Genomic DNA, 121,896 nt, shown 5'->3' on the forward strand with positions numbered 1-121,896 from the left:
TACTTTTGATGCAAGATTTTATTAATCCTGATGTTGACTTTCAACTAGTTTAGGGGTAGGACCCGGTTATTTCTTTAATTTATTCAGAAAGTAAACATTTTATGATTAATGACAAGTCCAGTGACAAATACTTTAATTAATTTTGACATCTGAATTTTAACTCTGCAAGTGCGTATTACAACAGAGTGCATATGTTGTTCACATTACGCATGCGTCTGTGCGCCATAGATGGAGCAATAGTCGAGAGGGCGCGAAGCTCGACAGAGGTCACTCATGTAACGGCTGCCATTATGCATGCGTCTTCGCGCCGATTTTTGGAGTAAAGGTAGCGATGTGAATTAGCAATTTCCAGTGCAAAACACTCACCTGAAGATGGCTAAATGGTTTTCAACTGAAATATCGTGGAGAGAAGTCGACGTTATCCGGCATCAGTCCCGAAACTTCACTGAATAATCTCTAGGTAAACTTTCATCACCAATTGCATCACGTTTCACTTGTCACTCCAACGTCTCCTGAATTTAGCGAGAGCTTGCAGTGTGATTACTACCTTTGGTCACTAAAAGTTCATGTCCCTCGACAACAGCATGGCAGTCGAACTAATCAAGATCGGTTAGATTCACCTTTTAGACATATGTAGGATTAGTACAATAACTCTTAACATATACAAATGCTTTCATCACTGCAATTACCTAAAATGTTGCTGTAGATTACGGAGGAAGCGTCAGTCAGTTTCGATTCACCGAAACTGAGAGATTCCCGAACACGCGCAGCAACTTTAATAGAAAGGCATAGTGGATAATAAAGTCGTTGAACGACTACATTTTTCACGTTCAATGTGACTTCGACATCGGACTTCTATCCATTTCCATATGGTCTACCACTGCATCTGTAGCGGTACGTCCCGTTCGGTATGTCCCATAGCATACTTAGCCAAAGAACCAAAGAGGTATCTGGCCATTTCTAGTGGCAGCTGCGTCTTTCATACAAAGTCATTGCGAGTTTTGCTTTGCTACCCACAAACCTTAGCTGAAAGCTCCTTGAAAGTCGTTGCATGTGTAGGAGTTCACAAAGTATTGCCATAAAATTCTGTCTACATATTCTGCTAACAATGGAGATGATAATAACTTAAAAGAAATCGTAAACTTGTTTCGTCCGCCGCTCGTGGTCTCGCGGTAGCGTTCTCGCTTCCCGAGCACGGGGTCCCGGGTTCGATTCCCGGCGGGGTCAGGGATTTTCACCTGCCTCGAGATGACTGGGTGTTTGTGTTGTCCCCATCATTTCATCATCATCCAGGAAAGTGGCGAAATTGGACTGAGCAAAGATTGGGTCATTGTACGGGCGCTGATAACCACGCCTAACTTGTGTTTGTATACCTTCGCACTATGCATGCAGTTCTGAAGCGTATGACCACAGGAACAAAAAATCAGATGCTTTCATATTACTGCTACATATAAAATAACTGTGTTGTTGTAAGTGGAAGAGATAGTGGCACATAGGAAATGATAATTTACGAATGTGTTCCTTACCACAATAAATCGCCTACAAATCTATTCATGTTACCTTTCTAATGTTCTGTATATACTGCAGTAGCTCTGAATGCAGAATCAGGAAGCCGTCATGCGATTTCTTTTTCCGCAAACAAGCGGTAAACTACCATTATGATTCCTCTGTGCATCAAGGGGAGTGAGATGGCACGTATACTGCTGTGGTACTTACGTGTTAGGAATCGGCGACGGAATTCGTGGGCGTGCGCTACAATGTTAGGCCGGCTTCTTTCTGTAGCGAAATTATGGCTGAACGAGGAAGTGACAGAAAAAGACTGAAAACATTATTTTTGACTGGTTCTGCGAAGGTGGGTATCAATGTTGACAGTCCATCGGGACCGAAACCGTAGCGGCATCAATGAATCGACATAATTTCCCGCGAGTAGAATGACAAGAAAACCCATGTTATACAGCAGTGATTGCTAAAGCTACAGCATTTCTCCTCGAGCTTTAGTGGAGTCGCAGACAATGACTGCTAAAAGTCCGACAGAATTCTGAAATGAATATAAATCCTGTACCCAGCTTCCAGGATGGGACAAATGCTCTCTCTTGTCCACCCGACCCCCCTCCCACGCTCCAGCCAGAACCCTTACGGACGCCCATGGTCACCACTATTGAAAAAATAATGGGATGGGAATGATTCAATTTCATTGAACGAATCTTTTATTTCTATGATGGACAGCTTATCCGCCACAATTATAAACCAAGAAGCAGAACTGTACGCAATAATGTTTCGCATACCGAGGCGAAATCATAGAAATATTCCTCCGGGACTTTCACAACATTCATCGGTTGTACATTCTTTGCATCTTTAATCATATCAGCTGTTTCGTCAGAGTCATCGGCTGTGAAACCTTCTTTCTCTTCTCTCTTATGCCGAAACCTCAGTCAAAAGACATGTACAGTTGTCCCGACATTAGAAATTTCAAACTGACATTGTTAACCGTACTGTTTACCGCTGCGTAGATTGGGACAGTTAAAAGCATCCGATTTCTGTTTTGGCCCGCGTGTTTGTCACACCACACAGTCAGAATCAGAGTCAATAATAACAGATATTTGTCTTTTGCTAAAGCAGGATCGTCAGTATTACGCAAACTTCTATATTCTCTCCGCACTATGTTGATTAAACCAAAAAGAAAACTACCTTGACTTCACTAATTTTGGTTCCAAAATTCTGAGTGCAGCTTCTGTACGTCATTATCTTCAAAACTACGGCAGTTATATTTACTTTTACAAGAAGCCTGCACAAAGAATGCATACAGATCGGTTAGGTCATAATGAAATACACTCCTGGAAATGGAAAAAAGAACACATTGACACCGGAGTGTCAGACCCACCATACTTGCTCCGGACACTGCGAGAGGGCTGTACAAGCAATGATCACACGCACGGCACAGCGGACACACCAGGAACCGCGGTGTTGGCCGTCGAATGGCGCTAGCTGCGCAGCATTTGTGCACCGCCGCCGTCAGTGTCAGCCAGTTTGCCGTGGCATACGGAGCTCCATCGTAGTCTTTAACACTGGTAGCATGCCACGACAGCGTGGACGTGAACCGTATGTGCAGTTGACGGACTTTGAGCGAGGGCGTATAGTGGGCATGCGGGAGGCCGGGTGGACGTACCGCCGAATTGCTCAACACGTGGGGCGTGAGGTCTCCACAGTACATCGATGTTGTCGCCAGTGGTCGGCGGAAGGTGCACGTGCTCGTCGACCTGGGACCGGATCGCAGCGACGCACGGATGCACGCCAAGACCGTAGGATCCTACGCAGTGCCGTAGGGGACCGCACCGCCACTTCCCAGCAAATTAGGGACACTGTTGCTCCTGGGGTATCGGCGAGGACCATTCGCAACCGTCTCCATGAAGCTGGGCTACGGTCCCGCACACCGTTAGGCCGTCTTCCGCTCACGCCCCAACATCGTGCAGCCCGCCTCCAGTGGTGTCGCGACAGGCGTGAATGGAGGGACGAATGGAGACGTGTCGTCTTCAGCGATGAGAGTTGCTTCTGCCTTGGTGCCAATGATGGTCGTATGCGTGTTTGTGCGCCGTGCAGGTGAGCGCCACAATCAGGACTGCATACGACCGAGGCACACAGGGCCAACACCCGGCATCATGGTGTGGGGAGCGATCTCCTACACTGGCCGTACACCACTGGTGATCGTCGAGGGGACACTGAATAGTGCACGGTACATCCAAACCGTCATCGAACCCATCGTTCTACCATTCCTAGACCGGCAAGGGAACTTGCTGTTCCAACAGGACAATGCACGTCCGCATGTATCCCGTGCCACCCAACGTGCTCTAGAAGGTGTAAGTCAACTACCCTGGCCAGCAAGATCTCCGGATCTGTCCCCCATTGAGCATGTTTGGGACTGGATGAAGCGTCGTCTCACGCGGTCTGCACGTCCAGCACGAACGCTGGTCCAACTGAGGCGCCAGGTGGAAATGGCATGGCAAGCCGTCCCACAGGACTACATCCAGCATCTCTACGATCGTCTCCATGGGAGAATAGCAGCCTGCATTGCTGCGAAAGGTGGATATACACTGTACTAGTGCCGACATTGTGCATGCTCTGTTGCCTGTGTCTATGTGCCTGTGGTTCTGTCAGTGTGATCATGTGATGTATCTGACCCCAGGAATGTGTCAATAAAGTTTCCCCTTCCTGGGACAATGAATTCACGGTGTTCTTATTTCAATTTCCAGGAGTGTATAAAACTAGGTGTTACGACTGAATGTAATCAAATAAATTTCATTGCAGAAAGAAAATATGTATAAAATATTCTCGGTATTCTTGCCGCGTCAGTTCTAGATAAAATCTCGAGCTTTCGACGATTACCTCCATCGTCATCGTCAGGAGCTGACTGTCTCCACTGCTGCTATGGTAGCCTCTATATAGCCCGAAGACGGCTTCTGATTGGTCGGCTTCTGATTGGTTGGCGATTACGTGCTGTTGTCTCAGACGGTGTCACTGTGTGCGCCGGTGGCGCCACCGCTTCCGTTTAAACGTAAACCTTGGAAGGAACGTCTCTGCTGCTTCTCTGCATCAAGCGCTCGTTTCCACGCACAGCTCAGATGGTATCCGCTATCGCGGTTAAAGTTCTTTTCGCTCATTCTGATTTCAACAGCCTCCTTAATAACCGAATCCCAGTACGTGGAGGCATGGGACAGAATTTTAGTTTCATCGAACAATATTTTGTGTTTGTTCGTGAGGCTGTGCTCCGCAATTGCCGATTTCTCAAGCTCTCTATTTTTAATGTGGCGTTGGTGTTCTGCGCAGCGTTCGGAAACGGTACGAATAGTCTGACCTATATAATTGCTTCCACACTCACAGGGTATATTATAAACACCGGGGACCCTGAGGTCGAGATTGTCCTTAACAGGGCGCATCATCTCCTTAATTCTCTTAGGAGGACGAAAAATCGGTCTAATGCCACGTCTACGCAGGACTCTTCCTATTTTGCTGGAAATTGCGCCACAAAAAGGAAGAACCGCAATTGGTGTATCATCCTGTGAGGTTGCAGCATTATCACGTTTCCTTCTTTTGGAGAACGCTGCCTTTATATCGCGTGCACTATAGCCGTTCTTTCGGAACACGTTCTTTAGGTGATTAATCTCGAACCTTAAGTGGTCCTCGTCAGAAACAGTTTTGGCTCTATATACCAACGTGTTCAAAACGGCTCTCTTCTGAGCAGGGTGATGGAAACTCTGTGCGTTCAGGTATAAATCGGTATGCGTCGGCTTACGGTATACAGAGTGGCCAAGACGTCCGTCCGTCTGTCGTTGTACTAAAACGTCTAAGAAAGGCAGTCTCCCTTCCTTCTCCATCTCGACAGTGAACTGGATGTTCGAATGGATGCTGTTCATGTGTTCGATGAATTCTTTAAGAGCTTCTTCGCCGTGTGGCCAGATCATAAATGTATCGTCAACGTAACGATAAAATAAGGACGGACGGAGGGGAGCCGAATTTAGTGCACGTTCTTCAAAATTCTCCATAAAAAAGTTAGCCAGTGATGGAGACAACGGAGAGCCCATTGCCATACCGTCTGTCATTTCATAAAATTTATTACCATACAAGAAGTAGGTGGTCGTCATCACGTGCCGGAACAATTTTATAGTTTCAGGAGGAAAAAGATCCGCCAGCATTTTCAAAGTGTCCTCCACAGGAACTTTTGTGAACAGCGACACCACATCCAGGCTGACTAAAATGTCATTTGGACCAACTCTAATATCTTTGATTTTCTCAATGAACATCTGGGAGTTTTTGATGTGATGTTCACACCGGCCAACTATAGGAGTCATCAACTTTGTTAAGTATTTGGCCAGCTTATAAGTAGGAGAACCAATTGCACTGACAATAGGTCTCATGGGAACATTCTCCTTATGGAGCTTCGGTAGTCCGTACAACCTGGGCGGTCGAGGAGCTCGGACTCTGAGATTTTTTGTAATATCGTCTGGAAGCCCAGAATTTTTCAGTAACTTCATGGTTTTTCTGCTGTACGTCAAAGTTGGGTCCCGTTTAAGACACTTATACGTACTGTCCTCCAACAGTGAAGTCATTTTTCTATGATATTCGGTAGTATTAAGGACCACGGTAGCATTTCCTTTGTCAGCTGGTAATATGACAAGATCTTCATCCTTCTGAAGTAAACGGAGCCCCTCCCTCTCCTCTCTACTGATATTAGACCTGGGAGGCTTAGCTGATGCCAAAAAGCGACTGGTAACAAGTCTCACTTCGTCGGCGTCGTCCTGTGCAAGATGCCGCACAGCCTGTTCTACTCCACTGATAAGATCCACGATGGGTATAGTACGTGGTGTAGGAGCAAAGTTCAAACCTTTATTAAGGGCCGAGATGGCTCCTTTGTCCAGGTTCTTGCCCGACAGGTTGACGACAGTGCGTGCTGTTTCATGCGCTGACTCTGATCTTTGCACAGCTACAAGATGCTCAAATTTCTTTACTTGTCTAGCAGATGTATTGCTAAGATGAGCTCTTTGATGAGCAGCCGTCGTCATATCGACCCACTCCCAGTCAAACGGCGAGAGAACTGTAGATAACAAAAGATGGCAACTGTATAAGCTTCGTGCATTAAGATCCAGTTCGTACCTTGTGTGTCGTAATCTTTCTCTGACGATCGCCCGACTTGTCTTCTGTAATATATTCTTCATTCCAACCGACTTGATATGGTGTTTAACCACAGCAAACTTAGGCACAATCTCCTTATCGCGACAGCGTTGCAGAAATGCCAAATTACTCCGCAACTGTGCATATTTGACGCGCAGCTTCTCCAGTTGACGAACCTGGCGTGCGATGTCCTCCCCGTAGAGGAAAGTAATATGAGAACGAAGTTTTTCGCGGCGGCACTTATGTATAAAATATTCTCGGTATTCTTGCCGCGTCAGTTCTAGATAAAATCTCGAGCTTTCGACGATTACCTCCATCGTCATCGTCAGGAGCTGACTGTCTCCACTGCTGCTATGGTAGCCTCTATATAGCCCGAAGACGGCTTCTGATTGGTCGGCTTCTGATTGGTTGGCGATTACGTGCTGTTGTCTCAGACGGTGTCACTGTGTGCGCCGGTGGCGCCACCGCTTCCGTTTAAACGTAAACCTTGGAAGGAACGTCTCTGCTGCTTCTCTGCATCAAGCGCTCGTTTCCACGCACAGCTCAGATGGTATCCGCTATCGCGGTTAAAGTTCTTTTCGCTCATTCTGATTTCAACAGCCTCCTTAATAACCGAATCCCAGTACGTGGAGGCATGGGACAGAATTTTAGTTTCATCGAACAATATTTTGTGTTTGTTCGTGAGGCTGTGCTCCGCAATTGCCGATTTCTCAAGCTCTCTATTTTTAATGTGGCGTTGGTGTTCTGCGCAGCGTTCGGAAACGGTACGAATAGTCTGACCTATATAATTGCTTCCACACTCACAGGGTATATTATAAACACCGGGGACCCTGAGGTCGAGATTGTCCTTAACAGGGCGCATCATCTCCTTAATTCTCTTAGGAGGACGAAAAATCGGTCTAATGCCACGTCTACGCAGGACTCTTCCTATTTTGCTGGAAATTGCGCCACAAAAAGGAAGAACCGCAATTGGTGTATCATCCTGTGAGGTTGCAGCATTATCACGTTTCCTTCTTTTGGAGAACGCTGCCTTTATATAGCTCGAGATTTTATCTAGAACTGACGCGGCAAGAATACCGAGAATATTTTATACATAAGTGCCGCCGCGAAAAACTTCGTTCTCATATTACTTTCCTCTACGGGGAGGACATCGCACGCCAGGTTCGTCAACTGGAGAAGCTGCGCGTCAAATATGCACAGTTGCGGAGTAATTTGGCATTTCTGCAACGCTGTCGCGATAAGGAGATTGTGCCTAAGTTTGCTGTGGTTAAACACCATATCAAGTCGGTTGGAATGAAGAATATATTACAGAAGACAAGTCGGGCGATCGTCAGAGAAAGATTACGACACACAAGGTACGAACTGGATCTTAATGCACGAAGCTTATACAGTTGCCATCTTTTGTTATCTACAGTTCTCTCGCCGTTTGACTGGGAGTGGGTCGATATGACGACGGCTGCTCATCAAAGAGCTCATCTTAGCAATACATCTGCTAGACAAGTAAAGAAATTTGAGAATCTTGTAGCTGTGCAAAGATCAGAGTCAGTGCATGAAACAGCACGCACTGTCGTCAACCTGTCGGGCAAGAACCTGGACAAAGGAGCCATCTCGGCCCTTAATAAAGGTTTGAACTTTGCTCCTACACCACGTACTATACCCATCGTGGATCTTATCAGTGGAGTAGAACAGGCTGTGCGGCATCTTGCACAGGACGACGCCGACGAAGTGAGACTTGTTACCAGTCGCTTTTTGGCATCAGCTAAGCCTCCCAGGTCTAATATCAGTAGAGAGGAGAGGGAGGGGCTCCGTTTACTTCAGAAGGATGAAGATCTTGTCATATTACCAGCTGACAAAGGAAATGCTACCGTGGTCCTTAATACTACCGAATATCATAGAAAAATGACTTCACTGTTGGAGGACAGTACGTATAAGTGTCTTAAACGGGACCCAACTTTGACGTACAGCAGAAAAACCATGAAGTTACTGAAAAATTCTGGGCTTCCAGACGATATTACAAAAAATCTCAGAGTCCGAGCTCCTCGACCGCCCAGGTTGTACGGACTACCGAAGCTCCATAAGGAGAATGTTCCCATGAGACCTATTGTCAGTGCAATTGGTTCTCCTACTTATAAGCTGGCCAAATACTTAACAAAGTTGATGACTCCTATAGTTGGCCGGTGTGAACATCACATCAAAAACTCCCAGATGTTCATTGAGAAAATCAAAGATATTAGAGTTGGTCCAAATGACATTTTAGTCAGCCTGGATGTGGTGTCGCTGTTCACAAAAGTTCCTGTGGAGGACACTTTGAAAATGCTGGCGGATCTTTTTCCTCCTGAAACTATAAAATTGTTCCGGCACGTGATGACGACCACCTACTTCTTGTATGGTAATAAATTTTATGAAATGACAGACGGTATGGCAATGGGCTCTCCGTTGTCTCCATCACTGGCTAACTTTTTTATGGAGAATTTTGAAGAACGTGCACTAAATTCGGCTCCCCTCCGTCCGTCCTTATTTTATCGTTACGTTGACGATACATTTATGATCTGGCCACACGGCGAAGAAGCTCTTAAAGAATTCATCGAACACATGAACAGCATCCATTCGAACATCCAGTTCACTGTCGAGATGGAGAAGGAAGGGAGACTGCCTTTCTTAGACGTTTTAGTACAACGACAGACGGACGGACGTCTTGGCCACTCTGTATACCGTAAGCCGACGCATACCGATTTATACCTGAACGCACAGAGTTTCCATCACCCTGCTCAGAAGAGAGCCGTTTTGAACACGTTGGTATATAGAGCCAAAACTGTTTCTGACGAGGACCACTTAAGGTTCGAGATTAATCACCTAAAGAACGTGTTCCGAAAGAACGGCTATAGTGCACGCGATATAAAGGCAGCGTTCTCCAAAAGAAGGAAACGTGATAATGCTGCAACCTCACAGGATGATACACCAATTGCGGTTCTTCCTTTTTGTGGCGCAATTTCCAGCAAAATAGGAAGAGTCCTGCGTAGACGTGGCATTAGACCGATTTTTCGTCCTCCTAAGAGAATTAAGGAGATGATGCGCCCTGTTAAGGACAATCTCGACCTCAGGGTCCCCGGTGTTTATAATATACCCTGTGAGTGTGGAAGCAATTATATAGGTCAGACTATTCGTACCGTTTCCGAACGCTGCGCAGAACACCAACGCCACATTAAAAATAGAGAGCTTGAGAAATCGGCAATTGCGGAGCACAGCCTCACGAACAAACACAAAATATTGTTCGATGAAACTAAAATTCTGTCCCATGCCTCCACGTACTGGGATTCGGTTATTAAGGAGGCTGTTGAAATCAGAATGAGCGAAAAGAACTTTAACCGCGATAGCGGATACCATCTGAGCTGTGCGTGGAAACGAGCGCTTGATGCAGAGAAGCAGCAGAGACGTTCCTTCCAAGGTTTACGTTTAAACGGAAGCGGTGGCGCCACCGGCGCACACAGTGACACCGTCTGAGACAACAGCACGTAATCGCCAACCAATCAGAAGCCGACCAATCAGAAGCCGTCTTCGGGCTATATAGAGGCTACCATAGCAGCAGTGGAGACAGTAAGCTCCTGACGATGACGATGGAGGTAATCGTCGAAAGCTCGAGATTTTATCTAGAACTGACGCGGCAAGAATACCGAGAATATTTTATACATAAGTGCCGCCGCGAAAAACTTCGTTCTCAGAAAGAAAATATGATTCACCAGTTTGTATAGAACAGATTTTGGAGGCATTTTGTCATATTAACAACTCCTAGTAACGTTACTACCGAATCAGTAACACAGTAATGAATGGCTGGTCACAGAGAAAAGCTGTTAACTCGGTGCCTTGTTAACTTATTCCCATATACGAGATGCCAGCTCACGTGATGTTACTGTAAGTACCACCTTGCGTCGTTTGTAAGACCGCAGCCGCACTCTTCTTACACTTTCATCTACTTCTATGTCACGCGCGACATGTCGTACTAATTTGCCGATAAAAAATGTGAAAATAGATTCGTTTTGGCTTGCTTCCTTTCCCATGTCAATGCCTCAATCTACTTTCCTCAGAGCCCCGTATATTAACTCGTAGTTAGTTAGGTAGATTGTTAGTTTCATTCTAATCCAGTCTTCCACTAACTCGTACATTTATTTAAGAAGGTGTTTTAGAAACATTCTTTTTCCATTCATTCGGCGCTTGTTTCCTTTGAAGCATGGTAATGAATTAGTTTAATTAAGAAATGTTTCTTCCTCCTATAAAGCTGGGTTCAAACACAGAACTAATGTGACTCCAAAGCTCGTGGCATTCAACAATGGAGCTATCGACCGCACAGGACACCACAAATTCTTTTGAAAATGGCGTCAGCGTCAGCCGAGATGATTCGAAAGATTTCAGCGTAGTAGCTCAAGTGGAACTAGAACTGACAGGTGAGTCGGGAGATAAATACAACGAAAACAAAACTCAAATGTTGGATACTGGTAATTCGAACAGATGGCAATGTAATAAGCGAAGATGGGATTACAACTGACAAATGACTCAAGAGTTAAATACAAAGAAAAGAAAACTGTGAAAAGATGGACGTACAGAAACGGAAATTTTGGTTACGAAAATTGATTTCGCGCTGGAATAAAATGGGGGCTAGAAATACTCTTGCAAATTAGCATTAGAAGACGAAAACTCATTTGTAAACCATTCCCGAATGGAAGAAACAAATTTCGAGAACTTATTAGGTGGTGTATCAAGCTCCATTCAAAAACCGGATGCACACATAAGGCAGGCAGTCCCAACTTGTGTGAAACAGCGAGTATACCAAGCTGAAGTGGGTTTATAAACCACGTCTGCAGATACTCCAGTCTCCGCGCACAAACATAAAGCAAAACACGCCAGAATCACAATTAGTGAACGAAAACGCACTTGAGCTGGTCCAAAGTTTAGTCACAAGGTAGCACTGGAATGATGCTATTCGGGGGTGGCGGGAGCAAAGTGGCGTCGCAAAACGCCACTGAAAACCCGATGTTCTCACATGCAGCTATGAGTGTGAACCCAGCTTAAAGTTTACCACTCTTCTTGTGTCCGCCTTTTATTGGCATCAAACTTCTCGTACTAATTAACACTGGTTCTTTGTTTTCTCTGTTAACAGTTCACTCTATTCTCTGCTGATTTACATTGTTATTTGGCTTTAAAACATCTTGGCAGCGAGTTACAAGTCTGCAATTAGCGGGAACTTTCGGCTGAGAGAACGTACACATGTACAGCCACGTAAGACAGTTTTATTTTTTTTTGCTTTTGTTTTTCTATTTAGTTTTATTTGAAGAGAGCGTCATCTTCCGCTGTCACACAATGCACTATTTCACATTACACCTCCTCCGAGTTCCTCGTAAATTGATCTATTTAGTTTCGTGATTTACAAAAAAAAATGTGTGTGAAATCTTATGGGACTTCTGCTAAGGTCATCAGTCCCTAAGCTTACACACTACTTAACCTAAATTATCGTAAGGACAAACACACACACCCATGCCCGAGGGAGGACTCGAACCTCCGCCGGGATCAGCCGCACGGTCCATGACCGTAGCGCCTTAGACCGTGATTTACAGTAACATATACATTTTCCCGTATTGACGTATTTTGCTACCGATTACACATAGAATTTATGTCTCTTCTGTTGCCGCAGCTTCATTTGTCTTCTAAAGAAGAAGAATAAGACAAGTGACATCGATAAAAGACACTGAAGCATTCTTGTGCTAGCGAGCAGACTGAAAAGAACTCCGACGTCACTCTAAGCAGTGTAGCATTTATAAGCAAAAATACGTGGATGAGTTCATAAAACCTTTACCGACTAGCCTACGTTATTTCGTGACGTTATTTAGTATTCTCACTTCAGTTTTACTAGATTCAGGTTTAGCATGCCTGCCTAACGAAAGTAAAGAAGCCACAAGAAACGTGATTATTGTTATTAACTACCAAGGTCACCAAGCTACAAACATTTATAACTTAAACACTTGGTTCATCCCTGAGATGATATACTATTTGTCGGATTTTTAGTTTATTTTTCGCTGCTGAGTCATTTTTTCATCACCTTGCTACGATTTTGATCAGTACTACAGCGTGGGTACTCTTAAGTTATCGATTCATATTAACAGCTAATGCAAATAATCGGCCTTAATTGCATGTGATGCGCTCGAACGGCACATACCTTTTTAGTACCATTTATATAGACATGAAAAACATAATCATGGATACAGTTCACGTTTGATTGCGAAGACATATATATCTGGGAAAAAAATGTCAGCTAGCTTCGGAAACTGTGTTCTGCAGAACATTAGGATTTCACGACAATTAGTCAGCGGATTTATAAAAAAAATCAAAGGTCTAATTTACGACGAAGTATTTCAGTGCAGTGCTTCATTGCGCGGCAATAGATAAAATTCACTTACCTGGTACTGATCTTGGGTCAACAGTAACCAAGTGTATTAAATTTCGGAACGTTCACGAAAAGTACAAAACGAGCGAAAAATTTGTGCACCACCCAACTAGCTTTATGGGTCAGAGAAGTCGGAAAATACGGAAATGCAGACTCGTTTCTTTTTCATATGTCGTCCATTTAAACACGGTGACTGCTTTTTTCACTCCAGCTTCGTCTTACTATTATTAATATACTTATTGCAAGCCGTTTCCAAGAAATGTCTAACAAGTAAACATATGAGAACGAAGTAAACATAACTACACTAGCATATTACCTATCGTTGACGCAAGAGGAATACGAACACAAAGGAAGGGAACTGTTAATATCAGCACTAGATGAAATTGATTGAAACACGTAAGACTGAATTTGCGACGCAGCAGTGTTTTCTGATGCGGTAAGCCGCAAACTCGACGTCCGGAAGTAACAGAGATATCCGTTACTCAGAGCCAAATGCTTCACTCAAAAATTTATTACACCGTCAGAGAATCGTTTTGATCAATTATTCGTCCACTACATCTTCCGAGCCAGCGTAAAAATCTGAGTTTCTTTAATGTACCTACGTCTGACAGTGAAATCGCTGCAGTACGGGCAATGGGACATCACGTAATATGTCTGTCTGACAGTGCGATCTCCATTATAACCATGTTTCATGAGTCCGAAATGTGTGCTCTGTATGATACAGTAACGCTACACAGCTACTGTCCGCGAAGGCAATAGCATCAACTGGCGCACTCTTCGTAAATTTGTCTCGATTTTGTAATCGCTGTAATAGCATTACATATCCTCGAACTCGTCAAGTTTCCTTTTCTGTCTTTTCTGACTGCTTGATGAAAAATGTATATACAGGGTGATTTTTTCCACCGTGTACAAACTCTGGGGATTGATCGACAGGTTACGGAACAAAAAAGGTCTAATGAAGTTATGTCCGGAAATGCATGGTTTCCATGCTAGAGACCATGTATTCAGTCATACATAGTTGCAGACACTGCGGTCTAATACGCGCTGTATCATGCAGCCACAGTTACAGTATGTGTTTAAAATGGTTTCCATGTGCCTCAACGCATGCGTGTACACGCCGTAGCATGCTCTGTCTCACACGTTCACATCGGCCGGGCTCGCACGGGTTGAGATAAGATGAACAAGCTGGCTATGCAAATGGACCTGCTCGTCCGATTCATCGACCAAGGAAGACACGATTGAGATGCGTCTGGACGTTAACGGCGAAGAGGACTGGGGCAACATCATGTAGCAGCCACATAAGCCTTCGAATCATCAATGGCACTTCTTCCAGAACGGGAGGCAAAGTCACCCGCAAGAAACACCGATAGTTGCAGCATGTTAGGCGACGTGTAAGAAAGACTGATCCCAAAATACGGTCGGCCAATTATCCCGGCCCACAAATTCCGGCTGCACCGATGCTAGTGATTCGCTGTCACCTTACGATGGGTCTACTTCATGACTGTTACGAAAGCTGAAGATACCACTCCGCGAAAAGGTGGCCTCATCTGTGAATAGGATGGATGACACCAATCCCGGAATTGTGGTTGCCTGGTGAAGACACCAGTGACAAAACTGCTCCCGATGTAGAAAGTCTGTCGCTAGCAAGCACTGCACATGCTGTAAGTGATAAGGGTAGTAACAATTGCCATGGTAAATGTTCGACACGGTCGTCTGGTTTGTCTTGTAGTGGCGGGCCAACCCTTGGTACTAACACGGCGGTCGCTTTCCACAGTGTTTATCACTTCGGATACGTCCTTCATGATTTCCTGCTTCCTGAAACGACCCTGTCTCAGACAAGCGGCGAAACACTGATGCATGCATTGAATGCTGTGGTTGTTGTCGGCGGGGATAGGTCTCCTGATACAATCTTCCTGCCCACCACTAGTTGCCATTTGCCTTTTCGTAAGTAAACATCATATCGGCAAGCTCTCGATTTAAATATGGAACCATTGTGTACAACGCTGTATCACACCCAGTACAAGGTGAGTCAGCAAGAGGAGTGAATCCGACACAACATTACCAATTACTCTCGCAAGAGAGGGCGCTAGGGCATGACTATGAAGAACAGTACCATCCTCTAGGAGGAAACTATGCATTCTGTAACTGTGGCCGCGTGGCACAGCGCATATTAGACCGCAGTCTCTGTAAGAAAGTATGACTGAATAAATGGTCTCTAGCACGGAAACAACGCATTTCCGGACATAAGTTCTTAGACCTTTTTTATTCCATATACTCTCATCGATCGACCTGTAGAGTTTGTACGCAGTGGAAAAAAAATCACCCTGTGTATATGAAACCTTACGTGTTTGAGAGGGTATACGCCCCATCCTCTGTTATGCCAGCGTAGTTTGGATATCCACCCCTCCCTGGTTCTATAAAGCCCTCCAAATCCTCGAACGCCATGCGCTCCACCTCGCCTTCTGCATCCGCCTTCCGTCCCCCATGCGTATCCCCTACGACCTCATCCCCTTCCCCCACCTTCTCCTTTTCCTTGTACACATCCGCACATTGTCTGCCGCATTGATCCCCCTCACCCACTGGCATCTCCCTTCCTCTCCACCCACAACCCATTGCCGCTCCTTTACCACTGTGTCCCACCCTCTCTCCATCTCCACACCCTCCGCCTCCTTTCCCAATGCAACTTCCACCATTTACCCCTCCCAGATGTTGACCTTTGCCCATACATCTACCCTTCCTACCAACTCTAACCCATCTTCCATCCCAATGCAACTTCCACCATTTGCCCCTCCCAGATGTTGACCTTTGCCCATACATCTACCCTTCCTACCAACTCTAACCCATCTTCCTGCCTCCTCCTCAGGGCTCCCTCTCCTCTCCCCCCCTTCTACTGAGCGGCTTCCCACTACTACTCCCCCTCCCTCTCTTGTGCTCCATTTCAGTGTCTCCGCACTCCTTTCTGCCTTGTCCTCCCTTTTCATCTCCTGTCCCACCAGTTTCCTGCCGCTTAGTTTACCCGCTGATGCCCCTACTCTCTTCATCCCGCCACTTCCCCTACTGCCCCTTGCTCTCCCCTCCTTTTCCCTCCTCTCTGGCCTCTCCATTGGCAGGTCCCACCTGGCAGTTTTATCCCTCATCAAGTGTGCTCCAAGTGGGTTTTAAGTGTGTTGTTCTGGAGTGTTTTTAATACTGTGGCCGACTTTTAACCTGTGCATGTGCCTTCAGTGTCTTCTTTGTGTTTTAAGAATCTCCAACTGTGTTTTTTAACTTTATGACGACTTTTTTAGTTGTCCCCGCCCCCCTCATGGACGTCTCCATGTCAGTGCATTTTTACCTCCAATATCTCACCTTATTCTGATTTATGTTCCCTTTTTTTATCACCTTATATATGTAACAATTTATTCTTCTCTTAGTTGTCATGTCACTCGGCTGAAGAGCGGCGGACTGTGCCACTGACAGCCCTCCCCTGCCCATATGGGGCAGGGGAATGAAATCACAATAAAGGAAAAAAAAGGGTATGTGATGTTACTGAAGTGATTACAAAATCGAGTCAAATTTACAAAAGACTTGGCAGTATGAATCCACTTATAAGTATGACGTTGGATCCCATCCAATCTAGATGCATGCACTGATTCGGTTGCCTAGGATGTCATAAGCCGTTGCATCTCCTCCTGTGGCAAGATGGCCCACAACTGCTGCAGCTGGTCCTGGAAGTCCTGCATACAGGCACTGTGACAGAGTTGACATCCGAACTGGTTCCGAAAATACTCTATCGGGGGCAGATCTACATCTACATCTACGTGGATACTCTGTAAATCACATATAAGTGCCTGGCGGAGGGTTCATCGAACCACCTTCAAAATTCTCTATTATTCAAATCTCGTATAGCTCGCGAAAAGAACGAACACCTGTATCTTTCTATACGAGCTCTGATTTTCCTTATTTTATCGTGGTGATCGTTTCTCCCTATGTAGGTAGGTGTCAACAAAATATTTTCGCATTCGGAGGAGAAAGTTGGTGATTGGGATTTCGTGAGAAGATTCTGTCGCAATGAAAAACGCCTTTCCTTTAATGATGTCCAGCCCATATTTCGCGATGATACAAATCGTGCTGCCCTTCTTTGAACTTTTTCGATGTACTCCGTCAGTTCTATCTGGTAAGGATCCCACACTGTGCAGGAGTATTCTAAAAGAGGACGGACAGGCGTAGTGTAGCCAGTCTCCTTAATAGGTCCGTCACATTTTCTAAGTGTCCTGCCAACAAAACGCAGTCTTTGGTTAGCTTTCCCCACAACATTTTCTGTGTTCCTTCCAATTTAAGTTGTTCGAAATTGTAATATCCAGGTATTTAGTTGAATTTACGGCTTTTAAATTAGACTGATTTATCGTGCAACCAAAGTTTATCGAATTCCTTTTAGCACTCATGTGGATGACCTCACACTTTTAGTTATTTAGGGTCAACTGCCAATTTCCGCAACATTCAGATATCTTTTCTAAATCGGTTTGCAATTTGTTTTGATCTTCTTATGACTTTATCAGTCGATAAACGACAGTGTCATCTGCAGACAGCTTAAGACGGCTGCTCAGATTGTCTCCCAAATCGTTTATATACATGAGGAACAGCAAAGGGCCTATAACACTACCTTCGGGAACGCCAGAAATCACTTCTGTTTTACTCGATGACTTTCCGTCAATTACTACGATCTGTGACCTCTCTGACAGGAAATCACAAATCCAGTCACATAACTGAGACGATATTCCATAAGCACGCAATTTCACTACAAGCCGTTTGTGTGGTACAGTGTCAAAGGCCTTCTGGAAATCGAGAAATACGGAGTAGATCTGAAATCCCTTGTCAATAGCACTCAACAGTTCATGTGAGTGAAGAGCTAGTTGTGTTTCACAGGAACGATGTTTTTCTAAACCCCAGTGACTGTGACTGTGTGTCAATAGACAGTTTTCTTCGAGGTAATTCATAATGGCTCAAATGGCTCTGAGCACTATGGGATTTAACAGCTGAGGTCATCAGTCCCCTACAACTTAGAACTACTTAAACATAACTAACCTAAGGACATCACACACATCCATGCCCAAGGCAGGATTCGAACCTGCGACCGTAGCGGTCGCGCGATTTCAGTCTGAAGCGCCTACAACCGCTCGGCCACATTGGCCGGCCCCAATGTCTGACACAGGTTCTGTATGGTTTCTGTACTGATTCAGCAGAGTGGTGATCTACTTTTTTAATATTTGTTAAAACTTAACATGTCCTCCTTGTCAAACAACTTTTCATAGATGGAATCTACATCGAAAAAGTGAGAAAATCATAAAGATAGCAAAACAATAACTTCACTGTGGAGAATGATAACCCTCTTAAAGCGAGGGGGCGAATGTTGTGCAGACTGAAGGACTGAACTACGTACAGACATACAACTACGTTTAAGTGCAATGCTCTGTATGTATACGTTTTCGTGCGACGTGCTGCACCTCAAAATTGGGTACAAAATACTAGAGTGGAGCGCTGGAAGAAAGCTTGCGAAGAGTGTTTGACACACACTGAAGAGCCAAAACGTGATGCTCACTGCACACCGAGCGACGGAACGCCGCCTGGTGGCACCAAGGACGTGTGTCACGGCAAGGGCAGTCCATAAACGGCACAGAGACGAACGCTACCCACCCAGTGTGCATTAACACTATATTCGGCTCTTACTAGGCTCGTTACAGAGTACGCTTCTACGATCTGGGGCAACGCTGCCAACATCCACATTGAAAAACTTCAGCAAGTGTAGGACAAAGCTCTCCAGCTTGCTCTTCACCTACTCACGCGCTTCCCCACTAGGGAGCTACAGGAGCAAGCTGGCGTTCCTATGTTAAAAGACCGCATCAAACATACCGCTAGCCACTTCTATGAAGAGCCGCAGAGGTCTGAAAATCCATTAATAGCCGATCTGGGCAACCACATACATCGGTGCCCGACCACAAGGTGGCCGGACCTATCGCGTGAATAAAGCACGCAATAAAGGGCAGAGGTGTAACAATAAATACACAAAAAAGAGCGGAATTAAAAACCGAACGAAAAGAGCAGTTAAGTAAGCAAGGCGCCACGAGTGCCAGAACTACGAAAGGAACGAGATCCAGAGATCTCCAGAAGCCAGGTGGTGTGTAGGGGAATCATTCTAGCGACGATACGCGCCGCAAAGGAGGGTAACCGACCAACGTAAGCAACTTCGAGAAAGATCAGATTTTCGCTATCCGACTCCTGGGGACGAGCACCTCAGAAACGACAAAGCTGGGACACCGGTCGCTTGCTAGTGTCGTGAGCAACTATGGAAACAGGCGGAAGTACGGTGAAACCAGGAGCAGGCGACATAGTGTTGGACGTCGACGCCTCATCACAGAAAACCAGGGGGCGATCCGTGCCAGAGTGCAGAGTACAAAGTTAGTGCAAGGACGAGTGTTTCGGAGCACACCGATCAGTGCACATTGCCGAACATGGGGCTCCGCCGTGTACCACGTAGGCTCAACTAGACCGTCAGTCATCGTTGCAGTGAGCACAGAGTCGTCGAGATATGACTCCCTTCATGCTTCATGTCTTCCCAGATGACAACGCCATCTTCCAGCTGGATAACTGTTCGCATCATACGGTCAAAAGCATCCTTTTGAGGAGCATGATAGTCACCAAATTCGCCTGATCTGAACAACTTTGATGCTATCGAGCACTAGCTCCGCCCCCACAAACCACCGGCCCGTAATTTACACCTGTGTGTACACATCTGTTGCCACATACGTTTAGAAGTCTACCAAGGACTTGTCGAATCCATGACACGCTGGACTGAAGCAGTTTTACATTGCAAAGGTTGACCCTCAGACTGTCATATTGGTGGATATAAAGTTTTGGCTTACCGGTATCTATTTAAATCGCTGCACTTAGCTCTTACAGTCGGAAAAGCTGGACAGAACTTTACTTTGAGAAGCGTTAGAAGCCTAAATAAAGAATGAAACAATATTGGAATTACAGTGACGGAAAAAAATTGCAACACCAAAAAATAATGCATTGTGTTGACAGGTGCTAGATGCCGGTTTCTGGGATGGTGTTTCATGCCTGTTCCATATGCTCGGTCAATATAGGGACGGTTAATGCTGTTTGTGGATGACGCTGGAACCGTCGTCTGATGATATCCCGTATGTGCTCTGCTGAAGACAGATCTGGTGATCGAGGAGGCCAAGGCAATATGTCCACGCAGTGTAGAGCATATCGGGCAACAAAGACGGTGTATGGGCGAGCTTTGTGCTGTTTTAGAACATCCCCTGGTTTACTGCTGACGAATGGCAGCACAACAGGTCGAATCACCAGACTGAGGTACAAATCTGCAGTCAGCGTACGTGGGATAACCACGAGAGTGTTCCTGCTGTCTTACGAAATCGTACCATAGCTCCAGGTTTAGGTCCAAGTATGTATAGCCCGCAGACAGGTTGGTTGCAGGCGCTCGCCTGGCCTTCTTCTAACCAACATGTGGCCATCACTGGCGGCGAGGCAGAATCATCTTTCATCAGAAAACACAACCTCCACCCTGCCCCCCCCCCCCCATGTGCTCTAGGTTGACTCCATTGAAGTCGCAAATAGCGGTGATTTGGGGTCAGTGGAATGCACGCTACAGGACGTCTGGCTCGGAGCTGTCCTTGAAGTAGCCGATTTGTAACAGTTTGTTGTGTCACTGTGGTGCCGTTTGCTGCTCAGATTGCTGCTACAAATGCAGTACGTTGCGCCATTGCCATATGCCGAACGTGATAGCCTTCTCTCGGCTGGTGCCACTTGGCCATCCGGGGCCCACTCTTATTGAGACCGCACGTTCTCGCATACACCGCTGCCAGCTATCATGTACAGTGGCTGCATTTTTGCCAAATCTTCCTGCAATATCCAGCTTATCGTAGTCCTATTACACGACCTCATTCAAACACAGTGAGACGCTGATAATGGCGTCTTTGTCACCTCAAAGGCGTTCTTGACTGTCTACTCAAAGGTAACCAACGCGCACGACCGTTACAGCGTATATTTAAAGCGAACCTGATTTGCGTCCTTATAGTGGCGCTACCAGCGCCACTCTTTTGCGACTGGCACGAAACTTGAATAAACCTCATGTGTAAGATGAAGAAATACGCCTGCCAACTTTCGTTAACGTCGCACATCATCTTCTTGCTGTTGAGATTTTTTTTCCGTCAGTGTATATGGCGCCACTATGGAGACGGCCTGCCATGTGACGCCCACTGCATATGTATGTGTACCCTACCTGACTGCTGACACAGCAGCTATAAAACAGTTTATGCGGGCACTGATTGAAACAAAGTTTATAGTTAAAAAATAATGTGCTCACCTAAGCTCTTTACCAATAACATTTTAAACAGGAACAAATTCTTCAGCATTTTTTCCACCTGTGGCAGAAGCCGTTAGTAATGGGTGATCTCCAGTCAGCGACTTGGTGATTGGTTTTATTTCGATTCTGTGACTAGATGCTCTTCCTGCCATCAAACAGTTTAATTTAGGGAGAAAAATCGTGTGTGCAGTCTCTCTGTGACACACGTACACTTTGTTCCGTGTGTTTCCATATTTTGGCTGCTTAGTGTTACGTTTCTGAGACGGAAACAGAGAACCAGCATGAGACTCACTTGTAGTTGTGTGGGAAGACACCTAAAAACAACATTAAATCTGTTAAGAGAACCAAAGCAATAATCGTTAAACCGGCGTAAGCGTTAGATCCGCCTTTAGCTCAAGTCTTTATCTTTCAAATCAACAGGGCAATATAACTACTGTTAAACAGAAAATGTACTCTGAACCCACGCAAAAGTATCTTTAAATGCCGCAATGTTGTCACAAAAAAGTTCAGTTATGTGAGATAAAGTTTCGGACCCTATTGGTCTATCTCCCTCCGCTTTGATTTCTGCTTGTCATGCGTCACGTCATTTGTGGTAAGTGGTGCTAACAAAATTGAGCCTTATATACGGTCCAGCCACATAATTGTGGCCACCGCCTATGTTCGACTTCAACATCCAATAGCCATTTATGGACGGTAGGTGGCAGCACTGACAGTGGAAGGTACACTGAAGCGCCGAAGAAACTGGTATAGGCATGTGTATTCAATTACAGAGGTATGTAAACAGGCAGAATACGGCACTGCGGTCGGCAACGCCTATATAAGACAAGTGTCGTGCAGTTGTTAGATCGGTTAATGCTGATACAACGGCAGGTTATAAAGATTTAAGCGAGTTTGAATGTGGTGTTACAGTCGGCCCACGAGCAATGGGACACATCATCTCCGAGGTAGCGATGAAGTGGGGATTTTCCCGTACGACCATTTCACGAGTGGAGCGGGAATATCCGGAATCTGGTAAAACATCAACTTCCGACTTAACTGTGGCCCGAAAAAGATCCTGCAAGAACGAGACCAACGACGACTGAAGAGAATCGTTCAACGTGACAGAAGTGCAGCCCTTCCGCAAATTGCTGCAGATTTCAATGCTGGGCCATCAACAAGTGGCAGCGTGCGAACCATTGAACGAAACATCATTGATATGGGCTTTCGGAGCGGAAGGCCCACTCGTGTACTCTTGATGACTGCACGGCACTAAGCTTTACGCCTCACCTGGGCCCGTCAACACCGACATTGGACTGTTGATGACAGAAAACATGTCGCATAGTCGGACAAGTCTCGATTCAAATTGCATCTAGCGGATGGATGTGTACGGGTATGGAGATAACCTCATGAATCGATGGCCCCTGCATGTCAGCAGGGGACTGTTGAAGTTGGTGGAGGCTCTGTAATGGTGTGGGGCGTTTGCAGTTGGAGTGATGTGGGACCTCTGACACGTCTAGATACGACTCTGACAGGTGACACGTAGGTAAGCGTCCTGTCTGATCACCTGCATCCATTCAAGTCCATTGTGCATTCCGACGGACTTGGGCAATTCCAGCAGGATAATGCGACACCCCACACGTCGAGGATTGCTAAAGAGTGCGTGCAGCAACACTACTCAGAGTTTAAACACTTTCTCTGGCTAACAAACTCCCCAGACATGAGCGATGTTGGGCATATCTGGAATGCCTTGCAACGTGCTGTTCACAAGAGATCTCCTCGCCTCGTACTCTTACGGATTTATGGAAATCCCTGCAGGATTCATGGTGTCAGTTCCCTCCAGCACTACTTCAGACATTAGTCCAGTCCACGCCACGTCGTGTTGCGGCACTTGCGTTTTCGTGAGGGTCCCATACGATATTAGGCAGGTTTACCAGTTTCTTTGGGTCTTCAATGTATATAATGCGTGTCGGAGGCGGGGGGGCGGGGGGGGGGGATGGAAAATTGTGTAGCATTTGTCGTAATGCTGGAGCGGAGCGATTTATTTGACGTCTGCAGAGGCACGATTATTTGCTGTCAGGCAAAGGGTGGAAGCATTTCCGAAACGGCTAAGTTTGTAAACTGTTCATGTGCGGCTGTGATAAAAGTGTGCTGTGCGCTGGAAAATGGCGCCATCGAAAATCCGCACTGATGCGACTGTAGTGCACCATTGACCATAGATGACAGCGGTGTAAGGTGGCTGTGGAGATGTATATGGATGAATAATGTGAAACCTCCCCTTAGAAAAAGTTTTGAATTACTGTGCTGCTAAATACCTTACGTTATTTGATTTTCAAAGAGCTGAGCAGAACTGAACGTACTCAGACATTTCTCTCTTTACTTATTCCGATCAACACTAAACTGACACACAATATTTTTAGCGCAACGCAATCTGACTTTCAATAATCCCTACAAAAAAATGGCCCTGACTAACAATAACCTATACCTTTCATGAATCACTTACCTCACAAAAATCTTCGTTACTCGAACTACTGCAATACAACGAGCGCCAATACTGCAGATAAATAAAGGATTCTAACTACTGAAGGCACTAACTACTGATGTTAGCAAATGAAAGATTTTGATAGAGAACAAACAATGTATACACCTTAATAATGTTCAAAAGTGATCATATATATATATATATATATATATATATATATATATATATATATATATATATCAGTTCATGATATCCAGTATTACAAATTTACTCTTTCTGATGGACACACGCCCGGATCGTCCGCTCTCAAAATTCTGCCATCTCTCTTCCCACATCCACCACTGCTGGCGGCTCACCTCCAACTGAGCAACGCTACGCGCTGTTCACATCCAACTGCCCAACACTACAATAGCAAATATTCCAACAATGCAAACCAGCCACAGACTGCACCCACCACAGTCAGTGATTTTCACACAGAGCGCTACGTGGTGTTACCAACATAAAAACCTTAACAGCCTACTTACACGTGCAACTCTGTAGTAACTGACCGCCCAGGTGAACAAAGAAGCTACCAATAGTGTTCCCTCAACGATTGTAAGGGCCTCCGTAGCAGTAGCCTGGTTCATGCACTCTTGCTGACTGCTGTTAATCGGCGACAAAAGATCAACTTTGCACACCAATACCGCAACAGGACGTCCATGTTTTGTGCTACATGGGACAGATGACCGTTGGCGTGCACGGCGTGAAACGTCTGCAAACAAACATCTTGCAAGAATCGCCGGAAGGGTCCAGGCCGGAGGAGGCAGCGGTATAGCTTGGAGAATGTTTTCGTGGCATTTCATGGGCGATCTCGTCATTCTGGAAGGCACAGTGGATCAACACAACTATGCATCTGTTCTTGGGGTCCATGATCACCCCTACATGGAGTTTTTTTTTTCCTCGGTATGATGGGATCCACCACCAGGACAATACGACCTGTCACACAGCTCGCAGTGTACGTGGGTGGTTCAAAGAGCACCAGGATGAGTTTGCTGTAGTCCCCTGGTCATCGAACTCCCCGGACTTAGACCCAATCGAGTATCTGTGAGACGAACTCGATCGGGCTGTTCGCGCTATGGGTGCTCAACCGAGAAACCTAATGCAGATGACCACGGCTCTGGAGTCAGCACGGATTCACATCCCTATAGATACCTTCCAGAAACTCACCGACTTTCTTCCTGCACGGTGCGCAGTGCAAAAGGTGATTATTCAGGTTTTTAACAGTTGGTCACGTATGGAATGTGTGTGGAAGTATTGCTGTAAAAGTCTAATCGATTATGCTGAAGAATCGTTGTTTAATACCTGAAAATATGGTTCTCACTTCTGCTAATGTACAGCATGCGGGCTATCACAATAATAATGATTTGATGAAGTGGCCCTCAACTACGTACCCTCTGACTCAAAGTTGAAATATTAAAAGTTTTGGCTTGTTTCGTTGTCTACGGGCCACACAATGCTTTACGAGGCACAGACCTATTGGAGGTGATATGCCGCTGCCTTCCGTCGATCTCTGAACTGACTTACCCAGCTTGATATATAGCTGTTCGCCAATTCCCGTTACAAACTTCTTGGACTTGTAGAAGGCAATGAGTAAATACTATTTTGAATCGGATCCCCTGTCTGGAAACGTATCATTTCCGTTTGACGACGGTTTCAATTCACATGTTTAACTCATCCATTTGTTTTTTCGTTTATTGTTATGAGGCGGGGCGGCAGCGGCCTACGTGCGCCGCTCTTTGGCCACAGATAGACATAGGAGACAGAGAACATAAAAAGCATCGTAATACATGATGAACAGTACATGATATATTAGAAGCCGTTCGCCGGAAGGCATGATACACAAAGGGTGTCACCAGTAGAACAGACGAAGACGTCCAGTTGGAGATGCGAACGTAGGAGAACTCCAATGAAAATACTGTAGCACACAACTGAGAAACACTGACGCATGGAAAAACTGGTGACGATCATTGGCGAAGCACTCACGAACACACTGATGAAAGGGGGGTGGGCTGCCTCCAGGTGGAAGGGAGAGGTAGGAGGGCGGGAAGGAGGGGGGTGGAGCCAGTGGGAGAAAGAAAGGAGAGTGGAGGGAGGGGAGAGTGGAGGTGTCGGAAGCCTGGGGAGGGGGGTGGAAGCGGGAGATGAGGGAGAGAGGAGGGGGAAAATGGAGGGTGAGGAGGGAGAGAGGGAGCCCTGGGGGAAAAGGGGGGAAGGGAGGGGAGGGTCAGAGCAGGTAGGAGGGGTAGATGGATGGAACAAAGACATCTTCAGGGAGAGCGAGTTGGTAGAAGCCACCTTGCGCAAGGGTATGGAGGGTGTGAAGATGGCAAGCAGGTGGGATACAAGAATACAGGCGCAGCAGAGGGCTGGGATGGGCGAGGATGGGAGAGACAAGCGAGTTTGGGGGATTAAGCTTGCGGGACGTGTAAAGGATCCATATCCATTCGAGGAGAAGGAGAAAGTGTAGGAAGGGAATAAAGTCGTATAGGTTCCGCGTGGTGGATGGGAGACGGATGTGATAGGCGAGGCGAAGAGTGTGGCGTTCAAGGATTTGGAGGGACTTATAGTAGTTGAGAGGGGCGGAAATCGAGGTTCGAGGTGGGATGGGAATAGCAGAGGATGGGGCGGATGAGGGATTTATAAGTGTGGAGGACGGTGGAGGGGTCCAGACCCCATGTGCGCCCAGAGAGGTAACTCATCCACTTCTGCTTGTCGAATTGAATAGGTATGACACAGAACTGTTATTAGGTAACAGTTGTAAAGGAAGCATAACGAAAGATCCATTTCTCACTTAAGCACATTTGTTTGTATTAACACTTAAATACAGTATTATGTCTTTATATCATTCCAAAACAAAAAGGAACCCAGCAACTGTACTTACAGTACAGTACTGATGCATTACATTAGCGGCTCCATGTGGCGACCTCTGACGTACAGACGTTGTACCTACGAATCATGTTCTGGGGCACACTGTCCATCCCACCTCGTGCCTCTTCAGTTTCTAGTGCAGCGGTCAGAACTCATACCAGCAGATATTTCTTTGAAACTTCCGGAAGATTTAAATTGTGCGCTAGTGTTGCAAGTTTCGCGGGACAGCTTCTGTGAAGTTTGAAAGGTAGGAGACGAGGTACTAGCGGAAGTAAAGTTGTGAGGACGTGACGTAAGTAGTTCTTGCGTAACTCTGTCGGCAGAGCACTTGGATGCAAAAAGCAAAGGTTCCGAGTTAGAATCTCGGCCCGGCACATAGTTTAAATATGTCAGGAAGTTTCATATCAGCGCACTCTCCGCTGCAGAGTGAAAATTACATTCTGTATCTTCCTCTGTCTCTACAGAAGTCTCGTAAATTAAACTTGGCACACAATCCCACAAGAAGTAGTCCTGTATACCCTGTTGCATACCAGGACAAGCAGCTCTGAGACTTTTCTCTTTTCCTCAGCAGACGTGTACGCGTTACACATCTGAATGGAAATCGCCATAGAAAGGAAACGGTGCATTTCCGGACATGATTCCTTTTCAAAGTATTATGTACTCACTCCCCTCTACTAGTCCAAGAAGTTTGTAACGGGAATTTCTGAACAGCCTTTAGGGCGACCTACAATTTGACCTGGCCTCCAAGCCATCGCACAGTTCGGCATTTTTCAGAAGGGCTAAGTGACAATTAATACTCCCAGGAGCGACTGGGGACTGAAGTCGAGACCTTTGGATCCATAGGCTGGTACTTCACCTCTTACCCACTAAACCATAAGCAAACAGAAAAGCTTTATTTCTTCCTTTGATTGCGCAAAATATGCCTGACGCTCATATAGTGCTTCATCGGAAATCCGTGTCAATACTCAAAAAGTTCCTTCAGCACTTTTTAAATACAATGAACCAATATAGTCTAAAAAAATGTATTAATTACAGTTCGCCTTCATAAATTTATGCTCTTAGTTTCGATTTTGTAATCATTGCAAAGAGAAAAAAATTAAAATTACAAAATGGTTCGTACTATCAGAAACGGATATTATACTATGTGCCTAACTGATGTAAGCTCAGTATTTTTGACATCTTCTACCATCTCCCTAACTTGTCGTTATTTTACGCGAAGTCAGTGATGGTTTAATAACACGATATACCTGTTAAAGAATTAACTGCAGATATTCACAGTCGCCAGAAAAACCGAAAGATTTTTAATCAGTCGGCGGGCTCCGCGTAGTGCTATACGGGTCACGTATCGAAGCTTGTAGCTCGTTGCGGAGGCTAGAATCATACAGAGACCGTGCATAACAGCCTCGACCGTGGCGTTCGGCCTCCTTACCACTCCGTCCCGATGGAGTGCAATCTCTTGTGGAAAATTAATGGAATAAAGAGTCAAAGAATTCAGGCTGCCTCACCAATACTTTCGCAGGTCCAGCTTTTACTCTTAACTCCTCAATGTTCCAGGTATTGCTACTATAACACGTAAAAAGACAGATAATGATTTGTCTCGATAATTAATAATTAATTAATCATCCATCGGTACTTGAGATTAGTGTAGATTTGGACTTTATCCAAAACACATTCGGAGTAATACTTTTCTGTAAACTTAATAAGACACCATGAACAAGGAGCAAACGTATTACATCGTCGTCACAGATATCTTCGATCCACACAGTAGCGTGTTTAAAAATACATTTAATTACAGGCTTAGTCCCTTTTCACACTCAAAGCCAATGTCATATCAGTTCATAAATGTTATAGTACAATCTGAAATATTACAAATAGAATACGGAGTGGCCACAACAATAAAGGTTTTACTGAGAAATTTATAACATTTATAATATACTATAAATTTAAGTCTTACGAAATATTTTCCGAAAGTATTTGTGGAGTGTAGCCAACGTGGATGATAAGCAATACAGAGAAGAAAAGAACCGAATTTTTTGAAATGTGACGCTACAGAAGATTACTGAAGATTAGACGGGCGCATGGCATAAGTAATGGTGAGATACTGAAGTGAATCGGGAAGGGAAGAAATTTATGGCATAATTTGACTAAAAGAAAAAATGGGTTGATAGAATACATCTCGAAGCGTCAAGTAAACGTTAATTTGGTGATAGGGGGTAATGTGGGTTGAGACTGTTGAGACAGACCAAGGCCCTGCTGCAGTAAGCATCTTCAAATCGTGCAGGCTTGAATGATGCGTGTAATGACTTTAACAGAAAGGAAACTGGATAGGCCTAAAAGAAGTGTACTGGCGTGTACTATGGAAAGTAATCGTACAACAATTAATATTCATTTGCACTGAAGTACATCTTGCAACGAACCGTGATATTCAAAATATGAAAAGATAACTGACAATTATTTATAAAACTTGTAAATTTTCTTTTTCTTTCTTAAGCTGTAGCATAAATCGCTCTTTCCATTAAGTGGCCATGCCACGCAGATACTTATTCGTCGAACTTTTCCTAGTTTTCTGTACATCGCGTCCTCTCGAGAGCTTGTGTGAACGTTTGATGAGTCTGCCTGCTCACGAACGTACGCTGCGCCTCAGCATTCACTTCGCGATCAATGGAAAGCACAGTCACAAAGATCGGGCTTGAAGAAATGGTTTGCCATCTTTCAGCTTTCATTCACAGAACAAAACGAATAACGCATTATACTGTTTTTGCTTACGAACAGAGGCTCAGTTAGGAAATTTACAGTCTAAATATTATCAAAATTTTCCTTTTACTTTCATAATGTCAGTGGTACTCAATTAAATAAAATTAAAAACATTTTGACACGGCCCAGCACTATTGATCAGAGACAGACACCTTAACAGTGCTACCCTTGCCAAATGGTCGAGCCTGCAGTAATAGAAACCCGGCTTGCTGGACCTGCAGTTGCATAAACTGGACCACCTTGCCTAACTGTGAAATAATCATCGTCAACAGCTTTCCGGTGAGAATTGTATTAGCGAAGAAAGACGCAGAATAAGAGAAGTTAGTTGGCAGTTTGTCAAGCTGTGTTATGTGTTTTCCATTCTGAAGTACCGTTGTGCTGGTAAGTTTAGGACCAGGGTGTTTGCCAGAGGTATATCGGCGCTGGGAATCTGGGAATTCGCCAGATTCTGCTTAGCTTACTGCCAGCTCGCAGGGTATTTTATAGTTTCTTACAAATGCTACGATAAACACGCAGTTCTAAACTTTAACAACAACAATAACGTTAGTGAATACAAAATAAAATTTATTCCCCCAAACAGCGTGTTCCTGTTTTTTAGACACACACGCGGTATAAAAAATTATATAATTCTTGTCACAATGTTCAACAATTGTAATCAATTATTTGCCATGAGTGGCCGTTATGCCATTACTGACAGAGTGAAGCAAACTGCGTGTTCGTAGAACTAAGCAACTGAAAATATAGTCCTATATTCGCAATCTGCAAAACTACTGTTGAAATAGCCGAACAGACTACAGAGGTTAACTAAGTGATGCGACATGGAAAATGTACGACCATGTGTTCTTCCCATACAACAAACGACAAGAAGGACAAGTATGTTGTTACCACAGTATTGCTGCACCAAACAAACGTACTGGATCCAAAAGTATAAAAATATATTGGCGCCATCAGTACGTTCCAGCCACTTGCATATCTGCAAGTAGGACTAACACTGGCGCTACGGCAAGGAGGTAAGTTGAATGGTCGGTATACCGAGAGAAAATGGAGCGACGAGAGACCCCGATCGGCCCTTATATTTTCGATGGACCTGGTCTCTCTCTCTCTCTCTCTCTCACACGCACACACACACACACACACACATACACACTCACACACACACATACCCTCACACACACACACACACACACCCACAGCCACCCACCCACCCACCCACCCACACACACACACACACACACACACACACACAAGTGCATGTAATTTGGAAACACTGGAGGCAAGCTAGCACCCAGCAGTATTATTGCTAGCAAAGTGCCTTTTTTACGCAAGTAGTCTATCCAAAACAGTGAGCGCGTTGAAGAAACGGGTTATTGAACGGAAAGAGGAAATGCTGTTCAAATTGAAAGACTTGGTGGATTTATGTGCGGAGTCCATAATACACTCTAAGACAAAAAGAAATAAAATCCGAATAGGACGGAAATATGTAGAAGTAATGTATATTTACAGACAAAAAAAGATTATAATTAGAAAAAAAAATTAGATTCTTTACTCACGAGAAAGAGCTTCGCAAACTGAGCTAGTCAATAACGTCCTGGCCCATCTCTGGCCCTTATGTAAGCAGTTCTTCGATTTGACATTGATTGACAGAGTTGTTGGATGTCCTGCCCGAGGGATATTGTGCCAAATTTTGTCCAACTGGCGTGTAAGATAGTCAAAATCCCGAGCTGGATGGAGCGGCCGAGGTAGCATTTGGCAAGCACGAAGACAACCAGTAGAAACTCTCGCCATGTGGAGGCGGGCATATCTTGCTGGAATGTAAGTCAACGTTTACCATGAAAGGCAAAAAAAACGGGGCATAGAATATCGTCGACGTACCACTGTGCTGTAAGGGTGCCGCGGATGACAACAAAAGGGATGTTGCTATGAAGAGATATTGCATCCCCCGATTGTTGGGTAGTATGGCGGGCAACAGCAAGGTTGGTATCCCACTGCTGTCCAGGGCGTCTCCAGACAGGTTTCCGCTGGTCACCGGAGCTTAGTTAGAAGTGGGACTCATCACTGAAAGTAATTGTACTATAGTCAATGACATTCCAGGCCGAACACGTGTCTGGAGATGCCCTAGACAGCGGTGGGATACCAATTTGAGTGTCGCTCGTTATACAGCCCAACAATCAGGAGTGCCATTTCTTTTCAGAGTAGCACCCCTTTGGTTGTCGTCCACTGCACCCTTACAGCACAGCGATAAGTCGAAGATATTCTGCCCTTCACGAAAAGCCGGCCTGGGCTTTCATTTCAGCAAGATAATTCTCGTCCGCACACGGGCGAGAGTTTCGACTGGTTGTCATGGTGCTTCCCAGCTCTGCCTTAGCCAGCATGGTCGTTGGATCTCTCCCCAATTGAGAACTTTTGGAGCAGTATTGGCAGGGCTCTCCAACCAAACTTGGTGTTCTGACGATCTAACGGCCCAATTCGACAGAATTTGGCATAATATCCATCAGGAGAACATCCAACAACTCTATCGATCAGTACTAAGTCGAATTACTACTTTCATAAGGCCCAGAGGTGGACCAATGCTTGCTCATTTTGTGGAGCTCTCTCTCTCGAATTCATCATTCAAATTTTCTGAAATTGTTATCATTTGTTTATCACATCAGCCGATTTCCGTCCCATTCGAATAATTTCTTCGTTGTGCGTCGTTTTTTGTTGTCTTAGAGTTTATGTTTAATTAACTAATTCCATTATTGATTATATATTCTATAATGTGGAAACTTAATTTTGTAGCACAACAAAAAAGCATGAAAACCTAACACGTCGAAAGTCCAAAACACGCGAAATTTGGGGGAGGGACGGAGAGACATGGAGCGAAAAGTCGAAGACATAGGGATCGCGAGGACAGGATCAGATTAATTACAGCCTACACAGAGGCGTTTAAGCAAGCATTCTTACCGCGTTCCATCCGTGATAGGAACAGGATGAATTCCTTGTAACTGGTACAGTGGGCATATCTTTAGTGTAGTAGCTTCAGGGCAGAAGCAGACACTTCCTTAGATTGCGCCAACAATTTATAACCATAGTGGCAACGTCCAGATGGTTCGGCCTAGAAAATCCAACAGATAAGAAGCACACCAAAGGCTGATAGACCCTGGACAAAAAAGGAATATGTAACAAGAGGATAACGCCAGTTGCTGTGACCCACCAATGCATCCTCGTCCCACTCTGTCAGTGGATGCTAATTCAGAATGGCGGTAAAATCAAAGTTTGGTGGGAACTAGGGAAAAATCGAAACTGCCAAAATAGTGACAAAACTGCAGCTGTCCTTCACCTTCCGCTTCCCACCAGCGATAATTTCTCAGCACATAGTTGAGGCAGCAGTAACTTAAACAAAAATACTACTTTATAGCGATTCAATAATGTGCCTAATCTCAGGTGCGTGTTTCCATTGAGGATACAATAGTGTATTTCACACCAAGTTTCTGTGTCTCAGTACAGTCACACATCTTAATAATTTTTTTTTCGTATTACTGCTGGGCTCTGTCAATTTTCTTGATGCTGTCGCATTGCCACAGTCAACGCATACCTCAATCTGTTCCACACCCAACGTAGACAGCATTGGAAATGACAATACTCAGCGATCCATGTTGATCATAGTGCATTTTATTGACATATATAGTATCTAAACTTTTCTAAGCTTCCGGATCTCGTGACGCCTCTCTCTGTTGCCTGCATCTATATCTATATGATTACTCTGAAATTCAATTTTATTACGATGGTCATTTCCCCCTATGTAGGCGGCAGTCCAACAAAGTATTTTGGCATTCGGTGATTGAAATTGTGTGAAAAGATATCTACCGCAACGAAAAAAGCCTTTGTTTCAATGATTGACTTCCCTACTTGCATATCATATCCGTGACACCCATTGCCTGTTTCACGATGCTACAGAACGAGCCGCCATTCTCTTTGGTAAGGGTCCCATACTGCGCAGCAATCCTTCAGGGAAGGACGGCCAAGCGTAGTGTAGGCAGTCTCTCTAGCGTATTTGCTGCGTCTTCCAAATACTATGCCAGTGAAACATAGCCTTCGGTTCGCCTTTCGCCCAATATTTTCTACGTAATGGTTCCAATTTAAGTCATTATAATCCTGATCCCTAGGTATATAGTTTAATCAACAACTTCAAATTCGTGTGATTTATTGCGTAGTCGAAATTTAAGGGATTCATTTTAATACTAACGTGGAGCACCTCACACTTTTAGTTGTTTGATGTCTATTGCCATTTAGATATTCATAATTGCAGTAAAGAATGAAAAAAAGGTTGTCACTTAGCACAATAAATTTTCTGCGTGCGATTGGGTCCATGAGATGTTAAGTAATTTCTCGAAAAAATTTGGAAATTTTTCTTACAATCTCGAGTTTTCTAGTGATTGAACAAGTGTGTGTTGACTTACTCCTTTAGTGTTTAAACTCAGTTGCCCTAATCTTTTGGACAAGTTGAACTTCCATCCTACCTAGACACCGACAATGAAAATTTCACAATTTTTCACTCTCGGCAAATGTTAAATGGATTTAATATCTTTCCTCAAGTAATATACTAAGGACTGTGGTAGTTGCAGCTAAACTGAAATGATAAGCCACACGGACTCGGAAAAAAACGAGAAATTGGGAAATTTTAAGCACCCTACTGTTTCACTAGTTGATAATCCGCATAAAACAGCAGCAATGTGCAACACTAACAACATTCTCCTTTTCTGATGACATCGAACTATAACAGCCATAATACTCACACTCTATTTTTTTAAATAATTTAACATTTCCTAACTACATCTATCAGTTGCAGCATAGCACTGCATGTTGTTCCGTACCCAACACGTACTGCTGGCTTTACTTATACCAAGCACAGATAACGAAATGAAGTACTGTACTTGTCGCAGTGTAACATACACCTTTTGACGTTTTATCCGGTTATGAAGCATTTTAAATCATTACACTGACACATTTCTGCCTCATTCTCATCTGAGTATATTCGTGCAGAACAAAAAGCAGCAAATCTACCTGAAATAACAGTTTTCTTAACATCCATGTCTACTCAACTGTGGAAACGCACAACACGATTAAGATTACTTTCTGTTATGTTACTTTGATTCCAAAAGCGCGTTATAAGTGTGACTGTTTAGTAAATAGTACAGTGTCAAGGGTTGTTCGGCGCCGAAACTGAGGTCATCTCTCTAATGATAAGTCATCATGATAAGACAGAAACAAGGTTCAAAGCAAACGACTATTACTTTGGGTCACACTAGAACTTTTCGTTTAAAATAATGATTTTCCGCAAGGAACTCATCAGGCGACTTTTCTCGTATAGTTATTTATTTCCGGATATCTGAATGATATCGACTATCTTTCAAGTGATACGTAAAGCAGAGATCACATATTAATACTGCAGCAGACATAGCGCACCTCTGCCTCGGAATGTAAGCCTCTGGACAGAATTATGCAACTAGTCTTAGCGTTGCTACACACGCTGTCGTGTGAAGGAACAGCTGGTGCAAACAGAGTTCTTCTTTGTGCTTTCCATGGTCAAAGTTTAACATTAATTTCAAATACAGCGACTGCATTAATGTACTGCGTAAGCGGCCATTGCTTTCGATATATAAACTAACCTAACTCGTCTTTCCTTTGGTTTCTCTGGATCGGCTATTCAAGGCTTATCCTAAAGGTACTGCCTAACTTACAGACTACTGCTCACTCCTATTCAGGTTTGTTCATAGACTTGTTGATGTAACACTATTTCATTTTAACCTGTGCTTTTTGCTTATAGTAATGAACAGTGAACGTTACGTCTCGTCGACAACTGCCAGTAGATAATGTACACTAGGTTTTCTCTTTTGCTTTGTACGGTTGGGTACTTCAATCCGTAAAAACGGAACCCTCGTAGGATCGCTCCGTTGTCCGGCTGTCTGCCTGTTAAGAACCTCTTTTTCTCAGGTACGGATGAGCGTAGCAGGTTCTAATTTATATCTCATACCAATGTCTGCGGTCCATTGGCGGTGTAAAACATTTCAGCTTCTAAGTCAACGCAATCAGAAAATACGGCCATTTCTGTCACATATTTGACACTCGCAAACTCAGTCGTTAAAACCTTTGACCTAGAATCACGTAATTTGGAAAGAAGCAAGGTCTCACAGTACAACTAAAGGGAAAAATATGAAAATTACTTAAGTTTAATTATATCACATAAAAATATCTTTTTACCGATAGAACTTACACTGTATTCATCAGTCCGTCAAAAAGACAAGAGAAAAAATGTCACTGCATGCGATCATAAAATGTAAAGTGGAGTAACATTTTAGTAAGTAAAATAAAAAAAAAATATTAAATCATCTCTCTACGCATGGAATATAAACTGAATTCCCTTGCTCGCTTCTTTTTGTATGTCCGGGCTAGTCTCAGAAACTTCTGTAGAGATTTTGATACGGTCTTGGGATTCCCAGGACTTATCTCTTGCTAGTATCGATGTCTTCAACTGGCAAAATTCGTTGAGACTCACGATTCGGGGGATTGATTAACTGTCTACACACATAATAAGTCTGTACGGAACCCTCATTGCGCGATTCCTACTCGCACTTGGCCAGTTTTATATTATTTTATTTTATTATTTTTTTGGTTTGACGCGCCCACCAAGACTTCCTCTTCTATATTAGGCTCTTCATCTCAGTTGTGCGCAACGTCTTCAATTATTTGTTGATGTCTTCCCCACAGTCTTACTCTCTGCAGGTCTCTCATGCGCCTTGCAGGTTATTCCATAATGACTTAATATATGTCCTATCATCCTGTCCCTTCTTCTTGTCAATGTTTTCCTCATGTTCCTCTCTTCACAGGTTCTGCAGAGAACGTCCTCGTTTCTTTCCTTATGAATCTACATTATTTTTAACATCTTTCAGCAACATTCAAAAACGCTTCGATTCTCTTCGGTTCCTGTCTCCCACCTGTTCATTTATATACAATGTTGTGTTCTAAATGTACATTTCAAAAATTCCTTCCTCACTTTAAATTGGATGTTTGATATCAGTAAGCTTCTTTTGGTCAGGAACGCTTCTTTGCCTGTGCTAGTCTGCTTATTATGTCCTCCTTGCTTTAACCGTCAAGTGTTATCTTGCTTTCAAGTTAGCAGAATTATTTCACTTCGACTAATTTGTGATCCCGAATTTTGTCAAGTTTATTGTTAATCCCATTTCTGCTGCTCATAATTACCTTCATCTTTCTCTGACTTACTCTCTGTCCATAGCGTATGCTCATTCGACTGTCCATTCCATTTAATAGGTCCTGCGATTCTTCTTCACTTTCACTGAGCATAGCAATGTTATCAGCGAATCTTATCATTGATATCCTTTCACCCTAAATTTTAACAGCACTCCAGAACTTTCCTTTTCTTCCCGTCATTACTTCTGGACAATAACAAGCGATTAAATTAGGCGCAGTTATTCCCAAAGGACCAACCAGGCTTTCGGCTGACCTCATTTGAGAAACAATGAGAAATGTAAACAAGGCTGCTCGGATGTTAACGTGAACTTCACTCTTCTTTTGTGTGACTGCAGTGTCTTAAAAACTGGGGCGCCTTGAATGAGTTTTCGCTCGTTATGCTTGAACCTTTGGCAACGTATATGACATGTGGAGAGTATACTGAGGATACATTTGTAACATACTGGAATTTTGTGCTTGACTGGCATTTGGTCCAGCCGTTGTGATCGAGCGGGTCTAGGCGCTTCAGTCCGGAACCACGCTGCTGCTACGGTCGCAGGTTCGAATCCTGCCCCGGGTATGGATGTGTGTAATGTCCTTAGGTTAGTTAAGTTCTAAGTCTAGGGGACTGATGCCCTCAGATGTTAAGTCCCACAGTGCTTAGAGCCATTTGAACCATTTTGTAATGGCATTCGGACCGAGACAGCTGAAACTTCCAGGCTACATCTTTTGATTGGAAGAACAGGGTGCATCATATAGTTTCAGTTCGACACCAGTTCCTCTTTGTTCCTATTAAAAGCCTCAGAGATTCTCTCAACATGTTGTGGGAACTAGCTACTTACTGCAGACGATCGGAGTTTCCTTAAGCATACATCAAACTTCTTGTTAGTGGAATGAATTTTCTTTATGTTTGTCGGAGTGATGACTGCATTGACCATTCCCAACAAATTTAGATCTCCTTTTCTTTTTCCTGACCTTTATCTCGTACGTTTAGGGGTTTGTATGATGATTATTGCATTTGGCAATGTTAGTCGTAGAGGATGCCCGGATGTCCTTCCTATCGCCACCCCTATGTGGTACGAATTTTCGATACGGAGCATCTTACGGAAGCACCGAGCACATGAGTACCAACAGTTTGTCCATATTCGAAATCACTTAGCTCCGACATAATGCGCTCACAACTTCACAGAACACTGTTCTGATCACGACTGACACTTGCAACGTATTTTTGCGCAGCAGAATGGCATTAGAGCGAAGAATAAAATTTTTGTGAGCTGTCTGGAACGAAATCCAGGCAATGGTTGCGTAACGAGTACAAACGGTCGGGGGCACCGGCACACAAACAAGCAAGGAGTACGTCGCCGCAGACTGTGCGACAGAGAGCGTTAAGAACCCCTGATTCAGCACCATGACATCACTGCAAAGAACGCTAACGATATTCTGTTAATGGGGCAGCGTGGAGTAACTGGGCCTACAGGCTACGCAAGAACTCCTTTCAGGCAGCAAAACGTTGCATAAAAGAGCGTTCTGAAACTAAAAATTAGTCCAGCAGAGAACGATGACTGGCTCGAAAAGGTGGAGCGCATTCGGTCCCCTGTACAGGAGTGAATAACCTCATTGGCCACTATATAAACCTCTCCTTCCTTCCATACGGGGTTCAGAGTCTGCTCATTCCGTCAGCATCACTGATACCGACGGACACAAGTTCTGTTAGTTGCAGGATGACCTGGAGACATACGACGAAGTGTACTATCTGATGTCAGTTAGGAGTCTACTTGTCCGAGTCCACAGCGATCCTGCTGTGGGGGGAACTTCAATTCTGCGAGTTGCCATCCCGCCTTTTAAAATGGTGACTAATTGAAGATATGGGCTAAGTGGGTCTTCCGTGGATGAAGAAGTGATGTATCTGGCTGCAAGCTGTTCGACTTGGGAGCGGGACGCCAAGTGGTGCCAATCATTGGCAATTCGTGTACCGCCTTCCCGGCCGTACACTGGGAATGCCACTCGGCCTGCCCTCCGTATTGCTCTTCTTGGGACATCCGACTTCTCGCCATCACGACAACCGTCACGAGGCATATGCGGATTACTGCGTGCAAGTCTAATTGCAACTACGCGCAACTAGAACAATGAGGCTTTGGCGGATGTCCACAGTCACGCTGGGCTGTGGGGTCACGCCGATCGCAGCTCTGTCCTGTCGAAGCGGCGGAGCTGACCGCGGGCAACACGAGGTGCTTCGGTTATAAATTCCACTACGTGTGCTGGTGCGCCACTCAGCATGTTCCGGCAACGCGCCGGCCGAAGTGGCCGTGCGGTTAAAGGCGCTGCAGTCTGGAACCGCAAGACCGCTACGGTCGCAGGTTCGAATCCTGCCTCGGGCATGGATGTTTGTGATGTCCTTAGGTTAGTTAGGTTTAACTAGTTCTAAGTTCTAGGGGACTAATGACCTCAGCAGTTGAGTCCCATAGTGCTCAGAGCCATTTGAACCATTTGAACCGGCAACGCGGACTTAGCTCGGCTGCTATCAGGCCGTCTCGAGGAGGAGACTGGACCACCGTAAAGCTCTCAGCAATAAACTGATGTTAATTTAGTGCTGTTTCATTCACACCTTGAGTTTGGCAGTGGTCCTCCTCGTCGCCTCGCACTCGACCGTCGTGTACCAACGTTGGGACTCACATACAGTGGACACCTATAGAACTGAGGACATTGCAGTGGTGCCGTTCGTGGTCAAACACAACAGCGGAACCTGCAGGTTCAAGCATGCATTTCTTGCGGTAGTTCCAAATTTTTGTCCAACCCCTGTCCCTACTGCAGGGGCACGCTATTTCGGTGGCCAACTTTCCGTGCTGACAGCCCGTCTTGTCCCAAAGTGATAGAGCGAGCACGGTCTAAGTTTCAGATAACCGACGAATCATGTTGACAGACTGGACACTGTACCGTATACGAGCCACATACAGTGGTTCCGCTCTCGAATGGAGACAGAACACATCCCTGAACTACAGTGAGGACGCAGGTTTACTTTTACCTCCATCGCACACGTGGCTTCGAGCAGCGATTTCCTGAAGTTCAAAATGGTTCAAATGGCTCTGAGCACTATGGGACTTAACTTCTCAGGTCATCAGTCCCCTAGAACTTAGAACTACTTAAACCTAACTATCCTAAGGACATCACACACATCCATGCCCGAGGCAGGATTCGAACCTGCGCCGTAGCGGTCGCGCGGTTCCAGACTGTAGCGCCTAGAACCGCTCGGAGACCCCGGCCGGCTTCCTAAAGTCAAAGCGGACTAAAAAGTAGGAAAGAAACGTTATTTAAACTTTGCGCAACACATGTTTAACACAGAAGCGTGTAATAGAAATAGAAATCAGAATTTTCTATGAAACTTACTTAGAAAATGAAATAGTCTCAGTAATGAGGATGAAAAAGAGTTGTTTGACTTTGATTCACAAATTTAAAGAAAACAAGGCGCAAAGAAAAGAGCAAAACTGAGATTTGCGTCTGCAGTCTAACTATTGTTGATCTCCATATTTGAATATATTTTGATGTTTTATGTCTTAAAATTTATGTACAACACTTGTTCGCTCTTCACTGCAGTATATAGAATTTACCATGCACACTTTGTCAGCTTATTCCTTATGAATACCGCTTTGCCCCTCAATAAATGCATAGGCTATAGTATAATTGCAGTTCCTTAATAGAGACACTTCACTCCAACTTTTAACAAGACGCTGCTTCACCAGCTCACTTTCATCGTTGAGATTGGGCGGTGCGACGTGACGTTGTGTTGACATTCGGTTTAACTGCAACTTAACGCTATTTGACGGGTCGCTGCTGCTCTGTGACGCGATTTTCGTTGACATACGGTGTGGCGCGGCCTTCGGTTACACAGACGTCTTACCGTTCATAATACCTGTAAACTAGACGTAAATAAAAAAATAATACTGCGTGTTTCAGAGCGATACAATTAGCTGGTAGGCAATAACAGTGCTGGCGAAAACGAACAAGTTCGAGTCCTGGTAGGCCATGCATGTGTTAGGAAGTTCGAAACCGATGTCCGTCATTATCGAGAGTGCAAGATTCATCCAAAAACATAGTAAGGTCAAAACCGCGTCCAAATTGTTCGAATATTTGTACTGAATTATGTGCTGCGACCATAATAGCATTACTGCGAACATGCGCCATTAGCAGAGCAGTCATTTTGTTGCCAGTGAAGTTAATTCGAAACTGAAACCTCCGTCTGCTTGTGTACATGTCGACGACACGCAGGTTTTGAGGCCTGTGTGTGAAGCAGGTGGTTCTGACGCTCAGTACACTGGACGAAGAACTCGCGTCTAAGGAAGCCGGGGCAGAAATCGTTAAATAGACCCTTAGCTGTAGGCAGTATTGTATAGGTTTTTCACGCATACGCTTTGCTACTGCGTGTTGATTCTAGTCTTCCACTGTCACGTTGTCAGTCTTTGGTGAACATTTCTTAATTTTACCGTCAGTAAAAGATATATAATGGTTGAATACTAACGGCAAAGCTTACTGTGGTACATAGTGAACACTGCAGTAGCCTCGCTAAAACATCAGGTGATAGTAAAATTGTATTTTTACTAATTGAAATGAATATTTTGTGCCACCTAATTAAGCAGTATGTACGTATATCTATTGTACGGCACATCTTACAGCTGCAGTAGATAAAGATACATCAGTTTTCACTAACTGACGAAACTAACAAGAAGAGGAATTAGTTCTGTTGCTCACAGTGCCCCTCAATACGATCTTCCTGGACTGAGAACAGTTCCACGAGAAGAATGATACACATTCACTTCCTATGAAACACATAAAACCATCATTACGAGCCTCACACATTGCTGTATGAGACGTGTAGTTCGTTGGGGCAAAAAGTGATGCTACTTTCATTACAAGATACCAAACTGACACAGTAAATCTCGTAAGTTTTATCGTATGTAAATTTCTAACATAAATGTGTTGCTTGGAACCTTGCTTTGATGTTTTATTTATTGACTGTCATATATTATACACAGTGGCTAAGTTCCGTGAGTCACGAGGAGATCTAACGGAAAGGCATCCTTGATTTTCTTTCATACTTATGGGATTTGAAGATCGGTTTTCTAAAGTAGTACGATGCAATAAAAAATCGCCTTTAAAGATTAGAAGATTTCCGGGCTGTATTGAGTACAAAACATTTGTAGCCTGTTAACGCCCTGGACGGTGGCTGTGCGAGTAGTGTGAAAGTTTTGTAATAATTTACTTACGGGTTCTAATCTCGCTAGGAGCAACGTCTTTCACTTTTGTTTGGATTTCATATTTATTAACAAATAGATATATAAATAAGCAAATACTGAATCACAATTTTTAATAAAACAAAGATATTTTAATTTTATCCATTAATCGCATGAAAACGCGAGTATTCGTAATAAAGTAAAATCTGGTAAAAATGCGAAATATCAAACAGAAAGTAAAATTTTTTTTTATTTCTAAAAGCTGAACAGTATTACAGATTGATGAATGCGGGGTGATTCACCATTCCTAGTGCAGGGTTCAAGGGATTGTAGAGAGACCTTACTAGATAAAGAACCCATATCTAGAAATGTACCGCTACGATGTGAAATAAGTTTGAAGATAGCATCACGTTGAAATCACACGCTTCACGGAACGCTCACAGCAGAAGCAATGGACTCAGATCCGTGTTGGCATGGGCAATGTTTTGGATACTCGTCGCAGGGTTCTCATCTACATATCGAAGCACGTCCTCTTCGAAACCAGGCAGAAAGGCGCGTCCTTGGAGCACGACAGTCTGTCCTCCTAGTTAGTTGCGAACGCAGCCGTTTTTGTAATCGGATGAAAATGATCTATGATGTTGCAATTACGACAGGAACTGCTGTTGCGCATGTACCGTGAAGCGAGAGAGTTAAGGGGACCACACCCTGCCTATCTAGCCCATGTTAATTTAGGCAACTATTTGACCCATTTCTGAAAAAAACTATTTGATGTAGCACCTTAATATTTTTACTCTATGTTACATGATGCTAATTGAGTCAACTGTACTAAAATCTACTTTATTCATTTTATAATTTTTAAGAAATATTTTTTTAAAAATTTATTAATAAAAATATTAAGTTTTTTCTGCAGAAAATATTTTTTGTGAGCTTCCTAATGGAGGAATATTAATGAATGTAGTACCAGAGGTGGCTTTTTACGTTATGCGGAGTCTCTGAAAATTTCATTAATTTATGTATGATAGTTTCTAATATAATGGGACATATGTACTGAAAATTTTTGTTTTCAGGAAACTGGCATTAAAGAAAAACTTCTGAAATTTGTTACTTACAGTTAATTAAAACTGTCCTACTGCATATGATAGCCCTTCTTTGGCCTCTAGCAGGTCTTCAAGCTTGTTTTTCACCTTCCTGGATGTTTGTCTTGCTTTCTTGGCCATAATACATGCTGACCTGTCTGTATTGGCTGATCCTCATTTTATCGCATTGTTGCAGCCCAGTGATCATATTTTCACCACGATTAATTCCCAGTTTTTTCAGTACCCAACACTTTCCAGTATTACCCCAATTGAATGTAATAACAGCATCATGAACTCCTAGTTTCACTGTATGCATGCCTACAAATACAATTTTAGGAAGGCGGTTCCAAATTATGCTGCTGAAACATTCATTTGGGTTCTGTGTCTGCCCATGCAGACATTTCCTTAGAAGGTCAGGAGGAGCCAAGTCTCTGAAAATAGGTTTAACTGCTGTAATAACAGCATCAGGAAGAGAATGTTGGTGAGAATAAGATTCTCCAGTTGCCTGAACCCTATTGTATTTGCACCACGAATTTTCTCCTAATGGACACAATCCATGACATGGCTTATCATCAGTAGAGGACTTACGGAAGAATGTGGCCCAAACATCTCTCTTCATTGCCTCCAGATTTTCTTCATTTCTCTTAATTGCCTACCCATAGTACAACTGCAAGTTTTCTATTTCAATTTGTCCGGTCAACAATTTTCCATCTTCTAATTGAAAGCGTGTTGTTTACAAACAGTAGAAACAAGGAATACCGACTGTTGAATTCCAAGGATAGCCAACACACTCGGGAGTAAAAAGAAATAATTCCTAACGTGCAATGTAGGGGATATAAAGATCTAAAATATATGCAGAAAAGTCGGTGACAGAAAAGTGGGCGTGGCACATAAGCACACGTGGTAGGAAAATGCTCTTTAAATGCGCGAAAAAAATTTTTTTTCAGCAAAATCATTTTCAGAGTACTTAAATAAATTTTTAATCTATCGAATGATGATGAAAACCGAAAATCGATTTTTGTCGACCTGAACCACGGTGTGGTCCCCTTAAAAGTGATCCAATCTTCACACTTATTTTACATCCGAACGACACATTGTCGAGCATGGGTTCATTATCAAAACTGTATGTGTTAGGTCCTCTCTACAATCCCTAAAAGCCTGTAACAGGAATTGTGAGTCACCATGTACATTTTTTAAAAATTTAATAATGAGGAATTTCGCGTGTCTGTATCAGAATTTAACTACCAGTAATGAAAATAAAATGATGTTATTTTTATTCAAAAATTATGAATCAATATTTGTTAATTAACATTTTCATTTGTTAATAAACATGGAATAAGAAGTCGCTACTAGGGAGATTCGAAACACTAATTTCACAGTTTCAAGACTCTTACTCTGCGAACTCAGGTGTCGGCGGCTGTATTAACATGCTAGAAATGATATATACTTACCTGCACACAGAAAAATCATATAAGTTGTAACAGTTCCGACACTAAATGTAACACTTCTGTCACTAAATGTAACTGGGTTTTCTCTTTTGATGCTAAATAAATTAATTTTTCTCTCTTAACAACATGTGGGCAGGGTGGGTTCTTCCTTGGCTCGGGTATGAGGTAGAATGAAACAGCATTTTTACATAAGATAACTTTTATTGCAAGTTTCGAACAACTGTTTCCTTATACGATGTTCTGGCTTGAAGAACGGCAGCTGTGTCGTTTGCGAAGCCTTCTGCTGCGGCAGCGGCGGCGTCTGATTACGCATGGCAGTGTGTATCTCGTGTCGCCGTCTCGCCCAGTTGACTGGAGACGCGCATCGTGCTGTGGCCCGTTTAATTATTGCGAGCGAAGTCGTGCATCGGATGGTGATACCTTGGATGTGGCGTCCCAGTGTTTCTCTTCTCTAAGCGGCCGCGTGTGTTGTGCGTCGGCCAGCGGAGCGGCGCGGCGGGGGAAGGCCAGTGTCCCGGACTCGAACAACGGACTCCCGTTTGCCAGTCTTCGGCTGTCAGATCTTCATCCCAGCTCACAGGTGACTGATGACGTGAGGCCGTCTCCTTCCCGTCCTCACGAGTCACCCGGTACGTAAAAATCCGTCTTCAAATACCTTTTAACTTCTGTCTTCTGGCGCCGAGGCTGCTGCTTGCTATTCCATTACAGCGGCGGACTTGGTGCGTCTGTGTATGATGTAGTCTCTTCTTGTATGACGGTCTTCAGCACCGAAACTGACTGAAAACTACTGCTACTCACTTCTCTTTTCTTCTTCCTTCGTCTGTCGGGCCCACTGCGTCTCGCGTATTTATTCACTTCAGTTCACTGGAGGTGAACGACTTCACGGTCATTGCCTCTTCTGTCACGTTGAAAAGCTTCTCGGAGAATCTTCTTAACGTCGGTCATTGGCTCTTGGAATGTAGGCGAGGGCCTTTGCTCACATGTGACAACTGAGAAACACGTGAGCCGGTCGGGCGATGCCCTGACGGCTGAATCGACAGCGTCCGCTTATGTGGAACTTGCTGACTTCATGGTCATTGTCTCTTCTGCTCTGCTGTTCTGCCCGCTGTTTGCCAGTGTGTAATTCTTCTAAATTAAACTAAGTTTTTCATTTATATTCTAATTTCTACTTCACTTTGATTTCACTAATTTATTTACTTAAGTACCACTCAACAAAGTATGGAGAAAATCGGAGAAGGCCTCTCCGTGAGGTCGCATTGTGAGCCACATAACAGTTTATCTTCATTTATGGGAGCCAAAAGTTGAAAAGCATGCGGCTAGTCATTTATGAGGAAAATATCTTATTGAACGTACAATAACATATATTGGAAAGTGATTAAAATTGTTTCTTAGAATTCAATAGGACTCGAAAGGCCTTTATGCACAGGAAATGTGCGTAACGTTGCAGCCTCGCAGAAAGGACTAAGTTCGCCGTGAGCTGCGTCCATTGCTGATGGGATCATCCGAATGGCCTTCGAAAGCGATCCAGCAGGCGGTGCGGACCACGCTGTCCGTTGTGGCGTTGATGACGCTGACGCTGCCGGCGCGGTCCTGCGGCGCACCGGCAGTGCGCCCTCCACAGATGGACCCACACGCTGCGGCTGTGCTCGCAGACTTTGCACGGCAGCGCTCCTTACATTTTGTCGTGGCCTTCTCATGCTGGCCAGACGGTAAGCGGCACTCACTGTCATTCCGTGTTGCACAAAATCGAGGCAACTGGCGCCTACTTCATCCCAAAAATAAAGTTACTTTCTAATTATTTCCCTCTCTTCAACTCTGTAGGCCTAGAAGAAAGGTTGCGATTCAATTCTAAAGACAGAATTTTGTTTTTCACGTAGTAAATGTGTGGTGGTTCTGCTCGTCTAGGGCCGGCCGGTTCTAGGCACTACAATTTGGAACCGCGCGACCGCTACGGTCGCAGGTTCGAATCCTGCCTCGGGCATGGATGTGTGTGATGTCCTTAGGTTAGTTAGGTTTAAGTAGTTCTAAGTGACTGATGACCTCAGCTGTTAAGTCACATAGTGCTCAGAGCCATTTGAACCATTCTTTTGCTCGTCTAGGCTTTACACCAAGCACTAATCTCATGAACGAAATTCAATTCTGTCTGTGTCATTCATCTTGGGTGAATGACAGCTTTTAAGGCACCTGATTAAAAATCCCCCCAAAAAATACTGTTTCTACCAGCGCAAAATACGTTACTGGGACCCTAGACTGTTAAACGTCAGTTCTGATTTTTCGTATTAAAACTTTGCGTCATTATATGAAAACTTAAACGTTAGAAACACATGTTTCTCATCAATCCATTCTCACTCATTGAAATCTGAAGTTAATATGCAATTAAACAGTTAATATGTACAGTACATACGAGGGTTGGAACTTTAATAGTGGTAACTGTTTATTTACAGGTCGTACAAAATAGATACGTGTTTCAAAATTTTACTGACCTTCACAGTAGTCACCAGCATTGTGTATAACCCGTTGCCAGCGATGTGGAAGTCGTAGGATACTCTTAGCAGTGCCAGTTGTGTTGACAGTTCGAGTGGAGCGATCTATTGCCCGAGGAATTTGTCGCAGTTTTGATGCGAATGTCTTGAAGTGTTTCCTCCAGTTTAGAAATAGAGTTGAACTCACGAGGGCTTAAGTCAGGGGAGTGCAGTAGGTGGTATAGCACTTAGCCCCATCAGTCAAATCAGTAACAGGTTGCACTGTACATGCTTGAGCATTGTCCTGCAAAATGATGATCAAGTCCTGCAGAAAGTGTCATCACTTCTGTCTCTATGCTGTTCATCTTTGGAATACAACCTACGACTAGCTTTGACATTTAAATACTGATGGTCTGTTATGGGGAAGCAACAATTACTCAGTTATTTTAGTTTCATTTTTGAAGGCAGTCTTCTGAAAGATTTAATATGACACTACCACGTGACCCAATCTATGAGCTCTTACTGTTCGAGCGTACGCATGCCCAATCAAAACTTTATCCAAACTATTTTGAGCAATATTGTAGACAGTAAGTCTCTCAAGTCACTTCCCGCCATTACTTTACTGATGCTCCAAAAGGACATTACAAGGTGAAGCGCACCTAATCGTAAAATGGCATGTTCTTAACACTGCATTCGCTTCTTACAATAACCATCGTCTTCAGATAAAGTGGCTGATCGAAAATGACAAAACACCACATTCGACCATGTTTCATGCATTTTTTCAATGCTGTTAGAAGAGACGTATCTACTGTGTCGTAAAAAGTTGGTAGATAATTTAAGAATGGGATTCACATTATTTCTGAATGAACCGATTCTTGATGATTTGTGACTTCTTCCATGAATCCATCCCACTCTGACACGTCAGTGAATTTCTTCCACTTCCCATAAAGCCACAGAATATTATATTCGGAGAACGATACCTTCAAGCACTATGGGTTGTTGAAATTCAGATCCTTTATAATGAGACTGTTTAAGCCAACGTCATTTGTTTTTTCATAGGTAATCAGCTGAGGCATACCCACAGCAGACAAAAATTCGGGAAGTTGAATGTTTTCCTTTCCCATCAGTGTTCTTGTCAGACTCCGTAGCTGTGTAGCGAGGAACTGCCGTGATTCCTCCCACGCAGTGGAACGTATTCAATCCGTCAATCGTGCGGATATAGAAATCGGCGATATCAAAGATGACCTGGATGAATCCTTCGTTGGTTCTGTTAGGAAGCTCAGGTTGTGTAATCGAAGACTTCTCAAATAGGGAAGGTGCCATCATGGAGCTGCGAATTCAATTGCACTAAGAGCGTCGACAATGAGTCTTGATCTGAGTCTTTTGCACATGAGTAATACACTTTTTTTCTATTTATCTAGAGTTCTTTGTTTGTTTTTGAAAATCAGTGACTCAGAGAAATGGAGCAATGATTCACGGATCACTGATTGGACATATGATGAGAAATCATTAGGTGGGGATATTGTGATGTATCATATACCCGTGTACGGACGTCCTCACGAGGTATATATGCAGCACAGCGTGCAATTCTCAGACGCTCTTCTCGTGGATCTGATAGCTTGCTGTGATAGAAACAGACATTATCTTATAGCCTGTACTTTTGAAACACACTATTGTGCTCTTTTTATGTCTGTCAACAATCATTTCTTCACCACCATTCCGGAAGAGGTGGATTTGTATGATCTTTACATCTGCCGCTCAGTCATTCGTGATTTGGTCCTTTAACTCCTGCAACGTACACTGGCACTCCTCTGATAGTTCGATGTAGAAGGAAATAATTTCCTCTGCTTCATCTATCTGTATGGATCCAGGACTTACTTCTTTTCCTCCACCCCTGACTGGCTGGAAAAAATCCCTCTGATAAAACCTACAATATTAACATCTTAAGCACAAAGGTCTTCATCACAGATACGTTGCAACACTTAAAGAGCTCAGTCCTCGCCTTTCAGATACCCCAATAACAGTATCTCTTAATTCTAGTATCATCACTAAAGGAACAATATTTAGCTTTGCATAGGAAAGTCTGCTAAGTTTCTCCCAATTAGCATCAACTTCCTCGCCACAGTAAAAAGCAGTATTTATTAAAATCAAATACCTTCTTGTATTAACGAAGATTCGACGTTAACGGCGCCGGGCCTTTTGTCAAAGATGATCTGATCAATTTCGGCTTATTGTACTTCTCCTGACAGGCACTGTGCAGTTCATCTTCAGCCAGACCAGTTAATAACTTACGGTGTGTTGCGATTTTTCTATCCTAACTGGACTGTAAGTAGCGTTTCCAGTCCTTTCTGTTTCATTGTAACCACATTATCATTTGCCAGGTTGCCATCGCATATAAAACACACCTCCAATCTGGAGCACTCATTTTAAATGCACTAACCGCACAACGAAAGTAAACTCAGACGAGGAAACGAGAATTTTGCGACACAAGGAGTTTTAAGCGCGTCTCTCGCACAACACAAGAAGACTGAGCGTGGCTAACAATGGAAACAATAACAAAGGAACGGAGGGGATGGTAGCCTCGGCTGTTTAGGACATATCAATCGAGGGAGACGTATAGATACCTCTATACCTATTTCGTTGAATAACTTTGACTTACAAAGACAACAAAATGGAATTACTTTGGATTTCAAGTGTATGAACGCTTAATAATGCCTAAAATTCAAAAACTAGATGATTTTGTAGCATGAAGTTTCCTGTCTCAAAATTTTGATAACTTGACATTTTCATTTGGAATAGCCGTTTTTGAATTGCAGTAGTTGGAAACGACTTTTTAGCCAAGCTGGTAAAAATGACCGAACTTTTGAAACTGATTGAGGCCAAATGGCTGCTCCGATTTTGACATTCAAGAAGGTCATTCGATGCAAAATTTAATGTTCTTTTGGTCCCGGCGGAGGTTCGAGTCCTCCCTCGGGCATGGGTGTGTGTGTTTGTCCTTAGGATAATTTAGGTTACGTAGTGTGTAAGCTTAGGGACTGATGACCTTAGCAGTTAAGTCCCATAAGATTTCACACACATTTGAACATTTTTAAATGTTCTTTCATTGTGGTGATGGTAACATTTTCATTAGGACGCATACTTTCCGCGTAACAGGCAAAAATCTGAAAAATAGTGTTAAAGTTCCCGAGGGTTTTGAAGGTCGAAAACTTGGATTCTATAATATATTCTCCACTAATCACACAACACAGAAAAATTAAATATTCTACCTCATTTTTTTGCAAGCAGAGGGTCTTTTTCGCTACGCCGTTACTTGAGTACAACATAGTGCACATTTTTTAACAAAAATACTTGGTGTGAGTAAATCTGTACTACCATATAAAAACAAGTCGTTGTTTAACGTTCTAACCAATAACCTCGAAATATTCTTGACTGATCTGCTTCAAATTTTTGACACGATTAATAAACGTTTGGACGGACATAAGCTATATATTTTTAATATATATGGTACATAAATACATTACAAGATGTAAAGAGGAAACGTTAGATAATATCTCGAACATTTCTTGATTGATACACTTGGGATTTTTCCATGATAATCTAATAATTACTCGGATAGACATAGGCTAAATAATGTTTTAAACAACACTACACGATTTATTTTAAAATGACCGTGAGAAAGAACGTTCTATGATATACTATGCTATTTTCTTTCTCGCAGTCAGTTTGAACTACTGTAGCAGTGCATTTAAACCACTATTCAAATTTCATCCCATTGATATTCTTTCTCCTCGTACATAATTTTAAACAAAAATTTCTCGCTTCCCGCGCCCGGGTTCCCGGGTTCGATTCCCGGCGGGGTCAGGGATTTTCTCTGCCTCGTGATGACTGGGTGTTGTGTGATGTCCTTAGGTTAGTTAGGTTTAAGTAGTTCTAAGTTCTAGGGGACTGATGACCATCGATGTTAAGTCCCATAGTGCTCAGAGCCATTTGAACCATTTTTTTAAACAAAAATTGTATACACAGCGATGTGCTATTTTGTTTTCATCCTCGCAGTCGGTTCAATAGAAAACAGACTTGTAGAATACTACTACGGAATCTGAATCGACCGAAACTTTTGCAGATTGCAACTATGCGAAATACTCTCACTGAAGTTAGTATCCTCATAGATCCAGCAGCAGGAGAGGTCTGTCGTATCCCGTATACCCATGATCCCAACTGATTTACGCATTCATTTTAAACGACTTCAATTCCCAATCTAAGATTCGCAGGAAATAACAACACACATGGTGCAGGGTCAGAGAGGGAGAGAGGTGGGGGGGGGGGGAAGAGGAAATGGACATAAAGAGGGGAAAAGAAATGGATATAGAGAGGGAACGAGGGGGTTCAGAGAGAGAGAGAGAGAGAGAGAGAGAGAGAGAGAGAGAGGAAGAGATTGACAGAGAGAGGGGAGATAAGGCGATGCTAGGATGAGGGAGGGGACGTGAAGGACGAAGAGAGGGGGCAGGAGGAGATTAGCTATATCCAATTCCCATACATATTTAGAAACTGTGAAGCACTGCCAGGTTGACTAATGTTATATAGAATGGACGTATACTGATCAACAAGGACATTATGACCACCTACCTAATAGCCGGTATGTCTACCTCTGGCACGGGCAACAGCGGCGACGCGTCGCGATGTGGCAGCAGTTGGGCCTTGGTAGATGGCTGGAGGAGACACCACATCTGCACACACAAGCCACCTAATTCCCATAAATTCCGGGAAGGATGGCAATGAGTTCTGACGCCAAGTTTGGTCACATCCCAAATCTGTTCGACTGGTTTCAGATCTGGTGAGTTTGGGGGTCAGTACATAAATTAATACTTGCCTCTGTGTCTCTAGAACCAATCCATCACACCCCCGGCCTTGTGACATGGCGCATTATTTTGTTGAAAAATACGACTGCCGTCGGGAAACATGATGGTTATGAAGGGGTGTACGCGGTCTGCAACCAGTATACGATATTCCTTGGCCGACATGGTGCCTCTCACGAGCCGTACTGGACCAATGGATGCCCACGTGAATGTTCTCTAGGGCATAATGGAGCCGTCACCAGCTTGTCTCCGTTCCGCAGTACAGTTGTGAAGGAGCAGTTCCGCTGGAAGACGACAGGTTCGCGCCGTCCCATCAGGATGATGAAGTAGTTATCGGGATTCATCAGACCACGCAGCGCTCTGCCACTACACCAACGTCCAGTGCCGATGGTCACGAGCCCATTTCATTCGTAGGTGCCGATATCATGGTGTTAACATTGACACATGCATGGGCCATCAGCTGCGGAGGTCTATTGTTTGGAGTGTTCGGTGCACTGTGTGTTCAGACGTACTTGTACTCTGCTCTACATTAAAGTCTGATGTTAGTTCTGCCACAGTTCGTCTCCTGTCCTGTTTTAGCAGACTGCCCAGCCTACGACGTCCGACATCTGTAATGAGGGGTGGCCGCCCAACTCCTGAACGTGGTCTCACGTTGGTTTCGTACAGTGATGAGGACACTCAACACAGTACTCCTCGAACATCTGACAAGTCGTGCAGTTTCCGAAATGCTCGTGCCGAGCCTCCGGGCCATCACAATCTGCCCTCGCTCAAACTCAAATAGTTCGCACGCCTTCCCCATCCCACACACGGACAGCACTGTCACTGACACGACATGCACCGTGCGTGTGTCTGACTAGCAGTCATTTCTCGCCATGTGACGCTGCTGTCGCCTGGATGCGTTTATATCGATAGTAGGTCTGTGGTAATAATGTTGGCCGGCCGGAGTGGCCGAGCGATTCTAGGCGCTTCAGGCTGGAACCGCGCAACCGCTACGGTCGCAGGTTCGAATCCTGCCTCGGGCATGGATGTGTGTGATGTCCTTAAGTTAGTTAGGTTTAAGTAGTTCTAAGTTCTAGGGGACTGATGACCTCAGAAGTTAAGTCCCATAGTGCTCAGAGCCATTTGAACCATTTGAGCCATGTTGTGGCTGATCAGTGTATATAGCTCCAGGTATTTATTTATCTATTTATTGTTTATTTATCATGACCAGATTATGGCCTGAAAGCCGTCTCTTACACCGGATCAAGTACGTTATCAATAATAGACAAATCCTTCTCTCTCCGCTCCCCCCTGCCCCTCTCTCTCTCTTCTCTCTACCTACCTCTCTCTCTCTCACACACACACACACACACGCACACACACACACACACACACACACACACACACACACACTCATAACAAATCACGTGGCGAGACATTCGGCGCTAGCAAAGCCACAAATGAAAAGGAAGAACGATCTGAATTCATTAGAGAAATATAATCTCCGAAAGACGTGTAATTTTACTAAGCGACTAAAGGCAAATAATTTCTAAATAAACTATCCTCAAGTCCATCACGTCTGATTCCAACCCTTGAGGTTCGTAAGTTGTCATCAGTTTACAGTGATAAATAAACGATGGACAGCACGTAATTTGGAAGAAACAGGAAGCATCAGAAATAATTAATTTGGCAGATTATATTAATTTTGTGCCGGCTACTTGCCAGCTGATGACACCACAGAGGCTCCTTCACTGACAGATTCAGCCACATCCTGGACACAGACTAGACTGCACAGTGTCTGGCGAGAGTCTGCCTCACTCTGGGAATCCTTGCCACAACGTGGTTTCTGGTCGCTCTCGGTGTGACTGCAGTAGATATTGACGCAGCCCGCCTTAGAGGATGTTTTAAAATTACACCGACAAACTTCGAGTCGATATAGAAGGTGTCTTGAGGAACAGAATGAGGTTAGGAACCCGTGCTCGGAAATGTCATCGAACGACGCTACAGAACGTTGAAGCTGTAGACGCCACTATGCCGTCCAGCCTCCCCTCCGTCAGCAGATGTGACTAGGTACGCGAACAGGCCACGGGCAGAAGTTCTCGCAATGTACAGAGTAATCAAAAAGTCAGTATAAATTTGAAAACTTAATAAACCACGGAATAATGTAGATAGAGTGGTAAAAATTGACCCACATGCTTGGAATGACATGGGGTTTTATTAGAACAAAAAAAACAAACAAAGTTCACAAAATGTCCGACAGATGGCGCTTGAAAGATCTCTTGCGCGCGTCGTTTGGTGATGATCGTGTGCTCAGCCGCCACTTTCGTCATGCTTGGCGTCCCAGGTCCCCAGACCTCAGTCCGATTACTTGAAGTCGCAAGTGTATCGTGATCGACCGACATCTCTAGGGATGCTGGAACACAACATCTGACGCCAATGCCCCACCATAACTCTGGACATGCTTTACAGTACTTTTCACAACATTATTCCTCGACTACAGCTATTGTTGAGGAATGATGGTGGACATATTGAGCATTTCCTGTAAAGAGCATCATCTTTGCTTTGTCTTACTTTGTTATGCTCATTATTGCTATTCTGATCAGATGAAGCGCCATCTGTCGGACATTTTTTGAACTTTTGTATTTTTTTGGTTCTAATAAAACCCCATGTCATTCCAAGCATGTGTGTCAATTTCTACCTCTCTATCTACATTATTCCGTGATTTATTCAGTTTTCAAATTTGTACTGACTTTTTGATCACCCAGTACTTGACAGCATTTGCACGTTAGATGACGCTGAACGCGAGAACGCCCGTCACACCAATACTGTAGAGACCGTTAACAGTGATAGCGATATATGCAGTAGAAACACTGCGCTCAGACGTAGTTAGTCACTTGCTGCTGTGCCGCATCATGGAGACGTTCACCTGGGACAGAAGTGCTACATGCGTTTTGCGTATGGTGAGCCGAGAGGCAATGGGCACGCAACGTTACGCATCTATGGGCAACGATATCCGCACAGGTGTCAGCTGCATCGTTCCACGTTTGCGATCATCCATCGACATCTGGGTGAAACGGGTGGTTTCACAGGGAGTCGACACTACAGAGATCGCACGAGAAGCGTACGCACAAAACGATTTGCGGAGGACGTACTAGAGAGGTTCGACGCACACGCATCCGCTAGCACCCACGTTGTGGCACACGCAGTGCAAAGTTCTTACTCAGCGGTTTGGAAGGTGTTGCGCGAGGAGGTAAGCCATCCATTCGATCTTCAGAAGACACAGGCGCTGTTGACCCGCAATTTTGCTTCCCGTGTGGAGTTCGGGCAGTTACTGCAGCATTGCACCAGAGAGCCGTACTACTCTCCGTGTGTTGTTGACGGACGAGATGTTCTACACCCCTGAAGGTGCGTTCAACGCCCACAATTGCCATGTGTTGCTTCAGGCAAATCTCCACGCCACCCACGAACGAGGTCATCAGGGAAAGTTCACCATCGATATATGTACTGGCGTGGTCCGCGATTGATTGGCCCCTCGAACCACAGGCGATATCTACACAATGTTCATCTGGGAAATGCTGCCGGTATTACTGGAGATGCCACATGCAGTCCGTAGACGTATGTGGTTCCAGCACGATGGGCCACCCACACCTCTTCAGTTGAGCTCCCAGAACCCAGATCACACGGACGCTTGGGGATTGTCGGTTTGGTAGAGGCAGTCCTGTAAAGTGGCTGCCTCAGTCGCCTAACCTCAACCCGCTGGACTTCTTCCCGTGGGGCCATCTGAACAATGTGGTGTACGAAACATCATTAGTGGCAAAGCTACATGCAATGTGTGAGGTTATTTGCACCATACCCAGTGCCTTTGAGCGAGTGCGGCAGTCAATGATATGCAGGTGTCAAGCATGCTGGGACGCTGGAGGCAGCCTGTTTGATCACCTACGGTAATTGTATTCAATCCGCAAGCGGTAAAAGCAATGATGCGGGAAGTACCAATGAAGAAAACAGTCTCGATCGCCATGGAACATTTAGTTTATAACGTTTGGTTCACAGTTTGTTTTCTTTGTTCAATGTATTTAATTTCCTGTACTAACCGAGTGAATGCTAATGTAAATTCTTTTGATCGTTTTATCTGATACCTGCAACAACGTCTACATGTATGATTACTCTCAGTTTCGTTGCGTTCATGGTCCCTATCTTCTAAGTTCAACAAAGGCTCCGTCTTCTCGAGATGTGTACCGTTATTCATGTAATGCTTCCGCTTGCCGCACACTCCAGCGGAGTAACGGCGATGACTGCTGCGTAGGCCATTTGCCACCGTAATTTCTACGCTGTTCTTCTCTGTCTATTAATCATGTATATATACCGCAAAGTATCGGGAATTCTGTAGAGGCTACTGGGAGACAAAAGGCCGTGTCCGGCAGCGTCAGCCACCGCAGCAACAGAGCATCGCGTTCATAGGAGACAAGGCCTGCCTATGCAGCAACTAGCTCCATCTGCTCCACTGGAGATCGTGGCAAACAATCACAATCACCGAATACCAAAAACCACAGGTCTCGACCTATCCGCGGCCGGTTCGCTTACGTCACGCCTGCTATCAGATCTGAGGCCTAACGGCAGGCCCAGATGCCTATAACGTCGATGCTCTGTAGCGTCGTTGGATGACGTTCCTGGAAACGTTTTCCTATCTCATTTTGTTTCTCAGGACACCTTCTACGAGGTGCATTCAAGTTCTAAGGCCTCCGATTTTTTTTTCTCCGGACTGGAAAGAGGTAGAAACATGCGCATTGTTTTAAAATGAGGCCGCGTTCATTGTCAATAGGTCCCAGAGATGGCAGCACCGTACGGCAGATGGAATTTTACCGCCAGCGGCGAGAATGAGAACTGTTTTAAATACTTAAAATGGCGACGTTTTCCTTACTTGAACAGCGTGCAATCATTCGTTTTCTGAAATTGCGTGGTGTGAAACCAATTGAAATTCATCGACAGTTGAAGGAGACATGTGGTGATGGAGTTATTGATGTGTCGAAAGTGCGTTCGTGGGTGCGACAGTTTAATGAAGGCAGAACATCATGTGACAACAAACCGAAACAACCTTGGGCTCGCACAACCCGGTCTGACGACATGATCGAGAAAGTGGAGAGAATTGTTTTGGGGGATCGCTGAATGACTGTTAAACAGATCGCCTCCAGAGTTGGCATTTCTGTGGGTTCTATGCACATAATCCTGCATGACGACCTGAAAATGCGAAAAGTGTCATCCAGGTGGGTGCCACGAATGCTGACGGACGACCACATGGCTGCCCGTGTGGCATGTTCCCAAGCAATGTTGACGCGCAACGACAGCATGAATGGGACTTTCTTTTCGTCGGTTGTGACAATGGATGAGACGTGGATGCCATTTTTCAATCCAGAAACAAAGCGCCAGTCAGCTCAATGGAAGCACACGGATTCACCGCCACCAAAAAAATTTCGGGTAACCGCCAGTGCTGAAAAAATGATGGTGTCCATGTTCTGGGACAGCTAGGGCGTAATCCTTACCCATTGCGTTCCAAAGGGCACTAGGGTAACAGGTGCATCCTACGAAAATGTTTTGAAGAACAAATTCCTTCCTGCACTGCAACAAAAACGTCCGTGAAGGGCAGCGCATGTGCTGTTTCACCGAGACAACGCACCCGCACATCGAGCTAACGTTACGCAACAGTTTCTTCGTGATAACAACTTTGAAGTGATTCCTCATGCTCCCTACTCACCTGACCTGGCTCCTAGTGACTTTTGGCTTTTTCCAACAATGAAAGACATTCTCCGTGGCCGCACATTCACCAGCCGAGCTGTTATTGCCTCAGCGATTTTCCAGTGGTCAAAACAGACTCCTAAAGAAGCCTTCGCCGCTGCCATGGAATCATGGCGTCAGCGTTGTGAAAAATGTGTACGTCTGCATGGCGATTACGTCGAGATGTAACGCCAGTTTCATCGATTTCGGGTGAGTAGTTAATTAGAAAAAAAATCGGAGGCCTTAGAACTTGAATGCACCTCGTACATCCCCTCGAAATTGGTGGGTGTAATTCTAAAGCACACTGCAAGGCGCCTCTGGGGTGAGGCTCTAGTCAATCTGTTCTGTCACTGAAATACACTGAGTATCCCGCTCAAGGTGTAAGTCCCGCACTACGGCCCAGGTGTGAGTCTACGGATTGTGCGTACGTAAAGGGAAGGAGAGAGTTTGGCGCTATCATGTGGACTGTAATCGTGTGCCCTGATTAAACATTAATAGTTACTAAGTGGTGATGTGGACTACCAGCTACAGTAACGAAACAAGGATTACAAATTACGTACATTTATTGTTATGACTGAACTGAATCCTCAGAAGAAACAAAGGTGAAATACTCATCACGGGAGAATAAGTGCATGTACACATATGAGTGTGTGATGATTCTGATCTTCAGAGGGAAAGTACTGGGAAAGTTCTCATAAAACAGACCGAACGAACAAGAAATTGTGTTAACTGACTGCTAATCGCGGACCTGAAGTGTTGGTAATGATTGCGTCAGAAGGTTAGTGAGTAAAGGGAAATAAAACCCCGAATAGTAAAATCATGGCCGAAAAGCCACCATACAGTGACTGACTGATCAGTCTGAACCAACGAATTTCGAATGCCGTTGCTGCGACACTTACACCATTTGCGCGGGCCGGCCGGTGTGGCCGAGTGGTTCTAGGCCCTTCAGTCTGGAACCGCGCGACCGCTACGATCGCAGGTTCGAATCCTGCTTCGGGCATGGATGTATGTGTTGTCCTTAGGTTAGTTAGGTTTAAGTAGTTCTAAGTTCTAGGGGACTGATGACCTCAGATGTTAAATCCCATAGTGCTCAGAGCCATTTGAACCATTTGCGCGAGACGAGACACGGTCAGGTTGCAGGCGGGGTCGGACGTGACCATGACGCGGCCCGTCTACTAGTGAACTGCCTGCTCCTCTGTGCCACTGGACAGTCAGATTCGTCTACTGTGGTTCCTAACGAAAAGTGTTTTCTGTGGCTCCTGGCGAAGAAGTGTGTGCTCTGGTTTCCAGAGAAGAAACGGTCCACTAAGGCTTCCAGCGAGAAGTGCCCACTGAGGCTCCCAGCGAGGAAGTCTCTCCTAAGGCCTCCAGCGACGAAGTGCCTGATACTTTTCTCTCCTACACCTTCTAGATTTGCCTGCCAAAAATGACACTTTGGCCAGTCTGAGACCGCGTACTTTATTCCGCCAATCCGAAATCTCCTAACAGTTTCGTTCTGGAAGATTTGGCATCTATACTTTTGGAAGATTCCGAACGCCTGTCTATTCGAACTCCTCTTTCCAGCAACTTGCGAGTTGGTCCCTATGGCACACGCCGTTCCCAAAGATTCCGAGTGCCGACCTATCAAATGGCATCCCACCAAAAATTTTCTGTAACTTTTTCCTATCATTATTTACGCTCCAGCGTCAGCGGCCTGCCAGCAGCAGCCAAAATACCCGCCTATGGAGGCGCTTGTGGCTACTGCCCAATATTGCGATCTTATCGCACGGTACACGCCATTTGCGTGGGTAGTCTGTCGTACGGAGAAACCTGTATATTCATATTCGCCAACTGGCGAGGACAGAGCGAGTTCGCTGAACGCAGCACGCAAATGCATTCTTTCTCGGGCGTGGCTAATTTTGTCAAAGACGTACGCCGCCTCTGCCGCGGTGAATGATGCAGCAGACCGCCGCACACTGGACATAGGCGGCCGGCGCTACCACCAAATGCGCGTCCAGTCACCCGCCTCCTCTACTGAAGGGAGGTCAAGCCAGCGGCAAGGGCCTTTGTTCACTCCCCGCTAAATGCCAGAATGGATTCAGCATGCACTTTAGAATTAAGAAAAGTTAAAGGAGATTAATTGCAATCAACACCATCTCCCACGGATAATACCGTTCTTTCGCTTATACATCGGAATTTAGTTAGACCTATCTTATTGATAGATTGTGTTGAATAAAAAGGAGAATGAAACACGAGGCTGGCTGCCGCCTCACACGCTTCAATCCTGGAGATAGGAGAGTGAGAAAACTCTAATTGATATCGTTTATCCAGTCGTACAGAACCCGTCTAACATTCTGCGTGGTGTCTGTTTGTTCTAAGACGTGTCTCCCTACCACTTTCGCGCAACGACGCTCTGAGCGTGTTTTTTAAGGAATTGACTGGTTTGAACCTGGGACCTGTTGCTGGTAAGGAGACGCCAGACCACACATGACATGTAGAGTTCAGAAGGGTTCAGTGAGACTAGCGATGATATAATCAAATACTTAATGATTTCAGCGTCGCATGTGCTATCATGTCAGGGTTTTCATGGAAGGTGTTGCCGGCCGCGGTGGTCTAGCGGTTCTGGCGCTGCAGTTCGGAACCGCGGGACTGCTACGGTCGCAGGTTCGAATCCTGCCTCGGGCATGGGTGTGTGTGATGTCCTTAGGTTAGTTAGGTTTAAGTAGTTCTAAGTTCTAGGGGACTTATGACCTAAGATGTTGAGTCCCATAGTGCTCAGAGCCATTTTTGAACCATGGAAGGTGTTGGATGTGCCTGACACCTTACACCCGTTGTTTTCCAAATTCGACAAATTTATATTATTTTACCTTTTGTGTCCAGGTGCCCTTCTGCCGCCACAGTCATCAGTTGACCTAAGCGAGGGATGTAGTGTGCGTCAGATGTTTCCGAATCGCATGTAAGGCTCCTGCTACGTTAGAAAAATGGATTATCTCTGAAAGTAAATCCGTAATATCCTAATTTTTTTTTAAAAACATTCTCTTATATACGCCGTTTTGACTCACGAATCGAATCAGTAACGCAATCCGACTGCAAAGAGTTTGTAGAAAGTTACTTTTTTAGCGCAAAGATTTACAATGAGAACAGCAAAAGTAAAACCGAATTTAAGTGAACATGAACAATCGTACAAAATATCTTACCAAGCTTAAAAGTGTTTAAGGAATGTGCCTTGTAGCTATTTGCAATGCAAATGATATACAAATACAAGGCATCGAATAAACACATTTTCTGTAGAACAAGGCACTATGTCTCTACCATATGCGTTAGTAGATGTGGAAGTAAAACTAAAAAAAAAAATGATAACGTTATACCAATTGCAGAAAGCAAACCGTATGTCCCGCATCAGACTATCGTATTTCAACTGCTGAGTGCAAGTCAGCCTAATTCGTTTAAACAGGAAAATGTGTGGAAAGAAAATGATTGGAAGAAATTTTGCATGTAAATTCACGTAAGGGACTTCAGAAAAGAGAGTAAATCACAATGGCACCTGTAATACTGATACCCAGAAAACACGTGGCACATAGGGTTCCAAATGAAAGAAATTCAAACGAAGTATGATCGATATAAATTGTAAGTAGGCTGTTTATGTTTTCTTATTGGCAACGTTACGTAGCGCTCTGTATGAAAATCACTGGCTGTGCTGTGTGCAGTCTGTGGCTGGTTGGCATTGTTGTAATACTCGCCATTGTAGCGTTGGGCAGCTGGATGTTAACAGCGCCTAGCGTTGCGCAGTTGGAGGTGAGCCGCCAGCAGTGGTGGATGTGGGGAGAGAGATGGCGGAGTTTTGAAATTTGTTAGACTGGATGTCATGAACTGCTATATATATTATGACTATTAATGTAAATATATTGTTTGTTCTCTACAAAAATCTTTCATTTGCTAACTATGCCTATCAGTAGTTAGTGCCTTCCGTAGTTTGAATCTTTTATTTAGCTGGCAGTAGTGGCGCTCGCTGTATTGCAGTAGTTCGAGTAACGAAGATTTTTGTGAGGTAAGTGATTTGTGAAAGGTATAGGTTAATGTTAGTCAGGGCCATTCTTTTGTAGGGATCTTTGAAAGTCAGATTGCGTTGCACTAAAAATATTGTGTGTCAGTTTAAGCACAGTCTCGTATACAATTCTTCAAAGGGGACGTTTCAAAATCACAAAGTATTTAGCAAGGTTCACTGATAAGGAGAGTGACTAAACTAACTGTATTACCATTTAAATGAATTGCTAGCAAACAGATTTTGTACTGAGTCTCGAAACATACTGGTCTCACAAAGACACAAAGATCCGACATCCACATCTGAGACGCGTGTCCAACACAGGAAAGTTACAGAAACTTCGCGAATCAAGAAGGTAGTTAGGCATGAATCACACGCATATTGTGAATGGTTAACAAAATCGTATTTAAAGCGTTCACTTCCTGCACGTAGCCAACCTGTGTGTCAAACCTCACTATCGAGCGACCAGAAACTCTCTTCCTTGGACGAGAAACACGACGTTTCTCAACAGGACAGAACACAAGACTTATACTTTAAACTTATGCTCCAGCATTCCAAGCGAGGCGGCCAGTGACCTGATTGATTCGCTCATCGGAACTCGAAGATGATACGTTGGATACTCCACAGTCTACCCCAAGGATAACCAGCTAAGCGATATTAGATACAAAATTGCATCTTTGCAGTAAACGTGCTGTACCTAGCGCACGAAAAGGATGGAATTGTAAAAATATCAAATTAACTGTTGTGAGTCGCAATAGAACAGCCAACTCTCACGAGTAAACTTTGTCCTGCGTGTTAACGTATTATAAATGTTTGTATATCCTGCTAGATGTTAGCCATAGCTGCGCTCGCGTAACAGTAGTTTTGTTATAGTGAGTGAGTGAGCTATTATGCGCGCAGCAACGCCAGCTGCCGTCACGTGTCTGCCTTTACGGTAACCACAGATAGTGATGAGCGTCCGCCTCGACCCAACTGCCACAACAACAATGCACAACGACGCGCCACGCAGTGTCGTCTGCATAGCGGTGTGTGCAGGACGTGAGAGTGCGTGTCTATGGATCGTGATATTGAATTAGCTATGTATTCTACAACTTGTACATTACGAAACAAAAAAATAGGTTCAGTGGTTTAGTCGCGAAAATGTAGCAGAGTTACTTTCGCATTTATAATATTATTTTATATTATAATCTGGAAATGTGGATTAAACACATTTAAGTCTGAATAAGCATTGTTTTCCCTAATTCGGGTAATATTCTTAAAATCAATAACTATCTTGTAATACAAACTTTATAATGTACCCTATGTTCTTCCTCAGCGTTCACGTTATCTCGATAGCAAATTTCTTCAAGATCGGTTTAGCGCTTTAACAGCGAAAAGGTAGCAGTCAGACGCACTTTCGCATTTATAACATCAGTAGGGATTGTATGAGGCAGAGATTGTGGTTGAGCACAGCATTTTCCTAAACGAGTGTGGATAATCACCTAAAAACACACATAGGGTTGGCAGTGAACCAAACCAACAATCGTTAATCCGCCGCGCGGATTCGATCTAGCTGTGACTCATCTCCCTGTCTCGAAAACCAGCGCTCTACACGTTACGCTATACAAGCAAATCGTCAGCTGGTAGTCAATAACCTCAATAAATCCATACGTGGATGGAAGGAGCTCGTCTGTGAAGCAGACCCGTTGTGGACCTGTTACTCTGGTTCCGCCATATACAGGATGTCCCAGGAGGAATGGTTAATACTCAGGAATTATAATAGGAACGATCATTCGAAGCAAAACAGTCTAGTAAACATGGACTCTAAAATGCATATCTTAAGAGCTATGAGCACTTGTTCATCTTCGCTACCGTGAAACCCGTCTCTACAACTGAACGAGAGCTCACAGCTTGTAAGGTATTGGTTCTAAAGCCAATGCTTCTTAGACGACTTTTTTTTCCTCGTTTTGATCCGTACTACCTCCTCCCAGAAAATGGAAAGCAAAGAGCTGTTTAGGTATGCGTTTTAGAACCCATGGCGTTTTTCTTGCATTGCACTGTAGCTTCCACTTAGAGACCATACTGTGGTCTAAACGAAAGTATAAACATGAGAAATACATAATGAACCTAATGCATCTGCCACAGGAAATACTCGTTTCTAATATACATAGGATTTCTTAACAATCATTTACAACGACTGTTCACCTTTTTATTACCATTTTCCTCTTGTTCTGTATGTACTTCACTGTTATACACATGCCCGCCTCTGTAGCCGCAGAGTCGGCGTCCCAGCTTACTAACGGAAGGAGGCCCGATTCCACTCCCGAGAGGGTCGGAGATTTTCTCCACTCGGGCACTGGGTGTTGTGATGTCGTCATTATCATTTCATCATCACTGAAACGCAAATGGCCAAATGGTGTCGCATAGAGAGACTCGCAGCCGGCGGCGAGGCCACCACACAGCTAAGAGAGACTGTTGCTCGCTAGTGTACTTTGACAGAGCAAATAACTTGACGTGATGTACGCGCGGCTGGCACCACTTTTAGGAGTATGCCATAATGAGAGCTACTTCTCGGAAACGCTCATAATTCAATTCGACAGTGACGTTGACTAAATTGTTCCACTGTGTATAATTCTGTCATGATGCGGTAATTCAGTGGTAGGGTTCAAAATGGTTCAAATGGCTCTGAGCACTATGGGACTTAACATCTGTGGTCATCAGTCCCCTAGAACATAGAAATGGTTCAAATGGCTCTGAGCACTATGCGACTTAACTTCTGAGGTCATCAGTCGCCTAGACTTAGAACTAATTAAACCTAACTAACCTAAGGACATCACACACATCCATGCCCGAGGCAGGATTCGAACCTGCGACCGTAGCGGTCACGCGGTTCCAGACTGAAGCGCCTTTAACCGCACGGCCACACCGGCCGGCTCTAGAACATAGAACTACTTAAACCTAACTAATCTAAGGACATCACACACATCCGTGCCCGAGGCAGGATTCCAACCTGCGACCGTAGCGGTCACGCGGTTCCAGACTGAAGCGCCTAGAACCGCTCGGCCACATCGGCCGGCCAGTGGTAAGGTAATTACTTTTTATCCGTGGCAGTTGGGGAATCTTTATATGTAAATTGAAGGGATCACTACTGTCAGAAATAACAGGACATTACGCGGAATCAGTGGCGACGAGTGAAAATGTGTACCGGACCGGGATTCGAATCCGGGATCTCCAGCTTACTAGGAGGGTGCGGTAACCACTGCGCCGTCCGGGACACGTCGTTTTCGCAACTGTGCCTCACGGCCGACCCACACTCCCCCTGAGCCCCACCTATCCGTAGTTCCTGTCCATTTTACTCACGTTCACTACTCTGAGATTCCCACAGGAAAAAATGGTTTAAATGGCTCTGAGCACTATGGGACTTAACTTCTGAGGTCATCAGTCCCCTAGACTTAGAACTACTTAAACCTAACTAAGCTAAGGACATCGCACACATCCATGCCCGAGGCAGGATTCGAACCTGCGACCGTGCGATCGCACGGTTCCAGACTGTAGCGCTTAGAACCGCTCGGCCACGCCGGCAGGCTGATTCCTACAGGAGGCCGAACGTATTGGCGCATCCGCACGGAAGAAAGTCGATCCATTGCCCAGCTAGGTATATCAATTATATGAATGCGAGGTGTCTGTACTTTCGAACAAGTCCGAAAGAAGAGACACCACGCATCCATGTAAGTGAGGGAACCATTTTGTGTCAGGTGGTCTGTCGGCGATGCGCGCCTGGGGGCGGCTCGGACTGCGCGCCTCCGTCCACGAGCCCTGGGATCTGCGCGTAGACCTGGGCAGGCTGCTGGACACCCGCCGCGGCGCCGTCGCCGTGTTCGCTGCCCTCTCCTGTCCTGGCGCACTCGACGTCTTCCGTAAGGTACGCTGCCAGCAATACCTACTCCAACACTTGTACGATTCTGGTCATTACAACTGCAACACAAAGAAGTAACTGTGCAAGCATATTACGGGGTGTTCAAAAACTCTCTCCGCAGTGCCGTATCATTGTTAGCCGCGCGTGCCGCATGATTGTTCGCCGGCCTGGGTTACTTCCCTTCAAGTGGACTCTCCCAACATTCCACTGTTTCATTCATCTCAGCCAGCGCCAGTAGTATCGTTGGTGTGTGTCGTTACGCGTTGATGTGAACGTTTAAGTTTTAGTTCCTTTGTTTCTTTTTTGTCACTGTTAAAATGATAACCATTGAAGAACGTGTGTTTTAGTCCAAGAAGTGTTCAAAGCTGGCCGTAGGTACACAGTTTCAGTTCGTTAAACATTTAATTCAGTTTTCCCCGACACAGCACTCCCACATCGCGATACTGTGCGAGATTTGATTAAAAAATTTCGACGTACGAGTTCAGTGACACATGCACCGAGAAGTGGTTGTCCTAGCGTTTTGTCTGAGGATAAACTACTCGATATTTCCGATAAAATGTCCATGAGTCCGAACAAGTCAGTAAGAAAACTCGCCCAGGATATCGATGTTAGTGTCGGAACGGCCCACACAGCTGTACGGTAAAATTAGAACTTTTCCCATACAAAGTGACAGTCGTGCAAGAACTGAAAAATACTGATCATGGCAAGAGACTGCATGGTTCAAGAATTTCGTTCGACAAAGTGCAAGGGATATTCTTAATGAAACGTTTTTCACTGATGAGGCGTGGTTTCATTTATCCGGGTACATGAACTGGCAAAATTGTCGTGTGTGGAGTACCGCAAATCCGTTGTGTATTCATGAGGAACCACTTCATTCTGTGAAAATAGGAGTTTGGATTGCAATTTCTAGACGTCGGATTGTGGGTCCCATATTTTTCAACGAAACAGTAAACGCAGAACGATACTGCAGTGATATTCTGTACCCATTCATAGGAGAACTTGTGTTAAGTGAAACACTGAACGATTATTTTCAACAAGATGGTGCAACGGCACATACAGCTCGCGTTTCAATGTCACTGCTTGCTGATGTTTTTGGTGACCGCATAATTTCACAGGGACTTTGGCCTCCACGATCGCCTGACTTAACACCACCTGAATTTTTCTTCTGGGGTGCAGCGAAAGCAACTGTCTATTAAAACCGTCCAAAATCCATCGATGAATTGAAAACTGCAATATACACTTTCACTCCTTCTGTTACAGAAGAAATGTTACAGCTTGTATTTGGAAACATGATTAGACGAATTGAATTTTGTATTCAATAACAAGGGGGACACTTTCAACATTTAATATGAAAATTTGTAAGTAAAAATGAACATTCAATAAATTAATAACTTCTATTTTACTGAGGTGAGTCTCATTTCGGTATATCCACTGCGGCATACGGCACGCGTGGCTAACAATCATACGGCACTGCGGAGAGACTTTTTGAACACCACGTATCTCCATAAATTTATTGTGCTTTGTACGTCGTAAAATTAAACCTGATGTAAACATTACACCATGCATTCTTCCACGAGTGCTGGAATCTCATTGGATTTCGTTTCACGTGGAGCGGAAGCCATGCTCTCTCGAGTGAAGTCGTTTACGATAATAAGGATACTTTTATGCTGTGCGTTAGGCTCACGTCGACTGAGCGATAATACGGTACAACAAATTTACCGACGCATTTAACTTTGACAGCACTGAGCAGCCATCTGGTCCAACGATCCTGCAGTGATGTGAGTAGCTGCAGTTAAGTCGCAAAGAGGGACGCGCAGAGCAACAATACAGCCTCGAATGACGTTCAGTAATTAAAGAGAATGAAATAATATTCACCAAACTCCAGTGATACCGCACGCTTCTTAGGGGACCATATGGAAAGCTTAATATGATGTCGTTCCTGCATAACAATATGATAATAGGAAGAGTGATGAAAATTCCCAACTTTAACACATGGTCATTTTTCTGAGCGAGCTACGTGTGACACAAAAGCTTTTCGCAGAGACTTCACCGCATAGTTCAATACTGAAGCCACAGAAAGTATTAATTACAGTCAGTCTTCTGGTAACCTCTGAACTACTTCCATATCCGAACCCGAGAAATACGTTTATGTACTGGAACCGTCATCTGATACGTTGATAACAAGTCGAACAACAGTATAATCCTTGCGCCCCGTTTTCTCCCTTTTTTGACGTGCCGTTGTGTAGCCGCCTGCGTTCGACAGTGACGTGTGACAGAGCTTCCTGCATTAGTTCCAGTACGTCTGACAGCTCAAATGTCTTTTTATTTCTTGTGACAAAGCCCGCTAACTTGGCTCCAGAACAGTTCTGTTGGTCAAACATGCAGCATTCCAATGACGTAATCGATGCTGTGAAAATGGTTGTTTTTCTGTTTTCTATGATGCATATCACTCTGGCTCCTGTCAGACCACATCTCTGGTCTAAAAAAATGGACATAGTCCAAATAAAAAGTATCTGATTTTTCAATTTTGTCCTAAAATTTAATTTTTCATCTTTTTCTAATTTAAACATCCTTTATCAACAATATTTTATGATATATCGATAATTAATAATTTATATTTGCGATTAAATATGGAATTTTGCTTGCAATATTTAATCAAAGGAAAAAATATCAAAGCGATGGACTGAAACAGATTACCATTCTACAAAGCTCCCGATTCAGCTATCCATCCGTTTTACAAGCAATGCGTAACCTGTAGTAAATACAGTTTCTTGGAAAACTTCAAAACAGAGATTTTTTCCTGTGAACTTTTGAAAAACATCAAGAATAACGTCTTACTGTTACTTTTTAGCGGAGTTCCACGCGCACGTTTCACTACGGAGCAACCAAATGTTCAAATGTGTGTGAAATCTTATGGGACTTAACTGCTAAGGTCATCAGTCCCGAAGCTTACACACTACTTAACCTAAATTATCCTGAGGACAAACACACACACCCATGCCCAGTGAGGACTCGAACTTCCGCCGGGACCAGCCGCACAGTCCATGACTGCAGCGCCTAAGACCGCTCGGCTAATCCCGCGCGGCGCAGCGTCAACCATTTTCACACTGCGTATTAACAGCACGACAGTGAGAGCAACAGTACAGAGACTGCGACTGTGCACGATTTTTGAAAGAAAAACTTCATAGCTAAAGCATGATTAAGAAAAACATTGATGGCTCTTAATACATAGATTATCTTAAAGTTTCACTTACTATAATGTAGTAATAAGATATATGAGACATAAGTAAGAGCGTAACAACATCTGTGTAAGTGTGCTACGGCTGCTGATTTATCATCGTGTTTGTGTTTGTTTACGTCAGGTTTATTCTTATGATGAATAACGTATAGTTGACCACAATATTATTGCATCTGAGAGTGAGGGTGCATCAGTCGGCTTACGGGGAGCTTTTGTCATGATATTTCACAACACGTTGAACCACTTGTTGCTGCATGCACACCTGTCTCTGCGATGCGTACTCCTTTTTTACAACTGTACTTGTTTACTGTAACGTCACTGCGTGTTTCCGGTAGGATTGGTGATATTTTTTAAAATACTGGGAATCCGTTATATCGACATTTAAAGGAATATCATTATCGAACGTCGATGAATCTAAAAATATATCGAATATCGATAAATTAGCGGAGAAGACATCGACGTATCGGCCTACAAAAATATCTGCTGCACATTGTACATATAGAGTTGTATATTCAGGTATTGATTGATTATTAGATATTCTCTACATCAACAAGTTAGCAGCGTGCCAGTCCCCTTCAGATCAATAACTGCATATTAACGCTTGGCGATAACCACTTTGCTAACAATGGTAACTTCATGTAAGTGGCACAATAAAAGGTGTCCGATGGGTTCGTCGTTCGGTTTCGTCATTGTCGGATTTATCCGGAACGCTTCATATCGACTTACCTGTTTCTTCATTTCTGCTAATGTCAGAGACCTAGCGACTGTAGTGTCGAAATTGCGTGGTGAAGTTAAACGTTGCAGTTTCTGTTGGTAGCGCCGAGCGCCGATTACGTCAGCATTTTCCCTCCGCCCACCTCAAAGACCAATCTTGTCATTTAGATTTTTGTCATCATTTTCAGCAGCTGTTTTTGGAGAATGTCGTTATGAAGAAATAGCACACTAGCTGCATATCTTTTAACGCCACTGGTGTGCTATATCTTAATATCCGGTATCTTGTTATTCCATTCACACCGCTACCCCCAGTGCAATCGCCGCCTACACTAGCTTCACACAGTCAAAGAGAAAGAGTGGATGCGATGAAAGTTCAAAAAGTTTAAGACACATTAACACACTGAAAGTAAAATAATGTTCTATTACAATTTCAAAAGAACAACTTCAAATATTTACCGAAAATTGCGAAAAAAATTATCGACATTTTATCAGCAACCCTAGTTTCCAGTAACGGCGATGGGGAACAGTTTTATTGCTTTTAACGTTTTATTATGACATCTATACCGTTTTCTCTTCAGCTACAGGTATAATGTAGGTATTCCATCCCATACAGGTTTCTTACGTCCGACATTCAGTGTTTGGTGAAAATGTAGCGAACAAAGCTTCGCATTATTGGGGAGATATACGACGTCATTCCGCAAAAAGTCAGGTCTCCTGGTGTTAACTAGGAATTTTTTTTGTTATTAAAGGGAAACGACATTTTTCAGTAAATAACCGTACGTTACAAGAGAATCGTAAATAAACGTTTTTTAATGTACCATTCCATACCTCCCAGGATCCTTAGAAAACTGAAGAATGACAAATGTGCTGTCATTTTTCAATTATTGTCAATTTTTATGGCACTTCATACGATCCTTATTGTGAAAACTATGTTACAAATCAATATAAACTACAATACTTGGACTCATCCGAAATCGAACTCAGAGGTGTCACCTGCTGGCCGCTTGAGGCGCTGCTGTCGCTGTCGCTGTGGGGTAACAAAACCAAAGTTAATGAGACACAATGAACAAGGAGTAAACGCATAGCGCATGCAACGCGTATCAAAGCTACATCGTAGTCGCATATGATCTTTGGTCCAAACAGTAGTATGTTCAAAAATACTTTAATACAGGTGTAGTCATTTTTCACGCTCAAGGTCAGTGCCATAACAGTTCATAAATGTTATATTACACAACAGACTTCGCACTGCCATGAAATGTACTGCGTGAATAATTGTCACTTAAGCGCTACCGCAGAAAGTAGGTAGGAGTACAGTTATCTTCACTTTGAATACGGGTGTAGAGTACATAATGGGTTTCTCATTTAGAAATCGCATTCGAATGTTGCGAGAAGAGCGTGTTATGCTCCATGTAAAGAGAAATGTCTACCAGCATGTGTTGGTTGGGACCTCATGGCTGTCATGTGACTATGGAATCATCGGATTATAGAGGGCCATACTCAACGTCAGACAGTACACTCAGGTGACAAATGCCATGGGGCAGCGATATGCACAGACACAGGTGCGGTGGTATCGCGTACACAAGGTGCAAAAGGGCAGTGCACTGGCGGAGCCCAGATGATTCATGTGAAAAGGTTTCCGGCGTTATTATGACCGCATGACGAGTATTAATAGACTTTTTACGCGTAATGGTAGTTGGAGCAGACGCATGGGACATTGCATTTCAGAAATCATTAGAGAATTCAATAATTCCGAGATTGAGTGTGCCGAGAATACCAAATTTCGCGCATTACCTCTCACCAAGGAAAACGCTGTGGCCGACGGCCTTCATTTAACGACAGAGAGCAGCGGCATTTGCTTAGTGTTGTCAGTGCTAAAAGACACTGCGTGTTATAACAGCAGAAATGAATGTGAGATGAACGTCGAACGCATCCAGTACGACAGACAGTGGTGAAATTTGGCGTTATTGGGCTACGGTAGCAGACGACCGACGCGAGTGCCTTTGCTAACAGTACGAATCCCTTGCACCAATCTCCTGGGCTCGTGATCATATCGGTTGGACGCTAGACGTCTGAAAAACTGCAGCCTGATCAGTTGAGTCCTGAACTGATGGTAGAGTGTGGCGCAGACCCCACGAAACCTTGGACCCAAGTTGTTAGCAAGGCACTTTAGACCCTGCTGGTGGCTCCATAATGGTACGGGCTGTGTTTTCGTGGAATGGACTGGGTTCTCTGGTCGAACTGAACCGATAATTGACTGGAAGTTGTTATGCTCAGCTGCTTGCGAGAGCATTTGCAGTTGAAAAAACCATGGAATTATTCTGAATGACACTGCGCCACGTTTTCGCGCCAGAATTGTCTGCGATTGGTTTCAAGAACATTCTGGACAATCAGAGCGACTGATTTGGCCATCTCGATCGCAGGCCACTCTTTCGCAACTGCGGATGGTTATAGAGACAGTATGGCTCAATATTCATGCAGGGGACTTCCAACGACTTACTGAGTCCATGCAACGTCGAGTCGCTGCACTACGCCGAGCAAAAGGAGGTCCGGCGCGATATTAGGAGGAGTCCTATGACTCTCGCCACCTCAGTGTGTGTCAACGCTTCACGCGACAAACGACCGGGACAGTCATATAATTTGTTCCATCGTACAGCCACGTCACACAGCTCGAGTCAGGACTTTTTTTTTTTTTCAGCAAGAGAAATATCTACATTGGCAGTGCGAAGATGTCTGGAGCACTACGGACTGTCAGCACGGTGATCATTTTAGCGGCTTCCCTTGACACGACAGCAGAGAGAGGCCCGTCAAAAATGATGTATCCAACAACACTAGGGACAGGAGTGGCTGCACGACCTAATCTCAGCCGAGTCCTGGTTCTCGCGTAGCGTCGCGATGGCCGTATCCGTGTGTAGCTGCACAGAGGAGAACGATCATTGCCAAATTGTATTCGTCAACGGCATACTGCCAAGCACCTGGCGTGGTGGTATGAGGTGCCATTGGGTACACAACACGATCAGCTCTGGTTTGAATAAGTGATAGTTTCGACAGAATGCATTATCTTTCTGACATGTAAAGTCCGGTGCTTGTGCCCTTTCTTTCTTGTTACCGCGAAGTTGCCCTTCAACAAGATAACACAAGACCTCATGCGTTGCATTCTGTCCAGACTTACCTCGATACAGAGGGTGTTTGACTGTTGTCCTGGCCAAAACGTTCTCCAGATACCTCACCCCGTGAAAACATCGGGCACACCACCTGCCGCCAGCCACTACAATTGGAGAGTTATCATGCCAAAGAGGCTATGTGACAAAATGTAATTTCTTTGTTATTCAGAATACATTTTATGCAAATAACATGAAAGTAAATTACACACTGAAATTTTCTCATTGTCTTTAGGAAACCAAGTTATCAATTGGCATGATTCAAAAATAAAAAAAAATCATTGACTTTCCTAAATAAATATGCACTGAAATGCTAAACGGGCTAAGCCCGCTAAATAAGTTCAGTAATATTTCCATCCCTACTAATCATTTTACTGTTCGATCTTAGCACAATTCACTGTAAAGCTGTTTGTGCAGCTCGAGTAGGTATTCCATCAAATATTTGAATCTTATTTCTTCTCTGAAGACAATCCTTTTGCGCCAGGACTAAATATGGTTGTTGCGAAATGAATTGAATATAATTAAAACTGCATGTCATTCGACAACAACACTGCAATCGAACTAACCAAGATCAGTTACGATCAACTTTAGACGTTTGGGGGTTTGTTACTACAACTCCAACATATAACAATGGTTTGGTCGCTGCAGTTCGCTCAAATGTTACTGAAGATTACGGGAGCAGCGCCAATCAATTTCGTTAACCAGATTCTGGTAAAATAGACTTGGGAGTAACGTTAAGTATGAAAAAAGACCTTGAACGACGACGTTTTTCACGTTAAATATTAATATGTTGGCGGGTTTTCTATCTGGTTCCACATGGTCCACAACTACATCCGAAGTGTGACCGTTCAACACGTCATAGAGTATATTCACCCAGCAATGAACCAACTATTACTACACAGTCATCGCGTTATTTACATTCGTGCTATAAATTGTAGCAAAAGATCTTTAAAAGTGGTTACATGTTTACGATTTCATGAAGTGTTGCCATAATAATCGGTCTACAAAATGGTTCAAATGGCTCTGAGCAGTATGGGACTTAACTTCTGAGGTCATCATTCCCTAGAACTTAGGTCTACTTAAACTTAACTAACCTAAGGAGACACACACATCCATGCCCGAGGCAGGATTCGAACCTGCGACCTAGCGGTCGCGCGGATCCAACTGATGCGCCTAGAACCGCTCGGTCACTCCGGCCGGCAATCGGTCTACACATTCCGCTAACATTGGCCATGGGAATAACATATCTAAAGCCGTAAACTCGTTTCCTTTGTAAGATACAGAAATTTCGAACATGTTTTAGACGTAACGTGCATTTAAGAGTTCCTTTCACGACTCGTAAGTGTCACCTAACTTGCGTACATTCACACTATGCACGTATTTCCGAAGCGTATGAATACTGAAACAAACTCAAGACAATTTAGTATTACTGCTGCATGTAAAGTAACTGCGGTGTTAGAAAGTCAAGTGAAAATATAATTTTGTTAGCACCAGTGAAATGGATGGTGACGTAGACAACAACAAACGTGTCCCTAACAGAAGAGACGAAGCCACGAAGAAGAGGGACTAGACAGGCCGTAAATGAGGATAGCAGAGCAAAATAAAATTCTACAAGTCCGGCAAATTGTCTAGCACATCCTACCAATTATCGGCTGACAGTCAGAAGCTCAGTAGAAAGTATATATCAGTAAAACTGCTGGGATGAATAAAGCGTGCAGAAAAATAGTTCCAAATAAATGGTAGTTTTTGTAAACCGAAGTTTGAGAAGATTTATTGCCGAGGCCGAGGTATACTATCCGTTTTATATCACTGGTTATGAAACATGGCTGTCAGAATAAGGCAAAGTTTAGCATGTAAGACAGTCAGTTATCTAAAAAAAAAGTCTGCTCTTATCTCGTTTGAGTATAACAACATTGATGACTGGCGATACCTTCACTTTGTACTCTGGGCTAATTATCAACTTATAATCCTGAGTGTGAGGACAGACTTAAATTGATAATGTATACACGCTATATCAACATTTGAGTCACTAAAACCAAAGACTGATAATCTTAAAAAAACGATTCATCTCTATCAAATTGTCATTAAGATACGAAGCATTTGTCACATTTACTATATGCCGAATGTGACGATACATAAGAGGAAGCTAAAGGGATATACTAAGGATAACATCTATCAGAGGCTATACAGCGGGTAACCTCAAAGGGAAAGTGATGAAAGAGACCTAAATCAAAGGCAGTTCTGCTGTATCTTAAGGAATAAAGGTTTTTTGCAAACACAAGTATAAATGAAGTTCCTCCTTTTTCAGCAGAGAAGATAAAACAAACTATTCTACAAGCAGAGAACAATGTTTGCTATAAGTTACAGGAAGAAGACGTAAAAATCCAAATTAAATTGAGGAACATGTATTTTGAATGCTGGTGGCAACGATTCTCATACAAATCCTGGCCTAGAATCCCCAGGAAAAAGAGGTTTGGCAATACGTAGAACCTAAAGACTGGAAGTTACACAGATCACGCCGCTACATAAGAAAGGAAACAGACATAATCAACTGAATTACAGACCCGTATCACATACGTAGATTTGCATTAGGACTTTTGAACATTTACCGTGTTCGAACATTTGAAAATGAAATGAACGCATGGAATTGTTGGCCGGAAGTTCGACCGCCAAGTGGAAGTCTTGTTTCAGTCGACGCCACTTTGGGCGGCTTGCGTGCCAGCGATGAGGATGAAATGATGATGACAGCACAACACCCATTTCACGAGCGGAGAAAATCTCCAACCCGGTCGGGAATCGACCCCGGGCCCGCTTGCATGGAAAGCGAGCAGTTTACCACCCAGTTAAGCAGGCGGACTTGAACTATCGTTTACTGTCTAGGGAAGTCGTCTGAAGATCAGAGCCGATTGCGACACAATTTAGACAAGATATGTGTATGGTGCGAAAAGCGACAGTTGACTCGAAACAAGAAAAACTGTGTTACTACATGGAATTCTCTAAATTTCTGCTACACAATAACACAATAAATCAAACAAATGTAAAGGCTTTTTTTTTTGCGCTCTCCTACGTAGGGAGAAATGATTATCGTAAAAAATAAGAGAAATCAGAGTTCGCACTGAAAGGTTTAAGTGTTAGTTTTTGCCGCACACTGTTCGAGAGTGGAACGGTAGAGAAATAGTGTGAAGCTTGATGAACTTATGCCAAACACTTCAGTGTGAATTTTAGAGAATTTTAGTAAGTGTAGAGCTATAGGTAAAGTGCGGACATGGGAATAGGATGTCGCAGTCTGAAAGTGTGAAGTTGTTTACTATTGTCTTGTAGTCCGTTCGTTAACAGTTGACGACATTTATATTTTGTTACATCGGTTTGGAGGCTAACAGGAGAGCACGCGCAGGAACTAGTTTTACTACATATATTGAGAGTCTCAGGTCATAATGTATTTATGAGGCTGTATTATCTTTTGAGCGAAATATAGGTTTTTCTACACACCACTTCAGACCACGCTCACTATAAGCTTTCTTTTAGTAGTTGGCAGATATTCGTGGGCAGAAGTTCATAGAACGGGATTGCACTTAAATTTGTTGCACAGTCTACATTGGCCCACGACGCACACAGACTGTAATATATTAAATGATGAGACTACACTAGCTCATTTCCTTTTCAAGATGCTGCGACACTCGAATTGTGTTTACGTCGGCACCGATCACGATACCAACTTTTACAACCGTCAACGACTTCCATCCAACCGACAGTACGTACAAAATGGCGACGGATGTTCACTAGTATAACACGAACAGTCGGGGTACTCGTAGTACTCGTAGTCCGTTCAGTGCCGAACCCACAAGTGAAGTCGAACAGCTGCGTCGGGTAGCCGTGCGGTCTCAGGCGCCGTGCCGCGGTTCGTGCGGCTCCCCCCGTCGGAGGTTTGAGTCCTCCCTTGGACATGTGTGTGTGTGTGTGTGTGTGTGTTGTCGTTAGCCTAAGTTAGTATAAGTTGGGTTAAGTAGTGTGTAAGCCTGGGGACTGATGACCTCAGAAGTTTAGTCCCATAGAACTTACCAGAAATTTCCAATTTTTTGAAGTCGAACAACAAGAAATCAAAACAGATTCCAAAATACACTCTACATATTAAAGTTCCAGGCCAAGTGATTGTGATCCACAATGCTATCATGACGCTAACTAAACTAAACGGATATATATTTCTGGCGCTATGTGGCAGTGTGACTACTCCTTTAGTCCAGTCTGTGCGATTCATGAAGTGACTATGTTGCAGGGAACATGATGTTTTCATGCGATTTTTGAATTTGAATGGGGTTATAAACAAACAGGTGGTTCGGTGTGAAGTGGATGGATACATGCGAGTGGTGCACAGCCTGTACGGGGATGCTTTTCGGGGATAGGGCGTGACCCCGTTATTGCGCTTAAGAAAATGCTAAATGCGGAAAGATATGAACACATTTTAAGGCATTGTGTACTGCGTACAGGGGAGGAGCAGTTGATAGACGATGACTGTGTCAGTATCATAATACAATGTCGTAGAGCGGCGCGTACGAGGCATTTTTTTGTGGACATTCCTGAAATGCAGTGGCCTGCCAGAAGACCCGATCTGAAACCAATGGAACACCTTTGGGATGAGTTAGATGATCGACCTCGCCCCAGACAACAGCGTTCCAATGTCACTACATTCTCTGGTGTCGCTCTTGAGGAAGAATTGGCTGCCATTTCCCCACAGGCATTCAGACACCTCATTGAAAGTGTCACAATAAGAGGTTAGGCGGTCGTAAAGGCGAAGAAGGGAAGCACCCCATATGAAAGTACACTAATAGGTATACAGATACTTTTGATCAGATGTTGTATGTGTCGGAAAGTTATCACCAGCGTATCGGTGCGATCAAAAGAACTTTTGTGGTCACATGACCAACATGATGAGCACACAATGCAGGTTTTCATCATCGGCATTTAGATCGCTGGTGATTTTCGGTAAGTGTGCATTAGGCTGTGGTTATGGCATGTTTCGGTGCCTAACGTTTCCTAATGACCGAGACACCCTCAAACACTATCAAAACTTCGTTACTTGATTACTGAACTTAGATCAGCTTCTGAGGAAATCTCTAGCATTAGCAGACGAAATGTTAGGTACAGAAACGCGTCTTGCAACATCAGATTTAACAAAGAATGTGTATCTTATGTTATAGTTTCAAACTATGTTAACATCGTGAAAAATGTCGTTCCCGAGCAGCCAAAATCATTAACAATAAGTTTCAGAATGCTTGGTTACGTACAGAAATTAAGCTGCAGCACAAAGAGAAAAAAGAACTTAACAAATACTATTACCAACTGCATCTAGGGTAAATTAACATGCCACATTGATTAGAAATGAATTATGTAGATGAATATGTTATAAGCTTATATAAAAAAGTTAGAACTGCACTAGCTGACAAGCATACATAAAAACTTGAATCTCTTAAAGAAAAACACCACAGTGCCAAGGACAATGTAACTTCCAATACACTCATTTTCTATGAAAGAGTAAATAAACAAAACCAACGAACACGTAGCAAGCCTTACTGAATTACGGTCTCAAGCACAATATCAGGCCATAGTCTAAAAAATTTCGTAGTAAATACAAAGAAAGCGGCAGCTATGGCCAGCCTACATCACAATGAACAAAGTGGTATTAGCATAGAATATCAATGAAATTACCAATAATGAAGAGAAAAAGTTAAACAACGTTCTAATACAGTTTCTGATGAAAACAAAGTGTTAAAACATGAACTCAGTGGACATAATGCTACTGTTGTTAAGGCTGATAAACGCAACTCCACTGTCGCCCTTTACAAAAATGATTAAATTGCTAAATCTCTTAATTTTCCTCAGAAAACGACATTACTGAATTGAACTTCATAGTAAATACAAAGAAATCTGCAGATATGACCAACCTAAATCACAATGAACAGATTGTTTTAGCACAGAATATTAATGAAATTATCCATAATGAAGAGAAAGAAGCTAAACACTGCTCTAATGCAGATTCTGGTGAAAACAAAGCGTTACAACATAAACTCAGTGAACGTAACGTTACTGTTGTTAAGGCTGATAAAGGCAGGTCCACTTTTGTCCTTTACAAAAATGATTACATTGCTAGAGCTCTAAATTTTTCTCAGAAAACAACATTACTAATTTTGAACTGTGATCCAACCACCAAATTCCAGAAAAAATTAAAGAAGATGCTTAACTAATGTAACTTCCTCCTATCTGATAGAGAAATTAAAAGTTGCACATTTATGAAACCCACTGCCCCCAAACTCAGAGCACAGCCAAAGGTCCACATATCTCGTTCTCCAGTGAGACCCATTGTTAACTCTAAGAATAGTCCAGCACACGAAGTTTCCCAACTTTTAAATAATATCCTCAGAGAATTTTACACTTTTGAAACCACTTATTCAGTAAAAAATACACACTAGCTTCACAGATTTCAGAACTGGTCGATCTATTTGAAGTAGTACTGTCCTAAGCTATTTTTCATTTAATGATAAAATGTTTCAGTAGAAATAAGGCTTGGGTAATATGTCAAGCGTCCTGGCTGATATATTCATCAACCACTTAGAAAACTAATTTTTTGAAGGGAAAAATAAACTTGCTGAAAACATTGTTTATTACGTAAGATATGTGGATGACATACTACTCCTGTTTGATGGCACAAAAGATGAACTTGATGAGCTTCTCACATTATTCAGTTCCCTCAACAATAAAATAAAGTTTACAGATGAACATGAAACTGACCATTCCATAAATTTCTTAGGCCTCACAATTGTTAATGAACAGCAAGAGCACAATTTTTACATTTACAAAAAACCAGCTTGCACTGATATCACAAACCATGAATCATCACACCATCTAAACACTCACTAGTATGCTGCATTTGGATGTAGGCTGAACAGGGCACACATTATCATTCAAAGCCCAAAGCACTAACACAAGAAATTGATACCATCAAAACAATTGCAAAAAATAACGGATATTATGATAAATAAATTGAAAAACTATCAAACAAATTACAGGTTAACATCAGCAATAGAAGCACTACAGGAAAAAATCTGACACTGGACATATATTCGCAAGAATTCCCTCTATAGGCACGGTATTATAAAAAATTGTAACTCACACATACTGATGTCCTTACACTTAACCACTAAAATAAATTGCTACGCCGTAGAAAGAAAAATTAATTAATTAGCTAACTTAATCTTTGACTTTGACACTGATAATACACGTATTGCATTCAAATTTTCTTTTGGTTTTTGCCTAGATTAATACATTTTAAAATTTTTTAACTGTCTAATACAAAAATCTGTGAAAAATTTGACTATAGATCAATATATTTTCTTCGTGGCTGCTGTAAGGAGAGAACGGGTTAGGTGCAGGATGAGTTGGCGGTCGGAGGTTTCCGTTTCTCCGGTTCTCGGAGAACACCAGGCAAAGTCAGAGAAAACTGATACAACTCACGATGAAGACGCCGTCCCTCGTGGCAGCTAAAGTACTCACAGTCTGCTTAAGATTTTCTGGAAACACTTTCAGAATGAGAACGTTGAAGAACAGTGGTAGTATATCTTCTGACTACCAAACTGGTCGCTTAGGGAAGGTCTTTAACGCACAAGCTGACGGCGAAATATTGAGCGTCGTTCGGACCGTGATATTAGCAGATTCTCCCAGTATTGTTAATTTGCGAAGGAATCTAAACACATTAATCATTTCACTAAGGTCCGGGGATGCAACACCGAATAAAAGTTCCTAAACGATATTTACCGTCTTACAGATTAAATTTTTTATTTTTGATAATTGTGATTACAAGTTTTATATCCTTTGTGCTTCAAAATTACTTCTATATGCAAACTTATCTGACCTCAAAAAAGCACACTGTCCATTCGGCATTCCTTACCTCCAACAATTACAAAAAACATAGATCCTTTTTTTTCTCAGCACAAAAAATGATCATATGGCATTGCGGGCCGGGAGGCCCCTTGCTTGTTCGGCCGCCGTATTGCAAGTCTTTTTTAGTTGACGCCACTTCGGCGACTTGCAAGTCAATGATGATGAAGAACACAGTTCCTGTCATCACGAGGTAGAGAAAATCCCTGACCCCGCCGGGAATCGAACCCGGGATCTCGTGCGCAGGAAGCGAGAACGCTACCGCAAGACCACGAGCTGCGGACTTTCTCAGCACAGAGCGTTGTCATCTCAATTACGGTAGCGCATCATCGCTAGTACTCGCAGCCGGAATATTGCAATAATATTACATATGTAGAGACATTACACGTAACTACTCAGACACAAATTTGGGTGACATCCTTTCCAGCTAAACAGCAGACTATACACTTATCGATAGCTAAAGACTTCATTTATTACAGCCATTATAAATAATGTCACATTAAGAAAAAGCCTCTGTAAACGTGCCCAGTAAACACAAAATAGCAGTCACACTTTTTTAAATAATATTAAGAGTTAATTTTTTCCTATTAATACAAGTATTTAATAATTTAACGATTTCATAAATTATAGGCATTCCATTCTTTGACTTGTTTGAATTGTGTTCGAAAATGTGTTATGCCAAAATGTTTATTCAAATGTGTTGCTTAATAGTAAACTTGTATTTGTATATAAACATTCTCGAGAACCATGATAAGTTCCTTTTGGATTTATCACCGTTTTATAAACTTATATTTCATAATGTGGTATTTTGTGGTACAACAATATGATATTACCAGGCCCAGAATAAAACGAAATGTAAAGTCGATGTAGACTATCAAGGGAACTGAAGATGAGTCCCAAGGGTCGAAAGGCATCGCGCATTTTAATAAAATCACGATTTGTGGCTGACGGTGGTTGTTCTGTATTGAGGGCCCCTGTGTTCCTGTAGACTTTTTTCTTACCTCTTGGACAAGAGAATTTCCTCCCAAAGCCTGTGAGGGCCTGGCCTATTGTCAGCGGGGAACTGCTTTGTGCAGACACTGCCTAGCGTTGTGCCAGTGACCTGTAGTTATTAGGGCTGTGCGCAGGCGGCGGACAGGCAACTGCTGGGAGTGATGCGCCACTGGCTGCTGCTGGGAGATCTGGAGCCCCAGGAGTTCCCGCAGCTGGCGCTGGACTCCAGCGTGACGCTGCTGTCTGGAAAACATGCCGGTTCCGTCAGCTGGCTGGTGCGCTACGCTTATGGGTTGGGCGAGCGCCTCGTGGTTTCAGAGCCCGCTGCTTGGCAACAGGGAGAGCCCATGCCAGCGCCGCCGTCGCGCAACAACCTGCAGGGACTCGCCATCAAGGCTGGCATCGTGGTGAGTCAACGAGACACAACGTTCCACCACCAGAACATCCGGATCCTCAGCCAGACTTATGCCTCCTGTACACAGAAATCCTAATCCTCTCATCTTGTTACATCCATCCAACATTCAACATTTCTGATTGGCCTCTATGAGTCTTTGAGGGTTAATTTAGTTGTACCTCTGTTGGTAAGTTACTTGATAAAACTTTCTTCTCTATTGTTTGGCAAGCATTGTATAAGAACTTGAGCTTAGATTTTAGGTAGTATAATGGCCAATTAACGGTTTACTAGATTACTATAGGTCGTTCAAATCAGTTATTTAATAATTGGTACCAAATTAGACGTGTTCATTTGAGTAAGGCAGTTGGAAACGAATATATAAATGGTACGACAGTTGTGTGAATAGAACAGTTCTATATTATAATAACTTTTATTTTTCGTGAATTATTGACGTTAGGCTAACCCACGAATATTTTATGCTATTGTTATATATATCATTAACATATTACTAGACATCATAATTTGATAATATTTAAGAAGATAAGGGCTTTATCATGGAAGGCTTTGTTTAATAAAACATTTGGGCATTGTGTTTATCATCTCACAGTTTTAAACGCATAACATTTAATTAGCACTGATATTTCAGTAAGATAATAACCCCGCAGATAATCTGAAAATCTCTGTGAAGAGTGACAGAAACAGGATTGTCACAGTGGATGCAGACTTGACTGATGTGTTGACACATATGGTGTGGCTAATAGTTTAACGTTAGTGCTGACATTCTCTACATGCTGAGCTTATTGCGTTGTTATGGGTGTTAATACCTATCCTAAATCCCAGTTTAAGATTGCTACATAACAGTAAGCAAATTACCATATTCTGTTGAGACATGAGTGATTATAAAACAGCTTTAATGCTTAACGTCCGTAACAGTTTCTACCATACGTTATCCCATCTAGTGAGCTCTTGCAAATACGCATATACGTGGTTGTATTGCGAGTTTCTCCTCTGTAAAGCAGTTCTCAGTGTTAAGTTACCAAAGGTTACGTGAATTTGTATCGCACTGTTAATGGGAGACACTCCAGGGGTGTTCTGGAACCTAACTGAGAGGGTTTGTGTTGTTGACGAGAAAGAAGTGAGAGTTAACATCCTCTCCAAAGATGGATCTCTGTCAGAATTGTCACATACTCTCAATCTATGAGACAGTGAAAATATGTGTGGAGTTTAGGCAAGTACATTAGAGAGATGGTCTGCTGATCAAAAACATAACGTTACTCTGTCTTCCTCTTGCCGGCCAAATGATAGTCTTAGGTGACGAAACGTCTTCCACAACAAGGATGTGCCGGTGTGTGTGTGTGTGTGTATGTGTGTGTGTGTGTGTGTGTGTGTGTGTGTGTGTGTGTGTGTGTATGTGTGCATGCGCGCGCGCGAGTGTTTGTATATAACTGTGTGTGTGTTTTTTTATGTAGATGTATGTGTGTCAAATATATCGCAAAATGATCCTAGTAAGTGAGTAATGTATGTTACACTTCGCATTTGACAGAAACTGAACGACAATTTCTCACATTACGATGACCCCAGTTACCGCCATCTGGATACCTGGAGCAAGCTGTACTACGCCATATCCAAGGTAGCAGCTGCACGCCTCAACTACACGTGAGTATAGAATGATGCTGTAAACAATCTTGTTAGCATATCTTCCGGCATACTTTAGATTGTCCTGTTCCCAACGATCTCATTATCCATGGGACAAGTAAAGACAAGCCTTCTCCCTTCCGATGTTTGCTTAGCGCTTGATGCATGATTGCCACAAAATAACGAAATTTGTGGTACAAGAGATAACGATAAACAGGGACGTTGTGGATAACTAAGAGTTCTCTAGATTCGGTGTAGACTACTTCTGTTAGATAGCGCCCAGTCGTTACCACTAGACGAACCATTTGTATCGTATGTGGTTCTCGAGTGAGAGAAATCAGGTGAAATGTTCTAGCGAGTGGATTTTTCCAGTTTTGTTGTCTTCAGAGGTGCTTTACTGTTTTGAAGCGGCGCTAATGTCATTTTACTATCGCTCTAATACACAAATCGTATGTGAGAAAGCCTACCACGAAGTAACGATCCTACACGATTAAAAATTTGTTTACACATCACATAATTTCTGCACTGTGTATTCTCAAATTTCTGCCCTGTATATAATCGCAATTATAGGGTCGTACAACTACTATACATACCGTGGACACTAATTGCAGTATATGTATCGCAATCTCTACCTGCAGTGCAACGGTGAAGTTTTTGGTAGAGACAGTCATTGAGATGTCGGATATTGTCTTGAGCGGTTATGTTCTACACTACTTTCATTTGTTGTCACATTGGTAGAGGTATGCTGCTGCCTCCGGATCATGAAGATTAGCATCTTCGCTTCTGTGAACCACTGATATCAACTCTGATACACAACGGGCATCTTGTTCTGAAACTGTCGGACAGTTTCTCATTAGAACTATTCAATGCTGGAAACCCGCATGAAGACATCGGTATAGATCATTTAACTGTTCGAACTGTGCTTGTCAATACCATCGTGACATGTCCACAATATATACTAAACCAATACGAAGCTCGAAACGACAGACCACACTTTCAGCAATCCAGATACAGGCTTTATGGGCTAATCATTTTAATGCATATTGTGTGGTTCCTACTCCGTCGACGACATAACTTTAATTGTTACTTACTGCTCTGTATCACTTTCATAAACAATTGTAAATTTTTATTTGCGACTTTTCTGTTTACATGACTAATTAACAAGTTCAGGTGATTGCGGTAAGCTGTTCATCCAAATGGAGTCTTCATAAGCTGCGAGTGTTGTTTCAAACAGGCACAACATCGTATTTGCGAACCAGTGGGGCATGCGAGTGTCTCCTGGGGTGTTCAACGGTCAGGTGGGTCAACTGCAGAGAGGCGAGATAGAGCTGGCCCTAGGATTCGCTCTACGCCGCGACCGCATCGACGTCATCGACTACACGACGCCGCCGGGACGATTTCAGTAAGTCTGCCCCAACTAAACCTCTGTCGAGGCTATTTCCAAATCTCTACTCGCATACTTAAATTACAGTTTTTTGTTTTGTTTTCACTCTTCGAATATTTACCAGTTGTTTGCTATTTTATACTCCACAGAACCAGACTGGTGCTCTTTTACAAAATTCCTGTCATAATAAACATGCGAACATATTGATTTTTTTTTGGTGCCGTGTTTAAAAATATTTATTCGAATAATTACGTAAACCGTGCTACTTGTGGTACTTCCACATTTAAAAGTACTTTACAGGCCATTAAAATAAAACATTGTAGCCTTCTGGAACGTGATAAGAAGTATCAGAACACTGTGAATTTTTTCGATGTATTCAAAAGTAATTATCCAAAAGTTACGTAAAGCAGCACTTTTGTAGATGGATAGTTGGGTTACTGTACAATAGATAGCAGAATGCACAAAGGAGACTCAGATTATTTTTCACATCTACGTATTGTTCCGTGATACTTGTCAAGTGTTACAAGGCAGACAGGTAGGCTTTGGCAAGACCGAACTCGTGGACTGAGCGTTCTGCTTGTTCCGACAACTTCAAAATGTTCAAATGTGTGTGAAATCTTATGGGACTCAACTGCTAAGGTCATTAGTCCCTAAGCTTACACACTACTTAACCTAAATTATCCTAAGGACAAACACACACACCCATGCCCGAGGGAGGACTTGAACCTCTGCCGGGACCAGCAGCACAGTCCATGACTGCAGCGCCCGAGACCGCTCGGCTAATCCCGCGCGCCCGTTGCGACAAGTCTCGTCTTGGCTGACTTCCAATGCTTTTGAGTCCCAGCGCGACGTAATACGATGCGCATGCCGTATTGAAAAACGTACATGGTTACAACTGATGATCTAACTTACACGTTAAAGTGCGCTTGCCAATGAGGGATATCAAAGTAAAGGACATTATTCGCTCGTCTAAACTCGTCACAAGTCGTTTCTAAAACCGATATAAAAGTCAGCCAAACATTATAGGAGTACAAAATGTATAGCTACATCAAAGTTCGCTTGAGTATTTGACCATAGTTCCAATGAATACATTATACTTGCGTTGGTTTAATTTTTCTCACTACATAAGACAAGTAACTGTTAGGACGTCTCCTGTGCCTGCACTTGTGAGAAACTGCTGCACGAGCAGACAGTCAGTCAGGATGTAGTCTATGTCAGTTTATTGCATTGCACATCTCTTACTGTCCGAGAACGCCTGCTACCCTCACCCTTGAAGCCTGACGGCCAGAAGCGGAACGTTGCCAACTGATCAGTGTCACGTGACTGACTCACACTGTCACTGTACTCACGAGGAGAACACAGCAAGTGCCATAACCCGATTTCCCAGAAACTTCGCTCAGTGGAAGAGGGATGAACGCCTGTCTCGGCTTATCCGTAAATATTCGACCGTTTCTGAGAAAAAGACCGTCAAAATCTCCGGCTTGATATATGTACATGTCTTTTAGGGGATGGTAAGTTCGGTGCGACTGGTGGCATAGTTGTTAGGGTGGCGGACCCTCACTTTTACGTCCCATGTTCGAAACCCGATTATTGTTTTTATTTATTTTATTTATTTTTTTCATTTATCTATCTATGTCTGTGGAAGTCACAAAGGCGTTACATTAACTGTAATATTACAGCTGGGTTTCACAGTAAGTATCATAAATTTCTTGAATAATATGTGTGTGTATGGTATTTTAGGGATTGCAATCATTTTAAATTCACATATTCTTACACTATATTCTTATATCAGTTTTTGATTCTTACATTTTATTCTTACTTTTATTCTTGAGGAAGATTTGGTGCACTCCCTTGGATGATACCAATCCTAGAAACATACTAAACATAGAAATTCCGAAGACAACGAGCATCTCATTGAAGGCATGTTTGCTGAAGTGACAGTTCTTAGTATGAATTTCACTCGGGAAAGAAACGTCGTTAACGCTGCTGAAAATTTCACGTGTTGGTAATAGTTTCACAGCCAAATCATGCACAACGGATCAATATTTCTAAAAGTGGCGCTTGCAATTGATTACGATTCCAAATACACTGCAGGAATTTCACCGAAAACAATTTCAAATAATTTTTCCATTTCTTTTAATTCGTTCACCAGACATATAATTACTTGACGAATAAGAACAACATTGTTTCAATGTACATAGGAAAGCATTCGTATATTAATCTTGTACAGAGATGGATAGATAAATGAAAAACAAAAGTAACAATAGCTACCGGGTTTCGAACACGAGGCGCAAAAGTGTGTATCCGTGACGCTAGCCATTGCGCCACTCTTTTTTTCTTTTTCTTTTTTAAACAATAACCAATTGTACCACTCATTTTCCTGGCTAAAGGAACCTGTAAAGAAGGGGTTCATTTGCCACCGCCACTTTGACCCTAAAAACAAAAATATATGCACCGCTGCAGGCGTCGGCACCTAATTACGCCTATTCCAACAGTTCTATCTAAACTAAGAAAGAAGGAAAGGAAAGGGGGGAGAGGTAACAAATGTATGGATCAGAAAAAATTTTTTTTTCTCCTCGGACATGTGGAGTGAAGTCCATGAAAGCCGCCCATAGCTGTGGAGAAATCCAAGCACGTCTTCTCGAAATAGAGAAGAATGCCGTTGGAGGTCGCAGCATAAAAAAAACAGAAATAGTACATCAGAATAAACGCTCATTGCAGGGACATTCCAACTGGACGGCGGGTCGTAGCAAGCACTCCGAAGGAAGCTGGAAAAGTATTGCCTATATTTCGGATTACAGACAACGATGCAATATCGTATGTTCGCGTAAGTTCAAAAATCGAGAATACGCTTCTCGTCGGTGGGAAAAAAAAAAGGAGTGGAGCTGCAAGACGGCGGACCTAATTCACAAATGAGTCTTTTCTGCGGGTCGTACCCTATATAATATAGAAACAACATCGTTATTCGGTCCGGAGCAGCACGTTTGAGAAATGCCAGAATTCGCTGGACCTAACGCAAGGCTTGTACTGCCGGGCCACTCCGCTTTATCTGAACCTTTTTGCTTTTGAAAAGGCACTATCTCGAAAACTTTTACCGTCGTTTTCTCAGAAACGGTCGAGTATCCACAGCTAAGCTGAGACAGGTGTGAGCCGTGCGAGGCTCGTGTTCATGCCGTTTATTGATTGTCATCTTCTCTTACGGTAGTGCCGCCTCGTTTTCTAATTCCATTTACTGGCGTCACTAACTTCCTACCTTATCTGCCCGTGAGTGGCAGCAGCGCTTATCGATAAGTGCACTGTCGTAGCATCTCTGGAGCGATCGACAGTATTTCCGGGTCGTCGTGTGACGGGAGATCAGTTGCGGACGGACCAGCAGTGAAGTCGGGGACGGAACGCCAGTGAGGCGCGGACAGCCAGTGCTTACCGACAGCTGGCGACCTACATGAACTGTCCGACGGAAGGAGAATGGAGCGGGACGACCGTTGGTTGGTTGCTCGTCTCATCGGGCGACGTCTATTTGGTCCTTTGACCGTTTCTGGGTCTCGTCAGTTGGTCATTTTCTGAGACGTGGGTCGGTTCCTTCCTTGTACAGAGATGTCGTGGCTAATGGGCAAAAGTTACCTCTGCATGGCTGGGTACGAGCCAGTGTGCCTGGCTCGCAGTGTCTCCGAATTCCGAACGGACATCGAGTTGAGTCGGGTTGGAGCTGCAGTCAGCTTCGGACAGCCAACACTCGTCCGACCGTTGCCGACACACATAATTTGAGGGGGGACGACCTCGGTTGGTCGTTCGGTCGGTCGTCTCATGGGGCGACGTGTATCTGGTCGCCGACCGCTTGTGGAAACTCTCTGTGTGTCGAACTGATTCGTCCTTGTTGTTCCACAGTGATTGCTTTTACGATTGTTCGAATTCTTGTGTGTTTACGTGGCACTGTGTGTAGCTTCTGCGATTTTCACTGAGCAGATGAATGCTGTCTGCGGACTGGAATAGGCAGTTGGTCGGTTACGACAGAGCGAATTGATTAGGTTGTTAGTTGGTTTTTCAGCCGTCCCTAGGTCGTATTGCCACCTAATTATTTAGTGTTACGCTTGGCTGCCTGTGCAAAAAATGGTGCAAATGGCTCTGAGCACTATGGGACTCAACTGCTGTGGTCATAAGTCCCCTAGAACTTAGAACTACTTAAACCTAACTAACCTAAGGACAGCACACAACACCCAGCCATCACGAGGCAGAGAAAATCCCTGACCCCGCCGGGAATCGAACCCGGGAACCCGGGCGTGGGAAGCGAGAACGCTACCGCACGACCACGAGATGCGGGCTTGGCTGCCTGTCTCACCTAAACTGTTGTTAGAGTTACCTCCCAAGGCCGACCCTTGGAACACTTCTGAGCATCGCCGTTTGTTGTTTGTGATTGTCATTTTATTTGGTCGCAGGTACTGTGCCAGGTCTTCAGCCGTCTATTAATATTGTCTGTTTTATGTTCAGTATATGGCCTTCAGCCGACTTCATGACAACTATTTTAAGATTAGGACTTAAGTCGTGTTATATTTAAAATTCTTGTTGCTCTGTATTTAGGCCTTCAGCCGTGTTTGTTGCAGAATCTGTGGCTTTAATATGTAAATCCTTACCTGTAAGGTTTCACTTTAATTATCTTGAATTGTTGCAACGGCCTTCAGCCGTGTTCTGTAAATGTTTATCTTAAGGTGGTCTTTAATTATTCTTGAGTAATTGTTTGGGCCTTCAGCCGACAAGATACTTCAAGTTTTCTTAAGATGTTTCGTTGTACTGAGTAAAAACGTATCTTTAAAGCCTCTCTTTTATTATGTAAAGAAATTTTTATTTGGCTTTCAGCTGAAGAATTTATTTGAGTTTTCCTTAATATGGTCTTTAGCCGAAAACTGTAAATGCTTCGCTTCTAAAGAATTTTCTTAGGTGATCTGAAATATTATTTCGGCCTTTAGCCGAGAAGATATTGCAATTTTACTTAAGTAAGGCCTTCAGCCGTTACTCTAAATCCTGGTGTTTTACAAGGAATCATTTAAACTTATTCTGGAGAAGTTACTTGGGCCCTCAGCCGTGAATTGATCTTTGCTGTTTTAAAGGGAAAACAGTGCATTGGTTCGAGCAATAAAGTTGTGTGTTCTAACAGTAATTGACCTTGGCCCCTTTCCACAACCTGATCCGCTCTGTACTGCGAAACCGGATTTCAACGTGTTCGCTCTCCCACTAAGCGCAGTTTCTGGGAAATCGGATTATGGCACTTGTCGTACTCTCCTCGCCAATACTGTGTACATAGCTCTAGCCGGCGCGTCGCCGCTGCAGGCCGGCGTTCATGTTCCGGGAGCCGTCGCTGGCGGCGGTGAGCAACGTGTACACGCGGCCCTTCTCGCGCGGCGTCTGGCTCAGCTACTCGCTGGCGGCGCTGCTGCTGGCCCTGCTGGTGGTCGCCTCGCAGCGGCTGCTGGCCAGGGCGCAGGGGATGCTCGACGACAACACGGACCCCGCCGTCGCGCCGCCCTGGACTGACGTGCCACTCGTCGCCTTCAGCATCGTCTGCGAGGAAGGTGCGTGTCTGATATGCACTGCTCTACCACTGCTGATGTTCAGAATGCGCTGAGGAGACAAAAGTCGTGAGATAGCGGTGCCTAGGCTTACACACTACTTAAACTAACGTAACGATAAGGACAACACTCACACCCATGCCCGAGGGAGGACTCAAACCTCCGGCGGGAAGGGCTGCACGATTGGTGACATGGCACCTCTAACCGCGCGGCCACTCCGCGCGGTGCGCGAGATAGCTATATGAACATATACAGATGGCGGTAAGATCGCGTTCACTAGGTATAAAAGGGTAATGAATTGGCGAAATGCCGGCCGGAGTGGCCGACGGTTCTAGGCGCTACAGTCTGGAACCACGCGACCGCTACGGTCGCAGGTTCGAATCCTGCCTCGGTCAAGGATGTGTGTGATGTCCTTAGGTTAGTTAGGTTTAAGTAGTTCTAAGTTCTAGGGGACTGATGACCTCAGAAGTTAAGTTCCATAGTGCTCAGAGCCATTTGAACCATTTTGAACCAATTGGCGAACTGTCATTTGTTCAAATGGTTCAAATCGCTCTGAGCACTTGCTTCTACGCGAAAAAAAAAAAAGTTCAAATGGCTCTGAGCACTATGGGACTATCTGCTGTGATCATCAGTCCCCTAGAACTTAGAACTACTTAAACCTAACTAACCTAAGGACATCACACACATCCATGCCCGAGGCAGGATTCGAACCTGCGACCGTAGCGGCCTCGCGGTTTCAGACTGTAGCGCCTAGGACCGCTCGGCCACTCAACCCGGCATGGTAGGGTTCAAGTGTGGCGAAGACCTCACGAAGCCATGGACCCAACTTAACAACACGGCGATCTGCAAGCTGGTAGTGGCTCCATATTGATGTGGGCTGTGTTTGCATGGAATGGAATGGGTCCTCTGGTCCAAATGAACCGATCGTTGACTGGATATGGTTATGCTGAGCTACTTGGATACCATTTGCAGCACATTAAGTTTCCGATCGCCGCCGCGATGGCAACTGCCGTGGCTTAGATATTCTGAGGGTGAGTTAACTGTTCTTGGTGATGCCTTATAAGTCAGCGGACGAGAATGGCTGTCCCTCTCCCGCATTGTCCTGTTCTATCCGTACGGTAAACGTGCATGCTGCGTACGTCGGCTCCTGGACGTATCATGTTCATCTCCATACCCCAGTGGTCAGTATGCCTGACTTCTATGCAGAGGAGCCACGTTGGATTCCTGGCACTGCCAGGGGGAGGACTGACACACTGTCGCCAGCCCCATCAAGCCATTTAAGGTGCTGCTTGAATGAGAACTACTGACTGACGCCTACAACGGCCGGGAGACCGACGTGCCGACCCCACACCCCTCCACACCGAATCCAATGACCTGTTGGCGTAGGATGACACGGCGGTTGGTCGATCCCGATTAGCCCATTAGGACCAAAACATGTTCTGCTTTGCTTTTGAACTTATCCTGAAGTGAGTCTGCAGAAAGATGAGATAATTAATATGTTAAACATGATAGATACAACCATAAAGTTATATTTGCGGAATAAAACAATGAGACATACTTTCATTTATCCGTGTTCTTAATTCTTTACCTTATTCCACATCATTCACACTAGAGTCAACTGTATCAATATTTTTGAAATTTCGACTGAATGTGATGCTTTCAGACTTTTACTGCAGTTCTGCTACTTATTAAATGGTGAAACTATTTCGTTCCCATTACAAAGAAGGCACCAGCAAAGGGAGAATATTAATACGTTATGTCAGTGAGACTAATAATTTTTTATCATTCTCAAAAATTCATTTCAGTGTTTCAAACCGTTCATGAATTGTGAGGTGTCATACTGTCTAACATTCTGCGTGGTGTCTGTTTGTTCTAAGTCGTGTCTCCCTACCACTTTCGCGCAACGACGCTCTGAGCGTGTGTTTTAGGGACCTGTTGCGGGTAAGGAGACGCCAGACCACACATGACATGTAGAGTTCCGAAGACTAGCGATGATATAATCAAATACTTAATGATTTCAGGGTCAGCTCCACTGCACTCCCTGTAAAAGAATCTTAATATAACTAAATTTAGCCGAAGGGGTTCAAGGCTTTCCTATTTTTAGTTAGCTGGTAAAATAACGTCGAAAAAGCAGTTAAGTTTACCACTGGAATTTTTATTCTACTCACAAAACTTTGTTTATAAATTGCGCTATTGATGAAAGGAAATATTTTAATACAGGATGATAAAAACCAACTACGTTCAATAAAAATGTGAACGAATATTCCCTGAATGGGTTTCCAAGTTGTACAATGAATCAAAGGATGACCTATGCCATATCACATCTATAATATAGGTTTAAATTAAGTTTCATAAAAGAGAAAACTATCAAAAATGGTCTACAGTGACCCTCAATTATCTTTAATTACTTATTTAACTTGTCGCAAATTACAGTGGCTGAATGGCTTCTCAATAATTATATAACAGAAAAATCATCGCGTTTCAGATTTTAACTTCAAGTAGCAAATGTGAATACCATGAGCTTTAATTGATGATCAACACTAGTATTACGTAAAAAAGGGGATGTAACAAATGAGACTTCTGCAGTTCTGAGTGAAGCCTTATGCGCTATTATGCGGCATCGCGTGCGTTCATTACCTTGTCGGTGTTCGTCAGGGGGCGGCGGATGGCGCAGCTCCATACAGCTCGCCGTCTCTGTAGCAAGTCTTTTCTAACTTCTCCTTACTACAATTTACCGAAGTTGGTTTTAAAAACAAACTATCTGGCTGTGTTTCCATCTGACCAATCAGGGTCTCAATGTTAACCTTAAGCTCTGCCTACAAAAATTCTGTCTATCCAATGAGAAATGTTATACTTTTCGTGGTGGGGCAATGGCTTTAAAGTTTGCAACATAACAGAGACGCATATAGTCTCACCCTAAAACTTGCAGCTGGTGTGGCCCGTTTAGTATTATCGTAAGATCTATACTGTTCTTCTGGAGGGCTCTATCTTTTAACATGGGCTGGGGGCTGCTCTTGGCGATCAGCCGGCGATGTGTGTGTCCATCCCTTATCAGAGGGCCTTCTAGCCTACACGACTCTGCTCTAGGCTTCTGTTCTCGTTTCTCCCCTCGGAACTGCGTCTGTTTCACGGTGGGAAGGTATGACATGCATTTAGGCGTTCTTGTGTTAGTCTGTGGTATTCCATTTGCTCACTCGTTGCTCATATTATTTTGGTTAATTTAATGTCAGGATTTATTCGGAGCTATGTGACATACTGCCGGATTTGCTATCAGGGTTTTCATGGAAGGTGTTGGATTTGCCTGACACCTTACAACTGCTAATTTTCGCCTCACAAACATTAGTATGAGCTCAATAGTAAACGCCTGATGGCCTAAAGTTATCAAACAATTGTAATGTAAAAGAAATGAACCGTCGCATAGTAGCGACAGAATCTATTATTCTTTACCTTTGCCGCTCCTGCGCGGCAGCTGTAAATCTCTATGTACACGTATCGATTAATGATATAAAAAGAATTCTGTTGTTTCAAGACAAATGAGGCCTTGAGCGCTTCACCTTTTACTGTTTCTATTCCATGAAAGGCGGATGCGGACTTGCTGCGTTCCGCAATCTGTGTTTTATAATTTGTGGAAAATATTCTGCAAATGTGCTAATTGCCTTCTCAATCAGAGAACATATATGTTTATCTAATTAATTACGAGCAGGCACCGTCAAGAGGACATTAATCTCAAGTATTGCCTGTTATGAGCAAAGCTTTTGTTAATACGCACCAGCTATTGTAAATTAGTATAAAAAGGTACGTAGCATTAAAAAACACGTGTGTTATATATGAAGTGTGCTTATTTAAACAAATTATCCTTAAGTATCTCCATCTCCTCATTACTTGAATGTTAATCATTTTGTATCAGTTTATCTCCAGAACTCACGATCACGCTGATGGACCAAACACAGCACCGAGGCAGGGGGAACTTTATCGTTTTCATATTATTTCTGAATCAATCTTTTTTAATTGTATAGTGTTGTTTTTCTTTTAAAGTCGGTAAATAATTTGGTACCTTAGTGTCGATCCGGGTATGACTGCATCGCGGTCATGAAAACGCTCGGAAATGATAATGTTGCTTCCTATCAATCTCAAATGAATTAATCTGCTGCTCTGTGTCCAAAGAATGTCAGGTATTTAAAAAATATTTATCAGGTAAAATAATCATTACAGTGACTAGTTTCGATAAGACAATACAATCAATCTCTGATTCTGTTGCCAAGTTACACACAAAATTTCATTATATCTTCAACACTATATTTTTATAACACTACAGAGGGATGTCATTGATGATTCATTTTCATTCTGTCATTTGTGCATGCGAGCAATGAAAGTAGAAGTGAGTGCATTACATACAATCAGTTTCCTCGAGATTGCAAATAGAAACAGATCTCATCTCAAATTTACAGATTAGATTAGATTAGATTAGATTAGATTAATACTAGTTCCATGGATCATGAATACGATATTTCGTAATGATGTGGAACGAGTCAAGTTTTCCAATACATGACATAATTAAGTTAATTTAACAACATACTTAAGTTAATATAACAACTCTTTCATTTTTTTGTGTTTTTTATTTTTATTTTTTATTTTTATTTTTTTTAAATATTTTTTTTAATTTATATCTAAAAATTCCTCTATGGAGTAGAAGGAGTTCTCATTCAGAAATTCTTTTAATTTCTTCTTAAATACTTGTTGGTTATCTGTCAGACTTTTGATACTATTTGGTAAGTGACCAAAGACTTTAGTGCCAGTATAATTCACCCCTTTCTGTGCCAAAGTTAGATTTAATCTTGAATAGTGAAGATCATCCTTTCTCCTAGTATTGTAGTTATGCACACTGCTATTACTTTTGAATTGTCGGCTACAGTTCCTATGCAACAATGCATAACCTAACGTGCACTAAATGCAAATTCATACCGACACCTACTTTTCGTTGAAAACGATTCGTATTTCGTGCAGCAGCTCACAGAAATGCATGCTCATTCTCAATATTGGGAAAGTCCAATATTCCCAAAGGAGCAGCAGCCCCAGCTGCTACCTACTAAGCTATGCACTTCGTCTGTTATCAACGAAGCATTCTTTGTTCGCTTCGGCCTGGTTGGTGGCCGACTCGCTACACTGCAGAAATGGAGGCTGGATCATTTGCAGTCTTTCTTAAACGACTTTAAAGAAACTACACTCCTGGAAATGGAAAACAGAACACATTGACACCGGTGTGTCAGACCCACCATACTTGCTCCGGACACTGCGAGAGGGCTGTACAAGCAATGATCACATGCACGGCACAGCGGACACACCAGGAACCGTGGTGTTGGCCGTCGAATGGCGCTAGCTGCGCAGCATTTGTGCACCGCCGCCGTCAGTGTCAGCCAGTTTGCCGTGGCATACGGAGCTACATCACAGTCTTTAACACTGGTAGCATGCCGCGACAGCGTGGACGTGAACCGTATGTGCAGTTGACGGACTTTGAGCGAGGGCGTATAGTGGGCATGCAGGAGGCCGGGTGGACGTACCGCCGAATTGCTCAACACGTGGGGCGTGAGGTCTCCACAGTACATCGATGTTGTCGCCAGTGGTCGGCGGAAGGTGCACGTGCCCGTCGACCTGGGACCGGACCGCAGCAACGCACGGATGCACGCCAAGACCGTAGGATCCTACGCAGTGCCGTAGGGGACCGCACCGCCACTTCCCAGCAAATTAGGGACACTGTTGCTCCTGGGGTATCGGCGAGGACCATTCGCAACCGTCTCCATGAAGCTGGGCTACGGTCCCGCACACCGTTAGGCTGTCTTCCGCTCACGCCCCAACATCGTGCAGCCCGCCTCCAGTGGTGTCGCGACAGGCGTGAATGGAGGGACGAATGGAGACGTGTCTTCAGCGATGAGAGTCGCTTCTGCCTTGGTGCCAATGATGGTCGTATGCGTGTTTGGCGCCGTGCAGGTGAGCGCCACAATCAGGACTGCATACGACCGAGGCACACAGGGCCAACACCCGACATCATGGTGTGGGGAGCGATCTCCTACACTGGCCGTACACCACTGGTGATCGTCGAGGGGACACTGAATAGTGCACGGTACATCCAAACTGTCATCGAACCCATCGTTCTACCATTCCTAGACCGGCAAGGGAACTTGCTGTTCCAACAGGACAATGCACGTGCGCATGTATCCCGTGCCACCCAACGTGCTCTAGAAGGTGTAAGTCAACTACCCTGGCCAGCAAGATCTCCGGATCTGTCCCCCATTGAGCATGTTTGGGACTGGATGAAGCGTCGTCTCACGCGGTCTGCACGTCCAGCACGAACGCTGGTCCAACTGAGGCGCCAGGTGGAAATGGCATGGCAAGCCGTTCCACAGGACTACATCCAGCATCTCTACGATCGTCTCCATGGGAGAATAGCAGCCTGCATTGCTGCGAAAGGTGGATATACACTGTACTAGTGCCGACATTGTGCATGCTCTGTTGCCTGTGTCTATGTGCCTGTGTTTCTGTCAGTGTGATCATGTGATGTATCTGACCCCAGGAATGTGTCAATAAAGTTTCCCTTTCCTGGGACAATGAATTCACGGTGTTCTTATTTCAATTTCCAGGAGTGTATTCTGTAAAAAAATGATTCTCTCACATCTTTTGGCGTCATTCATCGACTTCATGATGAACAGCGTATCATTTCGTTAATGGCAATAGTTACTGTGATATTTCGATATTAAGTGAACTACTGCACGAAATTCGAATGGTTTTCAACGATACGTGGGAGTTGCTATGAATTTGCATTTAGCGCGTGTTGGGTCATATACTGCTGCATATGAAATATAGCCAACATACAGAATTTTTCTTTAAACTTGAGATGAGATCTATTTCTATCTCCAGTCAGGGGAAAATTAACTGTATCTAGTGCTCTTACTTCTCCTTGCATTGCCTGCATGCATAAATGACAGAGTTGAAAATGAAACATCCATGATATCTCTCACATTTCAAAACGGTTTTGAGATATTGAAATGAGTTTCTGAGGAATGATAATATGCAAAGCGGAGAGTATTTTTCCATTTAGTTAAGATATGAAACTCTCTTATCTCCCGGTTTATGTTGGTAACTACAGATTATTTCAATGAAATAATGTAATTATTTTGAGGGCCATCGATAACTGATGGAATGAGGAATAGTGTAGGTAAGTGAAGAAATTACTCATTTATTTTTATACCGAGCATGAACTTTTTATAAGCTATTGGTCTGGCTTACCGTCAATTGCTTGTTTAGTAGTAGACTGCTTCAGGATCTGTCGCAATTGTAATTGTATTGTGAGGTGAACACCGTAGTGTTTTGTAAAAAGAAGTTAATTTTAACATACCAACAAGAGAAAGAAAAGAATAATTACAAGTTAGGCGAAAATAAATCGCTCCTTCTGTTTCAGTTCCACCGTAATCCTGTAACCCGTTGTGTTTTTAATAATAAATGGTTGACTTGTCGAATTATTGGTCGTGCAGGCATAACATATTAATAGGACCGTTTGCAAACTCGCCATCTGTTGGATACGAGTTCTGCCTGTGAGTAATCTTCAGCTGTTGAAGTGCACCTCCACTACCAAGCGGTGGCCGCTTGCAATGGACCACCTACCACTATCGTTTTCCCTTCCCCCACCACATAATCTGTGCATCTAGGACCCAAATTTCTTTGCGTGCACTCTGCGTTAAAGTATTATGTTGGTCTATCAAGACAACGAGTGTGCACGGGGAAAGAGACAGAGACTTTTGTATTTGACAGGGATTCAGGATTCGCAGCCCAGCCCTAGTGTTGACACGGATGTTAGGGTTAGAAATGGGCTGAATAGCCAGCGAGTGGAAGCAGCCGGCGCGGGGATGGGCGTGGCCATTGATGCAATACCGTAGATACCGTGGCCGGCCACTTCCCAGTCTCTCTCTCTCTCTCTTGCCTAGTATATGAAGACTTTCCCTGTGTGCCATATGATTCTTCTGGGTCCGACCTTGTATATTTAGGTTTTTCGATTTGGATTACTCTCTGGACTGATTTATCACGCTCTACGACAACCTTCACTGTATTCTGTATTCTGGGCGTAGCTTCTGATCAACCATTCACGATGTCACTCTGTCGCTACCGACAACATGGAAGAGTCTCTTTCGCCTGTCTCCACGTCAGCGTCTATATGAGTGGTCAGGAAATTTGTTTCCTCCTACTTTCGAGTAATATGGAAAAGAGGGCTCCTGTATTATGCATCCATGAATGTTGTCGCGTCCCAAGCGTAAGTATTGCCCGATATTGGGTGACAGGGATCGTGAGGAGGGAATTAGCTGGTTGGCGTATGTGAGAGGGAATCTTGACTTGGTTGTAATGTTAAATCCCTTGTTACAAAAGGGAAGGATTGGAAAAGGACGTGAAATAACCTCACCTAGAAGCGTTTTGCAACTCCTAAATCTAGTCAGAAAAGAATTTTAGCTCTTTCTCCGTTTTCCTAGAAGGACTTGTTCCAACGAAGAGCCAAGTCTTAGGACAGAGACGGTGACTGGCAGCACAATTCCGTCTGCTTTGAAATGAGACTGTCAGCATTAACCGAGCCCACACCCGCTATACGACTCAGAGAGTTCCCCTGCTTTTTGCTTATGATTTCATTAACTGCGCTGATACAAATGCAGCTGCTTCTGCCTAGACTTGGCTGGCTACTCTACCGGTTCTCTGTGTGTCTTTAGTCCACTTCTGAAGGCCGAATTATGCACTGCTCTTCAGCAGCAGTTTTCCAGAGTCTAGATGGTGACAGCTCCTGTCCCTATATGGTCACACTCTGCGTCCTAAGCCTGCCACTGGCTTTTCATGATGTTCGGTGTCCCTGCCAAAGACCCTCTCTTTTAATCCGTTCACGTCAGGAAATGCTGGCATCACCATTATTGTCGACATGTGTACCGAGTACACGTGGAGCTACGCCTATTAATGGTACTCCGTAACGTCCTTGGATAACTCTGTGTTCATACACTCATGCTCATAAATTAAGGATAATGCTGATACATGGTAAAACAACGCTCTGGTGGGCGGTTTGCGGATTTAAATCACCTCGGGGTATGACCATGCGGTGCATTTGACCTGCGGTCGTCGCACGGTGGCGCTGGCAGTAGTCCACATACGCAAAGGTGTGTTGGTGCATGTCAGAGTACGGTGCAGCGAGTAAGTGTGCAGACGTTTTCAGACGTGCTAATGGTGACTGTGTGTTGAAAATGGCTCAGAGAACACACATTGATGACTTTGTGAGGGGTAGAATATTAGGGCGACTGGAGGCTGGTCAAACACAGCAGATCGTAGCACGGGTCCTGCGTGTGCCACAAAGTGTGATCAAGATTATGGCAACGATTCCAGCAGACAGGAAACGTGTCCAGGCGCTACAGTACGGGACGTCCACAGTGTACAACACTACAAGAAGACCGATGTCTCACCATCAGTGCCCGCAGAAGGCCACGGAGTACTGCAGGTAGCCTTTTTCGGGACATTACCGCAGCCACAGGAGCAGTTATCTCACACAGTCTACAGATGACTGAACAGACGTGGTTTATTTGCCCGGAGACCTGCAACGTGCTTTCCACTGACCCCTGGTCTCAGGAGAGCCCGTAAAGGCTGGTGTCAAGAACACAGTACTTGGTCATTGGAACAGTGGTCTCAGGTTATGTTCACAGACGAGTCCAGGTATAGTCTGAACAGTGATTCTCGCCGGGTTTTCATCTGGCGCGAACCAATAACCAGGTACCAACCCCCTTAATGTCCTTGAAAGGGGCATGTATGGAGGTCGTGGTTTGATGGTTTGGGGTGGTGTTATGATTGGTGCACGTAAACCCCTGCATGTCTTTGACAGAGGAACTGTAAGAGGCCAGGTGTATCGAGACGTCATTTTGCACCAGTATGTCCGCCTTTTTAGGGATTCAGTGGTTCCAACCTTCCTCCTGATGGATGATAACGCACGGCTTCACCGAGTTGCCATCGTGGAGGTGTAGCCTACCTTAAAACAGAAGATATCAGGCGAAGGAAGTGGCCTGCCTGTTCTCCAGACCTAAACCCCATCGAGCATGTCTGGAATGCTCTCGGTCGACACATCGCTGTACGTCTTCAAACCCCTAGGACACTTCAGGAGCTCCGACTGGCACTGGTGCAAGAATGGGAGGCTTTATCCCAGCAGCTGCTCGGCCACCTGATCCAGGGTATGCCAACCCGTTGTGCATGGTGATCATATCCCATATTGATGTCGGGGTACATGCTCAGGAAACAGTGGCGTTTTGTAGCACATGTTCTTCGGGACGGTTTTCTCAACTTATCACCAATACCGTGTCGTGTGTGTTCCATATGTGCCTATGCTATCAGCGCCAGTTTTGTGCAGTGCCACGTTGTGTGGCACCACACTCTGCAATTGTCCTTAATTTATGAGCATGAGTGTAGCTTATAGGATTATCGCTGCACGTGGCTGCCCGACATGCTGGCACTTGGCTGGCCCGCTTGCTGCCCCCTGACTTTTCCTTGCCACACCATAAGACTTCTAAGACTTAACGTTATTCTCCATTCGATATTTTTCTACAAGACGTGACTGTTTTTTTTGTGGATACGACAATGTGTATGAATGAAAAATTAGTTTTGCGTTTTTAAAGGTAGTAAACGGCGTTCTAGATTATTTCTATGTTAGTTTTAAAACGTGGAGGGGCTCTGAATTCGGAGAGGAGTGTCGGTGCACCCGCTGAAGTACACTGTATGCCCGCAGGCATGCAGGACCCGCCGCAGAACGTGTCGTCGCGCATCCTGCTCATGTTCCTGCTGGTGCTGGCCGTCTTCCACGTGACGGCCTACTCTGCCTGCATCGTGTCGCTGCTGCAGCTGCCCAGCGGCTCCATCAACGCCCTCGACTCGCTCTTCGGCTCCAAGCTGCGCGTCGTCATGCACGACCTGCCCTACAACTTCAACTACGGAAACGTAAGAAAGGGGGCGCACGGATACACACACACACACACACACACACACACAAACACACACACACACACACACACACACAAGCACACCATCCCAAAAATATGTATGGACGAGTAAGCGAAAAATGATCGAATACACGGTGTCTGCTTTAACTTGAGACAACGCAATACCTCGAAAACGACGCATCGTGCGAAAAAAATTTTCAGGTGAAAAGTTAATGTGAGTAAAGGGGACATCTGAAAGAACTCCCCTTTCTTATTGCATATTCGGATTCTACACCAAAAAACACGCACTGTGTACTCAAATCACTGTTTTCCATTCGTGGTAGATGGCGCTGTAATCGACAAATATCAAGTGCGCCTTTTTTTAGAATTAAGAACCGATGCAACTTAGTAGGCTTTCCCGGCGTAATAAGTCTTGAAAGTCTCTTCGGGTTTGCTGCCGGATCCTATTCAACTCGATTCGACATTTCGGCGATCCAACTCTTCGTCATCTTCAGGAGAATGCGAATAAAATCCACCACGGTTCTAGGCGCTACAGTCTGGAACCGCGTGACCGCTACGGTCGCAGGTCCGAATCCTGCCTCGGGCATGGATGTGTGTGATGTCCTTAGGTTAGTTAGGTTTAAGTAGTTCTAAGTTCTAGGGGACTGATGACCTCAGATGTTAAGTCCCATAGTGCTCAGAGCCATTTGAACCAAAATCCACCGAATTGGAGATATGGTGTTCACACTTTCCAATATATGGACCGAGAACAGATGATAAATACCTCGCCAGGTTATAAGTGGGTGCACCCAAATTACTAACAATTCGACGATTGAAATCTTTGAGGCTGGGCCCTTCAGTTCTATTAGTTAGTTTTGATGTGGTATCTCTGTTTACACGAGTCCCTCTGGAAGAGTCATTTAGTTTGATTAGGGAAAAACTGGATGGAGAGTTGGTGAAGCTTTGTCGTCATGTGCTGACATTCACGTACATTTTATTTAACGGCAACGTTTTTGCACAGAATGACGGATTGGCTATGGAAACTCTTTTATCCCCCATAGTCGCCAATTTATTTATGGAGGACTTCTAGGATATGACACTGAGGACTTCAGCTTTGCAACCAACGTCCTTCTGGAGGTATGTAGATGGTACCTTTTTCGTCTGGCCACATGGACGTGATGCTCTTAATAGGTTTTTGGATCACTTCAACTGTCTTCATCGCCGCATTATGTTGTGACTTGGCAAGACAGCCAAGTCACTATGCGAGGATGCCGAAAGGCACGCGTTAAGCTCACGCAGACTGGCGTGAGGTCTGGAACATTACAATGTTATTAATATAGCAAATAAAGTACGTAGTTGAAGTAATACTTAACTTTATTCCATAATTGGTGAACATCGCTCTTGTTGATACATAAGTGCAATCTCAATATACACTGGTAATGGTGCCTTGCTAGGTCGTAGCAAATGATGTAGCTGAAGGCTATGCTAACTATCGTCTCGGCAAATGAGAGCGTATTTGTCAGTGTAGCTTCGCTAGCAAAGTCGGCTGTACAACTGGGGCGAGTGCTAGGACGTCTCTCTAGACCTGCCGTGTGGCGGCGCTCGGTCTGAAATCACTGACAGTGGCGACACGCGGGTCCGACGTATACTAGCGGACCGCGGCCGATATAAAGGCTACCACCTAGCAAGTGTGGTGTCTGGCGGTGACACCACACATTAAATTTACCATGGAGGTTAAAAGTGATGGGATGCTTCCATTTTTGGACGTTATGGTTTACAAAAAGCCAGATGGCACTTTGGAGCATAGTGTTCACCGAAAGCCGACGCACATAGATCGCTACCTGCATTCTAAGAATTGTCATCCACCATATCAACGAAGTGGCGTCCTCAGGACTTTGGTACGTAGAGCATATGCCATTTCTGATGCGGACAGCTTAACCCAAGAACTTGGGCATTTGATGGCCGGTTTTAAGGAAAACGGATACTCTGAGAAGCAGATTCGTCGGGCTATGGAGTTTGGATCATCATCGGAGGTGCATGAAGAGGAACATACATCGGTCGCCTTTGTTCCTTATGCTGGGGGCAGGAATCTTAACATTAAGAGTGTGTTTCGTCCACCTACCAAGGATAGGGCTCTGTGAAAGATGATTCGGGGCTTAGAAAACCCGGTGTATACAAAATTCCGAGTAAATGTGGGAAGGCTTACATCGGCCGTTCGATTCGCACAGTTCATGACAGGTGTGTGGAACATTGTCGTCATACGAGGCTACAACAGCCGGAAAAATCGGCAGTAGCAGAACACTGCTTAAATGAGGCTCACGGTATGAAATTTGACGAAACTGTGATAGTTCCAACAGTTTCGGTTTTTGGAACAGTGTCTATAAAGAGGCAATTGAAATTAGGTTGACAGATAATTTAATTAATAGACAATGGGTTTCCTCTTAGCAGGTCGAGAAATCCTGTACTATCTCGCATCAAAACTGAACGTTCTTCGGTGCGGCCAGTTCGAGTGTTCGAAAATCGTCCCTGAGTTCGAGATATCGTTGTCGCCGGTGTTCTACTAAGGGCGGCGCCACCTGCCCAGTCTTGGAGGGCAGCAACCGTGATGGGCGGCGCTTGCGCCTTGTACGGGAAAGAGGCTTATACAGGACGTCGAGCCCGCATCTCGTGGTCGTGCGGTAGAGTTCTCGCTTCCCACGCCCGGGTTCCCGGGTTCGATTCCCGGCGGGGTTAGGGATTTTCTCTGCCTCGTGATGGCTGGGTGTTGTGTACTGTCCTTAGGTTAGTTAGGTATAAGTAGTTCTAAGTTCTAGGGGACTGATGACCATAGCTGTTAAGTCCCATAGTGCTCAGAGCCATTTGAACCATTTGAACCAGGACGTCGATTTGCAGCCGCAGCCTGGCGTCAGTTCTCAGCGGAACTCATCAGCAGAAGCAGCCTCCTCCTGAAGATGGCGAACATTTGGATCATCGAAATATCGGATAGATTTGATTTTAGGATCCGGCAACAAACCCGAAGAGACTTTCAAGAACCGATGCATCTCATTTTACATTTCATTTACGATGTAAATGTAAACATTCGTGTTCTAACAGCTGATACTGATGTTCAAAAGTTACATGAATTTTGCAAATGTGATTGTACACTACAAATTATACTGGTATTAACATGGCTAAACATTGGCATTTCTGGCCAATAAGCTACCTGTATGGTAACGCAGTTTTCTGTTCCTTACGGTGTTGATTGTGGTGAGTTCCCGAACCATCTGAATGCTAGATTTCAGTGAGTGTTTCCATCTGACCGCCGTAAATCTCGCTGGTCGCTACCCGGCTACCAGCGGAATACAAACCGCAATCATTGTAATTAGGTAAAATGTCTGTGAAGTAATAGTGACAGGCTCACTTGCCATAGATATTCATCGAAATCAAGTGCACCAATGATGAGAGGCACGGGGACTCACCGATATCAAGCATCCCGTTGGGAACAAAACTATTACATCCACCTCGTTGTTCCTAGATCAAGCGAAATGTAGTTTCTAACCAGACATTGAAATGGGTAACCATTTTGTATTGTATAATCATATCTGCAACACTGAAGTAAATTTCGATCAGAAAATCAACCATTGGAACACAAAGGTTTACATTTATATCATCAATGAAACGCAGAAACAAATTTGTCCATCCTTAATTGCAAAAAAAGCGCATTTGATATTTGTCGATTACAGCGCCATGTACCACGAATGGAAAACAGTGATTTGAGTACACCGTGCGTGTTTTTTGGCGTAGAATCCGAATATGCAATAAAAACGAGGGTGTTCCCATTTGAAAATACAAAGTTGACCACGTCCGGAGGAGGGGTGGTTAGGAGGAGACCAGCTGTAGCATAGACAGATGTACCACTTACTAATATTAACTTTTCACCTAGAACATTGCTTCCGTACAATGCGTCGTTGTCACACGTAAAAAGACGGCCTGTATATGGAGAGGTAGCATAAAGAAATATTAAAGCTTTGATGGGATAGTCTGCTCATATTATATTGATCACCTATACATTTAAAGAGAGGAAGAGGGCTGTTTGTGTTACTCACTAAGTACTTGTCGCGGCGATTTAGTATGAGACTGATATTGGACCTTGTGCAGTTTATTAGTTTGTGTTTCACGTTCTACAACTCGGGTTCATCTACCATCTAAATTACTACATCGTAACGTATCACTTCTGGATACAATACAATCTTAATAACTTATTGGTAATAACCAGCCTCAATGCAGAGTGTTGTGCAGTTCCGAAATAATGGATGAACTAAATGCAAGTACATAAACAAAATTATTAATCGTTCCACAAAATTTCGGGCGTGCAGCCGCATAAATCAATTTCTTCTTCTAATATTTCGGCTGAATACCGTCCAGCCATCTTCAGATTGACAAACTGAAATCAGTCAACCTGAAAAATTCTGATATGTTAGTCAGTTTCGATGTAGTGCAGTTGTTCACAAAAGTTTCTCTTTCGGAATCATTGTCTCTCATTGGAAAGATATTCGATAAAAAGATTTCAGCTTTATCTGAACATGTTTTGACCTCGACGTATTTTTTATTCAATAACGAATTTTATGAACAGACTGATGGTGTCGCCATGGGTATTCCTTTGCCGCACTTTGTGGCCAACTTTTTTATGGAGGACTTCGAGGAGAAAGAGCTGGAACCTGCTAGTTTGAAACCCACAGTGTTTTGGAGGTATGTTGATAACAAGTTTTTAGTGTGGCCCCATGGTGAAGACAAGCTAAAGGAATTTTTAAATCACCTGAATTCTATCCACAGACAAATTCAGTTCACGATGGAAATCGAAAAAGATGGATGCTTTCCATTTTTGAATGCGTCGGTACGGCGCAAAGATGATGGCACTTTGGGACATGCAGTGTATCGAAAACTGACCCATATGGATTTATATTTACTTGCAAATAGCTGCCACCATCCTTCGCAGACAATGAGTGTACTCAGAACTCTGCTACACAGAGCACACGTCATTGCTGACGGGAGCAGTCTGGAGGACGAGCTTCTACACCTGAGAAGAGGTTTTGAAGCCAACGGGTCTTCTCCACAGCTGATACGTAACGCACTACAAATGAAATCAACAGTGGGCACAAGAAAAGCGGAAGAAGACACGGAAAGAAATCCAGTGGCTTTCCTGCCATAAGTGGGAAGCCTTTCGTAAAAAATAGGACGGATCCTCAGGAAACACAAAGTGAAAGTGATTTTTCGCCCTCCACCAAAGATTGCAGCACTCCTGGATTCCGTTAAAGATGATTTGGTGATTCGGAAGCCTGGGGTTTATAAGATCCCCTGTGAGTGCGACCGTTCATACTTCGGACAGACGATACATACAGTCCAGGAGAGGTTCACAGAGCACCGCCGCTACACCCGTCTCTTACCATCTAATAAATCTGCGGTGGCGAAACACTGTATTGACACTGGGCACTCTAATTTGTATGATAATGTCGAAATTTTGGCCTCGACTTCATCTTTTTTCGACTCAGTAGTGAAAGAAGCAATTGAAATTCGGTTGGTGACGAATTTAATTGAGACAGCGGCTGCAGCTTGGACGAATCATGGAATCCGGCAATTTCTGTAATTAAATCACAAAGACGTCGCGACGGTGCAGCTCTCCGTGACACATCGATATCACCGTGTGGAACGACTGCGCAGCCATAGATTTAATTTCCATGCGTATGTTACACCTCTTTGCCGCCTATCAACGTCCCTGGCGCCTTGTGTATCTTTGGCCGCATACACAGTGGTTCTGTCCTCGAGTTAAAAGGACGGAGCAAGTGCTGGAGCGTTAGCGACCTCGGCTCACTCTGAAGACGGCTGGACGGTATTCAGCCGAAATATTAGAAGAAGAAGCTGAATTTATGTGGCTGCACGTCCGAAATTTTATGGAACAGTCTTTACGTCGCGAAAAGATGAAGATGCACATCAAAATTATTAATGATAAAATAAACTACTAATTAATGATACAATAAACTACTAATTAATGATATAAAATATAGCAATAATACAAATGTTAATAATAATAATAATAATAATAATAATAATAATAAATATAGGGTGGTCAGAAACAGTCTGAAGCCACTGTGGCCTTTTGCAGGAAATGTTCTGCTGAGAAATAATTGTTAAAAGAAATTTCGATACGTTGCGCCGCTATTTAGCATGGAAGTTAGTCAAAATAGTCGCTGTGCGCGCAGATTCGGGCTGCCCGCCAGATACAATTAGCGTCAGTTGTTCTCATAGTGCAGCTGACAGCGCACCAGGCTGGTCAGACTTTGGCTCAGGTCCGATCCTTAGTGCCGTCCCATGTCCAGTTTTTATTGGTTAACTTCAGTGCTAATTAACTTGGAAGCGGTAAAACGCATCGAATTTTTGGCTAATCAGTTATTTCTCAGCACAATCTACTCTGCAACACCCTTACAAGCTTTTCAGACTGTTTCTGACCAGCCTGTATAAGAAATGACTCGAAGTCAGCACAACACCGGCCAGATTATTAGTTAACCCTAAGAGACATCGCACTAATACTCTGTACCATCACCTCTATTCTGATACTTTCGGCGAGGAAGAGATCCCACAGGTATCTTTAGACATCTCGCACACAGCTGAAGCACTCACTGGCTATTAGACCCTGCACAGCTACCATATGGCCGGGATGTTGATTGCTACATTTCACCACCTTGTCCAAATAGCCTCAGGCGTTTTCTGTGGGATTAACATCAGGTGATCTAGCAGAATATTCGATGTGCGATAGGGCGCCTGTGTGTTTCTCACACCACTGACGCACGTGTGCTGTCATTTGAATGCAGTTGTTGTCTTGGAAGATGGCGAGTTAACAACGTAGTTCTCATAAAGATGTAGACAAAAGGCAACACTTCGTCACTGAGAATGTTAAAGAAAACACGGTAATACGAACGTCAAAAAACCACCTCTGGCCTGAGCTACACCCATAACACACTGCAAGTTAAAGTCATCACTAGGCTGTCGGTGCACTCGACGCGACTCTGCTGGCTTCAGGTGGCTACTGTCCAGTTTCCGTATTGTTTGGCCCATTGAAGACATGCAGGTTTACATGCCTTTCGAGAGATGCTAGACTCCGCATCCGCATGTCCATTGCGTGCTGTTTCCTTCACAATGTTTGTACGCAAAGTGCTTGAGATGGAATAGCATTCGATGACAGCTGCAATTTCTACCAGTTACCACTGACAATGCGTGACGCTCGTCTGTGTTGCATGCCGCTTTTGATATTTTTACGACCATTGTCCTTAGACCATGTTATATGGCTGCGAGGGCACATTGCACATTGCACATTCCGTGTGGATACGGAACAAATTACCTTGAATAATGTTTCACTGCAACAACTTGCGTCAACGGAGACGGTAAAATGTCCGCCTGGTGCCAGTTAAATACCGTCTTCAGTGTTCTAAAGTGACCAGTGGGAATAGCTGACAATGTTTCTGGTGAGCGTACTGTAGTACGCGTTCTGCAACACCGCTACATTTAAATAATTAAAACAACTACATGAACAGTTGTTATTCAACAATCACACAGTTCACAAAAACACCTATGAATCTGCCCAAACTGGAAATAAAGTTCCATAAACAAACAGTCATTTCCAGAAGCAAACACCCGTTCAGAGACAAAGTTAGTCATTACACCCCTGTCCTGGCTGTGGTGGTCCCCATCCTCCTAGCTAGTTTACTTGTGGGAGGCAGAGTTCGGGCCAGTGGTAGCTCTCTTCCGGCTTTTGCTAACATTAACTTCGGCCTGCATAGTTGATGGACGCTCGCTGAGAACTGGCAAAGGCAGCCTCCTGGATGCTGATAACTTGCTACTTGTCGAGGAATCCTGTACTCTTGGTTCTGCCGACGATGAACTCTTCTGAATCCCAATCAAATGCTTCAATGAGATGTACTGATGAGATATCGCTGACTCACTGAATTACTAGTTACAAAGCTGCGCTGGTTACTACACTGAATCCGAGTGACTGACTAGTGCTACATGCAATATCTTGTACCCCTACGGTTGGCTCCACGAGCGGGGTGATAACACCATTGTGACGTGGTGAGGTGTGACGAAATAATTCGGTCACCGCTGGCAGCATCAGGAACAAACAACGCTCTTGGCCTCACCTCATTGTAGGCGAGCTGCCATGCCGCTGTGTCAGAAGGATGAGCTACCCGCAGGGATAATGATGTGGGATACAACACATACATTTAAAAAGCATTTGTATCAAATTGCTTCTTTTTGGTGAAAATGCTTGTAATCAGTTCGCTTATAATTAATCAAAGAATATAACTGGTCTGTTTTATTTATTTTTTTATTTTTGCACCACACTTTACTTGAGTGAGAAATGTAAACGAATCTATTGCTCCGAAATGCAAACGTAACAGAATAAATTGCAGTTTGAATGTAGTTACGAACTTCTGTGTTATTTGAATGAACACGCTTTTTTCAGTGTGTGTTTGTTAAACACTTTTTGAATTTGGTGGGATGCTGATTCAGCCTTACTGCATGGAAGCAAACACGCTTTGTTGTGAAGGAGACCAAGGACCCGCTTACCCGGTCGTTCTATCAAGAGCGCGTATACCCGCAGCCGTACCGCAAGGTGTTCAAGCCGCTGGAGGAGTGCGTGGCCATGATGCGGGAGGGCCGCTTCGCATGCCACGCCGACGAGGCGGCCTACAAGGTGATAGGCGACACCTTCCTCGAAGCGGAGAAGTGCAGCCTCAAGTCAGTGCCCATGTTCCCGCTCAGGGCCATCATCATAGGCGTCCGGAAGCAGTCACCGTACAAGGAAATACTCTCTGTCACGTAAGCATACCACATGAAGTGTCCTTCTAATTGTGTCTACGCCTACATCTACATCCTTAATCTGAAAGCCTCCTTCCGGTGTGTGATGCATAGTATTTCTGGTACCACTATCTGTTCCCTCAGTCCCTGTTTCTTTCGCAAATGGCGCAAATGTCTGTCGACAAACCTCTATATTAACGCTAACTTCACGGATTTTCTCGTCATACTCGTTGCGTGAGACGCACATAGAACGAAGTAATATGTTACCCGATTCTTCCCGGAATGTACTCTCTCGGAATTTCGATAGTAAACCTGTAGCGACCAGTGAAGTTTGTTGAGCATCTCCACAATGATCTCGCGCCGACTAAACGATGCCGCGACGAAGCCCGCCATTCTTTGTTGGATATAATCCGTCTCTATCATTAATTCAACCCTTGTAAGGGCCCCAGACTGATGAACAGTACTCAAGAATCGGTCGAATAACTGTTTTGTAAGGTGATTCTTCCTTGGGTGAATTACACAGAGGCGCCAAAGAAATTGGTGTAGGCGTTCGTATTCAAATACAGAGGTATGTAAACAGGCAGAATACGGCGCTGCGGTCGGCAACGCCTATATAAGACTACAAGTGTCTGGTGCAGTTGTGAAATCGGTTGCTGCTGCTACAATGGCAAGTTATCAAGATTTAAATGAGTTTGAATGTGATGTTATAATCGGCGCACGAGCGATGGGACACAGCATCTCCGAGGTATCGATGAAGGGAGGGGGGGGGGGGGGCGGATTTTCCCATACGACCATTTCACGAGTGTACCGTGAATATTCGGAATCCGGCAACACGTCAAATCTCCGACATAGCTGCGTCGGAAAAAGATCCTGCAAGAACGGGACCCACGACGACTGAACAGAATCGTCCAACGTGACAGAAGAGCAACCCTTCCGCAAATTGCAGCGGATTTGTGTGCTGGGCTATCACCAAGTGTCAGCGTGCGTATTCAAATACAGAGATAAGTAAATAGGCAGAATACGGCGCTGCGGTCGGCACAACCTATATAAGACAACAGGTGTCTGGTGCAATTGTGAAATCGGTGGCTGCTGCTACAATGGCAAGTTATCAAGATTCAATGCCGGCCGCGGTGGTCTAGCGGTTCTGGCGCTGCAGTCCGGAACCGCGGGACTGCTACGGTCGCAGGTTCGAATCCTGCCTCGGGCATGGGTGTGTGTGATGTCCTTAGGTTAGTTAGGTTTAAGTAGTTCTAAGTTCTAGGGGACTTAGGACCTAAGATGTTGAGTCCCATAGTGCTCAGAGCCATTTGAACCATTTTGAAGATTCAACGAAACATCATCGATACGTGGTTTCGGAGCCAAAGGCCCACTCGTTTACCCTAGATGACTGGACGACACACAGCTTTACGCCTCTCCTGGACCCATCAACACGACATTTGACTGTTAATGACTGGAATCTCGCTTCAAATTGTGTCGATCGGATGGATGCGTACGGGTACGGAGACAAGCTCATGAATCCATGGACCCTGTATGCAGCAGCGGACTGTTCAAGCTGATGGAGGCTCTTTAATCGTGTGGGGCATGTGCAATTGGAGTGATATGGGACCCTTGATACATCTAGATACGACTCTGACAGGCGACACGTACCGACGGATGTGGGCAATTCCAGCAGGACAATGCGACGCCCCACGCGTCCAGAATTGCTGCAGAGTGGCTCCAGCAACACTCTTCTGGGTTTAAACACTTCCACTGACTACCGAACTCCCCAGACATGAACATTATTGATCATATCTGAGATGCCTTACAACATGCTGTTCAGAAGAGCTCTCCACCCTGTCGTACTCTTACGGATTTATGGATTGCAGTGCAGGATTCACGGTATCAGTTCCGTCTAGCACTACTTTAGACATTAGACGAGTCAATGCTACGTCGAGTTGCGGCACTTCTGCGTGCTCGCGGGGCCCTACACGATATTAGGCAGGTGTACCAGTTTCTTTGGCTCTTCAGTGCACATTTCCTTAGAATTCTCCCAGTGAATCTCAAACGGACATTTCCGTACAGTTTGTTTTATGTGGTCATACCAGTGTAGGTGTTTATGACGTTTACTGTCTTCTGTGTTTTTTTTCTCGCAAATAGTGTCCTGCGACATTAACGCGACCACCTCCCAAAAGCCTGAGTAACCACCTTTTGCAGCGCGGACCGCTGTGAGGCGTGCAGGAAGAGAGTCAATAAGTTTCTGGAAGTTAGCGACAGAGATGATATGCCGACTCTAGCGCCGTGAGCAACTGCGGTAGGTTTGTCTGTTGAGGTAAACGGCGCGATCAGCTCGCTCGAGGTGGTCCTATAGTTTGTCGATTGGGTTTAAATTCGGGGAGTTTGATGGCCAGCGGAGTACGGTAGACTCATCCTCGTGCTCTTTTGGCCGTGTTGCATTGTACTGCAGGTAGACGTTTTAGTGCCGAGGGAAAACTAAGTGAATATGGCGTGCACATTGCCCTCAAAGATATAGGCATACTTGTTTGTGTTGAGCCATTGGGCCTTCCAGAATGACGAGACCACCCACGGAATGCCACGAAAACATTCGCCAGACCGCAACGCTGGCTTCTACGGCCTGTGTCCTGCCGAAGATTCTTGGAGGTTCTTTGTTTCAGCCGTTTCACGCCATAAACGCCACCTGCTCTCTGTCCAATGGAGCATAAAACGTGAATTATCTGAAAAGGCCACCTGTTGCCACACGTTGGAGTCCAGTTGCGGTAGTGACGTTCGTGGTCCAGTCTTCGTCGCCGATGAATATTAGTCAGCACGGTAGCATGGACTAGGTGCCTCCTGCGGAGGCCCATAAGTAGCAACGCCCACTGAACGGTCGTTGAGGAGACACTGTTAGTTACCCCTGGTTAGTCAGGGTGGTCGGTTTTTCAGCGGTTGCACCTCTGTTCATCCGAACACATCTCAGCAACCATCGTTCACCCATGTCATCTATGGCTCGTGCTGCAACTGGGTTACCTCGGCGCTGGTTTTGGACAGCGCCTTTTTGCCGTGCACGGTATACTTCAGCCAAGGCGGCAAGCGAACGGTTTACAGACTTAGCTTCCACACTTGACCCGAAAGCCAATGATTAGCCTTTTTGGACGTCAGATTACACATTACGACGACAACTGCACTGTTTCCCGCGTCCCTGGATACGCTGTATATACCCTCCATTGCTATTGGTGCCACATGCCGTCTGTGAGTGGTTATTGCACGTTTACATCGAACTTAGGCGGTGGTCACATCAGTGAGACTGAACCATGTAGTGCACTAGTGGATCTCTTCGGAAATACGTTCCGTTTATTTACGTTCTGGGTTAATTGCCGATCACTGATCGTATGAAGGTCTTCCTGGAGTTCGATAGAGCCCTGGCTTTGCTAGCTTATTACAGAGAACCACATCATCTGCGAACTGGTGTTGCTGCCTTCTTATAGAGAGCCACATCACCTGCGAACAGCACTGTGGACCTTCCGACGTTATTCACTAGGTCACTGATGCATGTTGTAAACAGCTACACACATCCTTGGGGTGCTCTGGAAATTACATTTACATCTGTCGATTTTGTTCCATTAAGAGTAAGGTGTTGAATTTTACTTCCAAGAAAGTCTTGAAGGTAGTCGCAAATATGACTGATAATCTCGTATTTTGTTCACTGAACGACGGTGAGGAACCATACCAAATGTCCTCCTGAAGTCGAGGCATACAGCATCGATCTGGGCGCCGATGTCTACGGCCATCTAGATCTCATGAACGACCGAAGGGACCTGATTTTCGCAAGAACTCTGTTTGCAGAAACCACGATGCTTTTTATAGAGGAGATTATATGCGTCTGTCTGACAGCGTTTCTTGAGAACGGCAACAGCATGCGCTTCTTTCCTGCCGCTAGGTACCCTTCCACGCTGCAGCCGCCTACGATAAACTACTGCTAGAAGAGAAATTAGTTCTTTCGCATAATCTCTATAAAATTTCACAGGTAATGTCAGATGTCTTTCCTTTTTAAGCGACTGTAGTTGTTTTGGCTATTTGGCTATCATTTATCTCAATATCTGCAAAGATAAGTGACAGAATTAATAGAGCCACCATTAGAAACCTATTCTGTTTCAAAATTATCGCCATGGTCACTCAAATTTTTCTTTTCTGGAACAGTCTACTGATACTTGCAGACATTTCCACAGAAATGCCTTTGAACACACAGATGTAGAACTCGGATCTTCTTCAAACTAAGAATAATGCTGCTCCAGGATCGATTAGGTCTTTGGACACAACAGTAAGTCCTAGGATGGCAGGTCAGCTGAATGGGGTGTGTGAGGCAGCACTTGTTCCACTTGTAAAAGGTCAACATGTCCCGCTGCAGTGCGACATTTGCGTTGTCGTGGTGCTGACACAGATGACATACATTTCACTAACGGCGCTTCGGAAGTCAAAAGTGAATGATTTTAGACAATTAATGAATGGCACACATTACGAAAGTCTCAATATGTTCGATATGCAGGGCAAGATGGTCTTTGTGAAGCACGTATAGCCACTTCTTTCCTATACTTGTAATTATTGTCCACCTAGGTGGGTGAATAGATGTTGAGGAAGCACTAATTAGCGGAATGTCATAGACTTTTGGGGTCTAATGGTGTGAAGGTGTCTCATCACAAATACATTGAATGGCCAAAATCTTATGCCAGTTGCCTAATAGCGTGTTTGTCCACCTTTGGAAGAGTATAAGGCAGTGAATCTACTGAACATGGAATCAACAGGGCTTTGGTACTTTTGCAGAGCTAGGTGAAACACGTCACCACATACGACACGCAATTCCCGTCAATTACAGTCCAGTGGTTTGCGGGCATGGAACTGGTGGCCAATAGCGTTCTAGATATGTTCGATCGGGTTTAGATCAGGGGAATTTGGAGGCCAAGACATTAACTTGATTTTAATATCATGGTCATTAAACCACTGTAACTCGATTCTGGCGTTGTGACAGGGGTAGTGATCCTGGCGGAAGATGCTACCGTTGTTGGGAAAGAAACCAAGCACGAAGGATGAAAGGGGACGTGGATGGAGGTGGGTGGGTTTTTGTAGACCTTGGTTCTTTTCAGGCGAATATATTTCCTGATAACCTGGGGTGCCATCTCAGAAACATTGGTGTAAACTGGTGGACTGGTACTACTGTAACGTACCGCGTCAGTCCAAAAAGTTTTGAGACTTGATTATAATCAAAAATAAAGAAAAGTTAAGACGATGTTTTAATGCTTCAAGTGTTGCACATATTCTGCCCCTCCCCTCCCCTTCCTAACTTGATTACGTATCACAGACCTTTCATTTAACCATGTAAAACTGTCGGAAAGGCCCTTATTTGAGATGATGTTCAACTGACGCCTCAAATTTGCACCTTTTTCGATCTTGGCCAATCATAAAAGAACCATTCTGCTCTTGTGGTTTCATGGTAGGTTCGTATTGATAACATCAAGTCTCTTCACAGGTGATGATTATTTTGAGATTTGAACTGTCTGCATTTTGCATTTCAATCAAGTTACGGTGGGCGCCAAGGTCTGCGAAACAAACTTTGCGCACACTTTTCTCTTTTGCAAAACATTCAGGAGAATGTCTTGAACACCTGATTTAGAGATGTCCAATTAGTTGCTCCCCTGCGATTTGTAACGCAGCAACGTGACACACTGCGGTCGCATATCCACCATTTAAGACTGCCTGCCCACATTTGACTGGTTGAATGTACGTCTGTTGTGCACAGCTGCTAGTTCAAGCTGCCACCGTCGTTACAGTACTGACGTCGCTTATATGGCAGAAATAAAATCAGTATCGGAACCTTTTGGATAATAGTGTTTTTCTGGGACAATGTTGCCTTTGTCTCAGTCCAAAATTAAAATTTTGTGTGCGTGTGTGTGCCGGCGTGAATACCAACTCAAAAGGACAAAGCACTGTTGTAAAATTTCCTTCTTTCAGCCCAGTAACCCATCAGGTAGCAAATGAGAATCGGAATTGAGAATATTTAAAATGGTAATTCTAGTTCTGGCATAAGCCTATTAACACGAAAACTTTGATGAGACTGGTGCTTTGGGACTATTTTAATTTATTCCTGGGACATTGTTGTCCATTGCTTTTTTCAGCCTTAGGAGTTAGAGAGTTGTGGTACTATTCAGCCAAATATCAGGCAAGCTGACAGTGGGGGATCCCAATCGGTAGTAATTGAAGCCGGCCGCGGTGGTCTAGCGGTTCTAGGCGCTCAGTCCGAAACCGCGCGACTGCTACGGTCGCAGGTTCGAATCCTGCCTCGGGCATGGATGTGTGTGATGTCCTTAGGTTAGTTGGGTTTAAGTAGTTCTAAGTTCTAGGGTACTGATGACCGCAGATGTTAAGTCCCATAGTGCTCAGAGCCAGAGCCGGTAGTAATTGGGAGGGACCTACCAGTTCAAGCATACGCCCCACAACCAATGGAAACCTCCCAAAAACCTTGGTCGGAACTGGGTCATTGGAACCATATTAATTTATTTCTGGAACGACGTCCTTTGATGAGAACGTCGACCTAACCAAAATTTAGAATTTTGTGTGTGTGAGAGAAGTGTATATACAGAATGACAATAATTGAACTATATGAAATAAAATCATCATAACTTCTCAACAGTTTGCGTTAGGATGGTGGAAATGCATGGCTGGATGCGGGGCTTGATGGGAATTAGTATTTGCATGCGCACGCGCCTTGTTGTTGTCAGCCATTTGCAGGTGAAAATGTCACGGTACAGTGTCCCTGTGTGTATAGCCCTTGTGAAGGCCTACTATGCGAGCAACAACGGTCCAACTGCGGCTCAGAGGAAGTCTGCGACCGAGATGAAGCTGAAGACAACCAGTCCAAGTGTGATAACAATCACGAATTTGATTCGCAAGTTTGAGAAAATGGGTGGTGTTCGTGATGACAGTGGTAGCAATGTCGGTCTTGAAAAATGGTGAAAACGTCTGAAAACATGGAGAAGACACGCTCTGTGTTTCAAACCGGACCCAGGAAATCGATCAGACGAGCTGAACAACAGGTGGGAATCAACTGGGAGACACGGCGACAAATTGTTGTTGAAGACCTGCATCTCTTCCCATACAAAATTCAAACCCACCAGCCATTAAGCCCCAGAGCCATGGAACAGCGGTTGTGTTTCGCCAACACTATTATCCACACAAGTGACGAACAGGACTTTGATGTGAAAATGTCTTGGTTTGGTGACGAATCCCACTTTCATTTGGGTGGGTTCGTCAATAAGCAAAACTGGCGAATTTGGGGAACTGAGAATCCACATTTCGCGATCGAGAAGTCTCTTTACCCTCAACAGCTGACTTCGTGATGTGCAGTGTCCAGTCACAGGATAATCGGTGCGATATTCCTTGATGTCACAGACTACCGAATGGTACATGAAGGTTTTGGAAGAAGATTTCATCCCCATTATCTAAATTGATACTGATTTCGAAAGATGTAGTTCGTGTAAGGAGCTCGACCCCATCAAATCAGGAGAGAGTTTGATGTCCTGGAGGAGCACTTTCGGGACCGCATTCTGGTTCTGAGGTACTCACAAGGGAAGTTCCCCATCGCACCCCCCTCAGATTTAGTTATAAGTTGGCACAGTGGTTAGGCCTTGAAAAACTGAACACAGATCAATCGAGAAAACAGGAAGAAGTTGTGTGGAACTATGAAAAAAATAAGCAAAATATACAAACTGTGTAGTCCATACGCAAGACAGGCATCATCAAGGATAGTGTGAGCTCAGGAGCGCCGTAGTCCCGTGGTTAGCGTGAGCAGCTGCGGAAGGAGAGGTCCTTGGTTCAAGCCTTCCCTCGAGTGAAAAGTTTATTTTCGCAAAGTTATGATCTGTCCGTTCGTTCTTTGTCGTCTCTGTTCACTGTAATAATTTTAGTGTCTGTTTTTTTGCGACCGCACCGCAAAACCGTGCGATTAGTAGACGAATGAACGTGCCTCTCCAATGGGAACCGAAAACATTTGCTGGATTCATATTGCCCACGGAATACATCTCACGTATTTAATGCACTCTCGTCCAAAGTAGCGAACAGTTAACTGCCAGCCTGGGAGCCTCGTTAGCGGGAATACCCTCTCTTCCGTGCGCTGTAGTCGACTGACGTCGTGTGTTTTGATGTTTGTTTAGCTATAGCGTCCCCATACTACGGCGCAGTTACCTCGCATCGGACGGACGGACGGACAGATAATAATTGTCTGAAAATTAAAAATTAAACTTTTCACTCGATGGAAGCCTTGAACCAAGGACCTCTCGTTCCGCAGCTGCTCACGTTAACTACGGGACCACGGCGCTCCTGCGATCAAACGTTCCTTGATGTTGCCTATCTTGCGCATGGACTACTCAGTTTGTATATCTTGCTTATTTTTTTCATAGTTCCACACAACTTGTTCCTGTTTTCTCGATTGATCTGTGTTCAGTTTTTCAAGGCCTATCCACTGTGCCAATTTATAACTAAATCTAAGAGGGGTGCGATGAGGAGGTTCCCTTGTCAGAGGGCACTGGAAAGGGCCTCGGTTGGCCGTCATATTCTCCGGATCTGGATAGTGCGACTCCTTTCTGTGGGGCTATGTTAAAGTCAAGGTGTACAACAATAACCCCCAAACCATTACTGACAAGGGAACCTCCCCATCGCACCCCCCTCAGATTTAGTTATAAGTTGCACAGTGGATAGGCCTTGAAAAACTGAACACAGATCAATCAAGAAAACAGGAAGAAGTTGTGTGGAACTATGAAAAAATAAGCAAAATATACAAACTGAGTAGTCCATGCACAAGATATGCAATATCAAGGAATGTCTGAGCACAGTAGAGCCGTGGCCCCGTGGTTAGCGTGAGCAGCTGAGGAACCAGAGGTCCTTGGTTCACGTCTGCGCTCTAGTGAAAATTTTTAATTTTTTATTTTCAGACAATTATTATCTGTCCGTCCATTATGTTTTCATCACTTTTTTGGGAGTGATTATCACATCCACAAGAAATCCTAAATCGGGCAAGGTAGAAGAATCTTTTTACGCATTCGACAACATATTCCTGTCATGTGACGCACATGCCGTAACCAGTGTCGTATAGAATATATCAGACGTGTTTTCCTGTGGAGGAATCGGTTGACCTATGACCTTGCGATCAAATGTTTTCTGTTCCCATTGGAGAGGCACGTCCTTTCGTCTACTGATCGCACGGTTTTGCGGTGCGGTCGCGAAACACTTATTACAGTGAACAGAGACGCCAATGAACGAACGGATAGATCATAACTTTGCGAAAATGAAGAATGTAAAAATTTCATTCCAGGGAAGACTTGAACCAAGAACCTCTTTTACCGCAGCTGCTCACGCTAACCACGGTACCACACCGTTCCTGCGCTGAGACTACCTTTAATGTTGCCTATCTTGCACATGGGCTACTCAGTTTGTATATTTTGCTTATTTTTTTCATAGTTCCACACAACTTCTTCCTGTTTTCTCGATTGATCTGTGTTCCGTTTTTCAAGGCCTATCCACTGTGCCAACTTATAACTAAATCTGAGGAGGGTGCGATGGGGAGGTTCCCTTGTGAGCTCAAAACAACTACTCAGAAGGTCATCGACAGTGTCGATGTTCCGACACTTTAGCGGGTCACGCAGAATTTCGCTATTCGCCTGCGCCTCATCATCGCCAATGATGGCAGGCATACCGAACAAGTCATAACCTAAATCCGAATATCTGTAGTGACGTTTACATCTTGAATAAAGTATGTGCACGCTGTAGTTTGTGACTAATTTACATTTATTTTCATATAGCTCAATTATTGTCATGCTTTATATTGGATATGTATATGTTACTTAACGGCGTGAAGCGCATGTTTAACTCTGTCGGAAAGCCAGATAGCAGGCACTGTTTAACGTTACAGGCTGACGTGGCTGCGAGAGACGGGAATGACGCAGCGCGAGTGGACGCGCTGGGTGGCGCAGAAGCCGCGCTGCCTCAACCGCGACAGCGGCTACGCCGAGGTGGGCCTCACCGAGGTGTCGCCCGCGCTGCTCATGCTGTGCTACGGCGTCGCCGCGTCCCTGGCGGCGCTGCTGCTAGAGCTACTGCTGCACAGGCTGGTAGCCGCCAGGCGGGGGCGCCAGAAGAGGCAGCACAAGCCCGGCACCGACAACACGCTGGTGCCCAGGGCATTCCTGCGCTGAGAACTCTGCTGCAGGACACACCATATGCCATGCTGCTTAATGTATTTTGGACCAGGATAAGAGTCACATTGTCTACTAGGTTGTAGGAGGCCACTGCCACGTGAAAATTTCTATACACTAGAGTCTAGAATCTTATCACATCACATAGTAGAACACGAACCGTTTACCGTTGTGTTGTCACTCTACTGAGCATACTGACAGCGAAGTGGACCTGTTGTGAGAGCTTCACCAGTTCCAACCACTCTGATGTTTATCTGTTCTACTGGTGGTTTTTAGGGCAGTATAATTAATTAGATATCGAGATAAATGATGACCTCTCAGGGCAGCTGAGCAGCGCACTAGGGCAGTTGTCAGGTAGAACCGGTGCATTTCCTTGTATCTTATACGGTAGCGACGTATAGGTATGTGGGTGGCTTACGTGCCACATGTCTTAAATTAACATGTTCCGAATAGGTGATCAAGACGACTATTCTACATCTACATCTACATTTGTACTCCTCAAGCCACCCAACGGTGTGTGGCGGAGGGCACCCTACGTGCCACTGTCATTACCTTCCTTTCCTGTTCCAGTCGCGTATGGTTCGCGGGAAGAACGACTGCCGGAAAGCCTCCGTGCGCGCTCTAATCTCTCTAATTTTACATTCGTGATCTCCTCGGCAGGTATAGTTAGGAGGAAGCAATATATTCGATACCTCATCCAGAAACGCACCCTCTCGAAACCTGGCGAGCAAGCTACACCGCGATGCAGAGCGCCTCCCTTGCAGAGTCTGCCACTTGAGTTTGCTAAACATTTCCGTAACGCTATCACGCTTACCAAATAACCCTGTGACGAAACGCGCCGCTCTTCCTTGGATCTTCTCTATCTCCTCTCTCAACCCGACCTGGTACGGATCCCACACTGATGAGCAATACTCAAGTATAGGTCGAACGAGTGTTTTGTAAGCCACCTCCTTTCTTCATGGACTACATTTTCTAAGGACTCTCTCAATGAATCTCAACCTGGCACCCGCCTTACCAACAATTAATTTTATATGATCATTCCACTTCAAATCGTTCCGTACGCATACTCCCAGATATTTTACAGAAGTAACTGCTATCAGTGTTTGTTCCGCTATCATATAATCATATAATAAAGGATCCTTCTTTCTATGTATTCGCAGTACATTACATTTGTCTATGTTAATGGTCAGTACCACTCCCTGCACCAAATGCCTATCCGCTGCAGATCTTCCTGCATTTCGCTGCAATTTTCTAATGCTGCAACTTCTCTGTATACTACAGCATCATCCGCGAAAAGCCGCATGGAACTTCCGACACTATCTACTGGGTCATT

At 44.2% G+C, this 121,896-nt stretch overlaps 1 protein-coding gene across 1 annotated transcript; it reads left to right on the forward strand.

The window, feature by feature from the left end:
• The first annotated feature begins 46,123 nt into the window (after nucleotides 1-46,123).
• Nucleotides 46,124-120,563, forward strand: LOC126154602 (uncharacterized). The gene is made up of 9 exons (XM_049916161.1): nucleotides 46,124-46,268; nucleotides 65,378-65,544; nucleotides 81,705-81,977; nucleotides 83,508-83,620; nucleotides 84,834-85,001; nucleotides 90,306-90,547; nucleotides 101,331-101,539; nucleotides 110,153-110,370; nucleotides 120,281-120,563. Exons 1-9 carry the CDS (start codon nucleotides 46,124-46,126, stop codon nucleotides 120,561-120,563), a joined length of 1,818 nt encoding a protein of 605 aa, XP_049772118.1.
• The last annotated feature ends 1,333 nt before the right edge of the window (nucleotides 120,564-121,896 follow it).

Source organism: Schistocerca cancellata, chromosome 2 (genome assembly GCF_023864275.1).
Source record: "Schistocerca cancellata isolate TAMUIC-IGC-003103 chromosome 2, iqSchCanc2.1, whole genome shotgun sequence".
Lineage (NCBI taxonomy): Eukaryota > Metazoa > Arthropoda > Insecta > Orthoptera > Acrididae > Schistocerca > Schistocerca cancellata.

Coding starts and splice junctions, on each gene's coding strand:
- LOC126154602 (XM_049916161.1), top strand. CDS start 46,124: ATGACGCTGACGCTGCCGGCGCGGTCCTGCGGCGCACCGGCAGTGCGC. Junction 85,002..90,305: donor ACGCCGCCGGGACGATTTCA/GTAAGTCTGCCC, acceptor TCGCCGCTGCAG/GCCGGCGTTCATGTTCCGGG. Junction 90,548..101,330: donor CAGCATCGTCTGCGAGGAAG/GTGCGTGTCTGA, acceptor GTATGCCCGCAG/GCATGCAGGACCCGCCGCAG.